The sequence below is a fragment of the Leptidea sinapis genome, chromosome 27, assembly GCF_905404315.1.
Source record: "Leptidea sinapis chromosome 27, ilLepSina1.1, whole genome shotgun sequence".
Classification (NCBI taxonomy): domain Eukaryota; kingdom Metazoa; phylum Arthropoda; class Insecta; order Lepidoptera; family Pieridae; genus Leptidea; species Leptidea sinapis.
Genome location: NC_066291.1, coordinates 4161147 through 4283042, shown reverse-complemented (window position 1 = coordinate 4283042; position 121896 = coordinate 4161147). Strand labels below are relative to the sequence as shown.

Genomic DNA, 121896 nt, shown 5'->3' with positions numbered 1-121896 from the left:
AGAGCCCAAAATAAATTGATAAAGGTACTATTTAATTATAATTATTTAACGCCAACTGAAAAACTTTACAAAAAAATAAAATTACTTAATGTTACTCAAACATATATTTATAATACTTGTTTATTAGTAAGAAAAATTTTAACGAAAAATATACATACACAAATAAGTTTCACTAAAAAAGTACAAGTTCAAAAAATTATTTTAAGAAATGCTAATAATTTAATATGTCGAGCACCAAGAACTAATTACGGTAAGAAAAATATTATGTACGAAGGCGTACAATTATATAATAAGCTCCCCAGTGACATAAAAAATACACAATCTTTACAAACCTATAAAAAACTCCTGAAACATTACATATTAAACAATTATCAAAATAATGAATAATAATCCTATATTCCACTATATTAGATGTAAACCTACATATATTATTAATTAATATGTGTACAATACTATAATACTACTAACAACATTATAATTTAATACTAATAACATACGCAACTATAAAAATAAATTAAAAACTTACCGAAATACTCATATATATTTTCTATACATATCTACTTTAAATGCTTTAATTAACATAAAATACATACACGTAATTAGTGTCATTAAAAAAAATATATATATATATAAAAAAAATTATATCAAACTATCCTTACCCCGACGTGCCATGCCGTATCTAGTAGCTCTTAATGCATGTGTTGATCATAATGTTTACGCGGTTTTTTCATTTCTACCCACTTTGTTTTGTATAGACTCGCAGTACTACGAATAAGATACCTAATGTTTATATTGTTTTCTCATGTAAGTGAATATGTTCTGTTCTTAATGAGAATAAAGTTCTTTAACCATAAATAATAAATTACCACTATATTGATAGGAATGCGCCATGGACACACCACTTCTCCGGCCCACCTTGCAAGGCTTCATAATCTATACTAATATTATAAAGCTGCAGTGTTTGTTTGTTTGTTTGTTTGAACGCGCTAATCTCTGGTACTACTGGTCCGATTTGAATGATTCTTTCAGTGTTGGGTAGTCCATTTATCGAGGAAGGCTATAGGCTATGTTTTTTTTTCAAAATTAGGGATCCGTAATAAAATTGCTATTTTGTAACACAAGGTGTAAAATCGAAAACCTATTTTAGCGTGCGCTGCAAAAACTATTGACAATAGAACAAAATGATGTACAGGCTATAATATAGGCAATATTTTATTACTTATAAAACTATCGCGTGTATTATACTTTATATGGCAAAACAACGTTTGCCGGGTCAGCTAGTATTATATATAAATGCGATTCGTTTAAAAAAAAACTTCCAATGTGAAATAAATAATGAAAGAAAACTTGAAGCCGGCAGATGCATGGAATATACGAGCCATAATCTGCTAATAGCAGCGGAAATAAAAAACTAAAAAAACAATCAAACTGAATTGACATTTCATTCACATTGTGTCATTTCATTGACATTTTCACGATTGTCTAACCTAGAAAGTATAAGTGTAAATAAATATTGGTTTTCGGTTTTGAATTTAAAGTTATTGATTTATTCATATATAATGAAGATTGTTTATGTATTAAATATAATATAACTATTGGATTAAATTTATTAAAATATTTTGGAAAATATCATAATTAAAATATTAAGTACGTATGGTTTAATTTAAGGGTTATGTTATCGGAGATCTCCTCCAGAGAAAATAAATACACTATATTAAATTTGTATATTGTATATCACTTTATTTCAGGGACGCAAAATGGATATAGACTCGACATTATCAACAACTTTGAAGACTATGACATCAGTTGATCCAGATTATATTCAATTTCATCTCTTTAGTGATGAAGACATAAAGCAGCTAAGCGTGGTGAAAATAACCAACTCAGTCGCATTTGATTCATTGGGTAACCCTACAAAAGGCGGGCTATATGACCGATCCATGGGTCCAGTTCGAGATCGAAATGATCACTGTGAAACTTGTAATAACTTGCTCTTGCATTGCCCTGGCCATTTTGGCCACATTGAATTGCCTTTAATAGTTGTAAACCCTCTATTCATTAAGAATATTTACACTTTATTTAGAGTGTCATGCTTAAAATGCTTCAAAATACAAATGGATGATGGAATGAAATTCATTTTAAAGCTACAATTAGATCTTCTTGATGCTGGCCATGTAACGGCAGCTTTGGACCTAGAAAACTTTATAGTAGACTTGAAAAATACTGACAACTTATCATCACCAGATAAACCACACAAAATTATCAGGAAATATCAAAAGCTACTTAGAAAATCTGATGGTGTTACAAAAACATTTCAAAATAAAAACATTGACAAACTCAGGAACAATGTCATAAATTACTATTTTAAATCAATAAATACTGCAAAGTTATGTATTTATTGTAAAAGTAAATTGATAAAAGTAACAACTACAGATAATAAGATCATGTATAATACAGGTGCAGATGGAGGTAAAAAAGGTATAAAGATTATAATGCCTGATGAGTTACAAAGCTATTGTTCAGCAATTGCTGAGAATGATGAAGATATCCTTGTTTATTGCATACCTGTATTGAAGTATGCAAATATCAAGCCATGCACCAATTTATTTTTTATGCAAACATTGCCCGTGTTGCCATCTAATGTGAGACCATGCAATATCCTAGAAGGACAGTTATATGAACATCCACAAACTAATGTTTATTCAAGTATTTTAAAGTGTTCATATGTAGCAAGAGTCATTCTACAAATTTTAAAAGAACCCGACCCTGAAAAAGCTATTGATTCCTTAGATCAACCATTGAGACAATCATACCAAAGTGCTTATGGGAAATCTCCTGCTGAAAAACTGCATTTAATCTGGCAAGAGCTGCAGAAACAAGTTAATTATGTACTTAGCTGTGAAGGAGTGGGAGTATCCAGTCAAGGCTTAAAGCAAATTCTTGAGAAGAAAACAGGTCTTATTAGAATGCACATGATGGGAAAAAGAGTTAACTTTGCTGCCCGTTCTGTTATCACACCTGACCCTAATGTTGATATTGATGAAATAGGAATTCCTGATGCTTTTGCTACAAAACTTACCTATCCTGTTCCAGTAACTGAATTTAATGTTGATGAACTAAGAAAAATGGTGATTAATGGTCCTAATATACATCCAGGAGCAGAAAAATTAGAGATAAAAAATGGTCGAACTATAATTATTCCAGCAGATTCAATAGAAAAGAGAAAAAGCTTAGCAAAAAGGCTTCTCACACCTGAAGAATACAAGAAACCTGGCTTAAAAATTGTACACAGACATTTAATAAATGGTGATATCTTAATACTAAATCGGCAGCCCTCCTTACACAAACCTAGTATGATGGCACATAGAGCAAGAATACTTAAAGGGGAAAAGACATTAAGGTTGCACTATGCCAACTGTAAATCATATAATGCTGACTTTGATGGTGATGAAATGAACGCACACTTCCCACAAAATGAGATTGCTAGAAGTGAAGCATATAATATAATGTCTGTTCGTAAACAGTATCTAGTACCTAAGGATGGTACTCCTCTTAGTGGGTTGATTCAAGATCATGTTATATCTGGAGTGAGGATGTCTATGAGGGGAACTTTCTTTAATAAATCAGATTACCAACAGTTGGTTTTTCAAGGTCTTTCAAGTCACAAGGGTGAGATCACATTATTACCTCCAACTATTTTAAAGCCAGTAATGCTCTGGTCCGGAAAACAGGTTTTATCTACAATTATTATTAACAACATACCTAAAGGAAAAGCATATTTGTCACTTGTAGGTAAAGCTAAAATTGGTGCAAAAGCTTGGCAAAAATTGCCCTATAGAACTTGGAAAGCTGGAGGCACACCATTCAGTAATCCTAATGATATGTCTGAAGCAGAAGTCTATATAAGAAAAGGTGAGCTTCTGTGTGGAGTACTAGATAAAACTCACTATGGAGCTACACCTTATGGATTGGTGCATTGCATGTGTGAATTGTATGGAGGGGATAGTTCAACTGCTTTACTTAGTTCATTTTCGAAATTATTTACTTTTTATTTGCAATGGCTCGGATTTTCACTAGGAGTAAAAGATATCTTAGTTTTTGAAGATGCTGATAAAAATAGGGATGAAATAATAGAACTTGTTAGACAAATTGGTAAAGTTGCTGCTCTGAAAGCTACAGATTTGCCAGTAGATGTAGAAGATAGTGTTCTTAAAGACACAATAGCAAATAGGATGACAAAAGACCCCAAATTTCGCGCAAATTTAGACAGGCAATACAAAAATGTTCTGGATTCATACACAAATAATATTAATACAGTGTGTTTATCTCAAGGGTTGCTGGAAAAGTTTCCTTCAAACAATCTACAGCTTATGGTCCAATCAGGTGCAAAAGGATCAACAGTGAACACTATGCAAATATCCTGTTTACTTGGCCAAATTGAACTTGAGGGTAAAAGGCCTCCATTAATGATATCTGGAAGATCATTGCCTAGTTTTCCTCCATATGATGTGTCCCCTAGAGCTGGTGGATTTATTGACGGTCGTTTTATGACTGGCATTCAGCCTCAAGAATTTTTCTTTCATTGCATGGCTGGCCGTGAAGGATTAATTGATACAGCTGTAAAAACAAGTCGATCAGGTTATTTACAGAGATGTCTTATCAAACATTTAGAAGGCTTAAATGTAGCATATGATCATACAGTAAGGGATGCAGATGGTAGTGTTATTCAATATGCATATGGAGAAGATGGATTAGATGTTTGCAAATGCCAATTTTTCAAGAAAGATCAACTACCATTTCTTGATGCCAATGCTGATGCAGTGATAAGTAAGTCCGTAATAAAGAAGCTAAAAAAAGAAGAAATATCGAAAGAGTTAGTGAAATCACAAAAATCGTTAAAGAAATGGAAAAAAAAGTATGGTAGTCCATTTAATAAAAATAAAACGAGCGCATTTTCAAAGTTTTCGGAAATTGTGCGGAGCGATTTAACCCTCCGAGAGAAACCGACTAATGAAACACGCGACCCATTTTATTGGAAGCTGGAAAAAAAGTGGCGAGCACTTGATGGTGATGAAATGTCTCAATACAAACGCAAACCTTGTCCTGATCCAGTTACTAGCAAAATGTCTCCTGAATACAAATTCGGTGTTATCAATGAACAGCTAGACGACCTAATTCAGAATTACCTTAAGAATCGTAGTGCAAACATGTTTAATGAATATACAGAAAACGAGAAATTTATTGAAATAATGAATGCGAAATTTTTAGCCTCCATGGCAGCACCTGGAGAGCCTGTTGGTTTACTGGCAGCACAATCTGTTGGTGAACCATCAACCCAGATGACACTGAATACCTTTCACTTTGCTGGTAGAGGTGATATGAATGTCACACTAGGTATACCTCGTCTAAGAGAAATTCTAATGACAGCATCTGCTAAGCTAAAAACACCAAATATGGATATACCATTTCTAGACACTTTATCTAATTTAAACCGAAAAGCTGAGAAATTAAGAAAGATTATGAATCGCGTGACTGTAAATGATGTTTTGGAGAAGATAAATGTTGAATGTGAAATTGTAACAAAACCCAGCAGGCAATTAAAGACGACGATGCGATTTTGGTTCCTACCATATAGTCAGTATAAACCGCAATACATCGTGAAACCATCACAGATTATAAAGCACATGCAGAATAAATTTTTCCAAGAAATGTTTACTGTTGTACGAAAACAAGCGAAAACAAACTGTGGTGTCCTGTGGTCAACTGAGAAGCAGAAGAAAAAAAAAGCTGTGAACGATGATGGTGATGATGATGACGGCTTCGAAGATGGGCCAATTGAAGGTGGTGGTGAAGACACAATACCCGCTGATCCAGATGCTGACAGTTCAGATGAAGAGGGTCCAAATGATGATGATGATAACACAGATGTAAGTACTATAAGATTTGTGGTCATTATTTGATAAGGCGTGTTTTAAAAAAGTAAAAAGATTACTGAATCTTAACAATAGATAATTATTGTATCATTCAACATTATATGTTTACCTTCACTTTTTATGTCCTGCAGCAAGCGAATGTATATAACATAAATATATGATACTCGTTCTAATAAGAAATCTATAGGGCTGGGTGCATTTAATAAAGTAATTAAAATAGAGAAGAAAAGATCCGATTTGTTGCTTCAATTTAAAATATATTTTATCTTTCTTGGCAATCACATAGTTTTATCAGGCAATTCTTAATTGCAGGTAAAATTACGGAAGAGACGAACAGAGGAGCAAGAGTACGAAGACCCAGAGTCAGGGGAAGAGGAGAAATCTGATGAAGAAGTGGAAAAAAATGAGAATGAGAAAGATGTAGATGCTGAAGAATCTGCAGCAAACATATCAGTTGCTGACAGCAAAGCAATGGCAGACGTCGTTGATCGTTTAAGTGCTGCTACTAGCTACTCATTTGATACTGTTAATCACCAGTGGTGTGAACTAACAGTACTCTTCCCAATATCATTTTTGCAGGTAGATCTCTCCCAAGCCTTAAAGGAAGCCGCTATGAAATCAGTAATTTACGAAATACCGAACATCAAACGTGCAATAACGAATAAAGAAAAGGATGTTCTTTACTTGAAGACAGAAGGCATAAATATAGTGCAAATGTTCAAGTACAATCACTTGTTGGACTTAAATAAGCTTTACAGTAACGATATTCATGCAATTGCCAATACTTACGGCATAGAAGCTGCCAATAAAGTGATTATTAAGGAGATACAGAATGTATTTAATGTGTACGGAATAACCGTGGATCCACGTCATTTGTCTTTGATAGCGGACTATATGACATATAATGGAGTGTTTGAGCCGATGAGTCGGAAAGGAATGGAGGCATCCTCGTCTCCTCTGCAGCAAATGTCGTTTGAGTCTTCGTTATTGTTCTTAAAAGAATCAGTGTTGAATGCTAAGGTGGATAATCTGCGGTCGGCGTCGGCCTGTCTAATGGTAGGGCTTCCGTGCAGAAGTGGAACTGGAGCGTTCAGTTTGAAGCATTACAGAAAAGAAATTACTTAAAAAATATTGTATTTTAAGTTTTACAATGAAATAGTCTTAATAAAGGTCTTTTTTTACTATAATTACCTACTATTTATAAAATTGTGATATATTTATATTATCTACCTTTATTGTATTATCTTTTTAAACCCAGCAAGCTGCGAGCCATATTTCATGCTATATTTATAAAAAATATGAACCCTCGACTTCGTCTACGTTAAATGTTTATCGCGCTCCATGATACTGAGGCGCTGAACAAACAAATAGACATTTGCATTTTGTTTAGAAATTATTTTCGTGTAGGTATTAGACGTGTGTGCTCGATGAGAACCCGACGCCGTTGATTGGATAGAAAAATCGGTGCGAACGGCGATCATTAGCACCGCGGCTCGTGTTCATTTCATTCCGTATCAAATTAGATTTTAGTTTGTGAAGATGTCGTTGGAAAATACTATAATCCAACCAAAGTAAAGTTTATTACTGTCAGAAAGAAAGTTCGCTCATTAGTGATTGAGCTGGATGTAAAAAATCGAGTAGTAGCACCTGATCAAGTTTTAATACGGTTTCTCTAGATAACGCTAAACAATACAATGTTGAAGAATTGCACTAAATTAACCAATGATTTGACAGTAGTAGCGACATTACGAAGGCGACAAATAGGTAAGTATGCAAACGTGCTACGTGGGTTGGTTCAGTTATCATTTGCAACAAGCGTTGTGTCGTGAAAAGGAATATTTATGTTACGTACGGTTACTTATACGAACATAATCTACCGCAACGTGACGAACTCAGACAGTGTTCTTCTTCTCGATGATAGCTTTCCTTAAAATATGAGGTGGTAGTGGTCCGTAGTAACTTAGTATACTAGCGTAATAGACGAACCCTGTGTGAATATGAGATACTTATCCTTACAAAAAAACCTAGATGTGAGAAATAGACGCAATAAGTGAAGACCATGAAATCGTTTTGAAACAATTTAGTGTCCATTAATCTCCTGTCAAATAGGATCGCGTTTTAATTTAAGTGTTTTTATCGTTATTTTTCTGTATTTTAATGGAATTAATTAAAAATGTAATGGCGAGTTCTGCATTAGATTCTGTTGCTATTATACTTAGTCTGGCCATAAATACTGTTACATTAAAATATAAACAAAATATTACATTTGAATTTGAAATTTCTCTATTTTAAATGATTGTTCATTAATTTTTCTCATTTTGCGCCAATACATTGTATAATATTTTGCGATATTAAAATAGAGTAGGGTGATAAAGAGAATCGAATCGCTGTGATTGCATCACACAAAGTAGGTATGGAGCCAGATGCAATTCTTAAAACTCTCCATTCGCTTGGTATTAGTAAAATGTTTGTGTACAAGATCTGGCCGTTCACGTAGTGTTCGTACGAAAAAGGTGGTCAAAGCAGTAAGGGAAAAAAATCGAAGAAATCCTGTGCGAAAGCAAGAGATTTTATCTCGGGAGATGAAAATAGCACAAAGAACCATGTTGCGTATTTTAAAAGATGACTTGCAGTCTATAAGAGACATACCTACTGGTTATTTCTAAACTGATAATTTAAAAAAGAACAGGGTGGTCAAATTGAAACAACTACTGAAGCGGTACACAAAGGGGGTCACAGATTTTTTTTTACGGATGAGAATATTTTTACAAGTGAGCAACATTTTAACAAACAAAAGGACCGTATTTATGCTCAAACCTGTAAGGAAGCACCCCAATTAGTCGACAGAGTGCAACGTGGACACTATCCGAGTTCAGTGATGATCAGTGGGGTATTAGCTATGAAGGAGTGAGTGAGCCATACTTTTGTGAAAAATGTATCAAAACATCGGTATTAGTGTATCAAGATACCATTCATCACATTACCATGTTCAATAACAAAGAATGGTCCTTCCAGCAAGACTCGGCGTCGGGTCATAAAGCTCGATCTAGGCAGTCTTGGTTGGAAACGAACTTTTCAGACTTCATAAGAGCTGAAGACTGGCCGTCGTCTAGTCCCGATCTTAATCCGCTGGATTATGATTTATAGTCAGTTTTAGAGAGTACCTACGGCTTGCTCTAAGCGCCGTGATAATTTGGAGTCCCTATAACAATCCGTACGATTGGCAGTGAATAATTTTCTCTTGGAAAGAGTGCGTGCTTCTATTGATAACTGGCCTCAACGTTTAAAGGACTGTATTGCAGCCAATGGAGACCTCTTCGAATAAGCTTTTTATATTTATGAATAGAATTTTTTTTCTTTGTTTCATTATATAAGGACAAGACTAGGTATAGCAACAATCCAACTAAAGAAACATTTCACAGGCGTTGCGTAGAGATGTCGCTTAATTGTGTGTCTTCTACCGCATTTATCACGGGGAGTGTTCCGAAGAGCTGTTTAACCTGATTCCTGCCGCCGAATTCCATCTTCGCACGACACGCCAAAAGTTAGGGTATCACCCCCACCATCTGGATGTCTGGCGGTCCTCCACAGTGCGGTTTTCAAGGAGCTTTCTACCACGCACTACAAAGCTGTGGAATGAGCTTCCTTATGCGGTGTATCCGGGACGATACGACATGGGTACCTTCAAAAAAAGCGCGTACTCCTTCCTTCAAGGCCGGCAACGCTCCCGTGATTCCTCTGGTGTTGCAAGAGATTGTGGGCGGCGGTGATCACTTAATACCAGGTGACCCGTACGCTCGTTTGTCCTCCTATAACATAAAAAAAAACAGGTAAATACGGATTTTTCAATACTACTTTCTTGATGTTTATTTTCGTAGATGTTCTACTAATGTACACTAAAATACAAAATATTACATTTTATATACGCAGTAAACACTATTTCCTAAAGATTATATTAATTAAATAAAATATTTGACAGAAAAAAAAATATTGTATACGTGAATATGACGCCGTTTATGCCAAAAGCAAAATACTCCACACTTCACTAACATTTGTAAAATTATCACACATGAACAATGAACACTTTAGTCTCGCTGTAATAAGGAGAGTGTTTGTATATAATGCTAGTTACTAAGTTTCTGGATTTATCTAGCTTATTTAGTAAATGTGTATTCTCTGTACTGGTAGTCTCTGTCTCCATTTCCTGTTCTGTTCATGTTCTTGTAGCAAATGAGCGATACAGTATGATCGGGCCTGCGCCTTATTAATCGTTAGAATGTGGGCTGACTTAAAGTATTGTCTGTTCTATGAATGACCCCAGTTTCTTCTGCCTTTGAGATGCCCAAGGGTCTGACTATTCTTTTGTTGCATTGAGGAGAGTATTTTTGAAAAATGGTGATGGGTCCAATAGGGTAGGTATTAAGAATACCCTATTCGCAAACTTGTGTATTTTCCATAACAAGATTAGTTTCAGCACATTCTAGGACCTTTTAAACTCAAACAACATATAATTATTTTGGCAATGGTCGACGTTTTTCCGAGAGATCTCTGCTGGCTACAGTTTTATCATCGGCATAAAAATGCAAGTTGGACACAAATAATGATCACCTGTTTGTCTGTTACGTCTAGTAGTACCTAAAACAACACTTTTCTACCAAATTATTATTCTATTAAAATCTAAGTAATAATAAAAAACATCATAAACTTGGATTCATTTATTGGAAAATTCAAGAGTAAAATTATTGTACATTGTAAAAAGTTCTATATTTATATATTAATTATTTTGTCCACATATATATGTATACACATAAAATTTTACAGCAAATAGTTTCTCCACAACAGACAGATTATTTTGAAATAATTTAACTTTACTTTTTAAATAAGCAAAAAAATCACAAAAAAGAGACATACACAATTATGAGGTCGATTAGCATTTTTAATATAAGTTTAATTTGCTATAAGAATGTCAAACTTTCTGTCTCTGCTGTGGAATTTAAATAAATACACATAATATTATAAAACCCACAACTTTGTCGCAGTTATTAACATCATAAATACAAGCTCATTGATTTTATCTCAAGCTCATTAATATTATACGATAGGTACTTATCACATAGAAATAATGTCTGCCGTTTTTTGAGGGTACTTTTAAAATAACCACACCAGAAACCACTGTCAAGAATTCTATGATGATTTAAACTTTAAACCAAAGGACAACTTCAGATTGAAATTTCAGACGGTACCTTTAAAATGAAAAGAATTCGAAAATAACATTGCGATTTATGGCTAGGAAAAGGTAGTATATGTAGGTTCGTCTATTTTGCGTAAAAACGACCTGGGTTTAAGCCCTGTTGAGCCTGTAGTTTGTAGTCTACCACGCCCGCATGGTGCGAGTTGGTTAACTGAAAACTTACCTTTGAACTTCTTCGCAGGTGTGAGTACTTTTATATTTTCCATCACCGTAACAACGTCGACTAGACGCACATTTTCGAAAATCGAAAACTTCAAACCGAAGCTCTCTTATTAAATCTTTATAACTTTTTATACCTGTGGATATCTGGAGTTGTCCTTTAGCGATAAGTATGTCAGTAACTAGGAACTATTTCCACGTTTAATAGTCTCACAAAGAATGCATGAATACGTATTATAGCCTGCCATACATTTAATTAACTAAAATAATATATTTTGCTACGAAACCAATAAAAGCAATACAACAAGACTATAGTGGTGTCTAAATTTTATTCAAGGATATTATTGAGTTAATATATAATAATTTCTGTAAATAGATTATCATAACATTTTTACGGAGACTAATAAAACAGATTTGACATATTTATAATTTAAATTTCAATACATAGGGTTATTTTTATAAAAAATAGTAGGAAGTATTCGAGTATCTGCCAACAAGGTATCTATATTCAGCAATGGCACGGCAGATTTAATGAAATTTAACGCCAGAACTTTATAATCACTGGCACGGACGGTAACATACATTTGGACCCATTGTCACTTAACCTCTCATTCATCTCTATTACTATTGTGCTACTCCAAGAATACAGAAACAGACCAATAGGATTGTTTAATTTAAAAGTCATCTGACAGACTGAGATCTTTAACTAATATTTTTTTATTTATGTCCCTTATAATTTAACAAATAATTATTTATGTCACTAAATCATAAGGATTTTAAAATACTTGACAATTGACAAACACAACTTTCAACTCAAATGACACATTGTCAAATCCCGCTAACAGAAACAAACATGGCGGCAAGAATAAAATATTATGTAGGTATATATAATTTTGTCATCGTATCCTTTTCTTTAATATTTATTTGAATTGTTTGGACAATGATTATTAATTAGTCGAAGACAACATTTTATTTTTCTTTAATTTTAGTAGATATTAATTAACATGCCTATTTAAGAGAAACTGTTGAACTCTTGAAAATTTGTGTTGAATTAATTTTCTTACAAATAAATCATCAGTTTCATATCATGTTATTAACATACAAGACGTTTTATTTCAAGCTTTTTAATGTTAAGTCAGCTATACAACACTATTGGTCTATTTCTTAACTTCAATGGAACCACACCCTAACAATACTTGTATGGTACTTAAATTATTGTTGTTTTAATAAATAACATTACAACTGCATGATACGAGCTCAAACCTCTACACAAGATAATATCACAGCCTTGTTGATGTGCGTCTCCCGTGCATTTTGTACTTACAAAATACACTGACCCAGGTTTAGGACTGTATGCAAACAGGACCACAATGCAAATCTAATTCGACTCTCTTTGTATAGACATTGCACATGAATAATTATAATTTCCGAACTTTATTTAAAATATACTAGGGAATTCAATTCTCAGTTTGTATATTACAATTCTGTTGATGAAAACATTACATTCTATTTCAAATGGTTATTGGTCGAGTCCGTAACATTCTACACAGGTACGTGTACTTATGTGTTTTTTTATGCTGCAATAATTATTGAGTAAATTCTTTTGTTTGTATCTAGTACATTTCTACGAAAAATTGTCGAATTTTTGATCCACTATGGAAGAAGAAAAATCAAGAAGATTTATAAATTGAAACTGCTAACAGTCACACCTAAAAGCTCTAATTTTGAAACTCGTATCATTGTAGGTAACTACGCTCAATGCGAACACAACTAAAAATAAAATCTAACTATAGAAGCATTATAATACGGATTAAAAATTAACATGTCAAAGTTGAAGGCACACATTTCCCAGTTTTTATTAATATCAATAATTGCAAATCTTGCTTCCCTTTTACCTGTAACTGTAAGTATAATAAAAAAATAAATACGTCAGACTTTTTTTATTTGTAACCCCAAAACATTTTATTTTCTCTTTGGTTGTCAATTCAAGCTGACTGAGTCATCAGTGTTGTCAGTTGTGTTCGCCGAGCTAACATACCCTACTGCGCGGTCTCCGCTGTGTTCTCACTTTTCGCAACTTTCTTTTCCAACTTCATCGCTTTTTTGTCGGCGATCTTTTTTGCGTTTGCGGCGTCATCTGCGGGGTTGTCCCACTCCTGCCGTCTTCCGGAACCGAATACGTTGTAGAATGTCGCACAGAAGATGTACACACCGCCCGCAATGTAAAATACTTTCTTCCATTGAGCTTGAGTTGGCTGTAAAACAAAAAAATACTTAATTTGGCTTAATCCAAAGACATATTTTAAAATGGTTCCTTTTATTGCTTCAATAATTAAAAATACCAAAATTCAAATTCATAATAAATAACTTGTCATGAAAGAACTTTATTATTGATTTCTGGGTATCATTCAGAACATGGTCCAAGTTGTTATCGTGTACCTATCGAGTATCGGTTACAATTACTGTCAAAGGTTGATTCCGTATTGCGGCAGCTTTTCGAATACAACTAAATGCGGACTTTACCTACTAGAGATGTTATCAGTATAATTATATTCATAAATGTTCTTTAAATCTATATTCAAGTTAAGTATACTTATGATGCGTTTAAAATAAAGAGTGTTATTATTACGATGCGTAGGTACGATATATTTTTTCCGTGAAATTATTGATAAATTTCTCATTTGTCACACTACATAGTACGTTTGAACCAACTCCTCGTAATTTTTGTATTGATATGCCGAAAAAGTCTTACAATATATCTTATTATGTATATTTTAAAATGGTCCTCCGAGCCGGATCAATTTTCGTTATTGTATTTGATGTGAGTTTGATAATATCTGCATTTTATGATCCTTACCCTTCCTTCTATGATGTAGCCGGCGACGATGGGGGCGAGCAGTCCCGTCAAGTTGGCGAGGCAGTTGGTGAACGCCATCAGGATACCGGCAAAACGTGGTGATATATCCAAGTGGTTCACCTGAAATATTTTTTTTTACTAATTAGATCTCATTTTCATTTGATGCTCTTTTATTTTCGTTTTTAGTTGTAACCATAGGACGTAACTCAAAAATTAAGAATTATCTTATAATATAATTGTCAATTTGACTAAGGCCGCGTTTCCACCTGCAAGATAAGTTCCGCGAGAAATGTCCGACAGTCTATTTGACAGCAGCTTGCAAGTGTAAACCCCATTGCAAGTGCTGTCGCGACAGTTTGTCAAGCGCTTTCTGCAAGTAGTTGCGAAAGCATGTCTAAACATGTCTGCATCGACTCGTGACAGATCTCGCTGCTTATCGGTCTAGTTTCGTATATCTCGCAGCAAGTGTCATCCGCATGGCTTATGTTTTTGTTTAAAGTGAAAATAATGAGTCAACGGCAACGTCGTGAATTATAAAGTTAATAGGATATTATGAGTGCAATCCTTGTTTGTGGGATGAACCGGCATGGGGATTATAAAAACTGAATTTAAAAAGTCTGTGCTTAATTCCATCGTAAAAGAATTCTCTACAACTGAAAATGAGATCCGAAAAAGCGCAGCATCGAAACGAGTCGTTTCTTCGATGGTAACAAATCTCTGAAATGTGTGTCTTGTGACTTATTTTTTATTGCCAACTTTTACTAATAACACTTCTAAATCAACTGCGGTTTGACCGCGAATTAAATTAAAATATTGTTGACCATCTTCCAGTTGTATACTCGTAAGCTCTCGTGTGTAGTGACCTCCGCGATAAGTTGCGATAGTATGATCCGCGAGCTTCTCGCAAGATATTTATAGCAGAAATAAATTGCAGGAATTAGTACGACATGTAAACACTATTGCAAGAACTCATGCAAGACTTCTGCGAGTTTGCTTGCAGGTGGAAACGCGGCCTAAGACTTAATTCAAGTATTTCGCTTCGTGTCATTATGTTATTCATGTTACATACATAATCTACGGTACTTTAGGAAAAAGTGATAAGAACCAACGTATTCGCATGCAATTGTCATGATTATCATCATCATTTATAACGTACAAATATTATGCTGGTAAAGTTGTACGAACATCCATTACTATCGTGTGTACAACTAAGTTGACTAACTAATCCCTTACTAGTGTTATTAATAATTTGTCCTTTTTGTTTTGATATTTTGACAAACTTACTAAAATGCTTAGATAGACTATGACAGCGGTGAAAACGTCGAAAAAAAATGACTTTAGAAGTAACTTCTATTTTGAGCAATTCACGCACACTAACACAAAGTGTCATACAAATCGGTTGTCTTACAGCATGAGACTATCTAGACGTATAAATTATTTAACCTAAATTTTTTACAAAATGTCTACAAACTCTGTATCAGCATTCATCTTTTTTTAAGAAGGCTGTCAAATGGACTTTAAATAGCTCTCCGCGTTTATTAAGTTACATAAATATTTTCTAAATTAAAAAAACAGCGCTATGTACCGATCGCGGAAAGTGCGATCCAATATTCGGGTGTACCCTTTCAAGAATTGCTAACTTTCCGACTTGGTCAACAATGTATATCAACTATGAAACGCTTCTCTCTACTCAATGATGCAGGCCCTGTGCCTGTATCCCCACCTTGAAACCGGAGTAGATACCGCCGTTGAGCCCGACACCGACGGCCAGGATGGCGACTGTGGCCGCGGGGTTACAGCCTGTGTTGGCTGCTATGAACAGACCAATCGCTGGACCGTATTCACCTGCGAACAAACGAGATAAAGATCAGTTGGACTTTAGCTTCCTGTACATACACAATAAGTAGTGGAACAGTACTTATTCGAAACGGCATCATCTGCCTGTCTCCTTTATCCCTCAGAGCTTCTTCACTCATGAAGGTTTGAATTCGGCTCTATCACCAGCGAAAGGGCACAGACATAACTCGAAACCAATGCTCGGATTGGCCAACTAGTTGGATGTTTTGGAGATTAATAGTCGGTTAATTAGCATCATAAAACAACCTTATGCGTAACGTACTGCGATGCGACCATTGCTTTGCTTCCGTCAGCTTGAGACTTAGAGCGGAATAGATGCCTTGACTGTAATTACACCTTACGAACCGAAACAACGTTATAGTACAACGCTGTTTTTGGTACAAATGAGGGTAGTGACAGTCCTGGATGAACGGCACATAAAGGTTTTCGATGAATGGCTGCACATAAAGTGACGTCTCCTACTAACATGTGGAACTGTGTTAGCTGTTGCACGAATACCTCAAATGATAATAAAAAAGAAAATATTGACCTTGATGATAAATTGCAATCGGTCTGTGTCCGGTGACATAGCACTCTCCGCCTGTTCCTACAATTGTTAGTTGCTTCTGATTTTGAGGAGTCTGATAATACGAGAAACTCACCGATACTGTTGATGATCTTCCTGACTTGCGTGTGGTTGAAGCGGCCGCTGGACAGCATCCAGTCCGCCACCACCGAGATGAACATGGAGAACAGCCACATGCAGAGGTACGGCAACGCGGACACGAAACCGTTCTGAAAGACGGAAATACATTTAGTGGATATCGTAAATATTAGATGTTTCATACAACAACCACTTGAGTTGTTTCTGAATTTTGTTTGAGAACCCTTTTTTTAATTGTCACTCTTTGGAACTGAGGTATTGATATTATGTAGCTGTTCAAAAATTATGGACGTACCAAATACTTATTAAATGGAACTAGGATGTGTAGCGCAGAGCAGGGAACTTACTATTTATGAATGAAATTGTAAACTGAACGAAATTTGTCAGTGATATGCCATCTTTGTGGGATAATTTTTTGACAGTGTATTTTAATTTTATTTCTCATAAATAATGACTATTACAATTTTTTTTGGTAATTTGATATAACTAAGTAACTACTAAAATAAGTATGCACACACAGAAGTGAAAAAGTTTAGAAAAAGTTTCATAATACGAAATACAACATTGGTCACTGAGTGGGTCAGTTTACCCATAAACCTATCAATTTACGAAGAAGAATTGAAGATTAAAAGACATTGAAAATAATTTTATCAATACCTGAAAATAGAGTATTTTGGAAAAAAAATAACGATAATTCTGCTTGAAAGCAGTCTTGCGGCCCAAACATAGTCGCATAAATAATCCTGAATGCTATGCATCATGATGTAGACAGTCATGACTCAATTCACACTGATATTGCCATTAATCAAATATAGCGAGGTCGGGTTCAACAAATTGAATGAGATTACAAAGCGGTGGCACATATTGAGGTTAATTGATGTACTTCATATATTTGTAACTGTAACGATGTTTGTGCGGATGGAATAAAAAGACATCTTGTTGCCCTAAGCAATTCACGCATGAAGTAACTTCAAGCCAAATACTAGATTTTGGTATTTAGAAATGTTTTGAAATTAAACCTAACTCTACTAAATAAATAGATATTTGTATGGTAGATACAAAAATAGCTTTGTGTATTTACAAGAATTATTTGAATATTATGTGCGAATAAATATTCGAAACCTTTATAAATATAAAGCGAACGTAATGTTTCAACAATGAGATAGATCACCACTAACTTAAGAATACGCTCGAAAGACGAAAGATTTTACATGGAGTACTTAATATAATATGTATTGTAATACAAAAAACACGTTCTTTTATAATTGTAATGCAATTTTGTGTCAACTCATCGCTATAGTAACTACTCAGTTTAAATTTGAGGATTTTCAAACACAAAGAGTATTTGAATGGTGAATGTTGTAATAAATGTTTTTGGTGTTGTTTATGCTGCTCCCCATAAGTGATGCTCTAAGCCAATTTTTGCCAATTTTTTATAGGCCCCACCTTAATATTTCTAAAATAGTTATGCTCCCCATGCATAATTTTTAACCTCTGAATATTGTTATCAAAACATCGTAAGTAAAATTTAAAACACAAAGAAAAACTAAAATTAAAAATAATTTTAATATTGATTTTTCTATACTCATTTAGAACAGTCCTTGCGTTTGATGCTTGCTGCATAGAGATTTTATATTAGGTTCCAATTTACTTAGCTTTAATCTCAAGTCTCCACGTTGTATTATATCAAGTCGATTTTTTTTATCAGTAAATCATTTACAGCACTAAATCGACATTCAGCTAAATGTGAATATGGAAACAGCAGTAAAAGTTTTCTTGCACATTGTTAGAATTTGCCTTTTTTGTTAAATTTGTCACCGAAATCAAGCATTGCATTTAAATAACCCAAAGCGAAAGGGTTAAAGTCGTGTCGAGTCCATTTGTAAATTGCCCCCCCTTAACTATTGCTAATATTAATAATAATCTAATATTATATATATGCCTATATATCTAATATTATATCTATATATCTAATATTATATATTGACCCCCTGCGGGGGGCAATTTGCAAGCAGTGTTGCAGTTGCTTAGTTTGCTTATGGGCTAATCCATAGCTGCTCAAGGTTCAACGTGTCCGACGACGGTTTAATGGTCTCTGTTTATAGATCAACGGGTTGTGTTCGATTCCCGTGGAAAAATACATCTGATTCTTGTCTTGTCATTCTGTCTCTTGAGACACTTTTCCGTTGAGCACCACAATTAGATGTTCTTGTTCTATTATTTTATATACTTAGCTTCCATCATCTTCGTATCACCCCTGTATTTTTATTTTAACCTCAGTAATAAGCTTGTTAAGAACGATTTTTATTATGTTCTCAATAGATCTAGCGCAGAAACACGAATTATTTAAACATCCTCGATCAGATTATCGAGCATATTATTGAGTCTGTTTTGATCGATCATGAGGTCGAATTGAGGACAGATTGGAGGAATGTTGGACTATCGAATATCGATATAATATTATTGAACTCACATCCTTGATAGAGAAGTGCAGCACTTGTCGCATGAATGTTGGCAGCTCCGTCATCAACGTCTCGTAGCCGTAGTTCTGTCCCATGTGAGCCAACATTATTGCCCAGAACGGCATAGACAGTAGAATCTTACTCCACGGTATCGGAGGTGACTGGAAATATATATGAAAAAAATATTATATATTTAGTAAGTAGGAATATAATAATAAATTACTAAAAATAAATTAAATACGATAATTTCTATCTGAAAATGTTCAATGGATATGCCCTTCATGTAGCGAGCATCAAAATAGATACGCTGATATATACTTATTACAGATATTGAAAATTCCAAAAATTTATAAGTTGCTATAAAAACATCCTCAAATATATTGATGTAGGCATAATACTGAAGTCTTTTAGCATGTGAGACCTATAAATGTCAAAGTTTATACATTTTACCATTTCCCACCACTTCAGAAAAGTATGGCTCTCATAAGAAGTGGCAAGAAACTTATAATTATATTATAATTGACCGTTTTTAAAATTAGGTATTTTACCTAGGTAGGTATAATTTGTGCAGAGTGATACAAGGGAAATAGTCAAACGTTTTAGCTGGTTAAGTTAAAAAAAAAGTAAAGAATTTATAGTGCAGTAGGATATACATTCATCCACACACATTGTAAATACGTAATGCAGTAGGATATACATTCATCCACACACATTGTAAATACGTAAATACTAACGGCCTCACAAATAAACTTGGTGTACAGTTATTGATACCTGAGAATATGCAAAATGTTGACTATATTGCTGACAACACTGTCAACACAATGATAATTCTGAAGTTTTCCGAATGTCAAGCAGCCTTGCAAATAAACGCGGGAAACGTTATACGTGCGAATAAACCAATCATAAGCAAAATGTATATTTGAAAACATTTTGCATATTCTTGGTTTATTCTAATTAGGTATAATTAATATTAACTAGGTATAATTATTTTATAGGTACCAAGTTTATCCGTAAGGCCGTTAAGGTATTCTTTATGCGATAATTTTAAAAACACTTTAAACATCACAAAATATCCTGTAGAATGTAAACTACTCACACTTGATCCAGCAGCTCCCCACAGCGAGTTGAGAATGTATTTCTTCTCCGCCTCCTTGATGCTGGGACAGTGTTCGGGGTCTTCCGACACGAAGAGAAGGAAGGCCACGCACCAGACCGTGCCGACGAGGCCGAACACGTAGAAGATGGAAGGCCACCCGCCCGCGAACCCGTACGCCGACAACAGACCCGACAGAGGCATGGATATCACCGTGCCGAATTGTGCGCCTGAAATCAGTTACAGAAATATATTACCTACCTACTTACTTGTAAGTAATCCATATATTTTATCTACACCCATGCTTTAAATCCTCTATTAAAGATCCTTAAACAGTTAGCTTATTGCCAACATTAAAAAACCCAATGTCCTAATAGTTGTAATGAAATTCAGTAGAACATTACAACACTCGTTTGGGTCATGCAATGGTTACTAGGACTGGTGTTTTTAATTTTAGTAAGCTAACTGTTTCAGAATCTTTTATAGAGGATTCATATTATGGGTGTAGATAAAGTCTTGTATGCAACTGTTGATAATTAGGTATTAAAATATAAACCTGAATCATGAGTTATAAGCCAAATATATTTACAGTAGGCGCTAGGTAATCCGCCACCCCATTTTTTCCTCTATGCCGAATTATCGGATTTAAGTGTAAGCGTTATTTAAATCATTGTATTTGTTGGTTGAGATTATTAATTGTGACAGTAATCACGACCACCAAGTTCACGAAGCATCCTTGCACAAACAGTAAATTCAAGCATTCTAAAGGTTGACGCAGCTAGCTAATTGTACGCGAAATGCGACTTCAATGACAGAGCTGATAAGGCTAATAAAGTGGTATTTACCAGCATATACAGCTGCTCCCATCCGACTTCTCTCGTTGGGCGGTATCCACTTGGCAAGCATGGCGTGGGAACAAGGCACTATGGGACCCTGCAAATATAGATTTATCAAATAAAATATATCACATTCGAACGTTAATGCTACTAGAAAAACTGATGAGTTGATTCTTATGTAAGCCATAGTGGGCAAGCTCAAGAGTTTTTAACCAACTTCAAAAAGAAGGAGGTTCTTAATTCTATTGATATTTTTTTATATATGCACATCGATTACGCTGAGATTCTTCTTTAGTTCGATGCAGGATGTTTGCCATTTGGTCCCATAAAAATTGACATAGTTTGGCCCATTCGTCTTCATTTTATGAACAATTTTATGATTATTTTAGTTTACGTGGAGGACTTAAAACTATCAATAGGTAGCACATACAAACAACAGTATTTTATTAATATTGTTGTTTGTTTGTGTATTGTAAGGTTTGTAGAAGTGTATTAAATTAAATCTTTATTATATTATTTTATTTTTTTTAGTTTTTTAGATCGGTTTTTTAAACGTAGTTTTTTTTATCCAAAGATAGATCAGTTAGGGGGAGAGTTAGCATTATAACTGACTTCTAAACGAGCAATGAGGGAGCCGTGTGCCATTGTGCTCCAATACGAGCGAATATACAGATTTCGTCGGGCCGACAATCTGGTCGATCGATTATCACAGCTTAGTACCGATCGTCGTGGAGATGTTTGGGTGAGGCCTTTGTCCAGCAGATTTCATTCTGTATTCAAGTAGTCATCACCGATTTCTCGTACAATATGGCAAACTACCCATTGAATAGAATAAAAAAAAAAATAAAAAAAAAATAAAAAAATACAAAAAAAAAAAAAATATAATAATAATAATCAAAATACCCATAATACCCTGATTATTTTTCTAAAGCTAACATAGCCTAGGAGGACCGAAGTTACCGACACAGTCCAAATGATTGCGAAACTGAAGTGGCAGTGGGCAGGGCACATAGTTACGCGGACAGATGGCCGTTGGGGCAGTAAAGTCCTCGAATGGCGACCACGTACCGGAAGACGCAGTGTTAGTAGGCCCCCCACAAGATAGACCGACGATCTGGTCAAGATCGCCGGAATACGTTGGATGAGGGCAACGCATTTCTCTTTCTTTATAACTGTGCATAAAAAAGACAACAATATACTTCATCACAGATTACGTATTAAGGCCTTTTTGAATACGGGCCTAAAAATTATATTTTTTATAAGTGTGTCAACAGCGAGGCTCACCTCTCCAAGACCTTGGATGAACCTGACGAGGATGAGCCAGGGGTAGCCTGCCTCAGCCGCCACTGGCACCAGCAGACCAAACACCGAATTGATCAGCATTCCCACTCCGAGGAACAGCCGGGCGCCGAACCTGCAAAGAGAACACGCCTTGTAGTCAACCACCATTTACCATTCTTCATTGCATGACATTTCTACTTCAATCGAGGCTTCACTTTGTCACCGTCTTTCAATCTAAAATGCTTGCTAATCCAAGTTGTATCACCCAAAGCGTAGAGAAAACGTCCAGTTCGTACTGAATATACGGGTCGCCGTAGAAGCCTTATAGGCAGGGTATAAAAAGCCCCCGCGGAATGTGAAAGAGCTGTAAACTTAAAAAGCTGTAAATTTCCGAAAGCTAAACGGGAGATTTCCTTGTGAACTGCCGGAATTGGTCAATCATCCGGAATGATCTCTGTGGCGAGTGGCTCGAGAATCGAGACTCGAAACTCCTGTTCGTTTATCAAGGCGTAACTATTACGCTTTATCTATAATATTTTTATTGGAAGTTGCATTCGAAAAGATATGAAGAAGAAGATAGAAGCTCTTAATAGTGATTTTCATTATTATAACACTAGAAATAAGGGATTGCTTGTAACTAATTCTAGTAGGCTTCATAAGATACATAGTAGCTTTAAGGGTAAATGTATACACTTCTACAATAAAGTCCCAGCCACTGTTCAGGCATTATCTATAAATAAATTTAAATGTTTTATAAAAAAAATGGCTCTGTCGTAAATCCTATTACTCCACTGCTGAATATCTAAATGATCGGACAGCCTGGGACTAGATTGTGATTATTTTATAGCGACTGTACAATATTGTATATTTTTATTGAAAAGAGCGCATAAAAAAAGAATGCTGGGAGAGTTTCTTGCGCCGCTTCTTCTCTCTCAGAGCGCCATTTGTTTCCGAAGCGGTAGTAGTATCTAGTAGTATAAGAAATGACATCAAAAAGAATTCTAAAGGAATCAATTTTGAGAAAATAAATGCCTTTTATCCCTCACGCCAAAGAAGATTTGGTGCTTATTTAACATGTGAGTATTATTGTATTTCGGTCTAAAAGGCGCCGTAGCTAGTGAAATTACTAGGCAAATGAGACTTGACATGTCTTAAGGTAACGAGCGCAGTTGTAGTGCCCCTCAGAATTTTTGGGTTATTCGAGAATCCTGAGCGGCACTGCATTGTAATGGGCTACCATCAGCTGAACGTCCGGCTGGTCCCTTATTGTAATAAAAAAAAAATTGCAGTACATAAAATAGTCAATTTTCTAGTTGAGTGCATTCGCCACACGTCTCGCGAACAATACTCGAAAATTTATTATTTCTTGGAACCGTTATCGTGAATATCTAAATATAGCATGTGAACCACGTGACAGGTTTATTGTCTCGCTTCCAACTATTTTGGCCAGCCTTACTGGACACGGCTATATTAAGAAATTAGAGATTACCGAAAATTAAGAATTATGTATCGCGCGTATTTGTTTTAAATAAAATACCTTTAAAATTTGAAACTTAATTAGTTTGCAGTTGGTGTGGTCTCACATGTTAAAATGTCACCTATGCTAGGGATGATCAGATCAAGTCTACTGTGGGCGGCCCCGTTCATGAGTGTACTCGAATGACCTCTAACAGAGAGAGATGGCGAGAAATTGTGAGCCGCATTACATATGCACCTATTCTTCTTGACAATCAAGACCGCTAAGTCAAGAGAGTCAATTCCAACCAACAATTTTGAATGATATAAGTACGTAATATGTAGTGAACTTTACCTTTTGGAAAGAATTCCGAACGGGATCTGAGTGAGGACGTAGCCGTAGAAGAACGAGGACAGGATGTAACCCTGCAGCGTGGAGGACCACACGAAGGTGCCATCTTGGGACTCCACCTGAACAATAAAAACCTCCATTAAAATTATATAGAGTACCTAGTATATAATCAAGAGAATATTAACGACAGTTTCTCCCATTAATGCCTGTTTTAATTCCATTTTACATTTACAAATTTGAAAAACTTGGTTACCAAACTGTGTTTTATTTATAGTCCAGTCATTATAGTAAGTTCACCTCGGGATTCGAGATACCCAGCTGTAAGTCTGTAAATACTTATAGATATAGATAGACAAATATCTATAATCATTGATTTATCAATAGTTCATCAACTATATATGGCGCGTTTTCGACCGGAGGCACTAGAGAATTTTGTATTCTACAATATTGATAATAAATACAAAAAACAAAAAAACCCATAGGAAATGAGATATTTACAAAAAAAGCTCAAAAAACCGATTTTTGTGACCTTGAAATTTAATACTTGCGTACACCCTACTATATGTAGGTTTTGAGACAACTTTTAGGGTGTCAATATACAAGTATTTACAGACTTACAGCTGGGTAACTCAAATTCCGAGATTCTTACCTAATTTAAGCTTAAATGACTGGACTATTACGCATTTTACCCGTTTATTGGTTGGAATTTTTTTCCTTATTTTCTTGAAAACTGTGCATTACCTTGTAATAAGGTTAATAAATAGTAGCACTAGTACTAGTAGCACTACTCGTGGACCAAAGCTCTAAATTACAATCTCTTAAAATTAGTTAGGTTATGCTAGAACATTTAAAACCCTTAAAAATGTCATAATTTGAGGTTAAGTTATAATGCTTTTTTCTCTCGAACGGTGCATTACCTTGTAATAAGAGTGGTAGAATTATTTTACTCTCATTATCATTACATCAAAATTCGTGCTACGGGATACTAAGTTTTAACCTAAATTTTTGTTATTCTTATTCTTAATGCTCTGTATAGGCAAAGGATCGGACATAGTGTGACGTAATTATTATCCACAGACCTTTGTGGCATTTCCGTCCAAGTCTCCGCACTCTGTGTCGACGGCTTCCTTGTGCACGGGCAACGCCGTGTGGTTGACCATAGCCACGATCGCCACCGACATGTTGGTGCGCATCACATACGCGTTGGCCATGCCCAGAAACAGCATAAACGTCACCCAGTGTCTGGTACCGAGGCCGCCTGGAACCAAAAAAAAATTATATTTAGTAGGCACAGTATCATACAACTGAGAGGTAACATAAAAAATAAAGTCGAATTGAGAACCTCATCCTTTTTTAAGTCGGTTTAAAAGTTGGTGCGACTCGAGCAGGAAGACATCAAATTAAACGTTACATGACGTATGACGCACTAAGACTATGTACGTAGCAGAGAGAGTGCCAACTGCCGACTATATACACGAAATAATAAGAAATACCCAAATATTTCGTCAAGGCAATGAGCAGAACTAGTCAGTCAGCTATGTGTATCTTAGGGGCACACATAAAGTATGTAGGTGTGGTGGTTTCTCCCCTTGGTCAAAGAACAGTGAGATTTTCTCCGCCCCAACCGTGATTTCCCGTGAGATTTTAAATTTAAATGGAATTATTTGTGTTTGATTGCTTTGGATTCATCAAAAAAAATGCGTTTTTATTTCTATTTAATACACCCGCTGTGTTTTTCTTTCCCTTGTTTTAAATACTTTTTTTTTCAAACAATTTCTTGCGAAAAAATAAAATTAGGTGAAATTTGCCGCGACCCCCTTCTCCCCTACGTGAATTCGGTGGGCCACATAAAGCCTCTCGTCAGACTCCCTTTTATAGGATGGGCTCCGTATCTACTTATTAAATAACAAGAACAAAGTCTAAATTACACGATAAAGGTATGCTTACGCAAAGAAAGTAAGCTAACAGTACAAAGAATATGTCTTTGCATGTCTTGCGCGGGAAGGTAAGATACGTGGCAGAGGGCGCTGTGTGCAAAAATAAAAAAAAAAAATTGTGTCTAAAATAGGTGTAAGTAAAGAAATTTCTAACGTATACAGACATTTTAATAAAGACGACAAGCCGTGCCAAATATTATGCAAATGTTGGCCAAGTTGTCAATATCTATGGTCTATGATATAATACTGTAGGTACGATCGTGTCATCTATTATTAATTATGTAAATATTATAAACACGCTTTATAATTTGAGCTATTTTAGTACTACGTAATTGTGAATGTTGAGTTTTCAGCTGCTGTTTTTGGATATTAATTATCAATCAAACAACAATTAAGTAGTATTACTATTGTTAATAAGTTTCAAAAATATTTGTATAAAAGTTAAAGTACAGAAACACCTTAATGAGTAAAATACAATATATAGCTACAGTTTTAAATGGTAATAGTAGTAGTTTTATATTTATATTTGTTTATAAAGTAACATGAATATACAATTATATTATCAGCCGGAAAATGTAAAGTACAACATTATTAATATCACGGACGAGTAAAATAAGAAGGACTCCCTGTCACCTTACATAACAGTGAGGCACCAAAAGAAGCCGGTAAACGTGTAAATACATAGCCCCACACATACACTTACACTAATACAAGCCGATCGGCCGCCATTATCATATTTGCTATCGTCTGTGACAGATCAGTTTGCGTTGCAATAAAATATTTTAAAAATGCCGTGGGGAGTTGTGAAAAAGTGTATATACAATACTACAAAAGTATTTGTGGATATATAACTATTTAAGGGAGAAAAACTTGTGTATCTGGTATACCCCGTAACCGCACACACACTAGCATAAAGGTGCTTCACTTGCTAATATCACGGCGCGGAGTCCTTCTTTATTTATTAGTCCGTGAATAATATATGTTTTTAAACTTTTATCATCGCGGAACTTTAACTTAGTAATTATTATGACGGGCACTCACGATATATATTATCATCATATCATTATTGTGTCTAAAAAAATTTTGTTACAGAACAAAGTCGATTACCTATATGTCATTTCTCTCATATAAAGGGCAATTATGGATAAATTGGATAAGTAGAACCGACAAGGAGACTTAAGAGGACTGTGGCAAGGACCTTGAAGCGAACAGAAATGTAATTGACTAATAATAATGTACTCCGTGTATTATCAACTACTACCATGAAAAAAAATTGCTCTATTTAATTTTAAATTTATATAATATTATGTACTAGCTGCCCGGACAGACTTTGTTCTGTAAAAAGTAAAGTTAAGGCAAAAAAAAATATAATGTAATTTCCGAGTGATCCCGTTATTGATATCTCAATAATAAACGACGATAACATAAAAAAATAAGTTTCGTAGACTGAAAAGAAGAAAAAAAAATATGTCCTAGTATTTTAAATCTGTAATAATATCTTAGAAAATATTCATTTATATTACATGATGGGCCATATTGATCTATATTAAATGCACAATGTATTTAATGTATTTACTGAATTCGATGAGGATGAATGCTGTATTCCTTAACCAATTTTTGAGAACTTGCTGTAATTCAAATGTCACGTAAGTGTAGGAGTTAGATTTCGCGCGCTTTTCCTTTAGTGTCGGATGTCGATTAGTGAACTAACGTAAGCTTGACGTCAGTGATACACGTCACGCACGGTCGCGCCAATGATCTATATCTATTATCTATGATCCGCATACTAAACACACACAAAAATCTAAGAGCGTCGCGTCGGTCCGCGGACACTTGAAGTTTATGAGAATTTTTATGGCTCTCTGAAAGGAATGATTGATGACATTACACTAAATGGAAGATTTACTAGTACACATTATGCGATTATATTTTGCCTTTAGAATTGCAATAATTCACGGAAATAATTATCTAAATGTATATATACCTATATGTATTAGGTATAATGATTATTTTAAGATTATAATTATACGAGTTGGAGGCTCCTTTGCACAGGATTCCGGCTAGAGGGTACGACAACGGCGCCTATTTCTGCCGTGAAGCAGTAATATGACAGCATTATTGTGCTTCGTCTGAAGGGCGTCGTAGCTAATTAAATAACTGTTAATGTCTCGAGGTGACGAGCACTATTGTATTGCCGCTCAGTTTTTTGTTTTTCAAGTACCTATCTGCATTGATTACAATGCAGTGCCGCTCAGGATGGCCCATTAGGGCAGGGCGTATCAATGAACGTCATGCTCTTCCCATCGCTTAATTTCATAAAAAAAAATGACGAATGACGTGAAAATGATACAGGATAAAATTAGGTAGGTAGGGTAGAATCTTAGAAACAAAAGCGCATTAGAATACTTATAAAAAAAAATAAAAAGTCCTAGGCACTAAATTTATGATTCGCTGTAATATTTTGATGCGTCAGTACAAAGTCCATGAAATCAGTGCCACTACTTCAAACTTTACGTTTTGAACCTTACCTCTATAGTGATAAAGTATAATATTGCTATATTAACAAGAAGGTCGACTTATGAATGGTATATTTAGCAAACGTGATAAAAGATGTCTAGTCAGTTTTTGTAGGTATGTTTGACTAATTAATTAGAGCATTAGGGTGAGTTACGTGGTTTTTTCTGTGTCAATGATTGTTTTGATGACGAACGGAGCAAAGATTAAGAGATAAGTTAACAGTTGATATTGTATGAGGCTGTGGACTAACTTAAACGTCAAAAAAAAACGTCAAAAAATTGAGGTTGACCTGGCCTGGCCTGTTTTCATCGGTTGTCTAGCAGCAAGAGACTGAGTACATATTATGGACGTATAAGTTATCTTAGAATATTATTATTATAAGGGATTACTTTTAGTATCCTAAGCCAATTTTTTCTAATTAGTAAAAAGTGTGACAAACTTCTCAAACTGTAATAGGCACTGTAATGTAACGATCTGTATTGAAGTTACACCCAAAAAACTTCAACAGTAACTTGCACGGTGTGATATTAACAAGTGAAGCACCTTTATGCTAGTTTGTGTGCGGTTACGGGGGATACCAGTTAACTTACACTTCTTCACAACGCACGACGGCATTTTTAAAATATATATTTTAAATATATATTATTGCAACGCAAACTGATCTGTCACAGACGATGGCAAATCATATAATGGCGGCCGATCGGCTTGTATTAGTGTAAGTGTGTGCGTGGGGCTATGTATTTACTGTTAATCGGCTTGTTTTGGTGCTTCACTGTTATGTAAGATGACACGGAGTCCTTATTTTTTTACTCCTCCGTGCTGTGTGTCTTACGTTTTCGAAAAGTTGGAATCTACAATTTATATTGTGTACTCTAGAAGACATTTTAATAAGTAACCAAGAGACCTTTGTCTCTTTTATGTACAGTTATTAAGACGAAAAGTCTGGAATACATGCCTTACCGTCCATGCTCAGTGTTAAGCACTCTTTGAGGAAGAAACGGCGTGCACTCAAACAGGTCTCCAGTAAAATAGCTGCTAACTGGCAATAAGAACCCCAGAAATTCTGATCTGCTAGTAAAAGAAATTGTCTTACAATAACCGCAATATACCTTTAACTTTTAATAAATCTCATTACAGAACCCAAATTGACAATATCCACAAACTTTCCAATGCTTGTTAGTTGATATATACAAATTAAATTTGAAAACAAAATTTATGAATGATGCGGGACTCAAACCCGCGACCTCTCGCGTTCCATGCGAGCGCTCTTTCACTGAGCCAACCGTTCGAGTGACGTATCGTTGATAAATCTGTATGTCATGTTCAACTCTCAGGTTGTGGCTTCATCTACAGGATCTACTTTACAGTTGATAACCTGCAGCTCAACCCCAATATTTGCATATTCGGAAATAATTGACTTGAGATGTCGCTCTTTCAAATTTATTCATATTGATATAAACTTATGAAATTATCTTATATTATCTATATATTTTGATCATTATTTTTAATTTTTTGGCCCAAGATTGGATTGAGTTATTTCCATCTTCTTTAAAATCTGTTCACAAAATGTAGCGAGGTCGTCAATCGTTAAAGGCATGCATATCTTATTTCAAATTACAGGCAAAGAGGCCTCTTATTTAAATTATATTTGAGATGCAATTAACATATTATATTTAAAAATTACTTGAGATAGTAAATTGCACACGCTTTTGATAAAATTGAATTCAAAAACCTGTTTGTGTGAACGTGGATATTAAATTACTTAAGTACCTGTTTAACGATTGTGATAATGGATATATCTTAAACAAATAATAACTATAAAGATTATTATATTACTTAAAGTAGTATAATTTATGTATTTGTATATAATTGCTTTATTAAGTTTTGCCCCCAAATTCCTCTTAAACGCGGAAAAAAACAAATGGGGGCGCTTCTGTCGCTCTGACTTGACATAAGTACTTCATCATTTATCACCATAATATTTTGTTAGAATTTTGAACCTCCTCCTTGTTTGAAGTCGGTTAAATAGCAACCTTTAAGTGCACATAAGGGGTCATCCATCACTCACACGTTAAGGGGTAGTAATTTAAAAGACAAGTCAAAATATATTAAATATGGTTTTTGTAAAATTAAGCACAAAACTAAGTATCTACCAAAGTTACTCAAGTCACGTAGGTACTACCAAACTAAGTCACTTTATAAATTTCAAATAATGTTTTTGTAGTAAAATTCGACAAGGCTTACTACTTTGGTGTTTTTTTTTGTAATATTCACTTTATTTCATCGCGCTGTTGTTATATGTACAACATGGTACGTATACCAAATTACCAGACTTAAAATCAGACTACAATAATGAGTAATAGAGAAAAATAAACGGTATTTTAGAAGCTGGGCACTTAATAACATTAATTATTCTCATTAATCATAATAAATCATTAGTTCGATTTTGCCATGCTCATGCTTGACAGGCCGTACCTACTACATTTTAAGGTGGCCGCACACATACGCATTCCGATGAAGATTTCCGAAAAAACAATAACGTATAATTCATGTTTGCGGCAGTAGTGCACCATAAATGTATTGAAAATTTCCATTAATTTTTTTGAACGATATTATTCTTATTTTTTCCGTTCGGAAGCAAGGAGGTACTCGAAATTTCGAATCGAACGTATCTAGACCGTTTGGTTCTGCGTTAGCTTCGAAAGCGGTCATTGTATTCAATTCGATTCAACACGCAAGATTTGCGAGCGTTTGTGATGTTAATACAAAATTCCTATTAGTTTTTGCATTTCGTAAAATTGGTAAACGTTGACGTATGCATGATTTCATGGTAAATATAAGTAAACCCACCTATCAGCCAGTCACCAAACGATTTTCGCGAAACAATTCCGAACTGTGTAGCGATCTAGCACCTAGCTCTCGGTCTACGCGACCTTGACTCTGACTAATCCACGTAACGATGGGCGCATTCACTGAAGTCCAATGAAAAAGTTAATAGCTCTTTTATCTCGGTTAAAATTTTATTACATTTTTTTGCACTTTTGGACGGGTTTTCGCTTGAATTGTTTGAATGATATGATTACACTTAGTTGAATTATAGTCTTTGCATTGTGGATTACTAGTGCTTATTGTATGAGGAAAAATTCTGCGGTTTGTTGTTTATATCGCATTATGAGATAACAAATAGATTCCTTAAAACTGGTAACGAACATTTAACGAATAAAACTTATTTTAGAAATGTTTTGTTATTAGCAATAATTTCTAGATCACCGCTGTCCATGCTCAGAGAAATAACATAAGTGTTTCCGGCCATAAAAAAAAAATCCTGTACACATTTATTTGGATTCGTGCATTACACTTTCTAGCGCGACGGCACAGTTTCATTCATCACAGGTATATACCTACCAGTGGCGTGCATCGGTTTTCTAGCAAGGTAAGCACTGTAGATCTAACAAGTCATAGTTGCGCTTCAGTCCAACAGTAGGTATTAAGTTTGAAGTTCTTAATATTGAAGTTGTAAATATAATCTGGAAAATGCAATCTGGAGACTGCCTACGGTAGGTATTTTTCCTATTATCGTGCGCAAAGTTCGATTTTGCACATGCATTTGCGTTCGCAATGTACCACTTTCAGACACGTTGACAAGAGCGTGTGGGAATGTAGCTGAGCGTGCGGGAATGTGGTGAGGGTGTTTGAAAATAATTATAGTGGTCTAACTTTGCGCAACTTACTAGGAAAAATAGTATACTATACTCGTATGTACTATATAGTATCTCGCTTAAGGTAAAATTTAATGAGTGGGTGCTCAATAAAAGTTTAGTTATAGAATTATAGAACGAAATTAAACTAAAACTTTAACACTAGAGCTAAATATTTATATAGGTTCTTAACGAGGTGGGCACAGCCTAATTGCTTGTATGGTATGCACGCCCCTGGTACCTACATAGGTACGTAACCAAGTACCCACAAATTAAAATACTCAGCACGGCTAAAGAAGCTTACACTTCAAAAAGCTGCAAAATATCTAGGTAACAACAATTTACGAAGTCACAATGAAATAGAGATAACTCATCAGAATACTCGAACATAATATTGCAACAAATGCAATAAGAATAAAATAAATCATCGATAGCAGGTGAGTTATGATAATATAATATTATTATACTCTTACCATCAACAAACAAAACAAAACTTGACGAATCATTCCGAGAACGATGAACATATTACGCGTACGAAACACTTCCATGAAACGCTGTATAATATTAATTAAATAATACCAATTCATTGTTAGGTATGGTGCGATATTTTGCGATACATATAGTATAGAATATATATCACACATGGATATTTATGTTTTTTCTCAACATTTGCTGTGCGTCTAGTTCACATGTTCGATTCAAGCATTTAGATATTTATTAGATACAAGATTACTATTCACTACTTCTTCATGTTGCAGTCCCAAGGGACTACTTCAAATATTTCTGGATGATATTCTGTATCCAACCCTTAGCTTGGTACTTTGTGCGTACTAAATTTTATGAGAATTGGTTGGGAGGCTTACTGTAGACAAGAGTAACTAACATTGATGAGGTAAAGAATAACATATTTTTTTTATGGAATAGGAGGACAAACGAGCGTACGGGTTACCTGGTGTTAAGCCGCCCACCACCCACATTCTTTTGCAACACCAGAGGAATGAAAAGAGCGTTGCCGGCCTTTAAGGAATTATTTAATTTAATCTCATTAATTTTAAACATATTCCAAAAATTTATACTATCACGCGTACTGTTGAAATTTTCTTAGAAAATAAAATATTATGTAGTATTATATGTTTAAGTACAAAGTGAGCTTGTATGAGTAATGATTGGTCTGGAACGATACACATAAATAATTTTTAAGTTTAAATACACGAACTTCGATATATTCACTAGAAACTGTATAAAGCGTGAATTAGTTAACAAGTCGAAATAACAAACTTTTCAGGGCAGCTATCGTCTTTATATTCTATAAATTATTAATAACTCTTGTAACTAACTATTCTCAACTTTCACCTACATCTATATTATAGTGACCCATATAGCACTGTGGTTAGTGAACCTGCATATTACGCTAGAGGTCCCAGGTTAGAATACCGGTAGATGCAAACATTTATATGATGAATATGGATTTTCATTCCCGAGTCTTTGAATGTTTTTAAGTATATATGTATGTTAAAGTAGATGTAATAGATGTTATATTGTATTAAACATATTATCGTTGTCTTGTCACTTGAAAAGGCTATGCCTAGTTTGGGACAAGATAATTTTTGTATGAGTGTGTCAATATTACTATTATTAAATGATAGTATCTATACGCCTTCCAGAAGATTCAGCAGAGATATATATATTATAAAGACTTCTGTTATATCTAAACATTTTAAAATGCTCTCTTGTTTGTGTGAGCAAGCTTATCTCTGAGTCTGAAACAGCTTTACCAATGCGGTTTTCACATATGTACTGTGGCAAGTAACATTTAGTATTTTGTTTCATTCCAATCGCAAGGTCGCAGATGTTCGCCAGTGAAGTAATAAATATTAATAAATATATATTTATCATAATACTGATAATTTAGGAACATCTTCCCCGATATCAAAGCAAATTTATATTAATTAATTCCACAGATTAGATCGGATTGTTTCGGTTTTCTAAGCCGGTTCTAATCCAAGTTATACCGTGCATGACACACCGGATAATAACTAACAAACTCGATAACTAGATAAGATATCATCATCGAATGGGTGGGCATGTTACGTAGATAACAGTTTTTTTGTCATCAATAATATATTAATATGAGATGAAAAGACTTTGTAGCGCTTTTCGAGCAGAAATAATAATTGGGGCATTTCTCAGATTTAAAAATTACAAATTAATATTTCTTTCAGTCTTACGCGGACGAGAAAATAATGAGCGCGAATAAGAAAGCTGCAGCAACGACAAAAAATTCTGAATAAAAAGTTCAGAAAATATCAGCGTTCCATTCGCGAATATTTGCAAATCGAAAACTTAATCATTCGTTACTAAATTTTGGAATCTAAATTGTTTTTTTTTTTTGAGTCAGATTGTTTTAATTTCCATTTTGTTTTCAGATTTTTACACTACTAAGGCTTCAGCTTGCTGCCTATATGATTTAGCCGTTTTAAGCTGCTTGAAGTACCCTAGCACTCCCAAGAATAACAAAGCAAAAGAGAGAGATTGGTACAAATAATGACGATATTGATCATTATTATTGAAAAAAATATTGCTGACTAGGGTTTAAAAAAATTCTATGGAAAAACAGCTGCTAAATTTCTCTTAAGATTATGAGATTTGGTGAAGTGAAAGTTACATATTATAATGAAAAAGTGCAGACAGTTAAAACGAATGATGTAGTAGGTGTACAAATAAATGTATTAAATTAATTTAAATAATATAAGTAAGGAGATCAAATAAAGAGTCGGAATGTATAACAAATGGCAGCTGCTAAAGGACAGTCCGAAACGATCAAAGAATAAATTTTTTGGTGCTAAACAAACTTCTTTATATTTTTAATTTTTACGACGTATGCGAGTCTTCTGGTTTGAATATCGTTATTTGGCAGTGGATAGACTTTTCAGCCATAATTAAACAAGTACAAGGCTCACTTGATAACAGTGATAGCCCCGTTCCGTAAGAAATTGCATCAAGTTTAAATTTAACTTCAAACATTGAGAAAATTTAGAAACTGAAGCCGAAACGGACAGTCTACACATCTAGCAATCGTTTGTAACCGATAGTTCGGTACCCCATCGGCATTTATTTATTATTTCCACCGAAAAATTACTAAAACACATTATTTACATTGTCATTTTATAATAGAACTAGCGGACCCGACAGACGTTAGGAGGAGACCACTAACATACGTAGGAGAATTATGTGTCGACTGTATTGAGAATCTAAACAAACCTTAAATTCACTAGAACACTCTAAAAAAATCGGTCCAGCTATTTAGGGGGTAGTTGAATTATGAATCTAAACCATCCTCGAATCCACTTGAACACACACAGTAAATTTCATTCTAATCGGTCCAGCTGTCTTGGAGGAGGTTTAGACACGTACAGAAGAATTATATATGTAACGATTAGAAAATAAACATCAGATTTTGATGAAATTTAGGTTTGAACATATTCTGAGCGATGGGATGAACATACGACTACAAGTATGCCAAAAATGTTGAAATATTAATTGAATTCTAAGGAATCGATTTCTTGTAGGTTGTGTGACGGCCTGACAGAAAATACAAACTAGGACTTGGAGCAAGTCCTATCTGATTTAGTAAGAGGCATATCTATAGTTTAAAAGTAAATTATTCGGAGCAATTGACCTCTCACTGTAAAACGAGAAAAATGGCTGTACACTTCACTTTTCATTGTTGTATACAATATATAATAAACTGTGCTCGCTAATGAAAATATATAATTCTCTTTTCTAATTTTGTCTTACCTAATCAGAAGTTTCTAACGCGACCACAGAATACATAAATATAATAATTGCTAAGTACCTACATATAATGCAAATGGCACACGAACTGACAAAATTAGTTTCTAATAGATAAATTCCCGCGAAAGTATTCATTTTAATTTTTAAATTTCCAGTTAGGTCGCTTTCAGTTGTACGTGTAATTCGTGTAAGAATCAAAATCTTTTACAGCAATATAGAATAAATTAAATAGTAAAATGTTGCCGAATCTTGAAAAAAATACCGCCCGTATAATATTATGTTGAAATTGAACCATCGCTGAGTGAGCGTTGACCCCACTATAACTTTACAAGATTTAGAAAAATAAGTTCAATTTTAAACGTGTTTGGTGTGCAGTGCAATCGATCAAAATAATAAATTTTAAAAATGCTTTCGTGACACGCAGTTCAATGACCGACTTTATATGCCGGCACTTTTTGTACAAGTAGATACATCCTTTCACAGTAATACGACCCACTAGATTCAGAGATTGTCTGACTGACAAAAAATAGGTGTTGCCATATTTGCCCAAGAGAAGTCATAAAATATATTAACAATCTTGTAGTTGTATGTAGATTTATTTTATGAAAATAAGGGACGAGACGAGCAGGACATTCTGCTGATGGTAATTGATACGCCCTGCCTATTACAATCCAGTGCCGCACAGGATTATTGAAAAACCCAATAATTCTGAGCGGTACTACGATTACGCTCGTCACCTTGAGATATATGATGTTACGTCTCATTTGCCCAGAAATTTCACTAGCTATGGCGCCCTTCAGACCGAAACACAATAATGCTTACCAGTAATATTAAGTGTGTGTCTTCACGGCACAAAAGAGGCCGTTGTGGTACCGATAATCCAGCCGGCATCCTATGCAAAGGAGCATCCCACTGGTAGATGGGATTCTCCGTACAGCATAATATTGCATCACAATTTAAATCTATAAGTAACTCGAAGGGGTTTCGTACACAAAGGGTGGGTCCCTTTGCTTGCATTGCTGTCCGAAGAATTATTTTTTTAACTACCATAATAGCTATGAAAAAATACAACTTCATCATGCAAACCAATAAAACTATTATAATTAACGTAAATTCCGTAATATAAAAAACATTTAGTAGTAGTTTTTATTATTTGTTAGAAATGACATAATACGATGAATCTTGCCTCAAAGAAAAAAGAATTAAGATAGGTATGTAAAATGTAGATTAAATTTTGTTTCCAATTGAACAAGCCAATATATTATTACACAATATCAAAGAAATTTTGTATCTTATTAGTCGATCTGGCAACCACGCATGGTCCAAGCAAGGGTGTTACGAATTACGATGTTAGTCCCCACTAAATCCCTTACATTACTCATATATGTATTATAATCATGTATTTAGTGACTATACAGTACTGTATTAGAGAAATAAAAGTTACTTGAAAACTATAATACAAAAAGTCAGTTTGTGTAAAGTTTAGCTTGCGTTCCGAATCGTACATACATCTTCTTTTCGTCAGAACTGCAGGTTTCAGAGTTCAGTCCCTATTCTAGCCTTCCAGGAATCAGATTGAAAGCATTCGCTCGTCTCTATTATACTCCGTTCTAAAAACAGAGACATCAATACGTATGAATGGATTACGTACGATGTCGTATTAAACCGGACTTCTGACCGCACAAAATTCAGGTCTGTACATTGGTTACAAAATACACTAAAAGAAGAATAATATTTAAAATCATTTTTCAATAATATACTCGATTACAAGAAAAACCCCTGTTAGGTTTATAGACAAAACAATATTTTATCATATTAATAAAGAGCATTTCGCTTTTTCCCCTTGTGAAATAGAATATTTGCAAACAGGCCTAGAACTAATGCACTTACCCTACCCTAGACTGTATTTAATATTGTGGATAATTATTAAATTACGACTACAAAGCCCCAACGTATGGGGACAAGTGGGTAGATACCTTTATATCCCCCTGAGCGTTGGTCCTCCAAGCCAGGCTGTTCCCAAACCAACACGTGGCCCCCACGAGATCTCGAAACCATTCTTGAAGTTGGAAAATGAAAAGAAAAATAAAGTACTAACAAAACGGAGATCGCGCGCTAAGTCTACGTAACGCTGGCGCGAGTGCCAGAGACAATTAGTGCGGGGTGAGTTGACATCGCGAGGGTTGTTTACGGATCGAAAATCGGTAAAATACTGCCGCCAACCGGTTGCCGGCTGCCGCGACCCGCCAGACGATACTTCAGACTTCAGTGATTGCGCGCCACAACGACATACTAATAACATTTACTACTAATTTGGTAGACTTAGTCAGCTTTCTGTTTCTTTTTTGTAGCTTTCAATAACTTAATTTAGTTAGCTGGTTCATTTACATTTTTTAAGTTCAACAGCTCCAAACATATTGAAGGTCAATTGAAAAGGCGACGATTTCCTAGGAATTTATGGGCCAATAATTACTGAACTGCAGATTCAACAAATTGAGGCTATTTTATTTAATATGTATACCAGCCTACTACTTTTTGCGTTTAGTAGATTAAATGACATAAAAGTTAGAAAATTTATTGAATTAGGCGTTACTTTGCGGAAATCCATAATTATACAAATGATTTAAGTTTTCTTTAGTGTTAATTCCGCCAATATTTGTTTTTAAAACAATTCGACTTAAAAACAAATATTGGCGGAATTAACACTAAAAAAAACTTAAATCATTTGGACATAAAGGTTATCAAGTCAATTTTTTTATTGATTTGTTACCTTACCTAGAGTTTACTTATAAATGGGTCTTAGATGCTTGATTGTTTGCAGTGACGATCAAGCATGTGCTCATTAGCTGAAAGTATCATTTGGTTTACCAATATCCGTTTACTGATGAAAAAGAATACAAAGGTCTAAATAATTTTTCAATATAAAAAAAAAAAATAATTAATCAATCACATATAAAGAGGTCTAATAAAAACAATACCATTGAAACTGATCTGTTTATGAAGCCGGATGCGGAATTGGAACTATTCAATTAAGCCATAGGGCTTAATTGAAATCAAATCGTATATAGATACGTGATTAGGTTTTTTAGAATTGCAAAGGGATTCACTGCTTATAATTGTAACTAACAAGTGTTAAAACAACTTCAAACATATTTAAATACTTAATAACAAGGTATCCTAATGTTAAATAAATATTCACTACAACTACAGTTAATATGTTTGTGCTAGAACTGCAGTAGAAAATAATACTTTTAATTTTATAATTTAATAAATTACATTAAATAAATTAATATAATTATTCCAGTCTGTAAACTTGCACGAAATTTAGACCTTTTAGATAAAAAAATATTTAGATTAACATAAATACTATTAAATAAACTTCTTATTTAAAACATAATACAAAGAATTGATAACAACGATTCTTATGCCTATTAGCCTATGTAAGAATCATGTATAGTTAGTATATTGGTAGAATTCTGTAGTAATTGAACTTTGAGAGTGGCAACACTAGTTTGACGAGCATCAAGACGATCGCTGTATAGTTGTATAAGGGGAGGAGTGAGGCGAGAGGGGGATGTAGACCACGCGACCGCAACGTGCGATGACGTCATGCAGTTTTTACTGAAAACTGCTATTACTAGAGCCGAGGAAAACGTTCCTATTCATTCATTATCATAGGTACCGACGTATTTGCATAATAATTATCCTTAACCAGTAAAATTGCTGGTAATTATTCTATTCCTAAGTGGCTTGATCGATTAATAAGTTTTTTTTAACTATCTTTGAACTGTTTATTTTATTTAAATAGTTACCTATATTACGTTTCACCCGTATTTGTTTGTATGTGCAACTGAATCTTTTACCACTATTTTTACCAAACAGAACTGTAAAATTGGACACCGAGCGACAATATTAAGAGAAACTACAATATGCAAATCTTACTCTTCGCTCTCTGGAATGATAATGATGGCCTCCAAGGCCCTCGCCTGGCTTCGCTGTATAAGCCTAGGGCTATCAGCAACAAAGAATATATAATATTACTAGTTGAATATATTATGTGTCAGCACAGAGGGTCTGTGTTTAGACCTGAGTCCGACATATGGACCCCGTTTCGGGATCTTCAATACGTAAATGTATTTTCCTGTTCTCCAAAAAACTGCAATGATAATTTGAATTTAGTAAAGAAGCCTACTAGAGTCAACTCACCGTGGCCGATATAATTCATTCTTTATTTATAAATTTTATTTGCTTATGACACTGAGACTGACCGATACAATGGTCTAGAGGTGGACTCAGTCAGTATCACTGAAATTAAATATTATATATTAATATTTTCAATGCAAATAAAAAGCAAGGATTTTGTATAAAATATTCAACAAAATGTGTTTCACCGTGCTTGATTCACGACTGCGAAACTTTGGCATCAACTTTGTCAGAAATGAAAAAAGTTAGCAAAAAAATATTGAAAAATAGAAAACTTTATTGGAGTTGTGCCTTAGGGGTATCCTATCCATTTTCAGGGCATATCTATTAGGTACTTAATATGATTTGACAATGATACGGCCTTCCATAGATGGTTTTAGTAATTAGTGAAAATTATCCAGATATTGAGGTCAAACAAATGCAAATAAGGCATGAGTCAAATTACACAAAACGTAAATTTCTTGCGGCATTCTAATTTCAACAAAGATAACATTATCAGAAACATCATTCACACAACACATGTAGATATATCAACATTTACTTATGACATTTAAGTAAATTACCTACCATAGACAATCTTACCTCACTGATCAGTCATCTTACTCACTTAACTACAACAACTTGGTATACGCAAACATGGCTTACAGGCCTTGCGTCAGATATTATATAATAATAATATGGACACACTTTTACACAAATTATCTTGCCCCAAACTAGGCATAGCCTGTACTATGGGTACAAGACAACGATATATGCTACTTAAACATACATAAATACAAATAAACATCCATGACTCGGAAACAAACATCCATATTCATCATATAAATTATTGCACCTACCGAGATTCGAACCCGGGACCTCTAGCTTAGTAACATTTTAATTTTTTTAGGATACTTTGCATATAACACACATACAAACTGTTCTTTCCGCTGCTGGCAGCGCTCTTCTACAGATACAGCGGATATCCCTTGTAATAACAATAGTGGGCAGTCTCTTTAATAGTATTTCGCTACGAACTTTAATATCCTATTTCAACCCCATGTAGGTCAAAGTTCCAAAAATGCTCGAACAAATCTTTATAATTTACTACTTATCAAGTGCCTAAATTCAAAGTTTATGGTTTTATCTCCGAAAATAACGAATTCCCATACAAACTCCCATCCCCTTTTTCAATCCCTACATTTATTTTTTCGCAATTAATGGCCTATGTCCTTTTCCAAGCACTAGTCTTTCTCTGTATATCATCAAAATCGGTCGTAACAAACAAACATATATTCATATTTATAATATTAGTAGGGATGTCTGCATCTGGCGTGACAATAAGTAGCCTATAATATTATGCTGTCCCGACCTCTAATTATTCTTATTCATGTGCAAATTATAATTTGAATAAAATCTAGTGTTCGCGTTTTGCCCGGACATACATACAGATAAAACGAACAAGTATTCTCTAAAAAATATATTCAATGTTCAGTTTTTAGTTTATTACGATTTTAATTCTATTGTTACATTATATAACAATATTTAAAATTTTAAGCAGAATTCCATTGCAAAACAGTATTTTCTCCCATTCAGATTGAGCAGTCATTGTTGTACATAAATAATCGATCTAGCGATAAGCACAGATGAAACAAGTCTATGTATTATCTAATCTATCTATGAACAATCAATTGTACAATACCATTATGCCGGAAGTTAAAGTATTTAAAATTACAAAATCAGTCCGCAAGATTTCAGCTCTCATAAATTCACGTTAGTGTTTTACCGTCACCTGTTGTGTTAAGCGCGAACTAAATTCTCCATTGTAGTTCTAATTCCACTGTAAGGTTAAGTTTTGAAGAAGGTCCTTCCAGCACCGCTAGATGTCACTTTAAAGTGAACTTTAAAACACGCAAAATCATCTGAATAGCAATGAAGCATAATATTGTGATGTTTTATATTTTTTAAAGAATTATTGTGCGATTCTCTAAAAACCAAAATGATCATACTGTGGTAACACTGTGGTAGTTAGTAAGAGATGTTAGTTATATACAAATGATTTACTCTGCAATCCGATCTCTTCGTTTAATTAATATGACCTGCACATTTAAATAACAAACTTTTTAAGGAACAACGCGTAATATTATAATTAGGTATAATATTTCGTTAATTTAATTAAGTACTTATCTCGTTTCGTTGAGTTTATGGGCGTTCGTTAGTGGTTAGGCTAATTGTTAGGTACTAATTCATTCATTTTTCACGCGTTGCAACCTTCTATAGAGTAGATAAGTTATAAGTTTGAACATCACCAACGTTAGTCAAGAACCGTGTTGCCATTACAGGAATTAAATAACATCGCAATTTTATCTGGACTACGTCAAGATGACGTTATCTATGTCAATTATTATGAGTGGATGCTCGCTATGGAAGGTGTCATTTAATGACACATTTAAATATCCAAGCAACTCGAGAAGCTATTGTAGTCGCTTCAGCTACTGCGCGGTAGTCACCTTACGAATTGGATTAACTACGTCATTATGTCACTCGACGGATGTTGTCCATTTGATACTAACTCTTATGTACACCTACATAGCTATTACCTCACTGGTATATAATATCCGATCGAAGATAAACACAATCAAATTGCAGAAAAAATCAGTACTAAATTTTCGAAAAAAAAAAATCTTTACGTCAACTATTTTATTTACAGAAATTGTAAATAGTGTTACTAACTGTACTCTAAGATAAAGTATTTAGTCTTTTTCATGTTGATGAACTTTACAATTTGTAAAACTATGACTCTATGGTACGCAAACTTTTTGGCACATGCAAGGCATTGACATTAAAAAAAAAGTCTTTCAATTTATTATATTAAGCAAGGCTGGCAAGGCTAAACATGACAATAATTACAATCAGTAAAGCAAAAAACTATTTTAATGTGACAAATTCTTGGAAGAAAAGATTCAGAACATTTAAATAAATGATACCCTTCAAAATTTTTTTACAACTACCTCCATATTACTAATCTGTAGGTACTCTTTGTTTAACGTCTCTGAAATCAGACAGCAAGAATAATTGTAAATGTAAGTACATTTCACCGTTTTAGATTCTTCCTCTATTGACTGTGGTTATACAATAGAGTTCGTAAAAATAACGGCTGTTACAATTGAATAACATTAGTTTTCAAATGTAGTCGCGGCCTTATCCCACACTCCACGCCCACGGCTGCACTAAACGTTACTTCTCATTGTTATTCTGACCGCACCTTCACACTCGCGTTATAAAGCATCATTGGAAATATCCGCCTTATCTATATTATATACACACCTATATACGTACATAAAAAATCATTGTATGTATTTGTGTATGTTCCGGTTAGGACTTCAAATCAGCTGGGCCAATGTTGATGAAATTTTCGGATATTCAGCATAATATGTGATTACTGTATTCAGAAATACAACTATAGTTGGGTTGGTTCAGATATTTTTGTTGTTTAATGGCTATATTGCTAATATTTCTAAAAAAAACGAATGTGATTTAGACCTCACGACTGAAGTAAACAAAATATTTATGTATATTATTGTTCAAGAACGACATGAAATTACAAGATAATCAAGAAATCACCTTTCGCGTAACGCTAGTGTTCGTTTGTAACGCTCAACGTCACGCATTTATCAGCTCTACTCTCCAAATCAAACGTGCGTAATGAAATTTTACTTCAAAAAAAAAGAAAAACAATATTCTGGGTAACCTGATCACCAGGTTCACCTTTAACAGGTTTTACAAGATGCAAAGACACGGTCTTTAAGAATCGTGTACTGACACGATTTTATCAAAGTCTGTTGATTTTATGTCAATAAAGTATCACAAGAAAGAAATAAGTGGCGTGTCCCAAGTATACCGATGCAGCCTGGCGATTTGGTTCTTTTAAAAGAAGTTAATGCTCCACCGATGCAATGGAAGATGGGGCGAATAGTTTATATGTTCCCAGGTATAGATGGAGTAGCTCGTGTAGCAGAGGTGAAAACCACTACTGGCACTAACCGTCGAGGTGTCTCGTATCTCTGCCCATCATTGGAGCCAGCAGCAGCTGCCAATTTGGAAGCAGGAGCTTCCAAGGCCCCGGAGTATGTTGCGGCACATCACTTGTGTTGCGGCACATCACTAGTGCCCGGGTGAGGCGTGAGCCGAGAACGAAGCCTCCAGTCCCCACCATTCAGTTAGTCAAGTACGGCCAAACGTCGTGCACGCATCATAATTAAGAAACCTATCAGCCGCGGCACTCAAGTCATATTAGTAAAAGTCAATTAATATACCATAGATTCAATACAGTTTTGAAGTATTTATTTATACATTCCCGAGAAGGAACATTGACTTTTTTGAGTGTCGACCGAGAAGTATGACTAATATCGTACTGCAGTTACCCTCCACTGTAACCTGGCGTAATTGTGACTGGCCTGAATCTCCAGTCAGTCCTGACTAATGATCAACGCTGTCCACTTACCGACAACTCGGCTTGCCACGTTTCGCCTTCCGTGGTTCAGGGATTCAGGAATCATGTCCAGAAGCAACCACTGAAGCCGATTCTTTTCGCGACAACATGTTCAAATCAAAACACTTCATTAACTCAGGTTAAATTAATAATGCTTATGAATCTGTTGCTTCATTGTTTTACAAATGATTTTAATCACAATTTAATGTCATGCATCAAGTAGTCAAAAATAAATGTAAATTAATTTAATATTATATTCATTTGGGTACTGTTTTAACTATATCACAAAAATATGTATTTTTTTAAATTAAACCACAGTAAGGCGTATTCTATCAATAAACTAATGCTTTCAGCTCACGCAAGGTCAACGTTTTGATAAAATGCTTGGGAGAGGTCCCCTAATTTATTATGTTACACTATATAGGTACACTATATTAATATTCTTGCTATTTTGTTTCGGTGCGGCGTCAAGTCGGTCAGGTTCGAAAATTCGAGTGATTTTTGAATACGAAATAAATAATGAATGTACGTGTTCATTATAAAATTTCAAATAATTTTATAATGAACTAATCTATCTCTGTATGATAGCAGGTTTGCCATTTTCAAACCCTAATTTTTTTATATACGTTAATATTATTGTTGATATACGGAAGTTTCGACGCCTATAACTTTAAACACATAATATTTTATTGTTTCCATATAAGGCTAGACAATTATGAGACAAATAATAATATCAATTTTCGTTTTAAACGTACACCGTCAATCAGGATAGTAAATGCGTCTGTATGGAAGAATGACCGACTAGCACAGGCTTAAACTATTGAAAGACGTCGTTTTTCTCTGTGTAACCCGCTTTATTATTCAGACATCAATGGCGTTATAATAAAGTTCTCATGGCCTTGTGGAGTATAATATATGGTATTGACTTGCAGTGACGGTATGTGGTCGCCCTGCCCAGTGGAACAGAAATATTTATTTTAATGAAAATAAAGTACGAGACGAGCAGGACGTTCAGCTGATGGTTATTGATACGCCCCAAAAATTACTTGCAGCACTACAACTGCGCTCGTCACCTTTAGTCTCATTTGCCCAGTAATTTCACTAGCTACAGTGCCCTTCAGACCGAAACACAGTAATGCTTACACATTACTACTTCACGGCAGAATAAGGCGCCGTTGTGGTATCCATAATCTAGCCGGCATCTTGTGCAAAGGAGGCTCCCACTGGTACCTCATATCAATATCTTTCCATAACATTGAGCATAATTAATACACAAATTGAGGCTAAAACGTTTTTATTTATGAAAAAGGAAGACAAACGAGTATACGGATGATAGGTAAGGAAATGCCGAAGGTATCACAAGAGTGCTGCCAACCTTTTAGGAACGTATGTCGCCCTGGTAACACTGCGCAAGGAAATTCATATCATCGTCTGGTTGTAAGCTGAAGAAAGTTCTCTGAAACCACAATATGGAGGAATACTCTAGATCGAAATGGTGAGGATGATAAGTAGAGGTTTGAAGGTGTGGTGTGAATATAGACTTTGGCGGTAGCGGCAGGCGAAGTGTTACGTGCAGTCCGAAGATCCACTAGCTGTCTCCTAGACATAAGTTTATTTTATCGTTTCACCTCCCGGAAACTCGATCTGCCAAGAACTTAATTTGAATATTACAATTACAAGGAAGTATGTGTAGTAGAAGAGATCAATCTATGTATTTTACAAGAATAATTAAATGTAGGTAAGTACAACCCGTATATTCGTATCGCTCGGCAAATTATATCAACCAAGGCTGAATTAGAAATCATCTACGTTTTAAAAACAAAGTATGCCTATAACTGGTGTAGAATTAACGAAATTTTACTCATATTATGATATGAGTAAAATTTCGAATTACGATATGTCGTCAGAAAGATGTTTGCCGGATTTCAATATGGAAGTCTAAAATGTTTTCAAATAAAGATGTGATTCCACCTCGCACGACACGCAACCAATAATCATATGAAATATTATCTTACTGGATGTGTGGCGTTTCTTTACAGTGCGGTTTTCATTAAACATTCGTCAAGTGCAACCAAACTATTGAATGCATCTTGTGCGGTTCCCTTCGTGTTTTTCTTTTCCAGAAAAAAAAGAAAAGAAAATTTCTCTATGATCATACAAAACGGACCTCTGATTAATCGATCGAGTTTCAAACCAAGACATTATTGAAACATCAATGACAATAAATCCATTATTCAAACAGAACCAAAGCCGTGAAATACTTTAATTAGACACAAAAAGCGTGTAGACTTAACCGTGAACATTTTTATCGCACTTAGCGCGACACACCGATAAAAATATCATACTTTTAATCTTTTTCTGTTTCCTTGTAGTCAGTCAATGGTCGAGATAAATGTGAAATATTTATCTGCCTCTTAGGAAAGGTTTGATTTTAAATGCAGAAATATTATACTGATAAATCACAGACTACTTTTAAACGTTGAAAGATGAATTCCGTCAGCATTATTGATTAGGAAATATTTATGGTATTTTTATAGTTGATTTGTAAATCGTTAAATAATTGAAATGCTTTGGTATTTTCCGTAAAAATAGCCTTGGTGTGTTGTGATAGTGATTTATTTATACATATAAATCCTACGTTGAATATGCTTAATTATTGCGAGTTGAACTAGCACACGACCAGCGGTTCTATTCTCGTAATTTCAAAATTGGTTTGGATCCTATCCCTATTTTACTCTAGATTCGTATTCTCCTATCAGTTTCATATAACCTGCGCATCAACGACAGTGGCGTGGTTCAGAACCACAAAGCTCGCACATAGTTACCAATATTGTTCCACCAAATCTAAAATATTTCTACTACTATTAAAAGGGTTATAGGTATCACGGACTAGTAAAGAAATAAGGACTCCGTGTCACCTTACATAACATTACAGGGTAGCACCAAAACAAGCCGATTAACGTGTAAATACATAGCCCCACGCACACACTTACACTACACTACAGGTCGATAGGCGCCCATTGTGGGAATTGTCATCGTCTGTGACAGATCAGTTTGCGTCTCAATAAAATATTTTTAAAATTCCGTCGTGCGTTGTGAAAAAGTGTAAAAACGATACTATATAAGTATTTGTGGCCATATATGATTATTTGAGGGAGAAAAAATTGTGTAACTAGTACCCCCCGTAACCGCACACACACTAGCATAACGGTGCTTCACTTGCTAATATCACGGCGCGGAGTCCTTCTTTTTTTACTCGTCCGTGATAGGTAATTAATATCTCCTTCTTTTTGACATAAGTTCGCTTCGATTATATTCTCGGTTTGTTACGAGAAAAAGACTGCTTTTAATGAAAAACTATTTGCTAGCCATAATAAAGAAAACTCTTAAAATTTCAAACTTATAGCTAGTGTAAGTGGTAGTCAAAGGTAAATTCATAAAAGTGTATTGTAGGGTCTTTAAGTAGGCTCTACGCTGATTAAATTAAATGTAGCTGTAATTACTGATTGTGTTAGGTTTATAATATTGTGAAGTGAACCCTTAAAAAAATATTTGCATGCCTGTCAAGACGAAACATGTAAAATCCTAAATTTGTAACAACTTTACTTGTGAATGTTTCTGGCAAATAAAGAACTTGACTTTGAAAGCCCAAATATGTGATAAAGTGTTCAGCACAATTTCGGATGAAACATAGTAATACAATATTGATGAACAAGAGTATCATTCAGTGGCCTAGCTAAAATTAATCATTTGGTTGGATCCGGGTGGCATAAATGTGGTTTTATGTATTAATTTTATTTTATTATTTAAAATAATGTAGTTAGCCTACTCTGGTTCTCAAGGTCTTATTTTATCCATAAATTTTGAACAGATAACAGAGTTCTACGCAGACGAATACAGACGTCTTGTAGGTACGTCATAAGGTTATTCTAAATTGCTGTGTCCCCGTTCTATCCTTTGAGATTAAGATACAAAGGATGCAGTACTGTAAGTTTTCCACAGGACATGTCATATGAGAGTTCGAGTCAATTGAGGTCATTCACACGCCGCAACAGGAGGGCGGGGAACTATGAACGTCGCCAAATAATAATATAACAACGGTATATCTGTTGCAGGGCTGCCATCCAATTTTTTTATGAAAATAAGCCCATTATAATGCAGTGCCGCTCAGGATTCTTGAAATACTCAAAAATTTTGAGCGGCACTACAACTGCGTTCGTCACCTTGAGACATAAGATGTCAAGTCTCATTTGCCCAGTAATTTCACTAGCTACAGCGCCCTTCGGACCGAAACACAGTAATTTTACACATTACTGCTTCACGGCAGAAATAGGCGCCGTTGTGGTACCCATAATCTAGAAAGCATCCTGTGCAAAGGAGCCTCCTATGTTATTTATTATATTAATTACATATAGTATATATATTTAATAAATTAACTACTATTTAATCAAATAAAACAAATCTTATAAATATATTTACAATACTATGCATTAAATAAAAACTATTATTACGGGGAAGTGTACCAAGAATACTAGCAACATTTCCGCGTAGGATACAGAGCTAGGCTGATAAGTTGAACGAAATAGCTGTCAGCGCTTAGGTTTCCACTAGCCCTGCTGTATCGCGTCGAGTTTTGTCATAAATTCATAATGTGTTAAACCTTACCAACCCTACCACGCAAAATTGGCGCACAGTAGACCCCGAGTTGCGGAGAATAACTCGTGAATTCCTATACCTAGTTACGAATTCGCGTCTCGTAATAATTCACAAACACGGAATTTTAAAGTACGATCGTATATGTATAATATATTTCAATTAAAAGTGAAACCAATAAACAAGTAATGGTAATATTATAACGCTATTAAACAAAAATGCTGAAAAATTAAGGCTCGCAACAAACGTTGCGTGTATTGTGACAATTAAGTTAGCGCTGCTTATAATTTTAGATTTCTTAATAATTAATTAATTTAATTTCTTTCTTACATTTAACACCTCTTCTCATGGTGACGAGCGTATTTGTAGTGCCGCTCAGAATTTTTGGGTTTTTTAAGAATCCTGAGCGGCACTGCAATGCATTACATTTGCCCATTGGCAAGGCTAATCAGTTACCGTCAAATGAATGTCCTGCTCGTCTCGTCCCTTATTTTCATAAAAATAAAATAAATATATAAATGCTTCCTTAAGATCTTTTAATAAACGTTTTTTCTTTGTGACCTTCAACTGTCTATGATCGGTATATACTGTCAATGCGATATTGCCTTCTCGTGTTAAATAAATCTTTCTTATCACAAGTACTTTCGCTATACTTCTTGCTGCAGTGGCTACTCGCTACCACTACTGCACACAATGTAGGTATACATTATATAGTCTACAGATCTCTCCGACTAGATAGTCGGAATTAGTTTACTAGGCACAAACAAAAAATTGGACCCAGTTAATAAAAATTAGATTCTTCCGGGAAACACCTGAAAAAGGACTTGCGCTAAAGAAGATACGTCTGAAACATAGGCTTAGGTACTTCGAAACCCTAAAGTGTAAAACTGGATACTAAATGGCCTGTGTACCAGGAAACTGTTAAAGTCAATGATGAAGGTGACTCATTGGCTGGGAAAGGTGCAAATACCTCCGATAGGATCGGGACCTTTCTGTAGGGTGCTGAACTGGGTAACCCACAGTGTGGTAAGATAGTAGTACGATACATATTGATTTAGCTATCAGCAGGGGGAGAACAGAGGGTAAAACATATTCATAGACATCTCTTAAGTTATTATAATAAATTTAATTTTTTTTCCTTCCAGAAAGTCGTATTGGGTTTTAAAGTGAAAGTCAAAACTAGATATCATTAGAAAATAAACATTTACTATACAAGTTCGTAATAAAACTTATATGTACATACAAAGTACTAAAAGGTACAGCCGCAAGCTCGAAAAATGAGAACGACTGTCTACATCGAGAATTAATATAAAAAAGTACACACACTCAATATAAACATATCTAAGTACATGCAAAACCAATCAAATCAACTTTAAGGAATTATACAAAATAATACTAGACGGACAGTAATGTAAATACTTTCCCCCTTATTCATAATGGTCCGCTAACTTTAAACAGCCGCTAAGGAGTGTTTTTTCTCATTATGACTTAGGTCAATAGAAGAAGACAGAGTGAGAATTAGCAATGCTTTAAGTAAAACAGCATGCAGGTAAAACGAGATTTAAAAGAAAACTTTTTTTCCACCGATGTATAAACAGCTAGAAGCGAAAATAACGAATTAAATTCCAATTGTAGGCTTAAACGAAAAAAAGTTAAAACTTAAGTCACACAGTCTGAGTGTTTCGGATTTATAACATAGTTTTTATAGTTTTTTATGCAAATGTTTCAATTTCAATTTATTGCAATTCCATAAATACATTCCTTGAATATAACATTTGGAGTAAATACTATAATTATTGTACAAGGTAGTATCAATCAGTTTGGGTGTCGCAATTTGGTCTGAACAGCAGAACGTAGTAGGGAGACAAATATTTTATTTAAGTATATGTTTCATTTTACCTTCTGATTTGCTTTTGCCATATACCACTATAATATTATGTAAAACCTCTGATTATTTCATCCTTAAAAATTCTTAATAGAATGAAATACAGATAAAATATTTGCCTATGAAAAGGGTCGAGTCACATGTTGTCTTGACTTGTTATTGTAATGTCGCGTCTGCGTTCATTAAACGCTTAGAAGAACTTGCGTTGAAACCGCTTCGTGTGAAATGGATCATTTATGTGATAAGAGCTGCATAGCCGTGTCAAATTGAAAGCCTTGTTCTCAGTAATGTTTATAAGAAATAACCTTCACCGATCACTGGATAAAAGCAACTCATGATTCAGTTTATGGTATTCATGAATGAATAGTACTAGGCACATACATCGCTGTTTTCTACTCATATTCAATTAAACCTATTTTTATATAACCTCCTGAAATGTTTTTAATGTCAATAAAATCCAAACATCAATTCGGAAGCAAATAGCGGTTGGGGAGACAGGTAACGGCGCAACAAACTCTATTTTCCTACTACTTTTTTTAGCTGTTAGTTATTATATTAATTAATTAATTAATCAACTAATAAATATAATAACAAAGATCTAAAAATAGAAAGTTAAGAAATAAAAAATTAATACCTTCAATATTACACAAAAGTACCTTATTGCTAAATACAATCTTAAACAAGTTCCGGCAAGATTACGTTGAGACTTCGGTACTCGCTTCATTGTGTGTCTTCAACCGTATTAATCACGGAGAGTGTTCCGAAGAGCTGTTCAAGCATGCACATGGAATGACATGGGTAACTTTAAAAAATGCGCGTACACTTTTCTATACGGTCGGTAACGTTACTGTGGTGTTGCAGGAGAATGAAGGCGGAAGTGATTACGTAACATCAGATGAACATGCCCGTTATCATTAAAAAGATCTGCAGTAGAGATTGACATCGGAGCCATATTTTAATAACACTTTTAAATTTGTTTAAGGATAACTTCGGAAAATAGGATGCGCTAGTTGATAACAGAAGTTAAATGGTACATTTTCCCTAACAACTATTGTATATGTTATGGAGCCACTAGTTCATTACAGAAGTATAGAGATACATTTACCCTTACAACTATTGTATAATATGTTATAGAGCCACTAGTTCATTACAGAAGTATAGAGATACATTTACCCTAACAACTATTGTATAATATGTTATAGAGCCACTAGTTCATTACAGAAGTATAGAGATACATTTACCCTTACAACAATTGTACATGTTATGGTGCCACTAGTTGATTACAGGAGTATAGAGATACATTTACCCTTACAACTATTGTATATGTTATGGAACTTACTAGAGTTACTAACAAGTTAATTCCCGTGTTGTAGTTATGTAAAGTCACAACTGTGAAATTGACATTGAACGAGCTAAATAAGTACTCACTGCATTTACCTGCCCATCAACACAAATAAATAATTAAACTTGAAATCGTAAAGTCTTATCGATGTTTTAATGTCATTAAGGAGGAAATAAACATTGTTATTGTACCTACTGTCTAAGGCTATATTAAGATAACCTCATTATTTTACTTCTCAAGGATATACTTACTATTTAAAAACTAAACAACATAATTCTTGAGGTTTTTGTTCCGTGAAACAAGAATAACAAGAATTATTATATTGTAGGGAATGACATAGATTTTAAAATGTGATGTTAACTTTCATGTTTATTATTAGCCAGCTTCGAAAAGGGTTTTTTTTTTTATAATATGGCTCTGGTGTCCGTCTGTCTGTCAGTTTGCTGTATCAAATAAGCCGCAGCTAGGCAGTTGACACCTTGACAGAGTACTTGATATTGCCTATTGCCGAAAAAGCAACAAAACGATAAAAACTATTGGTTTTTACTACGGCGTCCTACATTTTATACAAAATATTTTATGGATGTTCTGAGATTCTAAGCATCGTCCCTAGAGATTACTCTTGATCTATAAATCTTGGTATATTTAGTATTTTCTTTGATTAAAGCAAGTGTTACACTTTAAATGAATAACTTACTTTTGTTTAACCATTTCTCCAGTTGTGGTGCCACCTACAGATCAATTATTAAGATTTGGACATTGACTTCAGGTGTCGCTTTTTCAAATATAAACAACAATTACAAAATTTATAAGCCTTAAATTATAATATTTTTTATTGTAGATATGTACGTTGTTTTGCCATAATTATAAATTAAATACCATTTTATGAATTGTAAATGTAATTGTAATTGTAATATGTAAATGAAAATGTCATTGAATTATTTGTTTGCGAAAGTCAAAATAATATTGGTTCCGGGTAAGTAACCACCAACATGATATATACTAAAACCCTTTATGAAACACGCTGCATTTTATGGTATAAGTATTATTGCGATCGGTTTAGGAGTTTTTTGCAGTATAACCGAACAAAAAACAGCGCTCCATTTATTAGTATAGATATTTACAATAGTATGGAATTCAATTGCAATTATTCGGCTGCACGGTGTAAAGTCTCCTGCAAATTTCGATGCATTTTGCAGACTTTTACTGTCATCTTTATGACCTAGCATGGTGTTAAAATAGAAAGTGCCAACTATTCCAGCCGCAGTGTGTATTAGTGTTAACTAGACACGCGACTATCTGACAACTTTCATTGAATCTAATTAGTCACCTCACTAGACTTGGCTGCCTCTGTGTCTCGTACCTTTGTAGAAGAAACGAATGAAACGAAAAACATCGGAGCTGTAATTTCTAACGTAGCAGATAGTGTGTTCAGCAAAAGTCTTACATAAAATGTCTGAAGATTTATAAAAAGGAACAGAAAGGAACACCTGAGAAAACACAAGAGCGTAGCCGAATTATAAAGCATCAAAAAAGGTACATATTAATTCGAAAATTGAAGACACTTTCGTACGTGGCGGACGAGGATCGAACCGGTGCGATGGCATTATGGTATTATTCTAACTACTGTGCCATCGACCCTTTGTTTGCTCTTTCTTATTGTTTAATTTTCCAAAAATGTTTGTTTAAGTGAAACTTCTTTTGGATCGTTGTGATTTGAAACTCGATAAAACGAAAAACCGAGACGGAGACACAAACAGTATAAGATTTAGCCGGCGAGAGAATGAGACAGACACATAATGAGAGGAGAGGGAGAAAATGAGATAGGAAAGCATTATACGGTGTTTTGGTACCAGGCGATCATAGTTGAAGAAGAGATTGTCATATGTATGACGGGAGTATACCTTACTATATTCTGACGTCATGCGCACAACGTGATGTTCTACTACAAAGCTACCAGGAGAACTAATAGGTAAATATGGTAGCGGTGATAGTCATGTCTTTAATAGCGGTTGAAATCATGTGTCATCCTACCAATATGTACCAGGACTTCATATGCAGTTTAGGGGTTCATGCACAATGAAGGTTTCACTTCTGACATGTTTAGGTACTTTGTACGCACGCAATTTCTTCGAAATCAATACTTATCCTCAAGTCAAAGAAATCTTTGAGTAAAGGAAGTATTTTCGTATTAGAATTTATAGCTCAAAATATGGTATAAAAGTCTAAACCTCTGCAAATCAACTATTTAGGTCACAACAAGGTCAAAAAATTTAAAGTCTATTTTAATAACACTTATTTTATCTCGTCTCTCCTCTACTTACAACGGTTCGACAGTAACACTTTTTTAGAATATAAAAATCATAGAATTCTTGAAAATTTACCTCAAAAATGTAAAGAGACAATCTTATACATACTTACGTATCTTTCCCTACTCTGTGCTTATACTCAAATAAAAAAAATGTGAAAGATTAACATTGTTTCTCTTACACGACTAAACTACACAATCGGTTTTGATTTAGTATGCATATGGTGAGAGTGCCATATAAAAAAAGTGTGTGTACTTATGCATGCACGCAAGAAGTTATACTTCTTTGGCCTAACAAAGCAAAAATCCTTTGAATTATTTATTCCTCGTGCTATTCTACGTTTGTAGAAAGAACGGTATTGTAAAAACCTTGCAACGATGGCTTTGACAATTAATTATTAAATAACGAATACGGCTGGATGGACTTGAACCCTTTGCCTATACTAATAATGGACGAAGAAACCAAAAAAAAAAAAAATAAGAATGTCGCAAACGTCAGAAAATTTTAGGGACCAACTTCACCCTGTTACTTTTGTGTTGCAGTGATGCGCGCGCATCTTAAAATTTCACTCTCATCATTTTTTTAAAACGCAAAAGAAGTATAACCCCAATAAACAGCTGATTTGTTTGCAGTACATACTAGTACTTTCTTAAGCAAAATATGGCTGATGAAACAGCGTAAGGCGTTAAATTATTTCAAGTATTTGAATTATTTATCTTCACTATAAAAATATTTACAACAGCTCTCTGCTTACCAAAACGCCTTATCATGTCGCGTAATTCTTTGTCAACATTTGATTTGCCAAACCTTCCGCTTACATGCATCAGACCCATGACTCATTAAAAATGTATTTTTCACAATTATTGTAATATTTACAAAAGCATGTTTGCACGTGGCATGCGCGGCGCGAATGATAACAATAAACATTTATTTAACAGCTATGTTGACGCATCGGTACATCCGACATATGACGCGGCTATCTGACAGCTGTCATCTTAAATATATCTGACTTGTGGGAAGAAATAAAAAAAATATTTTGCAATTAATCTAGGAGGCAGCTACTGTGATACATCTGGCCCATAAGACAATTTGGTTAATCTTACTGTAATAGCGGATCTCCATCTCTGAAGGCATTGTAGTGCACATGCATTTAAATTTCCAGAATTTAATCCTACGGATTAATTTAATCAATCTTGGATAAATAATAAGTACATTAGCTAAAAAATTTTTATTGGTTGATTTTTAACAAAAAAATATAAAGATTACTCGACTGGTTTTTTTTTGAAGTGAAGACTTCTTTAGCCCTTCGGCACTTTTTGGTAGGGGAAATTCTTCCCTATCTTAATCGTACCGCGTCACCAAAATGCTTCCATAAGTAAATCTGTAACTGACTAAATCTGTACTATGCAATAGTAGTACTGTGTATCTTATATATAATAGGGGGCAAATGTAGTTCTGAAGCATCGCTCTCGGAAACAAAAAGAAATCTGAACAGGCTGATAACTTTCGAAGCGCCCTGGACTAATGAAAATAAATTGAAACGCACAACGGCGACGGGGCAATCAAGGGGCAAAGTGTGTAAATAGTCCAGACGAACTAAACGAAACAAATGCCGGCTTCCGTAATCTCGAACCGATAAGTTTTGGTGACCAACAATCGAAGTAAATCAAATCTACACGATCGGCAAAAGTTCTTCAGCAACAAAGGTGTCAAATCTCTCCTTTTGAGTTTAACAAATTATTGTTCTGTGGATTATATAGGAAATAGGACACATGAGTGTACGTGGCAGCGTATGATAAGTGACCACAACTTGTCGTCTGTCTGTACCTTAGATAATTTATACGTCTTAGATAGAGCCTCTTGCTGCTTGACTACCGACGAAAACAAGCTTGGTTTATTAACCGACTTCGAAAAGGAGGAGGTTCTCAATTCGTATGTACACCGATTACTCTGAGATTTATGATCCGATTTTCGTGATTCCTCTTTAGTTTGATGCAGAATGTTTGCCATTCTGTCCCATAAAAATATGACATAGTTTGGCCCCGTAGTTTTCATTTTATGATTTTTTTTTATAAATATTTTTGTTTACGTTTATGATGTTATTATAGTTTGTGTTTTAATTACTAGCTTTTACCAGCGGCTTCACCCAGGTTGATGTCCTTAAATAAGTGTCAAATAATATCATTAAGACGAAAATAAAATATTTTCATATTTTTCTACTTCATAAGCAATTTCAGAATTCAAATTTTTTTTTTAATCTAAAAAAAAATGAAAACAAGGCCTTTTTTATATGTTTGACTGCTAAGACCCATGATGGGACTTGGTATGGGACCAAGAGAGTCGCTTAGATCTAAATTTAAAGATTTTAAAATTATGACTAGTTCTAGCCAATATATATATGAAAATTTAGTGTATGTTCATAAAAATGGCAATAAATTTCAAAAGGTAAATGAAAAACATAATATTAATACTAGAAACAAAAATAAACTGTTAATGCCCACTTCTAGGCTTAGTAAACTCGACAAGTCATTCATCGGTAATTGCGTTAGATTTTATAATAAGCTTCCTGAGAACATAATGGAAATGTCCCTCAACAAGTTCAAAGCCTATATTAAACATAAACTTATGGAAAAATCATATTACAATTTAAAGGATTATTTAGATGATAGAAAGCATGGGTATGAATTGCTCTAAAAGATTTGAGCTTTAGTTACCCTTAATTAAATATAATAGTATTTATAATTATGAATAATTTTTGAAAAATTGATAATTTATACTAAAAGCAAAATGGTCAAATTTTAAGTAGAGGTGTTTAGTGAGTGTTGTTGAATATAGTTTAGATGAACATTCTTGTTTTTAGTTATTTGGTTGAGTTCCTGTGACAGTTTTCATCATGCTCGCTTAAATGTCACTGCTTGTGGCGGCGACGTGGGACGGGTCGTTCCCTTCCCTAAAATATGGTCGAGGGAGGCGATGGCTGGCCCATGCGTCATGCTCGTGAACGGGCGCTGCTTGCGGTGACAGGATGATCCTGTAGCCGGAAACTCTACCACATGGTCTTAAAATTAAAATTTTTATATTTTTTATAATTGCTAATAAAATGGTCGCTAAATACCTTTATTTATTTACGGTGTGTGTGAATTGATGCATCCACTGTATCATGGCCTGGTATTATTGTTGATACAGTAGTAGTCAGCCATGAATGTACTCAATAGCTCTTGTTTTTTACGTATTAATTTACATTTTTTTTTTGAGTATTTGTAGTTTGAGTATTATTGCTGCATCACTTTACATAATTACATTTTACTGAAATGATTTGTGAGTGATTGCCACAAAGAGTTTCTTGCCACTTCTTATTAAAGCTCAACCCTCAAAGGAGGTGGATATAAAAAGAAAAGTCATTTCCTTGACCTGCCTGAATAAGGTGATTTTGATTAGATTACCCTAAAGGATTGAGCTTTTGATTACTGTTAGTAAAAATATAATATTAATTACAGGTTTAAGAAGAATTGTCAAATTGTAAGTAGAGGTATTTGGTGAGTATTGCATGATATGTAGGATTATATGGATGTATTAGGATTATTTTATTGTTGTTTGCTGAGTTCTCGTAACAGGTTTCATCACGCTTAAATGTCACTGCTTGTGGCGGCGACATGGGACGGGTCGTCCCCTTCCCTATAATATGGTTGAGGGAGGCGATGGCTGGCTCATGCGTCATGCTCGTGAACGGGCGCTGCTTGTGGTGGCGGGGTGATCCTGTTGCCGGGGACTCGGTTTCAGATTCTTTAAAGTTATTGTGTATATATATATGTATGGATATATACATGTTTATTTATTTATAATCGCTTATAAAATGCTCACAGAATACCTTTATTGATTTATGGTGTATGTGGATGATGCAGCTACTGTACTCAATAACTTTTGTATTAATTTACATTTATTTTTTTTGAGTTACTCATGTAAGACAATGACTATTTGACGTTTGAGTGTGTTTGTTGCATCATTTTACATTTTACATATTATATTGTAATTGAAATGATCTGTAAATCTTGATATAAAAAGAGTGGCAATGAGTTTCTTGGTACTTCTTCTCATTAGCTCAACCCTTTACGAAGTAGCGGCAGATTCAATACGAAAATTTTTTTTTTTGACATTTATAAGTGTCATTTTCGTGACCTACTTGAATAAACTGGTTTTGATTTGATTTGATGAATTATTTCATAGATTAGATTTACTTGTGTGACAAATGTCGATTAATAAAAAAACAAAAAAGAAATAATGACTGATCTAGCAAAAGTCTTGCTAAGACAGACAAATGAAAATACACAGATATTATAATTATATAAGTAAAAACAAATAGCAATAAAATAAAAAATAACTGCTAAAATCACAATACCTACTCATAATTTGTTGTATAATTTTACAGCTTGAAAATAGCTAATACTATTATACTCAATTGATAGCGAAAATAAACAGAAGTATATAATAATATGTGTTTTGTTGATAAAGCCCTCATTTATCAATATTTGTTTGAATAATACAGCTGGAAAACAGCTGATTGCTTACTTAATTGAATTAGATACCTCCTAATAGAAGATTCCTAGTAGAAGAAGTAGATGGAAATCCAGCATTCCAATAAATACATTAAGCTACCGTTAGATGGCGTTGTACAAGAATGTAAAAATAATTAAAAATAAAATTCAGGTAAAATGGCTAACCGTAAAAATCATCTTTGATTTATAATTAAAAAAAACCTGGAAATTATATATATAAGCTAAGCGATTTTTTTTCGTTCGGTAACAATAATCTTTTACATCAATTCTAAAAAATTAGTAAGTAAAAGTAAAGAGTGTGCCTTTTTTGTACCCGCAATGTTTCACAAATTGGTATGATGATCGATTAAGTAGTTTAGTTCTGAAAGCTTAACAAACAAACAGACTCACATATCCTTCACATTTAGAATATTAGTATAATATGTTTACACGCCATTCATGTTTTGAATGTTACAATAACTAAGAAAAGAGCAACAAAAGTATTTGTTACAGGCAAAAGGGTAGCCACGATTCAAGATATTATCGTTAACCTACTGCACTACTGAGCCGGTAAAAAGTTCATTGACATCAATAGAGAATTAGGTCTTAAACATGTAACACGTGCACCTGTCACCTGTGTTTACTTTTGATCACGTAATAATATAATATAAAGCGGATTACACAATGTACACATTACCCACGTGAGTGATCGGGCCACGTTTACTGCCGTGTTACGGTTGTGAAGGTGCAGCTAGGGTTACCATTTAGTAATTTGAGAAGCCCTGACAAAAAGTCTGACACTTCGATAAAAGTCCGGACTTTTTAGTTGATCTTGTTTAGATTTCCTTTCGGTAATATATAATATATATAATAAATAAATAATATATAAGACTAGCTGACCCAGCAAACGTTGTATTGCCGATATTAAAATCTCGATACAAAAGTAACTGTTGACCGTAGATGGGTGAAAATTTGAACTTGTATGTATTTTTAAATGCTGACTCATAATAAAACAAATAAAAAAAAAAGTAAAAAAAATAAAAAAAATAAATCGTGTGGTGCGTAACCTTAACATTTAGGGGGATGAAAAATAGATGTTGTCCGATTTTCAGACCTACCCAATATGCACCCAAAATTTCATGAGAATCGGTCAAGCCGTTTCGGAGGAGTTCAAAGTTTAACACCATGACACGAGAATTTTATATATTAGATATATAATAAATAAATAAATATAATAGTAATAATAAGATAATATTATTAGCTAATATGTAGTTTAATTACTATATTCCAGCGGACTAGAATTTAAAAGTCCGGACATGTCCGAGGTGATCCGGATGGATGGTAACCCTAGGTGCAGCTGAGATGGTTACAGTGGTGTCAGTTGCAAGAATATCATCACCCCAGGGTCAATAATATCTACGAAATACAACTAGGTAGGTATTATGTTCAGTACTTTGCTCAAGACTATTCACACGTAATACTTAGCTGAGTGTAAGCTCAGTATAATCTTTCATTTCGTTATAATAATATAATAATAATAATAATAATCATTTATTTCAGGCATAACCCATAGAAAATACAAATTAAAATCAAAATTACAATTAAATTACAACTAAATCGAATTAACTAACCATGCAAAAAAAAAAACAAATTAAATTAAATAAATTACAAATTACTTACTTATATTAAATATCTTATTTTCTATTTTTATTAAGATGGATGTCCATCCATCTTTTGAAAATATCGTTATTATATACATTGTTAGAGACAGTCATCAGAATTCCGTTGGTGGAGCGTCTCATTCGATCCCAAAAAGAAGCAATTCGTGTGCGAATTATTGCGAAGAAGTCGGGCACTCTCGCTTTCGCAAACATACTTGCTTGTTATGTTATGAATTCGTCATGTCTGTCTGTCTGTCCGTGCGTATGTCACAGTCACTTTTTTGTTGAAACTTGGTAAGTAAATGTATTTTATAAACCGCATTAAGATTTTCACACAAAAATAGAAAGAAACAATAAATACTCAGCACATTAAATTAAAAAAAAAAAATCAACCCATACGTGTCTATGGATAGGTCTTCAAAAATGATATTGAGGTTTCTAATACCATTTTTCTAAAGTGAATAGTTTGCGCGAGAGACTCTTCCAAAGTGGTAAAATGGGTCCCCCCCCCCTGTAACTTCTAAAATAAGAGAATGATAAAACTAAAAAAATATATGAAGTAGGTACATTACAATGCAAACTTCCACCGAAAATTGGTTTGAACGAGATCTAGTAAGTAGTTTTTTTTAAATACACTAATATTAAAACATAGACCAAAGTTACAACGAACTAAAAGAACTTTTATATTGTGTTACTTACTTGTTGCTACAGAATCCTTCATGGGCGAGTTCGTCTCGCACTTAGCGGCTTTACACAGTACACTGTACTGTTTTAACTTTATTACGACTTTATTTTATGTCTAGATCGTCTTGTACAATTAACAAATTTTAGTAAATAGTGCAAGGAAAATTCTACCGATATAGATAGGGTACTAATTAAAAGACATTATGACCTATTGTGTTAATATTTTAAATTTACATTTTCTAAAAGGGGGACAAGGCTAGGGTTGACACTTTTTCTGTTAGCAGTAGAGTAGTGTTAGAGAGAGGATTAAAAAGAGGACAGAATATAAAAAAAAATAATTACATGCATTTTAATTTTTAAAACGTTTTCCCTCTAACAACTTGTCCCTTTGACATTGTATTTTGTCCTGATTGATTGTGGTCGCGATTAGAACCACGCAAGGCTTAAGGTCTGTTAAGGTACCACCCTCCAGCATTTATAGTTATCTATGGAACTGTTGTGTTATAAGGGGTATTAAAACACGAATGTGGATTAATTGTGATAATAGTATCACATGAGTGTTTTAATACCTAATTATCAACAGTTGCATACAAGACTTTATCTACACCCAAAATATGAATCCTCTTAAAGATTCTGAAACAGTTAGCTTACTGCTAACATTAAAACACCAGTCCTAGTAGTAACCTAATATCATCCATTACTGATTATATACAAATAAACTAAGTATTAATGAAACAATTATTTATTTTAGTAGTAATTTACATTTTGTATAGTGCAATTATTAAAATTCACTCGATTATAATATTCTTTTGCAGCGTTTAAACTAAATCGCTCATTTTTTGTAAACAAAACAATAAAAATATCGAAGAAAAATGGCGGGTTCTGGCAGCGTGGAACGCGCGTAAACGTAAATGTTCTTTTTTTTAAATTCATACAGATACCACGCATCGAGCTATAAGAATGTGGGTGTCTGTTGAAACTCTTTGCGCATGAAGGGATCGAAAAAAAACATAGGAGTGTTGTTATGAAATTTAGTACAATATTACAACACTCGTTTGGATGATGTACTGGTTATTAGAACATTGGGTGTTTTAATGTTGCCAATAAGCTAACTGTTTCAGCATCTTTAATAGAGGATTTACAGCATGGGTGTAGATAAATTCAGTTTAATAGACAGTACATTTTATTACGTAATTGTGATTGTATATAAAATAATTTTTCTATCAAAAAGTATTTGTAAAAGGAGTATTTTAGCGTACCTAGTAATTACTCTATTTTTGTTATAGAATAAAGTGTACACATACCCGAAATAGCGTACAATACTATATTTTACAGTACCGTTGACAACCCTTACCTTGGCCATTGCCAGACCCATTGGTCAGTCATAAAGAAATAGTAAACAAGCTCGAAGGAACTGGTTTTGTTTTGCATAACAAAGTACATATTATATTTTTCGAATAATATATAACGTATATTTGAAGGTCGACACGTTTATGGGGATTCTATATGATAATAGCAAGGAAAAAGTGATGGTTACTGTTTGATGGCCGCTTGATTTTTTTTATGACAATATGGGACGAGACGAGCAGGACGTTCAGCTGATGGTCATTGATACGCCCTGTATTATATACTGTAATAAAATATTAAATACTGTAATACAGTACCGCTCAGGATTCTTGAAAAACCCAAAAATTCTGAGCGGCACAACAATTGGGCTCGTCACCTTGAGACATAAGATGTTAAGTCTTAATTGCTCAGTAATTTCACTAGCTACGGCGCCCTTCAGACCGAAGCACAATAATGCTTACACATTACTGCTTCATAGCAGGAAAAGGCGCCGTTGTGGTACCCAAATCTAGCCGGCATCCTGTACAAATGAGCCTCCTACTGGTAAATCTCTCATTTCATTCATTCACCACAGCTTCATCAGATCTGGTCAAGCAAAAACAGTGATATCTTTTTACGTGTACACAGACGTATGTGTACTCAACTTCGAACAACGATGTCGAAACTTGCAGTGAAACATTTCTGACTCGTCAACCGATTTTCACCAAATATGGCTCTAGAAAGCTTTTCAACTCTACAGGCCATTTAGTAACGCTCCGTCATCCTCCATTCTTACCAGACCTGACCTCCATTCTTACCCGATTTCCGTTTTTTACGCGATAATTTTTTTTTTCCCAACCATATAAAATCCCTACACAGAGTTAGAGTCTTGAGTCTAGGCAAAGATTATATAACTGTACAAGGTCTATGTTCTTAGAGTTCGACCGCAGAATTATCAACGACCTTCCCGAGAGATAGCAGAAATGTATAATATTAATAATGAGGGTAAATGCTTCAAATAAATAAATATATATTACCTTACCAGGTTTTTTTAATAATTTAAAGATTAAAATCTTTGCTCATTTATACGTCTAGATATAGACTGTGACAGCTGTGAAAACGTCGAAATAAATTGAGGTTGACAGTTAAGCTCTATTTTAAGCAATGCACGCATACATAAAGTGACATACAAATCGCGAGTTTAGGGCGTAGCTATAACGCACATTAAAGTAATAAACCTGGCCTGTGTTCATCTGTTGTCTAGCAGCAAGAGGCCCTAATCTCGAATCTAATTATCTAAGATTAAAATAATATAGAAAGATTTAATTTGTACATATTATACAAATGATTTAAGTTTTCTTTTGTGGACAGGACGTGTTATCTCGCCAAAATCTGGCACGAGACTTAACACAGTTACGTCCTGAGGATGCCTCGTGTAGAGGCGAAACACGTGTCGAATTGTTTTAAAAACAAATATTGGCGGAATTAACACTAAAGAAAACTTAAATCATTTGTATAATTATGGATTTCCGCAAAGTAACGCCTGATACAATAAATTTTCTGTACATATTATAACAAATTAATCTTATATAATTTATTTGAATTGGTTTTAAAATAGAGGATGATGCTGTGAAACTTTGTGTACAAACCGGTAATTCGGGGATTTCCTTAAGCTTAGGAGGATAACGATGAAACTCGATTGCACTGACTGACCTTTCACGTGTTCATAAACATGAGTTTGCAACGACCATGTGCGCATTTAACGACCATTCGATTTATGCATTTCATTTCATTTTTTAAGTTCGAATTAAATCATAAGCGTATGATGTGTTCTTTTGCCGTATGCTCTTCAAACACAACATTGATTATGTTGGTTCTGCTAAGATAGTTCAACGCTAGACCTAGATTTTCAAATTTCAAATTCAAATATTTTTATTCAAAATTGGATGTGAAATCACTTATTGAAAGTCAAAAAACTACCACCCATTCCGAAATGAATGCCTCCGGCCTGAGAAGAATGGGCGCAACAATCTCAGTGGGCTTTTTTTTATTATCAAAAATATGTTTTACAATAAAAGTAACATTTACAAAGTAACAAAGTAACACTGTAAAATTAAACTTATTATTTAATAGCCTGAGGGCGGTCGCTCCATTCCCGATCTGTGGTATCATTAAGAAAGTCATTTATGTTATAAGTAACCTTTACCACACAAACGTTTTTTAACAATTCTTTTGAATAACGTAATACTTTTGCTTTGAACATTTTCTGGGATCCTGTTGTAAAAGCATATACATCGCCCCACAAAAGACTTTCTAACTCGACTTAGCCGAGTAGTAGGCATCATCAGTTTATGTCTGTTCCTGGTGTTAACATTATGGTTATGACAGTTTCTGGCAAATTCACTTATGAACATACAATTTATTATCAAGAATATATTGAGAAGCAACAGTCAAGATGTTAATTTCTTTGAATTTTGCTCTCAATGATTCCTTAGGGCCTATTTGTATTAATTTACAGAGTATCCTTAATTTATAGCTAAATGAATAAGAATCGAAAGTCCAACAATCCAATGTTGTACATTGCCATTGCTATATCTAGAAATTTCTAGCTGTCATGTGGCTATTATGAAAAAACATTCAACTTTATCGATGCTGCATGGCACTGCCTATGCCTTGCTCATTTAATGTACGTGTACTAACTATTATTATTCTTTTTATGAAAATAAGGGACGAGACGAGCAGGACGTTCAGCTGATGCTAATTGATACGCCCTGCCCATTACAATGCATTGTCGCTCAGGATTCTTGAAAAACCCCAAAAATTCTGAGCGGCACTACAACTGCGCTCGTCACCTTAAGACATAAGATGTGTCTCATTTGCCCAGTAATTTCACTAATATTTATTCTTTGTTTAAGGTATGGAGGGTAGAGGCAAGAAGAATCATCTGATAAGGGAGAATAGTTGAAAAAGTGTCCATATTGTATATTGTACAGTTAAAGAAACTTCCACAATGGCGCTTGTGTAGGCCCAGGGTATGGTATGAAGTATGCTGAATGTATTAATTGTAAACGAATTGAAGTACGACGAGTTAAAAAAAAATAATATTATTGTCGACTATAATAATATTGACACACTTTTTACACAAATTATCTTGCGGTCTTGCCCCAAGTTAAGCATATATAGCCTGTGTAATGGGTTACAAGAAAATGATATATTTAATACAATATACTTACTTAAACATACATATATTCATATAAACATACATAAATACATTTTAACATCCAAACTCGGAAACAAACATCTATATTCATCATATAAATGCTTGCACCTACCGGGATTCCTAACCACTCGGCTATACAGGGTGTCTATAGTAGTTGATTATTGAAATTTTCAACAACTTTCGCTGTACAAAACAATGGAGTACATATCACCTTAAAGAATTATTATAAGGAAAAGTGCACCTAGATTGATTAGTATTACTTTATATTTGGCGCTTCTTTTAAAATTTACCCTGATACTACTGTTACGCCACCCTAATTTAACGCATTTTGACGGATACTTTTTCATACACACAGATGATTCTCCTTGCCTCTAACCTCCATAGTTTAAGGGAAGAATATTAAAAAAAAACATTTACGAGCCAAGGAGCAAGGAGGTATTTATTTTATTTCAATTATGAAAATCTCCTCCTCCTTGCTCCTTGGCTCATTAGCCAGTACCTATGTCAAAGCGGCATGAACGTAGTGTTTAAATTCTCTTTGGCGGCAATGTTATGCTAAACGTTAAAACCAATCTAATATATAAAATTCTCATGTCGCGGTGTTTGCAGTTAAACTCCTTTTCTCATGAAATTTTGAGTGCATATTGGGTAGGTCTGGGAATCGGACAACATCTATTTTTCATTCCCGTAAATGTTAAGGGTGGTCCACGCCATTCTTTTTTTTATTTTTTTTTTTAATTTGTTTGATAATGAGACAGCATTAAAAATACACACAACTTCACATTTTCACTGATCTACAATTAACAGTTACTTTTGTATCGCGATTTTAATATCGGCAGTACAACGTTTGTTGGGTCAGCTAGTTATTAAATATAAAAAAAAAATGGACTGACCCAAAAATTGTGTCCATGTCGAGGGTCTCACATTCATTAAAGCTCAACAGCGAACTGAGTCGATCAGATACCAGTTTCGACTGCTGAACAATTAATCAACTTTTACATTTCAAAGCAGATTACCAAAAACCGGTGCAATTATCCTGCTCCACAGCTGCCGGCAACAGGAAAAACTCCGCAACGTATAAATATGCTATTACGTGTAGCGTCTGTTTAAGGAGCGCTAAAATTGACATCAATTTTTGGTCAAAATGGCGGTTGTTATTTTATATTACTTCTCGGAATCATAGTTGTGTTAATATTTGCTCATCGTTGTTTGATAAAGCATTTTATGTGGTAATGACTACGTAATACCCGTTGCCCACTACAAATTGATTCCGTTTTATTTTTTTTCTAACTTTTAAAAAATAATTATTGTAATATAGGAATTTCTAAGAAATCTAATAAGAATTTCATATCATAATATATCTGATGACCCAGCAAACGTTGTTTTGCCATATAAATTATTTATAGAGTTAAACCGTTTCTTGGACATTGCGACATTACTTTATTTTTCCAAAATAAACCTAGCCTAAGTTACTCCTTATTACATCAGCTACCTGCCAGTAAAAGTCCCGTCAAAATCGGTCCAGCCATTTCAGAGAATTTTGGTTTATATTTTTTTTCTAACTTTTAAAAAATAATTATTGTAATATAGGAATTTCTAAGAAATCTAATAAGAATTCATATCATAATATATCTGATGACCCAGCAAACGTTGTTTTGCCATATAAATTATTTATAGAGTTAAACCGTTTCTTGGACATTGCGACATTACTTTATTTTTCCAAAATAAACCTAGCCTAAGTTACTCCTTATTACATCAGCTACCTGCCAGTAAAAGTCCCGTCAAAATCGGTCCAGCCATTTCAGAGAATTTTGGTTTATGTACCGTATATATGTTCATATACATGTAGTAAAGAACGATTATTTCAATATTACAACAGACACTCCAATTTTATTTATATGTATAGATAAGAAATCGGTCGCATGCGAATATTTCCTAGCCAGATATAACACCTCGTACATTTCAAATATATTTGAAAAATAAACTTTCTTCTATTGCATTTTGAAATTCATTGTGTAGGTTTTTGTTTTGATATTATAGTGTCAATTCTGTGCTACTCCCGTTAGTCATCCTTCGGGTAGCACCCTGAAAACGTACCCCTTAGAAAGATTTCGCTCATTTTCTCTGAAATGCATGGAATATAACGCGGACGACAACGAGGGTTCAGAGGCGGAACAAAATGGCGTTTCGTGCTTTATTGCCAGCAATAAAAATGCCTGGAGGATTCTCCGGACTTAGCCTGTATTGAACCTTACCCTGATGCATCTACATCTAAGATTAGTAACTAATTAATTATCAGGAATGCATATAACGTGTACTGCATTGATAATTATATCAAGAAAGTGAGATAAAACCAGAATTACGAATGACGAAGGTTTTCAACCAGTGTGTGTTGCTAGTGATGACTTACGGTACGCAGACGTGGTTGCGAACTATGGGCCAGATGAGAAAGCTCATGGTCGCTCAAAAGAAAATGGAGAGGGCTATGCTCGGAGTTTCCTTGCGAGATCGAATCAGAAATGAGGAGATCCGTAGGAGAACCAATGTGACTGACATAGACCAAATGATTGCGAAACAGAAGTAGCAGTGGGCGGGGCACATAGTTCTATAGTTCTACGAAAAGATGGCCATAGGAAAGTCCTCGAGTGGCAACAACGTACCGGAAGACGCAGTGGTTAGCGTCCCAAAAGATGGACCGACGATCTGGTCAAGATCGCCGGAATACGTTGGATGAGGCTAGCGGAGAACCGATCATCGTGGAGACCTTAGGGAAAGGTCTTTGTACAGCAGTGGACGTCTGATATGATGATGAAAACCCAGAGTTAATAATGGTTAGTTTTCCATCCAAACCGAAATCTACACGAACCACAGACGAGGGAAAAATCGAATTTGAGTTGAGGCATTTTATAAAAATTAATAAGCCTCTATGAAATAGTTTACTTAATTCATTTATTATTGTTAGGTATCTATGTATTACATTGTATACCGCTAATTTTCTTGCGCAATCACAAGTTTTCTAGCCTCCATCACGTACAAGTTTACTTAACGCCGTGCAAGTGTCAAAGATAACACTTTTCTAATTAAATACGTGTCGGACGTTTTTTAATATTGATTGAGGGCGAATGTCACTATTGATTAGAGTTTTGCAATAATACATGACGGCCCAACGCGGTGTCTACGTTAGACGACAAGAGATATGGATGGATTGCGTTATGTACCTATTGTGTAGAAATAGTTATGTCAGTACCAGTCAATATGAATGAGAAGCTATTCCACCCTGTTTCAATTAACATCATTAAACATAGACTTACTCCACAAATTCACATAAGATAGCCACAACATATACACACATCTACACTATCACTTTCAGTATTTCTGCAGCGTATGCACTGGTTGCATTCCAGGCTACTTCAGAAGTAAGCATTACGCTGATAAGGATATTAGGTGTAATGCTTGGTAGGTTTTGCGTAGGTTAGAGAGGACAAGAAAAGCCACCGCAGTAAATTTATAGTTCTTTTAGTTGGATATAGCAAGAGCTAAATTCTCCCCCCGTGAAGAAATGCGGCGATTCCATGGGAGTAGGGAGATAGAAGAAGAGGCGGTTTTTTAGTCGGTATTGGTCTTCAAACCGAGCCCGACGAGATCAATACGACCACGATCTTATGAACTCTTCTTACGTAAAAATATTTTTCCCCTCAGAAAAATAAAACTAACACTATCACTTTCACAACACGATCTAACACACATCACAGTCTCTTGATACACTGTGGATGAAGTCTCCACTTATTTTCCACAGAAATGAAGCTTTGTGGCTCCTTGATTCGACGACACCTCCTAACAAATCAAGACTGACGACCAGGTTCTTTTCCGTCCACTTTTGCAGCTTCTTTGGAACTGTGAGCCAACTTTTTGTTGTTTTATAATAATAATAATGACACACTTTTACACAAATTATCTTGCCCCAAACTAGGCATAGCCTATACAATGGGTACAAGACAATGATATATTCAATACAATATACTTAAGTACACACATAAATACATATAAACATCCATGACTCGGAAACAAACACCCAAATTCATTGTACTATAAATGTGCACCTTTTGCTTGTTGGTTCTCTTCAAAATTCTCAATTTTTTCATGGGTGAAAAGGATATATGTGCTATTTCCACCCGTGTATCGGGACAGAAAGCATTCTGATCGAGTCACTCTCTATAACTGAAGGAATTGATGCGTGTCCACGGCGAAGAGCACCAAGCTTCAGTTCTGTTTTGATTAATTAATTTATATCGTTAACACCTTAGATAATTTATACGTCTAGATAGAGTCTCTTGCTGTTAGACAATCGATATAAACAGTCCAGGAATATGAGTTTAGTGTGCGTGACAAGCTACGTCTTACGCTCGCAATTTGTATGCCACCTTTTTTTTATGGAATAGCAGGACAAACGAGCGTACGGGTCACCTGGTGTTAAGTGATCACCGCCGCCCACATTGTCTTGCAACACCAGAGGAATCACAAGAGCGTTGCCGGCCTTTAAGGAAGGTGTACGCGCTTTTTTTGAAGGTACCCATATCGTATCGTCCCGGAAACACCGCACAAGAAAGCTCATTCCACAGCTTTGTAGTACGAGGAAGAAAGCTCCTTGAAAACCGCACTGTGTTAGTGCGCGTGAATTGCTCAAAATAGAGGATAGTTCTACATTCAATTGTTTTCGACGTTATCACAGCTGTCATATTCTATCTAGACGTATAAATGATTTAAGACTACCTCATAGGATTTTGGCGAATTCTGGCTTTAACAGCATTAGCAGTCTTTTTAATTCTATCAGCATGCGGCCCCTATCTTTCCATGGCCTTCGACAGAGGATGTGTTTGTATATCTATCGATCGTACGATATACGAACATAGTACTGATATCTGACTTTTGAAATGTCTTGAAAATGACTGACTACTTCTAACCCAGTTATTGCAAAGCAATCACTGCAATTCTGTTTTCTTTAACACCCTATTGCATTATTGAGATTTGATAATAACCTTAAACACTACGTGAAACGGCGAGGAATTATCGAACTTGAAGAACATATTTGATCTAGACGGTACAAAGGTTAGTTATGGTAAAGATTTAACGCTCGGATCGGACTTAATCATCGATGGTTCGCGCCGCTCTTTGTTGTATGTGGTCAAGTGGAAGGACAGATGAGCTCTGCCTTGAGTAGTTACAGAAGACAGAGTAACATGTGCAGCAAAATATGTACCGTATAAAATGGAAGGCAGTGGCTTGAACTGAAGTGCTGTGCTATACAATTTGGCTTCCTCTTCAGGTGAACTGAACGTCGCTCGTTAAATCTACACCAAATATGTCAGTAAAGCTTGTGACAGTCAAGGGACAACCTTCACTGTATTCTAACTTCTAAAACCGAGGGGACACAGAGGTAGACTTTGAAAATGTTTATAAAAACACTTCTAAATAGTAACAAAACTACCGCTGTATCATAAAGCTGCTAATGTTGAGAAAAATCTTAAAGAAACTCAGTTATTGCTCTTCCAAAATTCATGTCAGTATAATGAGTCGAATGAACTAAAATGAGAATAAATTTATTCAAATCGATCTTTTTACATATGCATTGTCATAAAATTACAATAAGTTTTAATATTTTACAAGCTTATACATATGTATGACTACATTGTGATTATCAATGAAGTCGCGAGTGTGTGTGTGTGAGAGAGTATGTGTGCGTAGGGCAAAGTGGGGGAAAGGCGACAACTACATGAGACAAATTAAATAAAATTGATCAAAAAAGGGTTTTGTCATCTAAGTATCTAAATCTATATATTTATTCTAGGTATTTACTAGCTCTGACATACCAACACTAATATATAAAGCAGTTTATGATGTTGCTACGTCCTTATATTGTACCATCTAATCTTATCTCTCTAATATATAAAATTCTCGTGTCATGGTGTTAAGCTTTGAACTCCTCCGAAACGGCTTGACATTTCTCATGAAATTTTGAGTGCATATTGGGTAGGTCTGAGAATCGGACAACATCTATTTTTCATCCCCCTAAATGTTAAGGGTGGTCCACGCCAATTTTTTTTTATTTATTTATTTGATTATGAGTCAGCATTAAAAAATACATACAACTTCAAATTTTCACCCATCTACGATCAACAGTTACTTTTGTATCGCGATTTTAATATCGGCAATACAAAGTTTGCTGGGTCAGCTAGTGATTTTATATTAAATACAATAAATGTTATGTAATTGATAAAGGATTAAACAAAGCACAATCGCTGTATAAACACACTTTATATACCGAAAGTATTGATTGGAATAATATCAACATCGTTGTATATAAAACATGATGTTGACAGAACCGAGAGGCTTTCTCTCACTTTCGTGACAGGTTTAAGTAAACCAAAATAGCGGTTTACTAATTATGAATGCAAATAAAAATTTGCATTTCTCGTAACAGTGTGCAATTTGCTTATTACTTTCCGTCAATATTAGATCTAATACTTGCGTTTTTTGTTGCTTTGATGTAGTGGGTAATGGTGACAGTAATCCCGAAATAAAGAAGCAAACTCATGCACAATTTAAGCTCTATATGTTGTGATGCTGCCGCTATGAGACTATTTATATTAATACATATCATGATTTCATGAAATATTTCATATTTTATAACACTTTTATCGACGACTTTGATAAGTATACTGTATGCAATAACACCTTACGAACTGTTATGTTTGCTACAATAATAGTAAACAATTTTAGGTTAAAGAGTGCTCTAACGGGTTCTGCTTTTTCGTAACGTGAAAAATTCAAATTTTGACACTCATCAAACTATCGGATCTTTTTTTGCATTGAGCCCTGGAGATTCGGTTCAGGATATGTCTCGCAATCTGGCATTTATTGAGTTGTTTTGGTATTTCTTCACGGAAAACTTTACATGGAAGCTGCATGTTAATTCCAGATGATTAGGAAAAGTTATCCAACCTATGCCCAGCTGTGCAATTATATCTCTATTTTGCATGCAGGTCCTGTCAAGGATTGGAAATGGGTATCATATATGCCTTTGCATAATATCACTAATGCGCTAGTTAATGCAAAGTAATATCCGCATAACGTAGGCGTCTGGCATTCCACAACCGCGCGTTTTGTTCGAAATTTCTTGCCTCGCCCAACAACTTCCAGGAATCAACTACCGGCAGCGGTCTTCCCGAACAGAAACGACTTAGGGACCTTCAAGAAAAAAGCATACTCCCACCTTAAAGGCCGGCAACGCATTTCTTGACACACCTGTTGTTGCGGATGTCCATGGGCGGTTGCCTCACCTCTCCCCATCCCGTGAGCCTCTTGCCCGTTTGCCCCCTCTCATATAAAAAAAAAGTTAATTAAATATCTACATTGAGCAGCATATCATTGCTGCAAAGGAGATTCAGCTCACTACGACCCAAAGAAGCTGAAAATGATGTGGTGTCGTGGGACACCAGGTAGGAACGAAGTTCCTTCGGCTAACGTAGAATCGACACAAATTGCAAAAAAAATCGTTCTAATATTGCTATAATCGTTATCATATATTAATATTGATAATATTGATAATATATACACTACTCGCTTGTGTATGCGACTGTCGCGCCTGCGCACGTCTCATTTAACGGTTTTACTATCACATTTTTTTCAGTTCGGTCGCGCAGCAAAATCCCTATCCCCTCCAAGCCTGCCGTAAGGAACATCGTTCCAATAAACAACTATACAAAGTGTAACCTGAATGTTTATACATCGATCTCTGTGGGAATTCTACACTTATAAATGGAGAGCCAGTTTTTTCCTTCGGCTATACTCCAAATATTACTGAGCCAATTGGAATAATACTTATAACTTAAGATGCAGCGTGTTTCGGAGAAGGTTTTAGTAGATGATTTGTTGGTGATTACAAATCTAGAACCTATATTTTTTGACTTAAAAATACCTATATACTCGCAATACAAAAAAAATTAGTGTGTACTTATGTGTGCACGCAAGAAGTTATACTTCTTTGGCCTAACAAAGCAGAAATCCTTAATTTTTTTATTCCTCGTGTTATTCTACGTTTGAAGAAAGAAGGGCTTTGGCAATTAATTATTAAATAACGAATATGGCTGTACGGGCTTGAACCCTTTGCCTATCCTAACAATGAACGAAGAAACCAAAAAAAAAATAACAAATGTCGCGAACGTCAGAAAATTTTAGGATCTAACTTCACCCTGTTACTTTTGTGTTACAGTGATGCCCGCGCGTCTTAAAATTTCACTCTCATCATATTTTCATAACGCGCCTAAAGAAGTATAACTTCAATAATTAAGTAAATTACATTTCATTACGTACAATTAGCGGTCGCGGGCTTCTTAATTTATATGGCAAAACAACGTTTGCCGGGTCAGGACTCGTGAAATGTCCAAAACAAACCAATAAGAAAACATAATAACAAAGAAAAAACCCCGAACGTAAACTCTGACTATACCCAAGAGATAATCGGTGACATGAGTCACGTAATAAGTAACATCCTCACGTCTCGTGTCACACAAGCACTGCCGTGACTTGAAAAGGACGCGGCTGACTATTGCCGCATTGTCCTTACTGTTACGCCAAGGTGAAATTAATGTTTACTGCCTTGATAAAACGTAGCAAGGAAACTGATTCTGTAGTAGTTAACTTGTATTAACTGGAATTTTGGTGCAATCCACCTCTACTATACACAGTATAATTAAAAAGCTTATCAGAATACTCTAGCAAATTTGTTCTATCTGGTCGCGCTCTCTAGTCGCTCGAGCCCTCGTGACTGTTCAGTCTATTTCAATACCCACAAAGTTAATAGCACAGCGCGTCTTCTGAAGTTCACTTCAAAGATTTTATATCTCAGTAATTATAATCCAATAACTTTCCAATGACACTTGACAGCTACCTTCAGTTGTTTGAAAGAGAGAAAATGATTTATTGACAGCATTGCACGGCGCATTGTTTGATATTAGGCTGCCAACAGACGGACTGCACTCAATTCTCTCCCTATATTCTACTACACGTTTAAAATATTATATAACACATGTTCTGTACATTAATAATACTAGTGGTCAATAGTTTCCAAAATTAATTCCTTGACAATTCTTTTTGAAGTCAATAAAATGACTAGCATCGCCTTAAAAAATAATGGAGGTCTAGAAGGACGTAACGGATGGCTGTCTCATCGCTAAGGAAATTTGCAATTGAGTAATAAGATTCACACCGGTGAGAAGTAAAGTGATCACCGCCGACAGAGGAAACACGAAAGCATGTTTATAACAGTAATTTTCAAGTTACAATCAAAATTATTTCATTCAGATGCACTAAACATTTTAATGCATAATAAAATTAGAATATTTTTGTAAATGGTGAGCCTTAAAGAAGTTTATAGTTTTTATAAGAAATGTCTATGTATACTCGTAAAACTGAACCTTTATGTAACATGAATTTAAATAAAAAAGATAAAAATAAATCAATTTACAAATGCAACTAATATTTGACTCATATTTATCATAGAACAAAAAAAAAATTGGTTATAATGCAGAAATACCTCGATTTAGCAAACTCAATGTTACAAGTTTTCAACATTGGTGATTTAGGTTTTTGTTTTTGTGTTTATGCTAAAAACAAAGTTTTGGAGGATTTAATCTTAATGAATAGTTTAGTTTGAATAGGCTGTTCACGCACTTAGCTTTCATTGGGCCATTGTGTCCCTTCGCCTTCTTACTTTAACCAGACCGTCGCAGTCTAGCGGCCTTTTCATATTGCTACAGGCAGCAAGAGGTTATGCTGCAGAACGAAGGAATTGTGCCCGTCGTTCGGCCAGACACGTATAGTCTGTAGGAACGTGTCTGCCTTTTTTCTACCTCAGTGCATCCTCTGCACAAAGGGTTGTCTGTCAAACCTATCGTAAATACATGCTTGTTTAAGGGCGAGTGGCTGGTGACAAACAAAACCTACAATTTTGCTGTCCCTGTGTAGTCTGATCAGGATGTGAGATAACCTATTTGATGACGCCGTATTCTTTGTTTTCCTGCATTGTTCACTATTTCTTCATTCTGTTAAGGCTTCTTGCACTTTTTGGGCAGCCACTATTTAGACTTCTGAATAATGCAGTAATTTTTATTAAGCATTTCTTTCATTTTGTTCACTCTCCGGTTGTATTCATTGCCGTTTCTTAGGTGTCAGCACAACAAGATTCTGAAAACATCAGTATACGAGATGTTCGACGTGACCTACGTAATATTATTCATATACGTAACACACCCTGAGTTATGCGGGTGCGGTAATTCTCAGTTAAAACTATAGCTTGTACCTTTTAAATCGTTCTAATTAGGCAAGTAATCATACAAATACCTTGAAAGTCTCACTTAAAACCTAACAGTACTACAAAATAGTCTACATTTGAATACAAAATAGCATTTAACGATAAGTACAAAGTCGCATTTGCTTGTTTCTCCAATAAATTAAAATGTCAATTTCCGAAGCGACACGGTAAACTAATTTTCACTTAATTATTGAAGCTAGTTGTTTGTAAAAAATGAGCCTTGCGCGGAGTTCCGCCGGTCGACCGCGACAGTGTGATCTCTTCCTTACTACAAATTATAACATAAGCATCTGTACCAATCAGCTGTGCTAAATAGCACCGGCCAAGTGCGTGTCGGACACTCATACAAAGGGCTCGCTAACATACAAAAGGCAATAACACTATATACTTTTTACTTTTGTAAAAGAGTTTTTTTTTAAGTTAAAACCTTATTTCGTTGGAATTAAACAAGTTTGAACTGCTCGGCTATATACCGCACGATCTTGTTAATTTTTCGTTTTTTTATATGCAAGAATATTGCATTATAGATGATGGGCGTTTTGTAATATGCCATCTTTCTATTTTCTTTTGGTTGAGCTGGTGGTATTATTTCTAATACGTATTCCTGACATGCTTGTTATATACAGTTTTATTTTTGGTAAAATATCAGTGATACTGGTACGAACTGGATAAAAGTGGTAGTAAAAACAATCGGTTGCAGCTTCAGATCCGCACCACACAACGAATTGTTCAACAATACGTAAATTGTGGATTCTAAATTATATAAATTTAAATTCAAGCATAATATTTTTGGTCTGTAGGGCTATGTAGCTCAGCTGTATTGAATGTCAACACTTATTCAAATGTTGTGAGCCTTCTTGAGTGTAAATCCCACTAAGAGAGACACGAGTGTCATGCTGAGAATTTGGCGAGTCAACATCTCCTGAGGATGCCTCATGTAGAGGCAAAACACGTGTCGAATTGATTGAAAACGAATCAGTCTCGTGCCAGAATTTGGTGGGTCATCATCTCCTGAGGATACCTCGTGTATAGGCAAAACACGTGTCGAATTGATTGAATACTGAATCAGTCCCTTGCCACAAATTGGCGATTCAACATCTCCTGAGGAGGCCTCGTGTAGACGCAACACACGAGTCGAATTGATTGACGATGAATCTTAGCGGAATTTACATTCAAGAAGAATCACAACATTTGAATATGGATTTCTGCAAAATAACGCATAATTCAATAAATGTCAACACGTAAATAATTTATTTATTTTCTTTCAACTATATTAGTTAAAAACAGAGCCCAAACTCAATGTCGTCGCGCGTTTCTGTGCCAAGTTCAAACGCACTACCTACGTATTATAATCTGTTCAGCGCCTAACACAGCTACAATTATGTTCAAGCTAAAAGGTTTTCCTTACACGCCCGCGACATCCGACTCGTGCCAATATTTGTCATCTGCACACGAAGTTCTCGGACATCATTATTGGATAAACAGAACATTATAACACTAGATAAAAAAATATTATATTAAAATATGATAAATTAAATCATTATACATAACATACTGTTAATAGTGTTATAGACTATTTGGATATAGATGTAGAATTAAAATAATTAATTAGATTGTATACGCAATTTTTGTATTTAGTGCATATTATTTATTATATCTATTGTTTTGGAATAGTTTTTTTAACGGGTTGTTTTTTTTTGTTAATAATTATAATAAAGTAAATTTTCCATAGCATGGAGGATATCATAGAGGATGAACAGCAGTCGATATTTTAGGATTAGGTGCTAAGAAGTGACTTAATAGAAAAAAAACCCATACAATACCTAAGTACCTATATAAGTAGCCCCCGAACCATTGACGTACCATAAACAACTTGTCTTAAGCAAAACTCTGCCTACGTGTCTATTAGGCACAATTTTCGTTCAGTTGTGTTTCGACCGCGCTTAAAATACAACGACACGCAATGACAAAGTGTTCAGCGAAAAACTATCCAAATAACAGCATACCCAAACCTAAAAGCCTAATTTTTTAAATTAACAAAGTAAAGTATGTAACTTGGCGTTTTTAATCATTTTGCTAAATAATTACACCTCAACTGCTAAACCAAAATACATCGCCGACGAAATGTGCGAAAGAGACGGATCGCAACATAATCAATGACCTTTTTAGGAGCGTAGGTATCTATACAATTATAGACTGAACATTAAACATACTGCCCCGAAATAAGGTGTTTATTTGAATGAATGTTTTAATACTATCTAAGTAAGTTAATGTATAGTATGTATACGCATACAACGCCGCTGAAGAGCCGCTCGGACATTTTTGACGACCTTTGGGAGTCTAGCTGTAAGAGAAAAATTTAAAGAAATAAACATCTTGACTGTTGCAACTCAATATATTCTGGATAATGTTCTATATGTTCATAAGCACATTATGGAATTTGCTAGAAACTGTTACAATCATTGTTTACAATATGCTCCCAGAAAATGTATAAAACAAATGAGATACGAAATTTAAAAGAATTGTAAAAAAAACGTTTGTGTGGGATTTTGATTGTTATAGATTTTCTTAATGATACATGAGACTGGGAATGAAGCGGACACCCTCAGGTTCTTAGTTATAAATGTTAACTGTACGATGTTATATTGTAATCCATAATTTTATTTAAAAAAAAGGCCGCGTATTTCTTGCGCCCGATCTTCTCAGGTCTGAGGCAGTCTATTTTGAATGGGTGGTAGTAGTTTTTGACGACGTTTGAATCCTATTTTGAATAAAAAAAATTGAATTTGAATTTATTGTACGTCAATGAAGCCAACAAAACATCTAGGCGTAGTTACAAAGTATGTCATACAATCAGTTTCTATTAAACAGGTGTGTTTCATGTGTTCGATAGTTGAACACGACATCGGCTATTGTTAGTTCTATGTATTATTATCTAATCTCACTGTTCCTTGTTGCAACGTAGTACCACAGTAATCTTTTTGAAATTAAATTTCTTTAGGCGCCTAATAAAAGGCGCGAAAAAATGATGAGAGTGAAGTTTTAAGACTGTCACTCACGTTTACGTCACTCATTTTTTTATTCGTCCATTATTACGACAGGCAAAGGGTTCAAGCCCATACGGCCGTATTCATTATTTAATAATTAATTGTCACAGCAATCTTTGCAAGGTTTTTACAAAATTATTCTAAAAGCGTGGAATAGCACGAGGAATAAATCATTTTAATGATTTTTGCTTCGTTAGTTCGACGAAGTATAAGTTCTTGCGTGCATACATAAGAACACACACTTTATTTATAATTTAAATGATGATCTAGACTTCTAGTGTGTATAGGTTGTTATTTTATTGAGTACAAGTACAGACCCGTCAAACGTTTTACCATATAAATTAACCCGCGCCCGCTCATTATATGAATTGTCAAATGAAATGTCATTCACTGAATTATTTGTATTGCGAATATATAGCTATTTCTAAGTCAAAAAATATCGGAACAATCACCAACATATCACATACAAAAACCATATTATATTATAAATATTATTCCGATCAATTTAAAAATGTTCGCCAGAGGAAAAAAACCGGTTCTCCATTTATTAGTATAGATAACCAGTTGGGCCATATTTTTACAACTTCGTAACTTCAAATTTTCTTTTTAAATTTTAAATAAAAAAAAAAATAAGATCGCGTGATATAATATTAGCAACTTAGATCATTTCATCATTATGAGAATTGTCATCGTCTGTGACAGATCAGTTTGCGTCTTAATAAATTATTTTAAAAATGCCGTCGTGTGTTGTCAAAAAATTGTAAAAACAATAACATAAAAGTATTTGTGGATATATGATTATTTAAGTGAGAAAAAATTGTGTAACTGGTATACTCCGTAACCGCACACACACTAGCATAAAGGTGCTTCACTTGCTAATATCACGGCGCGGAGTCCTTCTTTTTTTACTAGTCCGGGTGTATGTCATGTCTAGAATTTCTTACAGTTCATCCATTAAGTTTTGTTCTCTCTGCAAGGCCTAACAAACCGAACGTGTTTCTCAATAATAAATTATTACAAATAACATTATAAATAAAACGTTGCTGATAAGATCGATTTAACTTTCGCAATACAAAATAATTTATATCAACAATAAGGTTTCGAAATGTATCACAAGATATTTTCAATATATGGAAAATTGTGTCAAGGCAAACGATACTAGATATTGAAAAAATATACAGAATATTAATTAAGCGTAATACGTGACAAGTATCCTTTTCGGGTTCCGTACTCGAATGTTTTTTTTTCATCCCCAGACCCAACCGGAGCTAAAGAATTAAGACTTATAGCGACTTGTAGCATTTGCTACAGCATACGCTGAGTGGTGTCCATTTTCACATCATTCTTGATTGTATTGTTGATTTATAATTATTTTCACAAATATTACTTTACTTTAAGCGATATTGTTGTTTTACTTTAAGGTGTATAATAAAACTTTGTAAATTAATTTGTGTGATGTGAACTAAAAAATATGTCATGTCTAAAATATAAGCTAACTTGATGATACAAATTAAATTTATAAACAGAATTGATGAACGATGCGGGACTCAAACCCGCGCCTTTCGAGTTCCGTCCCAGCGCTATTACCAACTGAGCCAACCGTTTCATGTTCAATTGTCAGAAAAAAATAACAAATTGTTAAATTGATGGTTAAAATGACAATTCTAAAGGATTGAAATAAATAAAAGATACTCGAACAAGATCGAAAATAAGGCTGCAATATCATTACGCGGGGAAAAAACGACGGTTACGGCAACAGTTATATTGGTTAGAAATTAACTAGTTACGGTCGGTCAACAGGCATTGAAGATGGGTATTTCCTATTTAAAGTAGGTACTAAGTATTGTATAGTTATATATTTTATCTACACCCATGCTTTAAATCCTCTATTAAAGATTCTAAAACAGTTAGCTTATTGCCAACATTAAAACACCCGATGTCCTAATAACCATTACATTATCCAAACGAGTGTTGTAATGAAATTCAGTACAACATTATATCACCCGTTTTCATAATAACACTCCTTTGGATGATATTATGATTACTAGGACTGGCTTTTTTAATGTTAGCAGTAAGCTGTTTCAGAATCTTTTATAAAGGATTCATATTATGGGTGTAGATAAAGTCTTGTATAAACTGTTGATAATTAGGTATTAATACACTCATGTGATATTATTATATCGGCTTAGTTAGGGTATAATCTTCACATTCGTGTTTTAATACCCCTTATTACACAACAGTTGCATAAATAACTAATACGATTACACAGGACCTTCATGTTCAAGTCACTTGATCGGAGGCAGCCGAAATTCAAATGGAATGGATCTAGACACATGGTAAGAAGTGACAGAATGGTGTCCAATATATAAAACGAGAAATAAGGAAGACTGCATGGAAGATGGGAAGATGATATTCAAAAGGCGGCAGTTGCGACTTGGATGAGGAAAACAAGAGATAGATCTTTGTGGAGAACACTTAAAGAGGCCTCTGCTGGTAAGCAAGTCAATCTAGAAACCAGAGTCTAGCGCAGTAAATTATTACCTATCTATGGTCTTTTATTTATATAAACAAAATAGAGCTCTCAGTAGATTTAATTAAGATAAGAAATGTAACTGTACTATAGATAGATTGTACAAGATTTATTTTAGGGATTCACTCTTAAAATCATACAATTGAGAAATGAGAGTTAGACTTACAGTCTAAGTGAAGTATACAATTTCTATAATAATTATAGTTGAGAATGTGCTTTAGAATAAGGATTATTATATTATTATTGTATGCAACGTTGGCTTCATATTGAATAAATAAAAGTCTAGAAGAGTCTTGAAGTTTCTTCGATACAAAAAAATTAAGTATGTCAAAAAATAATCGACGACGTTTCGACCAACCTAACAGAGTCGCCACTGTTTTTCCCGTGCCCGATTTCGTCCTGCTTTTGCTAGAAGTTTAGTAACTTTGAAATTAAAAGACAAAAGATTTTGCAATCACCTGATAATAAGTGATATATTTAAGTCTTATCTACTTGACGTGTCTTTGTGTTGACGATCAACGGATGAGCCATCGTCATTGGTTGTTGACTCATTTAATGGTTCTTACCGGCAGCCAAATACCACCAACGGATATCACGACAAAATGAAGAATTCACTCGCATCCCGTTGACGTCTGGCATTCCACATCTTCCTGCCTCGCACGGACACTGTGCGATCATCTGCTTGACTGACTTTAAAGAGTACCTCAAAGGCAAAGTCAAACTTTATTCAATTAGGCTATTTCTTTTAAATTACTGAATCTAATTGTTCATTGAGTTTTCTAACTTTGGCGCCAATACATTGTACAATATTTTGCGATATTAAAATGGAGTGGGGTGACAAAGAGAACCGAATCGCTGTGATTGCATTACACAAAGTAGGTATAGAGCCAAATGCAATTTATAAAACTCTACTACTCAAAATATTTGTATGAGACCTCTTCTGTTTGTGGCAGACAAAGATCTGGCCGTCCACGTAGTGTTCGTAAGAAAAAGGTGCTGAAAGATGTAAGGGAAAGAATTCGAAGAAATTCTGTCCGAAAGCAAAATATTTTATCTCGGGAGATGAAGATAGAACCTAGAAGATGTCGCGTATTTTAGAAGATGACTTAGGACCTATAAGAGACGTAGTGGTAATTTAACTGATAATTTAAAAAAATAATAGGGTGGTAAAATCGATACAACGGGACGTCACAGAAAAACTTTGTTTACGAATGAGATTTTTTTTACAATTGAGCAACATTGTAACAAACAAAATGACCGTATTTATGCTCAAAGCTCTGAGGAAGCTTCCCAATTAATCGACAGGGTGCAATAGTGTCCACCTATTCGACTTCAGTGATTGTTTTTTTATTATTTATTTTACTTAGAATACTGGCAATATTTCCGCTAGATTGATCTGTTGGCCCATCTAGCTGCGAGCGCTTGGCTTTAGTGAATAAGTTTATATATTTATAATAAAGTATAAACAGACAAAAAACTCATGCTTGGCCTGTTTTAATAAGTTACTTCATCTTCATAAAACTAGCGTGGATAATCGACTGTGAGGCACTCAATATGTGTTCTTATTATTCAATAAACAACGTTTATCTAGGATACGCCTACAATGAAACGTTCTAGAACATTAGAGTTAATCGTTTACACAGTTGTACATTATACTCAGGTACTAGTTATGAATTTTATGTATTTACAAACAAAATCTTTGGACGTGTTTGTCTCTCTTGATAGAATTTATAGGTTTACTATTTTTGAATCAATATCCTGATATCTTGAGATAGACAGACCAGTTAGATGGTTAAAAAAATATTTAAAATTTTCGGTGAATTTTTAATTCCGAATTCTTTTGTTTTCTTTTTAGAAACGGGTTTTAGTAATACATTCGGCCTCACCATATTTGCTTTTGCTTTTAACAGTTATTATGGAATTTTCAAAATTGAACGGTAAATTTTTATGTTACTTAACTAGTTCTTTGTGGAAATCATTAAACGAAATATCTAATACTGATTATTACTTTGTTTACTTATATAATTTATTCAGGCTTATTCGGCTATGTAAAAAACTATGAAGCAAACGCTTATCCAAAAGCAATGACAATGACGGGTTTATATTTATTTATATGTTATAAAGTATGAATTCAGAATTCTCTACAAATTGAAACCTTCATACATCTACAAGACTGTGGCTTACACCCTTATGTCGTTACTATCCCCCATACACCTATTAAGTGTTTTGCTTACAGCTTCATGCGAACGGCTTAGTTAGGGTATAATCTTCCCACGTGTATTTTTTTCTAACAATATAATCTGGTTAGCTTCAAGACTGGAGTTATTAGGCATATGTTGCCTGCCATCAAGTGAATCGTCAATGCTCTAGAAATGCACTCGATATTATATGAATATGAAGATAACTGCTCATGTTAGCAATTTGGTGAAAGCATGGTGGTTTAAGAAATTTAATCTGACGCGATCGACTTTATTTTCGTTTTGGTTTTAAGTGTTAATTACAATTTTTTCGTTACGTACATACGTTTTATGATCAAATGATATATGTATGTATATGCTAAGCGGTTCTGTAAGCGTTAAAGACAGCCTATAGAGAGATATATATTTATATTTCTCTCAAAGAAAAAAATTACAGAAATAAGTATTAAGAAAATTTATTATACGTCCACAATTACGTCACCTTTTTCCTCTTAATAGTGATTTTCATTATTATACCACTAGAAATAAGGGATTGCTTGTAACTAATTCTAGTAGTATTCTTATGCTACATAATAGCTTTAAGAGTAAATTTATACACTTTTATAATTAAGTCATAGCCACTGTTCAAGCATTATCTATAAATAAATTTAAATGTATTATTTAAAAAAAAGGTTCTGTCGTAAATCCTTCTACTCCACAGGTATATGTATGTGATCAGACAGCCTGGGACTAGATTATGATAATTTTATAGCTATAGCAATGACAGTACAATATTGTATATTTTATTGAAAAGAGCGCAAAAAATGAATGCTGGTAGAGTTTCTTGTGCCGCTCCTTCTCTCTCAGGGCGCCATTTGTTTCCGAAGCGGGTAGTAGTATCTGGTATATTAGAAATGACATTAAAAATAATTGTAAATTAAAGTGACAGTAAAGTGACATTAAAATATATATATATATTTATTTATAATCGCTTATAAAATGCTCACAGAATATACCTTTATTTATTTATGGTGTACGTGGATGATGCAGCTACTGTACTCAATAACTTTTGTATTAATTTACATTTACTTTTTTGACTTACTCGTGTAAGACATTGACTATTTGACGTTTGAGTATGTTTGTTGCATCATTTTACATATTATATTGTAACTGAAACGATTTGTAAATCGATGGAAATGTAAATCTTGATATAAAATAGTGGCAATGAGTTTCTTGCTACTTCTTCTCATTAGCTCAAACCTTTACGAAGCAGCGGTAGATTCAATAAGATAAATATTTTTTTTTGACATTCATAATTGTCATTTCCGTGACCTATGTGAATAAACTGATTTTGAATTTGAATTGAATTTTGAGAAAATAAATGCCTTTTATGCCTTTTTATATCTATGTACATATTATTCGTAGTTACTTGCAAATTAGATTGTCCTATATGTGCCAGTATGTGCTTCTCATTTATGGTATGTCATATATTATGTATATTAAATGTAATTAAATGCTTTATATACACAGCAACAGACATGCTTACTGGATAAGGTATTTGGAGGTAAACTAGTTTATTTGTATTTTAACTGTGCTGCAGCAATGTGCAAGTTAAAAATTACTGTTACAGTACTTCTCGATTTTAAATAGTATTGAAAAATGCGAGTGGTCAATAGAAAGTTAATTGGTCTGTAATATTATGTATCAATTCTGAATGCCAACAAAATTTCATGACTGTAGGGTATTTTATCTGATGATAAGTATCTATTTATCCGACTTCAAAAAAGGAGGAGGTTCTCAATTCGTCGGTATGTTCTTTTTTTTTATGTTTGTTACCTCAAAACTTTCGACTGGGTGAACCAATTTTGATTAGTCGGTGTCAAACCAAACAGTCAAACCTATCTTGGGTTTGTAACTACATACACAGTTATAGGTGAGATGTGCTTGAGTCGTGAGGAGGTGAGAGCGGGTCGCGGCGGAAGGACACCGATTCCAAAAATCTTAACTAGAATTAGATTGTATTAAAATACGCAATTATCTTTATACTTTTTAGTGCATATTATATCTATTGTTTTGGAATAGTTTTTTTGAAGTCGGTTGTTTTTTGTAAAAATTTTTTTATCGAAAAGAAGCGGGCACCTGTTTCATAGACGTTTATAATATGTATTTATGTTTGTTTAAGTAATAATTGTAATAAATATATCGTTGCCTTGTACCCATAGTACAGGCTATGCCTAGTTTGGGGTAAGATAATTTGTGTAAAAGTGTGTCAATATTATTATTAAGTATTATTATATTATTCCTAAAAACCGAACATTGAGTACATGTAGAATCACCTGGAGAGTGGTTTAAACTGGTTAAAGTTAAATTAAGTGTTATAATGTTATGTGAGACGAAGCCAAGTCACATAATCAGAGGTTTCCAAGTATATCGATAAAAACTTTATTACATAGTTCTGTAACTGTATAAGATGTCATAAAGTCGTTGAATCACCTTTCCCGCAAAGGCATGGTTTGAAGACCGTTAAAATTTTCATTATGATTTCATTCATATCCATTGTTCTGCGTGATTTCTTAAATAATAAAAATTATTGTTTAAATTGAATTATTAAACAGTATAGTTTCAGTATTTTTTCCTACAGCTATGTTCCCGACGATAATTGTTTGTTAGGCTGTATGATGTCTTTGGGGTTTGACAGCCATCTCCTAAGCGGCAGGACAGAATACCAAATAAATACCAAATTGGGGACGTTTTGAGAAAAGGAGAGGTCCGAAGCACCCGCAACCGGCGAGCATGTATGAAAAGTGTAATGAATGTAGAGGAAGCGCGTGAGGTTTGTAAGGATAGAAGCAAATGGCATTCTATTGTCTCTGCCTACCCCGACGGAACAAGTCGTGAGTGTGTGTATGTGTGTGTGAATTATTAATGAATCTGCCATTTGAATGTCAAAAAAAATGAATCAGTCAGGTATGTACTTTACTACGTATCAAGTATTAAGTAATTTATTAAGCATTTTATTAAATTGTTATCATACTAACTTCTGCCCGCGATGTCGTCAGCGTGGACACTATAAAGAAGGAAAATTACTACGCGTGCGTCCAGTGTAACAGTAACATATAGTTATTTATTTAGATTCATCAGTGGTAATTACAATAATACATTTATAATTATTATGCAAATTTACAAGGGTCTTATTACTAAATGCATTACCTTTTAAGGTGAATACCGCATGCTAAATTATGTGTGAAATCTTAATATATATAAATCTCGTGTCACAATGTTTGTCCTCAATGGACTCCTAAACTAATGAACGGATTTCAATGGGGATTACTTCATGGAGTGCAGTTTAGTCCAACTTAAGAGATAGGATAGTTTTTATTTCGATTTGGGACCCATAATTATTTTTATTTCCAATATTTGTTTTGTTTGGACATATTTTCTGTGAGAGTATTTTTGACGCGCGGTTTGACAGTTCTGCTGTGGAACAATTTCATTATAACAACAAGGAGCATATTATTATGTTACAATGAAAAATTATTGACAAATTCATCAAAAACGGTATTTTATTTATTATGTACAGAACAACGTCTGTCTGGTCAGCTAGTAGTTACATAAAATAAGTATAAGTTATAAAACAACCATTCTATAATGTAATGAAATTAAGAAATTAACAAAATCTACTAAGTACTCGTAAACAAGTCAAGATAAACGTATTAAACAAATCAAGAATACATATAAATTATTTATTTACAATACATTTTTTTACATTTTTGCGAAACCTACATATGTTGTATAACATATATTATGTTAAGCCGATGTTTTTATAAAATTTGAATTAAAACTATTAAGTATTTTGTGCGTTTTGCCCGTACCTATATTATATAAACGGACAAACAGACTATAAATTATATAAAGTACTTTTTTGGATTCCGTAAGTATTGTTTATAGAACACACAGCAAGCTTTTCTTTAATAATATTATCAATGTACAGTTTTTAATTTATAGCGATTTCATTACAAGTATAACATTTAGGTGCTATTTATTTTATCATAATATATTAAATGGTAACTTAAAGGTTATTAAAAATACGCTTTAAATGTTAAAAACAATCTTTATACTTATCATCGAGACTTGGTTGTATAGCGTAAGCGAGGTAAAGATCACTGGTTTATTAGGTATATTTAAAAATAAAACTTGCTTGAAAACTGGGTATTTTTATCTATTGAATACGAAGATAAACCAGAGTGCTGCCAGGAACTAACTTTTCCAATTTTCCTCGCTTATTTTTAATGGTACCTACACCTTCATGGTCGCTCAGATGGCAATGGAGAGGGCAGAAATGAGGAGATCCTTAGGAGAACCAAAGTTACCGACATATACCAAATGATTGCGAAACTGAAATGGCAGTGGCTTCGGCAGTGACGGACAGATGGCCGTTGGGGTAGTAAAGTCCTCGAATGGTGGCCACATACCGGAATACGCAGTGTTGGTAGGCCCCCCACAAGATTAACCGACGATCTGGTCGAGATCGCCGGAATACGTTGGATGAGGGCAGCGCAGGAGCGATCGTCGTGGAAATCTTTGAGGGAGGCCTTTGTCCAGCAGTAGACGTCTTCCGGCTGATGATGATGACATCTTCCTCGGTATTGCCAAGTCTTTTATTACATAAATTGGCTGTAGATAAAGAAAACGGAAGTGTAGTGGTTTGCAACACATCTAGATGTAGATTCATTGCAGAAATCAGGTCAGACAGGTCTTCTATCAATATTATTCTCATTTGTGAAACCCCGTGGCTGGTTGAAGCTAGTAAATTATATGCAAAGTGTCGTAAATTTTAATTGCCCCCGAGTGTTAATCACGTTTTAGTCGTAACTATAATAGCCCAAACACATGATCGGATGTGGTACGACCGAGGCATCGGAGGCGGTCGGGGGGCCTACTCCTAAAATCGATATTCGATATATCTATATAGATAGATATTAGTCGTGTCGAATCCTACTCTTAGTTACATCGTATTCAATGTCGAAACGATGATTGAACGAACGAAACATAATTCGGTATTATCGGTCCTAACCCTACTCTTAGTTGAAAGTGTCAGGGACGAATATTCGAATTTGACAAATAATCAAACGTCACTTTTACGATAATCTCAACGATACCTTCTAGGCTGTCGTTGCTATTATCGTTTCAAGATGTATAGATATATTTGCCATACAATATACATACTTAATAAATATTATTAAAATAATTATTTGTGATTTACTATTCAACAGGATTTTTTTTACTACCAAGTAATTTAAGTCATTTTGTTGATCGTTTATGCGTAGAAAGTAATGCAAATGGCCGCCTGAGAAATAGGAAGTCGACGAGAAGGGTTGAGTTACTTTTTTTTACATTTAACTATCGGCAAGTTTAGTATTATTTATTCAATTTTAAGTGGTCATATTATATTCATTACATAATTTTTGAATATTTACATTTTGTGTAAATGATATCAAATTGGTGGTCTATTATATTAGAGTCTAGCGCCTAAACTCTGTTTTGACTTTTGACATTTAACAGTGACATAGCACAGATAATATTTACTTTTTCAAGGTTTGCGCATAAATCATCAACTCTAACTTCGTAAAAAAGTCAAAATATTAGTTTATGGTTACGATAAACGACGACCTGTATTAGCCGAGTGGTTAGAGATCCTACCTACTAAGCTAGAGGTCCCGTTTTTCGTTCTGTTTGTTTCCGAGTCATGGATGTTTAAATGTATTTATGTATGTTTATATGAATTTATGTATGTTTAAGTAAGTATATTGTATTAAATATATCATTGTCTTGTAACACAGGCTATATATGCTCAACTTGGGGCAAGATAATTTGTGTAAAAAGCTATTCAATTTGATGCTAGAAATTGGACAATTATGAATTACTGCAAAAAATAAACGATAAGGAATTCGAACATTTGTCAGAGTTGTTTAGTAGTTAAGTAGAGTAGTTGCGATATATTCTGAGTATTGTCGTATCGTTCCGAATGTAGCGAGTAGACCTCCTGGTAGCGGACCATATTCGATTGTATGTCGCATTGTCCGCCGCACAAAATTATTGTTACTATTTTCCGGACCGTACCGAGTAGGACTGTGGACCAATTGGCACGAAGCGCCCACCCACGCCCACCAGACCGTCTAATGGTGAACCAAGGCTGGAGCCTTACCAAATCCGATCATGTGTTTAGGTTTTAATAATAATCATTTTGTGCGATGGAATATATTTCGCTACCGGACCGCGTCCGATGGTTCGACCGTACCAAATCCCATCATGTGTTTAGGCTATAACATAGAACTGTCATACACGCGTAAAACCGGTTGCATTTCAACGGATTGAACATCATTGTAATAATATACGTACCTACAATTAAGTTGCCGTACAGCGAAACAATAGAAAATAAAACGTAATACACGACTGCTTGGTATTGAAAATGCAATATTCTAATAGATAATATATTATTTACAACGACATCATTTGATAGTAGGTAGGTACGTCATACTGAAATTATTTTAACACGTTTTAATAGTTTAGTATGTATTATACATACAATGGGATATTTGAGCGTGATTTTCAGCCACTATTTACCAACTCTTAACAACGTCGGATTAATTTGTTAGCTTTGCACATGTCTTATCAAAGACCGATGATAATTAAAAAAATATAATAAATAATATATTCTTATTCTTACCAAAATCTTCAGTACTAGCGATTTTTTTATGTCTGGTACCCGTGGGCGAATTCGGGGCTACGAAACTATCACCATTTTAAGACCATAAAAGCAAAACTTTCAAACAGAAGAAAATATTTTTTTTTAAGTTTCAATTATGAATATATTATAAAAACTCGTGAAGAAATCAACGGATTTCCGCATGATTTTATAATTTTTTTTATTCTACATAGTTATTATTTATTTACCTTAATAGGCATTAATTACGTACTTGTTTCTGGGTTTTAGAATGTTATATATTTAAAGGGTTTTAAAATATATTAAATACCAATAATTTTACATCTGAAATAAAAGCAAAATAATTATCATATAAGCCACAATCCTCCAGTATTCTTGAATGTCGTGGTGACCTTAAACTAACTAGACTTATCACTTCTGATGATATTACATAATTAAGTCAAGCTCTATCGTAAGTGACGGCTTAATTTATCAGCTTTTGATTTTCGCACTGATAAAGCATCAAGAGCAAAAAATTAATATTAATTGATAATGATATTGCTAAAAGTGAGTTTTGTTCACATTCAAACAAAACTTCTAATGCTACGGGGTTCGTACCATTGTACAAACTATATCTAACACTACAAACTTTTTATAAGTATTATTTAAATGACCTTTATTTTATTTTCATAGTAGCCGTTTCGATATTCACAAATTTGGTTTTATTATTGGCTGTGATGGCGGTAATTTCTTCAGACTCTCAATTTCAGCCATCGAACTATCACGGTTTATATGATACCATCGTTGATATACGGACGGACAGAGGATTGTCAATAATAGGGTACAGAACCCTTAGTATTCAAGGTACCAGCGGACTGTATGTGTATTGTGAAGGTGTGTTGGGTTCCTCTTCTAGTCATAAAATCATAAGCGAGAGAAAATCAACACAATATCAAAATATTAGATGATGCAAAATATTAAAATAAAAAATCGGTTTAGCAACAATAGCCTTCATATTTGAATAGACTTACTAGAAATAGAACAGGGTGGAAAAAAATTCAAAAGGCTGTAAGCAAAAGAAATGAAATGAAAAACATGAGCTTGCGTTGGGTTTTCCAGGATAATACGACACGTACCTGCAAAAAAAAGTGTTGGTACAGTGTCACGAAATATTAACAGCCCTGCGATTCAACATTCCTCCTCCTCTGGTCACAATCACAAACGCTTGCAAAGCCCCATTTCCATGGTTTTTTTATGGAAAAAGGAGAAGAAACGAGCGTTCGGGTCACCTGGTGTTAAGTGATCACCGCCGCCCACATTCTCTTACAACACCAGTGGAACCACAGGAGCGTTGCCGGCCACTTCCACACTCTCTATATCTTTCTATTCTCAGGAACCGTTACTATGTGGAGTTTCTTCACCGATGATGATAAAAAAAGTTCTCTTTATGTTAAGACTCTTTACTACGATATAATTCTTTCGTAGACCACATTCAGATCTATTATGCAGTTGTCTATCAATAGAAGCCCTGGTGACGCAACATATTCTTGTCTAACACTACGGTGAATGTTAATCTAATCAGTGTTCATACCGTTAATCCCAACACATCCTGTATAGTAACCGCAGAATATAAATCAGTAGGTACGCAATTTTTTTCTTTCAAGTAGGTCATATGCTTATGAATGTCACATTTGAAATACATTATCCCATTGACCAACACTTCGTAAAAGTTGACCTGAAAGGAAGTGTTAAGAAATGGCCACTATTTTGAATCAATATTTACAGATATATCACTTTGCTCACCCCATATCTACATGAAGAAAGTACTCCTAAGTTCTTCCCTAACCACCTTTTCCTTCTAGCTTTGTTTATATTTCATTTTCGAGTCAGAAAAAAAAATCATTGACGAAAATTTAAATTGAATATGTATTAGTTGCAAAAATATATTTTGACAGTAACATTAAAACTACAATATAGTTAAATGTCAATTTGCAATTTAAATTCAGTTCATATTCTCTATATTGCATAACTGTCAAAGAAATCAAACTAATTTCAAAATTAAAACTTATATATTCATCGACTTGTTGTAAAATTTCTATAATAGAAAAGGTTCTCAAGGACCAAATATGAAACAGATTCAATTTATAATATGCGATTACAATAACATGGGTATTCCCACTTGTATGTTGATAGCCACATTTTCGCCCGCGTACACACATAACTGAGCTTTTAAAAATCGTTGTTTCTTAAAACTTTTAATAACTTTATATTAAATGAAGATATCACAATACTTTTAATATTTTATTTTTAAGATACGGGCCAAAATTTTCCATGATGCGCGCACAATTTGAAACCTCTATCATTTTATTTATGTAGGATTAAGACCATATTTTCAAAAGTTTTCGGAAAAATATTACATTAATTGGACGTAGGTAGTTCCTGAAAAACGTACCAAGCCACAAACATCACATTTTAAGGAATTCGTGTTTAAAGTTTAATAAATATTAGTGTATTCCATACATGTGGGTTGGGCTAAGATCATGATATCATTTAAAGAGTGACAGTAGGGCTGCAATTTCTTGTCAGTCCGTTAATATTCGAATCACATGACCAGTTTTGTGTTCTTAACTCAATTTTGACATGATTGTGGTTTGGAAGGTTTTACTGGAATTACGTCCAATTGTAATATCGGAAACTTGCATAATATTATTTACACATTATTTTGTTTAACGGATTTCGAGTAGATTTAACATAAGTATAAGTTTTATTTCAACTAATGATATACATAGGAATATAAAACAAATAATTACTGGTTTCTAGGAAAATGGGAAGTACAGGCTCCAGTATCGATAAACCTGCGTGTTAAAGCAGGCTTAAATGGCCGGATCTATTAATTGGTTTCATTTAGAAGCTTTATTTTTTAATAGCTGTTATAGAAATGGCTGCAAAGTTATAGAGTACCTATTTGGAAGGAATTTTAAATTTGTAACTCCATTAATTTACGAAACTATACAGGTAAATTTAAAAAAATTCGACTTTAGACGAAATTAAGTAAGAAATTTTATGTTTTAATTTAAAAAAATCAAGTGTAACAAAATCCGTTCTATACTTAGCAATAAAAAGACCAAACGTTTATTACATAAAAGAAAATGGAGTCTACTTTATACCACTGTAGAACAGCCACTCAACGTAATAATAAAATTTAATTTTTTAGCGTATAAATATAGATTACATTAGAATAAACGCTGTTTTGGTTTCTAATAAGTTTATTCTTGCTGATTGTGAACGTAGTATTAAAGATATGACAAACATGGTCAACTTGAAAGTTTTTAAATATAAAACCTATTTAAATTAATATTATATTGTGCCTTTATAACCACGGAATATGTTTAAAAGAATATGCTTAAAATATTATTTTTAGTGAAAAAGTTGTTAAAACGACGAGTATTTTGTATTAATATAGACAAGTTATTTCAACTTTAATAGTTAATACTGTAGAACAAAAACCTGAAAACGCGGAAGGTACATATAGGTACTGTCTTTATCATATTAATAAACGGAATAGGAAAAATTACAAATTTTTCCCTAAAAAACATGTATAAAATATGCTTAAAAATGTATTATATTGGTTATTTATTACTAAAAATGTTAAAATCTATTGAGATTAACTCCTTTCTTTCAGCAAAACGTATAAAAACATCTCTTATAATTTTTGTAGGTAGCCCAATTTTGACAAACCAATTACCGTCTACCGTGAGCAAACACTGAAAACCCACTAATACTATAAAGTCTTTTTGGTAATTCTCAATTACTTATGTTTTTCAAAATCATGAATCATGCTTTCGTATAATTACTTTACTTCGGTTAATTACTAAAATATTTTATGAATTCTATCAGACTTCATGGTTTTTATAATTGTTTACCGCAGAATTAACGTTAAGTTTCCACTTAATTACGTTAAAACTTCTCCTAGAAACTATGAAATACATACCTAAATCATTCGTTTGATCAGAATTAATTGCTTCATGAATAATTTTAAACTTACGAGTTACGATACAATTTTTAGGTACCTACTTATACATTTATTTTATAGTTTACGGTAAAATGATTTTATATTCGATAAAAAGTTGGTTATTGAATTAATGTTAAATACTAAAAAACGTGCTAATTATATAAATATATATTAAATGTTGTAGTTTATTTAAACTCGGCTTCGGCGCTAGTTTATAATTTTATCAATAATTATCAGTAAAAAACATTAATGACTCAGGAAATTTGCATATTTATACAATTCAACCCATTTATTTATTTAGGTGGCAAACATGTGGGTACGCAGTTCGCAAATAAAATTAAAAAAAAACTCACGTGGCTTATCTGTATCATCTTCATCATCCATAATTGCCATTTTGCTGGGCCGCTTGTCTTCTTCTGGTCTCAAACCCATTATCACAGTTTAAAAATAATTAAATTTAAAAAAAGAACTAACAATTATTTCTGGCCGATATTTTTAATAGGCGTTTGGTACATTTGGTTCGTAAAATTCGCGTCAGAACGTCATGGTTAGCGAGTGTTCGTATGAAAACGTGTTTGTCGTTCAAAGGCTGTTCGCGACTGCCGCCAGTAGCAATGTAGGCACGATTATAACTTGAGTTTGATAAAGGCGACGAGATCAGCGAAACTAACAAATCGTTTTATCTAATCATTCACGTTTAGTTAATTTTAAAAATATTAAAAGACGTTTAAATGACAAAGGACATTATTTTTTTATAATTTATTGATCAAGTATTGCTATTAGAATAGATAGTACGTCTATAATTTTGTTTCAAAATTTATAAAGTTATTTTTATTATGTTTAACCGATTTACATCATATTTTTTTTAAACCAAAAATTTTTTTTTTCATCTTGTTTTAGGACAATATTCAGCTTTACTGTACTTTCGTCTTTTTAAATTGTTTAAATAATATTTAGATTCTTTTATCTCACGCACGTATACGATTACTGTTTAGTAATTTGAAAAGTCCTGACATTTTGATAAAAGTAGTAAAAGTTGATCTAGTTTAAATTTCGTTTCTCGTAAAGATTAAAGACTCTTTGATGTTAGTTAAAATGTAGTTTTATTACTATATTCTATGAAATCCGGTCAAGTTGGAGAATCAGATAAAATCCGGACTAGAGTCTAAAAGTCCGGACATGTCCGGAGTAATCCGTACGAATGGTGACCCTACACGCACACAACGTGTGACGTAAATACAATCCAATAGGTAAAGGTCCAAAAATTTAAATAAAATAAAAAAAACATAACTTCGAGGGATGACATAGCAGTTATTCTATAGCAATAAATTATAGTATTCTCTCATTCCTGATTCAAATGAGTAAAATTTCATTAAATTTAATTGTGAAATGAAAAACATTAAATGTGAATACTACGTAATAAGATGCGGAACTGCCTAAGTAAAAATTGAAATTTAGTTTCGTATGAAACGTGCAGTGAGATTTGATATAAGTTTGAAATAAAAATTATAATTTGGCGACGTAGTATAATCCGGCTAAGTTTGAAAGCAAACAGTTGCTTAAAACCTGGTGGATTTCGGCTATGTCCGTTTTTTTACAAAATTTTCATACAATCGAGTGAATTGCTTTATTCTTAGCTTTATTCTTTCGCTAGGCTGTATCTAAATATTAAATGTAACTACAACGTCATTCAAAGAGAAGCCTTCAATCTAATAGAGAAAATTCTCGTGACGCGGTGTTTGTAGTTAAACTCCTCCGGAACGGCTTGACTGATTCTCATGAAATTTTGTGTGCTTATTGGGTAGGTCTGAGAATCGAACATCTATATTAAATCCCCCTAAATATTTAGGATAGTCCGCCCCAAAAAAACTTTATTTTTTTTTTAAATTTAATTATGATTTAACATTAAAAAAGAACATACAACTTCAAATTTTCACCCATCTACGAGCAACACTTACTTTTGTATCGCGATTTTAATATTATTCTAATCCATCTACAGACACGCAATAGAGTTATATATGGCAATCGAATATAATGATTATTGTAGAATGATACATTTTATGTACCTACGATATATTTGGTAGGTCCGAGAATTGGTCGACATCTATTTTTATACCCTAAAAATTTTAATTATTCAATTTTTTTTTATTACTTTATAAGGCAATACAACGTTTGCTGGGTCAGCTGGTGTCTTATAAATTCTTCGAACATAATAATGACAACAGAACTAGCGGTTTAGCCGATTGTTAGGCCATTAAAAGACTGTCACATTACCACTGCTGTGAATTCCTTGGACTGCATTTCGGACCTATGTTTCGATATTGGAAGAACTCAAGGTGGAGGAGAGATCGTCGACTATACAAATTCGAATCCTCAAGTACTTTGGGCACGTTACACGAAACCAAAACTCCATGGAATGACTCGTCGTCCAAGGACGAGTGGAAGGCTAGCGGTCACAAGGTCGGTCACCTACGCGTTGGAAAGACCTGATAAAGGCTGCGACACCACCATAGTCCAATGTTCCCGTAACGCTGAAGATCGTGGCAAGTGGAGGCGCATTGCGTGGGCAGCATCATCTCGAGTGTACCTACAGTCTCATCATGCAACCACGACCACTCTGTCAAGAGGGAACGACTAAGGAGGAGGAGGTCATTTGAAGATGGGTGTAGGTCCTACTACCTAGTTATCTAGATATAAATATCAAATGGGAGAAAAAAAAAGGAAACAACACAATATTAGTATGAGGTAGCTGTTTCTGAATCTTACTTCACAGATTCACTTTGTGGAATCACATAATATTGGATACAGTATTCGCGACCCTAGGAAACATACTCTTAGGCTGAGTGAGATCTATAGAGCGTACTTAGACTATTTTTTAATGAAAATACGAGACGAGCAGGACGTTCAGCTGATGGTAATTGATATGCCCTGCCCATTACAATGCAGTGCCGCTCAGGAATCTTGAAAAAACCCAAAAATTCTAAACGCGACTACAACTACGCTCGTCACCTTGAGACATTAAGATGTTAAGTCTCATTTGCCCAGTAATTTCACTAGCTACGGCGCCCTTTATACCGATACACAGTAATGCTTACACATTACTGCTTCACGGCAGAAATAGGCGCCGTTGTGGTACCCATAATCTAGCCGGTATCCTGTGCAAAGGAGCCTCCCACTTGTAACTCCCACTTTGCTCTACTTACGTAAAACTTAGCTTATTGTAAACTCAGTATAATTTGTGATTTCATTTTAATTGTCGTTTGAAAGCCAAAATTATACTGAATTTAAGTTAAGATAGCCTAATGCAAAATTCAAGTTACCCTTTTTATCACACACGGCTAAGGTTTAACGGCCGTTCCCAATATACTATCTACAGATAGAGATAAATTACTACCTTCTACTGTCAGTAATTAGCTGTCAATAATCTGAAGCTGTCCCAATATACCCCATAAGTCATTCTTATCGCCTTATATTGGGACGCGTGAATTGCAATTTCCATACAAACTTCTGTCGCTGATAAGCTATACGTCGTCCCGTTGACAGATAGCGTGTACGGATAAGGTGAGTTACCGTCGATAAGTTTATTTGGACAGATAAGTGAATGATCGTTACGGTTTTTATCTCAAGTAAGAGATAGACTGAATATTGGGAACGGCCGTAAGTCGTACCATATAGCGCAAAGGCTTCATTCGTTTCAAAGGTTTTTATCTCAAGTAAGAGATGGACCGTTAGTAAGTAAAATCTACGCTCTATAGATCTCAGCCTAACTTCAAAGGCCGGCGGTATCTGTTGGCGATCCTTAGCCCGTGACAGAATAAAAAAATATTACTTTTTATCGACAGTATCAGATTTACACGGCTACGGTTACTGTAGAGCAGGGGTGCTCAAGCTTAAACTGCTGGCGATCTACCTCAAAATTGTTAGACTACGATCGACCGGCTCTGAGAGGCTTCAAGTATGTGTGATGAAGAATTGTCGTCTAGGTAGAGTGTCACGATGACATAGATATTTTGCGCAAAATATGCATTTTTTTAGTCAAGGTAAGTGTAGGTCTGCTCTTTTTTTTTATGACATAGGAGGACAAACGAGCGTACGGGTCACCTGGTGTTAAGTGATCACCGCCGCCCACATTCTCTTGCAACACCAGAGGAATCACAAGAGCGATGCCGGCCTTTAAATTGCGTTGCCGGCTCTTATATTTCAATGAAAAAACTCATAATTATTATTCAAAATTGCGAGTTTATTGGTTCTTACCTTCAAAGCTGAACTAAATAGTGACTTTGGATGTTGAAGCGTGACACTGCATGTCCTGAGCATACTTTTCATAAGATGGTACGTAATTACCAATTTTAGTTTATTATACCGGATTTTTCTCTCGAGATCGACTCAAAAAGCACTCGCGATCGACCTGTCGATCACGAACGACCGTTTGAGCACCCCTGCTATAGAGTGTAGACATACTCGCGAAGTGCGCGCGAACAGAGCCCAGTCAAAAACTGGTTTCCATAATTATTTGGTCCAGACGGCTTTTTACTTGCCATTTGTGAATCAGGACCCTAAAACTATGTTCATTGACATTATATTTTATTCCTTTAGTTACAGCTATTTTCGCTTGAAGGCTATTTGTTTTTCAAATCGTGATTAATCTAGGACCTTTTCAACGAGCTAATAAAGTTTAAAATCGTGCTACTAGAAATATTTCACGATGCGCGTATGTAATATTTATATTATACTAGCTGACCCTACAGACGTTGTTCTGTAGATAGTAAAAAAAATACTGTATTATAGGAATTGGCCAATAATATTTCAAAACATCAAGAATCATTTCGTAAAAAATGCTCCCTGTTGTTATAATGAAATTGTTTCACAGCGAAACTGTCAAACCGTGCGTCACTAAATTCTCTCATAGAAAATATGTCCATACAAAGCAAATATTGAAAATAAAAATTATGGGTCCCAAATCGAAATAAAACTATCCTATCTCTCAAGTTGGAGCAAACTGCACTCCATTAAGTAATCCCCATTAAAATCAGTTCATTAGTTTAGGAGTCCATCGCGGACAAACAACGTGTCACGTAATTTATATATATTAAGATTATATATATTAAGATAAATATCAATACCTGAATTATTTTTCTTTTGTGGTTCACTGTGAGTCACTTACGGTTTTTATATTTAAAATGAAACTCAACCGTTAGTACCTAAATTTTTAAGTTCAGTTAATTCAAAAATTAAACTTGTCAGGGAAAGAAAGAAATTGAATGGTTTGTTACAACCTCATTATTCGTACACAAACATTTTTAATATATTCATAGAATTCCAACCAAATTTACATATATATAGCGGTAAAACTTACATTTTTATAAGTCTTTACAATTTAAATGTTTCCTTGTAGGGCATTATAGGTATATCTCCCAAAGCTATACGTTAAGTAACTATTGCTTAGCAGAATTAATTCAAAAATATCTGGACGACCGAGTCTTGCTCAGATTTTTAACCTCACCTTGATCACCCAATGTCTCATCTGAGCTATTATAGTCTTGTATATAGTGGCGAAATTTACCTTTGTATTCTTATGTTATTTTAGCTGTTTCTCATTAAAACACGGATAAAACTACATTTTTTAAAATGGAAACCTAGCTAGATCGATTTCTCACCCCCGAAATCCCCTGTAGACTAAATTTTATTAAAATCGTTGGAGCCGTTTCCGAGATTCAGATTATACATTGTACATATACAAGAATTGCTCGTTTAAAGGTAAGTTAAAGATATATAATATAATATGGTATTTTATGGTACATTTGAGTCGGGTGCCAGGATATAATTTGAAAAAAGTATAGATGCAGCACCTTTCACGTTTTAGGTAACTTTCTGTTCTACTTTTCGAAAAAGGTTGAATTTTGAATTTTGGTTACTATTTAAAATATTGCCAAAGATATTTGGGTCTGAACAATTTGATTTTATTTTCTGTGTGAGTGAACTGTGGTCATCTTATTTTGCATGTAAAGTTGAATATGCGAACATGAACAAATGCGCCCAAATATCTTTTGAATTTTGGTTTACTGTAGATCGAATGACTTTGGAGGGTGCAGTTGCAACAGTAATGCGAGCCCCTTTTGGAATTCGCTTTACTACTGGAACCGAAAACTTTGATTTTCCTAATAATTCCGAAAAATTTCTTGTAATATGATATGATATGGTATTGCATCTTTTGTTATGACAGTATTTATGATAAGCGTCATAAGTGACAATTAATTACGATCGGAGTCGTAACACATTACAAAACGATTTGAGGCGTGGCATAATAAGAATCAGCAGCTGTCATATCATGATGGTACTGCTCGAGCCACGCTGACTATGTTAGGCGGAGGTTTCACGTTCAGTTTGGCAAAAGTGTGTGGCCTTGGTCAGGACTTAACAGATAGTAGTATGATGGACCGTAAATGGTAAGGCAGACTGAAGATCAGTATAACAGAAAATATCTATGCAGTAAGACGCATACGCAAGAAAAAAAAAAGAAATTAAAATCAATCTTTTATAGCTATGTAGATACCTAAATACTATAATTATTGTGTTATTGTAAGTTATGCCCTGCCCATTGCAATGCTGCCCCTCAGTATTCTAGAAAAACCCAAAAACTCTGAGCCGCGGTACAATTGCGCTCGCCACCTTGAGACATGAGATGTTAATTCTCATTTGCCTAGTAATTTCACTTTATAGCTACGGCGCCCTTCAGATCGAAACACTATAATGCTTAGGTACACATTACTGTTTCACGTCAGAAATAGGCGCCGTTGTGGTACCCATAATTTTTTCTCCCTTAGATAATCATATATACTTTTATATTATTGTTTTTACACGTTTTCACAACGCACGACGGCATTTTTAAAATATTTAATTGCGACGCAAACTGACCTGTCACAGACGATGGCAAATCTCATAATGGCGGCTGATCGGCTTGTATTAGTGTAAGTGTATGGGTTGGGCTGTTTATTTACACGTTTACTGGCTTGTTTTGGTGCCTCACTGTTTGGCAGGTGACACGGAGTCCTTATTTTTTTAGTTCGTCCTTGGTCTCATGTGTTATAATTTGTAACAATTATAGCACAAGAGACATTTCTCAGTTAAGTAATCGGCGCAGTATTGATCAGAGTCTTATCACATAATAATATTATGATAACTGTGATCTGGTTGTTGACTTCACTGTCAAAAGACTTGAAATCTAAATGCGTTTTGTAAGGTCTGTAGACAGACCTGATATTTATTTATAAAAACATTCTTGAGACTGGCTACGTACTACTCTACTTGAAATTATAAGTTTAGGAGTTTCGAGTTTAGTAGTGTCAACATGCGTTTATTGTATAACTTATATATTAACGAATGTAAAATATGAAATTAATAAATTTTTTTCGACGTTAAATGAAGAAGGAGGTTCTCAATTTGTTAAATAGTAGTGTGCAAGCATTACTGTATTTCGGTTTATGTATGTCTTCGGCACCAATTCAACTAGCCTGGACGTAAGAGGAATACCATATATCTTAATATATATAAATTGCGTGACACGTTGTTTGTCCGCGATGAACTCCTAAACTAATGAACGGATTTTAATGGGGATTACTTCATGGAGTGCAGTTTAGTCCAACTTGAGAGATAGGATACTTTTTATTTCGATTTGGGACCCATAATTATTTTTATTTCCAATATTTGTTTCGTATGGACATATTTTCTGTGAGAGAATTTATTGACGCACGGTTTGACAATTCTGCTGTGAAACAATTTCTTTATAACAACAAGGAGCATTTGTTACGAAATAATTCTTGATGTTTTGAAATATTATTGGCAATTTCCTATAAAACAGTATTTTTTTATGATCTACAGAACAACGTCAGTCGGGTCAGCTAGTAATATTATATGTTTGCAACGTTCGCTGTCTTTGGCACCAATTGAACTAGCCTGGACATAAAAGCCGAGAGAGTGTCATCGCAAGTTGCGTTTCACACCAGCGCCCTTTCCCTTATTCAAGCCATCAACATCATACCATCTGGACGCTTTTGCCGATATTGGACAAGATTGCCTGTGACGGCTCAGGCCCTAGAGCATCCACCTGCATTCACATTGGCATTAATGGGGTTCATTTATTCATATTCGTAGCCGGATTGGTATGGAAATTGACAATGACATATTTTCAAGTACTAAGGGTACTAATTGGCTTCAAAGGTTAATTAATTCTTGAAGCCAAAAGCCCAACTCATCCTTTGTCACGGCCAAAAGACGACCACGTTCTATTCAGTCAGCAGATGGGATTAAAAGATCTTAGATGAAATGCTGTGAGCCTAATATGTTAATTGATTGTGATGTGTTACAAATCAATGCATCCCTTGCTTTTTGACACTGTATTCTGGAAAAGTTTGATCATTTGCAATATTTAGCGACGCATTTTTATCTTTGTTCAAATATTTTTCAATCTATAAATTATCTGGAACACGACATACTATTCTAGTAACCAAAGAACCCTTTGAACTAAAGATAGAACAGCTGGTCAGGCAACACCTGTTAATTGAAGTGTACCCAAACCATCAATCCGTTACGGTAAAAAAACTAGAGACAATGCATAATTTTTAAAGCAATTTCTAAAATATTTTTAAGTGAGCTATCAATCACCTCAAATGAATATGGAAAATCCATAAGGAGCTAAGAAATAAGTAAATTTTGGAACAAATAAGCAAGGCCGAATAATGATTCAGGCCATAACATGAGAATCAATCTTGAATAATCTTTCCGAAAGTTTTCTTTTGGGGCCAGAACATTAGAAATTTATTGGTTATATCACCAGGCTATATACCCAGGCTGAAATTTGGAAAATCTTGAAAGTTAAAAGTAAAACTTTTGATGCTATCTTTCATATCGCCATATAACGCTATATAACGAATTTTTTTTTGGATTTGGAGGACTGTACGGTTCTATTGGTGATCATCGTCGGTTATACTTTCTTGCAACACCAAAGGAATCACACCGGTGGTTGCCGGTCTTTTATATTGATTTTTTTTCACTACCCATGTCGGATCAATCAGTGAACACTGCGCAGTGAATGAATGAATTCATTGGAAATTGGTGCTACGTGGAAGAAAGTGCTCAGTGTGGAGGAGCGCACCACATCCAAATGGAGATGATGATGGTGAAATTTGGCGGCCGGATTTGGGTCAAACAGCTCTGCGGAACCCCGTGATAAATGTGTAATACACAATGTTTATCATCAGACTCTATGTGCAGTCTTTGTTATTTCTTATGGAGCTATCATTCATTTTGCTAAGAATTTGTTTATCAGCAAGCGTATCGTCTTATTATAATAATATAATTGCATTAAACTAGTTCATCTAAGCGAGTAATCGATTAACTATAGGAAGTAATAATAAGGAGTCGTATTTCATTTCTACTTTTACTTTCATGGGAAATAACATTTCGATTCTGAACTTGTGTGTACCGAATACCTTCGGAAGTATAGCGTTCGATGCGCAAAGACTACGGCCGTTGGATATCATCCTGGTGGAAGAGTTCGATCCCCACCACTTACAACTAAATATTCGATTTTCGAGTTTATATATACGACGTTCTAATGGTGAAGGAAAACATTCTGAGAAAATCTCGGTAATATGTAGTAGTATTAAATAGTAGGTCTCTCATTTAATGCAAAATAGGTTTTTTTTTATTAAAGAGACGGACAACTAGCGTACGAGGAACCTGATTTTAAGTGATCACCGCCGTCCTCACTACCCTGATTACCCCTTCTTTGTCTCCTTTGACAAAGCTTCAAATGGAATCTTCCTTTAAGGATGTTTTAGTTTCATTTATGAATTTGATAACGGATGCAATATCATTCAGCAAGTAGCAAATGACGACGATTCATAATGAGATTTAATAAAAATTTAATTATTACTAGCTGACCCGACAGATGTTGTTCTGTTCATAATAAAAAAAAACTCTTGCGGATGGAATTTTGGAAAATCCGTTCTTAGCTGACCTCTAGTCGGTGAAAAGATTATTCCTACCAAATTTCAAGTCTTTGGCTCTAATCGTTCCAGAGATATCGTGATGAGTGACTATATACGTGGAAATCTCTAATATATATATATATATATATATATATATAGATTTTCCAATTTAGTACATATTATGTGGAGACTTTATAATATATTCTCTGCACAGCCTATTAATTGCTACATGCTAGCCCTTCACCTCTTTGCAAAAGCTATAAATGTAAAATTTTAAAATGACTTGGAAAGCATGTTTATTAAATTATTATAATGTAAGAATATTATAAATAAATTAAGAATAAGGTAAACACGCGTCTCTATTTTGGAATAGGTATGTAGTTGGCTGATATCTCAAAATAATCGTAACTCGTAAGGCTATTTGTATATGTATAGCGTGGGACAGTGCGGGGATCTCCCATGACGTACCAGGTTGGCGGAATTTATTTTATTTTTGCGATAAATATTCAAATTGTTAGTCTTATGATATTTATTTAAATTGTTAATTAATCGATGTATATTAATTTATTCAAACAAAACACATCATATATAACTATATTTAACATTATATTATCTACCAGTGGGAGGCTCCTTTGCACCGGATGCCGGCTAGATTATGGGTACAATAACGGCGCCTATTTCTGCCGTGAAGCAGTAATGTGTAAGCATTACTGTGTTTTAATTACTGGGCAAATGAGACTGGACAACGTCTATGTCTTAAGGTGACCAGCGCAGATGTAGTGCCGTTCAGAATTTTTGGGTTTTTCAATCATCCTGAGCGGCACTGTAGTGTAATTGGGCAAGGCGTATCAATTACCATCAGCTGAATGTCCCTTATTTTCAAAAAAAAAACCTTTTTATCAGAAATAAGAATTGGAATCGCAATTTATCCTTTACAGATATATCCTATAAAGATATTACATATACCTAAGTTCTATCCCGAACTTTTCTTTAGACCGATTAAAGACTACATTGTTTTGATATATCTCAAAGACATTAGGTCGTTTTCGGTGAAATTCTTCTAGCCAGCTTGATTTTTTCCAACATCTTGAACAATCATCGCCATATTTCAATTATTATGCACTTAAATTTTCCACGTAAATTACCTGTATTTTGTGTATACCGTTTTCAACATCATTTCAGAGGTTTTTGAGTTTATCTCGAGCAGACAGAACGGGGCGGCGAACTTTATTTTATTATGTGTTCACTTAATGTAGTTTCTGGGTACAGACAGTCGATTTTGACGTTGCTTATCTTCATTCTTATCGAGTTCTAATATCTCATTGAGAAAGCCGGCAACTGTGTGATGTTCAGACGAGTGTCATGTAAGGCACTACACACACACATTTAGGTTTTTATGCACAACCCGGGCACATACCATAATTCTACTTAGCCTAGTAAGTAGACCAAGCTTTCGCGAACTGGCTGATGTAGTTCGTATTGAGATACGCGGCTATTAAGCGCGTGCAACCGAAGTATCCGTTAATGATTGAATGAATTAAACTATTTATTTAAATAAAATTATAATGATGTTGATACATACACAGATATATATATATATATAGATAAGGGCATCTGTCCCCACAAGTCAAGCAAAAACTAGCGGCACGGTCGTACCATAATTTTCTCGCACCGTTGTGGATAAAATTAAAAGCCTGAAGCCTTCAGTAACCAAGCAGGCATTGTATAAAAACAGTATATTTAAAATTTCATTCAATTTGAACCAATCGCTTAAATATTCTAACTAGTCAGGGTTTGTTAACTTTGTCACTCACTCACTGACTGACTGACTGACCGATCATCAAAGAATCTTCAATATAAGAATATAATTACCTAGTATTAAGTGTATAAATCAAGGAAAAACCAAAATATTTTGCAGTTTAGATTCCAATTAGAGAAGCTCCAGTTAGATACAACAACAGTGTTACAGTGATTACCCTGCACAAGGTAACAATTTAGTGAGATTTTTGGCAGGTTTTAAAAACTGTTAATACAGCTATGCACCTTCTGTACAAAGAGGAGGTCGAAAGCCTCCAATTAAGGAATTTGTTATTACTTTTAAGCGATGTACTGGGATCATAGATAATAGATTTTTATATCAAAATTTATTACGTTAATTTAATACGGTTACACGTGTGTAAATCTGAGTTTGAGTACACAGCGGCCCCTTAAGTTTTTACATATCGGTAAGGTTTTTTGCTGCTACATATATACTGTCAATATAGTGTATTCTCATAAATTATTATGACATTTGAGTAGAGTAGAAATAACAGCAGTACAGCCTAGCGAAACTCTAAGAAAAAAGCGATCCACTCGATTGTATGAAACGTGCAGTCATTGTTAGATTGACAGATGACGGCTATAACCTTTCCTCTCTTCATCTGGTGTTGCAAGAGAATGTGGGCGGCGGTGATCACTTAACACCAGGTGACCCGTACGCTCGTCCTTTTCCATAAAGAAAACCTTGTAAAAAATGGAGATAGCCGAAATCCACTACCTTTTAAGCAACTGTTCGGTTTCAAACTTATCCAGATTCTAAGATCTTCGTCGCCAATTGGCATTAATTACTACTATTCACTTAATTTTTACTATCTCAAACATGTTATGTGAAATGACTGCACGTTTCATACTAAACTAAATTTCAATTTTTACTTACGCAGTCTCGCATCTTTTTACGTAGTATTTACATCCTCTTTGCAACAGTACTTATTTGAGTAGTTTTTTTAAGTAGTAGTTGAGTAGTAGAACAATAGAAAGTTTTGCTTTGAAATTGTGTGACGTTTCAATTAAATAATAAAACAATGAAATGAGATTACGACAACAGGGTGTTAAAGTTAAGTCCATCATCACCATGTGTCCATTACCGAATCTAACCATGTAAATAATGAGAAATTACTAAACAAACTAACTTAATAGTCACCATTTTGTTCACGTTAAAATTTATCCCAGTAGGTATAAAATTTCATTGAAATCCATTCATCTGTTTTAGCGTGTTCAAAGGCATAAAAGCCAAAAAAGCCATTTATTTTCTCAAATTTGATTCCTTTAGTCATTTCTAATATACTAGATACTACTACCGCCCTGGAAACCAATGGCACTCTGAGAGAGAAGAAGCGGCTCTCCGAGCATTATTTTTTTGCGCTCCTTTTAAAAATATTGTACTGTCATTGCTATTGCTAATAAATAATCATAATCCCAGGCTGTCCGATCACTTAGATATTCAGCTGTGAGTAGTAGGATTTACGACAGAGCCAATTTTTAATAGAACATTTAAATTTATTTATAGATAATGCCTGAACGGTGGCTGGGTGGAGCTGTGAGAATAAAAAACATCTAAACATAGAAACTTACACATTTATAATATAAGTATAGATGTTTGTGCATGTAAATCTCGTATCTTATTCGGTTGAAATCGAGTGATATCTTATTCAAATCACATTTCACGCGCATGATGATATTACAGATAGGTATTGATAAATTCGTGTTGCAAATGTACAGTTATCTCAAAGGCGCAAACTGTACCTACATATAATACCATTGTTATCCAATTTGGACAAGATGTGAGACAGATATTTATGCTACAATAATAATCTTTAGGCTGTGTCTGTATATTCAGTAATATTTATAAGTTTTTACAGTATGAATGTAATTGGTCTGCACTAACTATATTTATAGAAAGTAATTAAAATGTAATTGTATGTGTATGACTTTGTTTATTTCGTTTTACACACTTTTATACCAATTATCTTTCCCCAAACTAGGCATCTAGAGGTCACTCGTCGAATCCAACTCGGATGGGCAGCGTTCGGGAAGCTCCGTAAAATCTTCTCGTTCCAAATACCACAGTGTCTGAAGACGAAGGTTTTCAACCAGTGTGTGTTGCCTTACTTATGACTTACGGTACACAGACGTGGTTGCCAACTATGGGCCTTATGAGAAAGCTCATGGTCGCTCAGAGGGCAATGGAGAGGGCTATGCTCGGAATTTCCCTGCGAGATCGTATCAGAAATGAGAAGATCCGTAGCAGAACCAAAGTAACCGACATAGTCCAAACGATTGCGAAACTGAAGTGGCAGTGGGCAGGGCACATAGTCCGACGGACAGATGGCCGTTGGGGCAGTAAAGTCCTCGAATGGCGACCACTTTCCGGAAGTGGGGAAGTGGGGGGCCTGCCAACAATGCGTATTGTTGGCAGGCCCCCCACAAGATGGACCAACGATCTGGTCATGATCACCGGAATACGTTGGATGAGGGCAGCGCAGGACCGATCGTCTAGGAAATTTTTGGGAGAGGCCTTTGTCCAGCAGTGGACGTTTTCCGGCTGATGATGAAACTAGGCATAGCCTGTACTGTGGTTGTAAAACAACGATATATTTATAAACAATATACATAGTAAAACATACATAAATACTTATAAACATCGATGACTCGGAAACAAACATTCATATTCATCACATAAATGTTTGCATCTGTTGGGCTTCGAACCCGGGACCTTTAGCTCGGTAAGCAGTGTCACTAAGCACTGGTCAATAGGGGTCTAAACATCAGATGAGCATGTGGCTAACTTGAGGGTAGGCGACAACCACGCCAAATATTACAAAAAGCACCGCTACTCGATCTTTATATTGAGTCAAGTAAGTTAGAATGATTTACAAACTAATGGTAATGTAAGTAATCTGAATTTCAGTTTTTAATTATCAGAATGAGACAAACGAGAAAAAAGTAGTTACAGATAATTTAATATCTAGCCTTTGCACGCAACTTCTACTCCATAGAGTTGGGTAATACCGAGCACTCTCAAGAACGTTTCAAATTTTGATAATCAGTTGAACTTACGTAGTTACCATTACACGTTTTAGCGCAGTTTCTTTGAAGGGGAAACATATATATATTTTGATTATAAATAAATAATTTATAACTTTACGAAATAATTGAAATAATAGATATATAAGTTTACGTAATTAGAAAAATTATTATATTAATGAATTTCAATAGTTAAAGGAGAAAGCATAACAAACATCCATCAAGGCATTCATTTAATACATAATTAGGTTAAATATGTAAATAAGTTGGTGAAATATTTGGTTTACTATATTCTTAAGGCGAGGTTTTTCCAACACTTTAGGCAAAAAGTGCTCGAAAGTATATATCTATAGCGTTAGATATACGTCCGACGCGGGCCTGGCTGAGACACTAGCCAAGCGATGCGGGTCAACGACCCCACCCCGGAAGGACCGCGTAATCTATACTAATATTATAAAGCTGCAGTGGTTTTTTGTTTGTTTGTTTGTTTGAACGCGCTAATCTCTGGTACTACTGGTCCGATTTCAATGATTCTTTCAGTGTTGGGTAGTCCATTTATCGAGGAAGGCTATAGGCTATGTTTTTTTTTCAATTTTAGGGATCCGTAATAAAATTGCTATTTTGTAACACAAGGTGTAAAATCGAAAACCTGTTTTTGCGTGCGCTGCAAAAACTATTGACAATAGAACAAAATGATGTACAGGCTATAATATAGGCAATATTTTATTACTTATAAAACTATCGCGTGAATTATACTTTATATGGCAAAACAACGTTTTCCGGGTCAGCTAGTATTTTATAAAACTTATAGTTGCGCAAGAGTATGAAATGCTGTGATATTTTTATGCATTTTAAGTGAAACTTCTTTAGAAGCATGAGGGTAAAATTTATACAAATGAAACGGAATAGAGCGTAAAGATACATTAATACGTCTACATAGAGTCTCTTGCTATTACACAACCGATAAAAACAGGCCAGGAATATTAGTTTAGTGTACGTGACAAGCTATGTCTTACACTCGCGATTTGTATGACACTGTGTTAGTTTGCATGCATTGCTCAAAATAGAGGTTAGTTCTAAAGTGAATTGTTTTCGACGTTTTCACAGCTGTTTAGTCTATGTAGACGTATAAATGATCTGAGCTGTACATCATTGCCCAACGGCGTGTTAGGGCATCTCATAATACAATAGTTGAAACTAGAAAGTGATAACTTAAGTACGCTGGCAACCCAACTGATAGCCATTATCTTTATAACAGTTTGTGATATCTCAATCCATCAATATGATTGTAGTAACAGACAGATTATGTTGGCTTATGACTTATATAACGTGCAATAAATCCTGATTGTATTCACACTTACCGCAGCAAATCAAAAGAATATCATTTCAATTGGTTGGAATATACTAAATCTCTGCTTAGGGGCAATGACTATTCAAACAGTGTAAGAACCCTATCTTTAAAAGTTTGTGTGGTATAGCATAAATGAATTTCTATATGATGCCAAATTTTCGGAATGAAGCGATCCCATTCCGGCTATACTACAAACATAATATCTATTATTTTTTATGGAACAGGAGGACAAATGAGCGTACGGGCCACCTGATGTTAAGTGATCACCGCCGCCCACAATGGAGCGAGCTGATACTGGGATGCGCCAGACCAGAGATGACAGCAATACTCCATATGTGGCCGGACCTGCGCTTTGTACAGCGCTAGAATGTGGACCAGCTTGAAGTATTGCCGTGCTCTATTTATGACGCCCAGTTTCTTCGAAGCCAATTTCGCTTGCCCTCCAGATGGCCTCTATCTAATTGTACAAAAGATAGAAGTTTGTTTACACATATAAACATTGAAGTACTTAACTTAAAACTCATTAAAAGCGTCTCGTAATGTAGCTCGCGTACTATAAGCAACAATAATTATTATTATTATTATTTGAAGAGGGTGGCTATTTCCTAGTCCTAAAGATTCCTAGTAACACCGCGTCCAAAATTGAACTATTGTGTTCGCCACTCATACTACAGCTCGTCGTTAAGCCCTGCCGCCTTTACGAACCGCAGTAATTCCTTGACGCGCGTGTTGCAAACACTATCTGGTGGCACGAAGTAGTCGTCAAAGATTGTGTTACGCTTATGCATTAGTGGGCCGCAGTCGCAGAGTAGATGAATAGGCGTTTCATCGTCCTCAAGGCAGAATCTGCAAGTTTTGTCGCTTTTGATGCCGACCACATTGAGGTGCTTGTTGCATAGATTTTTCCTGTTCAAAGATAGGGATTCATTCGCATAGCTGCTGTTGAATGCCCTTATCAGTGCTTCAGAGTGGTTTAAACCTGAAGAGTTGATCCAGCGTTTAAGTGCTTCTTGTTTACATTGGTTACTCAGGGTGTGTCAGATGGCGCTCGCAGTCCACAAATGGGTTCCGGACCATATTGGACTGCTTTAGCCCCAGCTCTTGCGAGCTTATCGGCCATTTCATTGCGTATGATTCCGGCATGCCCTGGGACCCATCTGAGAATCACTCTGTTTTTCATGCCTGTAAGAGTGAATGTAAGAGTTAATGTATATGTTATGATTGAAGTAGCCTTTTTGGATATTGGTTTCCGCGCATTCCAAGATGGCGTACACCTCTGCTTGAAATATGGAGGTAAAGCTCCCCAGGTTAAACCTCAGGCGTTCTCCATAGACCCCACAGCCACCTTCATTTTCCATTTTAGATCCATCGGTAAACCACATGAGGCTCCCGTCCTTCCACGAGACTATGTTGTTCATCCAGTCGTCCCTGGAAGGTAGTTCCACAATATAGTGTTTAACAGAGATTAATTGTGGAATCATCTGATCAGGTAACATGCCTAATATGTGGTCTCGCAGAACTGAGTCTTCTAAAGTCCTAAGCGTTTGCGACATCCAGTTACATGAACCCCCCCTGGGCGATTGCCCTCAGCATGCTTGCCTTCGCCTCTTGCTGTATGAACAGTGGTAGAGGCGGTAGGTTTAGCATTGCTTCAATGGCCGCACCAGGAGTAGACGTCATGGCCCCGTCAGGCAAGCCTCTGCAGTCTATTTAGTCTGTAAGCAGCAATAATAATAGGGGTTAAAGTATAAATTTGCCGTTTTATTGTAATATTCGTCGTGTTGACATAGAACCTTCATGGTTTTAGATTTTTGAGTGAAACTTTTTTCACATAGTACCTTTTTTGTTGTGTGTTTGTTTGTTGTTTTTTTAACAATCTATTATCGAATTTCAGTTGTTTTTTTTATTCAGCTTAGACAAGAAAGATTGATATTTCGAAAAGTCGCGTGATTTTTAAATACGAGTTCCGACGCGGAATTAACGAGGCAGAAAAAGCTAGCAATATCAATGTTGCGTTTGGAGAGGGAACTGCTAATGAACGCACCGTGCGATTTTGGTGTAAATGCTTTCGTGATGGTGACTTTGATTTGAAGAACGAACCACTTGGAAGAACGAACAACACAGGTGAATAATGATGAATTGAAAGAAATGGTGGAAGCTGATCTGAGCCAAACTTTATTGATTTGTATTGAATAATTTGCGTGAAAGCAATAAAATAAAAAATATGAGAAAATGTGTGCCTCATGATTTGAATGATCTGCAGATAAAAACGCGTGTCGATACTTGTGTTGCCTTACTGCATCGATACACAAATGAAGGAATGTTGGATCCAATTGTGACATGCGGTGAAAAGTGAATTCTTTACGATAACCGTAAGCAAAAATGCAACAGCCCTAAAGCAGTGTCCTAAACTAAAGCTTACCAATAAAATGGTAATGGTAACTGTTTGGTGGTCTAAGCATGGTGTTATTCACTATAGCTTTCTCCGATCAGGTCAAGCAATAACAGCAGATGTCTGTGCTGATCTCCGAACAATGATAGCAAAACTAGCAGTGAAACAGCCCCGACTCATGAATCGATCTTCATCATTATTGCTTCATGATAACGCGAAACTTCATACACCACGAGATACCGTTTTAACTCTTCACGAATAGCAATTTGAAATCATTCGCCACCCTCTGTATTCACCAGACCTTGCTACAACGGACTACCATTTTTTTATGATTTGGACAATAACTACGTGATAAAAAGTTTTCTTCTCAGGAGGCAGTACAAAATGCTTTCACACAGTTTGTCGAATCTGAATGTATAAATGATGACTTTCTATTAGAAGGCAGCAATGTATAGATACTGATGGTAATTATTTTGATTAAATAATAATTTTTTGGCTTTGGTGTAGAGCATTGCTGTAGAACAGGCTGCATGTATTCTATAAAAAAAATATTCAATGTAGGTACTTTTTATGTGTGTTAGGACTTAAAAAACGCTGCATCTACAACTCTCTGTTGGGTCAACAGCCCATGAAAAAAAAACATTTGAATTTGTTGAATAAAAGAAAATAATTTTATAAAATACTAATAATACGGGGCGGGCTAAACTTTTCTCATTCAGCCTCATAATTAGTTCGAATATAATCACGGTATATTACAACATTTTGGGAGTAGGTATAACACGTGACAAGGTGCTTTATTAGTACGGCCTTCGCACGAACTTTCAAAACTGTAAAGTATGTCTATGCAAATAAACATAAAAGACAAACAATTAGAATTTCTAAAACAGCGACTAAATCTACGAAGGTTTTATTTGCACATGACACATCGTATGAATTAATTCGGGAAGCAAAGAGAATTTAAACACTACGTTCAGTATTTAGACGTTAAAATTGCATAATAGTTTTGTTTTCCCTATTTTAATTGCAACAAGTGCATGGAAACTAATAATGGCTTCAATGTCTACAATCTAAGTCTACAGTTATTAATAGAAAAATTCTATGTTAGGTATAATTTAGATTTAGTAATATAATTAGTTAGCTTGCCAACATAAGGCGCGGGATGATCATAATATTTTGTCACTTTGTTGGATGTATAGTTCTAGGTTATTTATGGTGCAGGTTGTTCGTGGAAGGATATGCTAATTTATGTAATTACCTACGAGTATTGCCCACTTTTAATATTCATACAATATTTACATTTATTACAGCAGACTTGTGACAACACCACAGCGACGCTTCAATATCTCAAAACAAATGCTCATGTTTGCACATTGTTTTAATTCTCATGAATAGTTTGTGCAGTGAATTAAACATGCTAGCAGGGGTGAACTGTATTAAATTAATTAAAAATAAATGATTAAGTTTTGTCGTTTAAAATCTTAATTATAATAACAACTTTTGATGAACTTTAAATTAGGTAATATGATTTAATTTTAATATAGATACCTATAATATAAAGAATTATAACGAAAATTAACATTTATTAGTTTTCCTGACGCTTGATGTTATTTACAGCCTAGGCCCAGATGGTCATGACACTGAAAATAATAGTGAAATAAATTTTTATTCGCATTCTTAAACATTACGAGTTTTTTCGTTTGCTGTATTCATTCTATTGTATGGTTGTGAGCTAACGTTGTTGTAATTCAAAATCAAATATTTTTTATTCAAAATAGGATACTAAATCACATAATGAAAGTCAAAAGCTACCACCCCTACGAAAAAATATGCCTCAGACCTGAGAAGAACGGGCGAAAGAAACTCAGCGGACTTCTTTTTAGACGACTTCAAAAAGGAGGAGGTTATCAATTCGATCGGTTTTTTTATGTATCTACACCAATTACCCTGAGATTTATGATCCGATTTACGAAATTTTTAATAAAATTAATTTAAAAAAGAATTTTTGTCGATGCAGAATAGATGAGGTGAGACAAAATGGCATCTATTCTATATATTATATACGCATATATTCTAGATCATTTATATCTATTCAAAGATTTTACATGGTTTGGCCCAGTAGTGTTCATTTTATGAAAGTTTTGTTTACGTCGCTGATATAATTGTTTTTTGTGTACGGCTTTTTAGGAGTTTTCAGTCAGGTTGATTATATATTTTAATTAGTAACTGACAGTAAAAAGTAAAAAATAAAAAAATACGTTTAAAAAAACCCACTTCAAAAATTGAAAAGTATCAAAAAAATAAAATTTAATTTAATACACCTTTACCTTTAATAATAATAAAATACTATTATTTGTATGTGCTACATATTGATAGCTTCGTCTAGAACAAAACAACCCAAGCGGATAGATACGCGTGGCCAGACAACCTTAATAACTGTTTATAATATTAAGTTTTATTTTACTTGGCAACGACATAAAATCTATCAATAGGTAGCACAAATAAATAATAGCATTTTATTAACATTAAAGGTAAAGGTGTATTAAATTAAATTAGTTAGTTTCAAAACGTCTCAAATTTTCGTGACGTTCTGTTGCGTTTCATTCGTAAAAAAATTACCCTCACCAATACCTCAAAAATATCGATTGAATTGAGAACCTCCTCCTTTTTGAAGTCGGTTAAAAAGATACCTACGTGGGCTGTTTCAATAATAGTACTAAGCTTGTACTAGGTATTATAATAATATATTCTTTGATAATAGTGAAATGAAAAATAGAATACGACTATATTTTTTTGTTTTTAAAATATAGGGAAATGTTTATATGTGTGTTTTGTAAATTGAAGCGTGTGTTTGCAATAATTTTGCTAATGTTTCCTTTAATTGATGCATTTCTTGACGACTCTGGAACACCGTTAAACTCGAGTTTGATATTATGGTTTGTGCAAAAACTGTTTCAAATACATTATCTAATTTGTTTCAAATAAAAAAATAGATTGCTACGTCGTGTGTTGTTGCAAATCTATAAAAATGACATGACAATAGTAGGTAGGTACATACACAATACAGGCACTGAAAAACAATAAGTAAAATTTACAAATCCATCTTCAAGTACGGATCAGCCCTACTTGAGAACACTTAAAAACAAGATACGTTAATCCCAGGACAAGTTGACGTCACCAGGTTCGTCGACCAATGAGCGCGTCGTATCGCCTCACGCCCACGCTACATGAGTGTCATGCGCGCATCGTGTGTATCTGTCAAACTTATCTCTATCTACCGTCTTAATTCAGCAAATAAAGTTAACTTCAGTGCCGTGCCTACTAGTATCTGTTTGTTGAGATTACGTTTGATTGAAACTACATAGCTTAAAACAATTATTGTTCTACTTGGAAAGAAACTTTATATTACAAATAGAGTTCCGGGTGACAGTTTTTACTAGATATAACACGTGGCGCTCGTTAAAAAGCATGCCACATGGACAAGCGATCACTTTCCTGCATATTATGATAAGCATGAAGAACCCTGCTACGAGAAGTCAATCCAATAACAAGTACCTACTCTACGTAGATTTAGGTCCATATTCAAGATGATGTCTCATTTTATACATATTCACCTCTTTGTACAGTTACGAAGATAGTGACAGAATACCTTAGTATCATTAACGCTAATGACATTAGTGTCATCACACCACACCACGCTCATATTACGATTCAAATAGAACTATAAGAGATATAACTCCATTAACCGAGGACTATTTAATCAGACTCTGTGGCTAATATCGTGATAACAGGATTGAAATCATCTGTTTTCAATAAAGTTTGTAATGTTTTCAAATCAGCAATAGTCAAACAAAACAATATGGATTCAATTGTCTCTACCACAACCTGTTTCGTTCTTTTGTCCATTGTACCTTTCTATATTCCACAATGCAAATGCGTTGTGGGTGTGTCAGTGTCCCCGCATCGATAATAATACACCGCAATCTCTGTACTTCGGTTGCGTGTACGGTGTACATCCCTACAGCTCTGCCGACAAAACGACCGAAAGTGTACGTTGTGTACGTTGAGTCTGTAATATCTGCCAAAGGCATTTTGCGCGCTATGTAGACTTTTTGTGAGCCGCAGACTCGATAGCACAAAAAGTGTGTCATCTGCGATAGGCATAAATTTTGCGACAGGCTACTTTAGTAGCTTATAGTTTAGCCCCCTTATTCATAATGGTCCGCTAACTTTAAACAGCCGCTTAGAAGTATTTTTTCTCATTCTGACTTAGGTCAATAGAAGAAGACAGAGTAAGAATTAGCAATGCTTTAAGTTAGCAGATTATTATGAATAAGGGGGTTAGTCAACAAACTACTTCCTCTGTAGAGTTATTTAATAAACATGCCTCTATTGGGGAATGTATTAGTACTAATGTACAAAAATATAACAATGAAGATTTTTCTTCAATTAATTTAAAAAAGTTATTCGACAAGGGAAGACAACTCTTGCAATATCATACAAAATAGGCAACATTCACCAAATGTAAAGGTTACTGCTAGGGATAATCATAATATAAAGCTCATAAATATTGTTCACCAGCATATACAAGGTATCTCAAATAAGGAATTTAAGAATTGAACTGTTTTTGAGCTGCTGTAATATAGATATATTATGTATTACAGAACATTGGCGTAAGAGTCATCAGCTCCAGTTTAGTTTTAGAGATCATAAATCAGTCAGTTCGTTAAGTAGAAGTAGGGCAATACAAGGAGGTTCCCTAATTATTATTAATAACAGATTAAAATGTCTAAATAGAATAGATACCTATTGTTAACCTCTCTATAGAACAACTAATTGAAATAGCTTGTATAGAACTAGAGCAATTTATCATTGTAAGTGTATACAGACCCGGGGGGGGGGGCACTGCATCATATGAACAATTCCAACATAGAATGGAGGAGGTACTATCAAAATTTTGCAAAACCAGCAAGTCAATTATAGTGTGAGGAAATACTAATATAAACTTGCTTGAACATTCTGTCAATTGTACTACCCTTAAAAATTTATTTCAAAGTTTTAATTGGGTCAATGTGTTTTGGGAACCTACTAGAATCACTTCTACAACAGCAACCTTTTTAGATAATATTTTTACAAATGTTACTATTGCTTGTGAACTTATAATTAATAATCTTCAGTCCGACCATTGTGGGCAACTTATAAAAATAAATACAAGATTGGACAATCTCGGACCAAAAAAGGTGACGATTATACCAGTTACTGGTAGCCGTCTTGAGAGGCTTAGAAATAATTTGGCAAATACCATACCATTTCTACACTGTGGTGAAACTGCGAATTTTCACTATAACCTAGTCTTCAATTCCTTCTGTGAGGAATTTGACGGTAACAGTAAACCACAAACATTGTTTTAATGATTGGGCAACAATAGGTATCCACAAAAGTCGTAAACGCTTATACGACCTTTATTATGAGAAACATTACAATAGTAGCGAAGAATTTAAAATATATGTAAAAATCTCTTTAAAGTAGTTTATCATGAAGTGAAGACACGTTTCATTGTAGATAAAATTAAAAACAGTAATAATAAAGTAAAAGCAACTAAGAATGTTAACAATGAAACTGGGAGATCGAAGTGCCGTACCACCTCTATGTGTTTAAATATTAAGAATCGCGTCATAAATTCGGAAATAGAAATTGTACCTTTGTTTAAATCGGGCAGTTCTTTTGACCCTGCTAATTTCAGGCCTATTTTAGTGCTGCCTGTTTTAAGTTTTAATATTTTTGAAAAACTTTTACTTCAGAAGCTACAAATGCATTATGTAAAATATTGAACAAAAATCAATTTGGTTTCACTAAGGGCTTATCAACAATTAATGCGGGTACTAGACTCATTGAGCACATCTTTGACGCCTGGGAAGAGTCACAGGATGCATTGGGCATTTTTTGTGATTTGTCCAAAGCAATTGACTGCGTCCACCATGAAACTTTACTCCTAAAACTAAAGCATTATGGAGTAAAAAATAGAGCCTTAATCTGTTTAAATCATAGCGAAAGAGTTCATTCAGATAGTCGATGTAAATGGTAAACGGTCTTCGGGTAAACCTGTGGGAATAGGTGTTCCGCAGGGTTCTATTCTCGGTCCTTTCTTGTTTCTTATATATATTTACGATCTACCGTTTGTGGTAGATGATAGCCATGAGATTGTATTGTTTGCTGATGATACTTCTTTTATTTTTAAAGTGAAACGAAGTGCACATATTGCTGACGAGGTAAATATCAAAGATAGTGCGTTGGTTTGAGACGAATAATCTGCACTTAAACAGTAAAAAAATCAAGCGTTTACGGTTCATTACACCAAATACAGCGGAGGTACAAACCAACGTACTTATAAATGACCAGAAATTGGAACTTGTGGACACTACGGTCTTATTGGGTATAACGTTAGATAAAAAGCTTCAGTAGGGTCCACATATTTCCCAACTAGCAGATAGACTCATTTCTGCGGCATATGCTGTTAGAAAGATTAGAGAGTACACTATTGTTGTGACGGCTAGATTGGTGTACTTCAGTTATTTTCACAGAATCATGCTGACATTGACATAGTGTTTGCTCTGCAAAAGAGAGCTGTTCGTGCTATATATCAGCTTGGTTATAGACAGTCTCTCAAAGAAAAATTTAAAGAAATAAATATTATGACTGTTCATTGTCAGTACATTTAGGAAAACTTAATAAACGTTCACAAAAATCGTCACCTTTTTGCTCGTAATATTGATTTTCATTATTATAACACTAGAAATACGGGATTGCTTGTAACTAATTTTTGTAGGCTTCATAAGATACATAATATTACCCTGTACTTTCCCCGGGGCGTAAAAAGAATAGGGGAGTCCCAGGCCCATGGGTGTCGTAAGAGGCGACTAAGGGCTTTTTAGAAGTGGGAGAGTCACGCTGCCATCTTATGACGTCAGCACAATCGAGCCAGTCTCGTCCGGGTTAATTACCACACTCGCACAGAATATCGGCGTGAAGTAGCGGCCTAGTGCCTCTATGTTTCACATAGGTTAGTGTCGAGGACCGGAGGCCGGAGAATTTTGAGGGTAGGGACTTGTCTACTCTCTGGCTCTGCGTAGATTTAGAGGACCGCGTCCGCATCTATGCGAGTGTTTACAGGTCCCATAGTGGTAACGCAGAAACGGATCACCTCATAGGCTGCGTTCAAGGGGCAATTGACGACGTGCTTGCACAGATTCCCTCCGCTGAAATCGTAGTCTTGGGTGATTTCAACGGGCACAATGCCAAATGGCTGTGCATAATTTTGCATTGGCGTATGGTCTGTCCCAATTGGTTGAGTCGCCAACGCGGCTCCCGGATGTGGATAGCCCAATGCCATCCTTATTAGATCTTCTGCTGACTACACATCCCAATAGTTACCAGGTCTCTGTCGACGCCCCTCTCGGAACGTCCGACTATTGCCTGGTCAGGAGTGTAGTGCCCATCCGACGCCAACGTCGCAGACCACCAGCGACCCGCCGCATTTGGCACTACAAGTCAGCAGATTTTGATAGGATGCGTTCGTTTTTTGCATCCTACCCTTGGGGCAAGGGTTGTTTCCCTTCGGATGATCCTAGTGCCTGCGCCGTTGCTGTAGCCGATGTGATACTGCAGGGCATGGATATTCTTATTCCAAACTCGGTAGTACCGATGGGTGGCAGATCACAGCCCTGGTTCGATGCGTCAGTTAAAGCAGCATCTGACTGCAAAAAACAGGCGTACCGAACTTGGGTTGCGGCGCTTGACAAAAAGGATCCGAACTGCAAAGTTCTTAAGAGGAAATATAACCGTGCCTCCAGATTTTTTAAGCGGCAAATCGCCCGTGCGAAGTCAAAGCACGTCGTCAAAATCAGCGAGCAGCTTTCCAGTTACCCGACCGGAACACGGAAGTTCTGATCGTTGTCGAAAGCTGCTCTTGGTAACTTCAACCAGCCGTCCATGCCGCCGTTGCACATTAGGAATGACACCCTGGCCCATACGGCAAAAGAGAAAGCCGATCTCCTGTGCGCTCTTTTCGCCTCCAA

At 34.7% G+C, this 121896-nt stretch overlaps 2 protein-coding genes across 3 annotated transcripts; one reads left to right on the top strand and one right to left on the bottom strand.

The window, feature by feature from the left end:
• The first annotated feature begins 1479 nt into the window (after nt 1-1479).
• Nucleotides 1480-7120, top strand: LOC126972744 (DNA-directed RNA polymerase I subunit RPA1). The gene is made up of 3 exons (XM_050819753.1): nt 1480-1647; nt 1749-5927; nt 6246-7120. Exons 2-3 carry the CDS (start codon nt 1758-1760, stop codon nt 7056-7058), a joined length of 4983 nt encoding a protein of 1660 aa, XP_050675710.1. The 5' UTR covers nt 1480-1647; nt 1749-1757; the 3' UTR covers nt 7059-7120.
• A 3513-nt stretch (nt 7121-10633) lies between these two features.
• Nucleotides 10634-95859, bottom strand: LOC126972799 (putative inorganic phosphate cotransporter). Of its 2 annotated transcripts, none has more exons than XM_050819857.1 (11): nt 95604-95859; nt 25259-25437; nt 24183-24298; nt 22376-22505; nt 21101-21188; nt 20259-20485; nt 19174-19323; nt 16699-16831; nt 15924-16045; nt 14201-14320; nt 10634-13598 (listed from the first exon to the last, which is right to left on the bottom strand). In XM_050819857.1, exons 1-11 carry the CDS (start codon nt 95680-95682, stop codon nt 13383-13385), a joined length of 1560 nt encoding a protein of 519 aa, XP_050675814.1. In that variant the 5' UTR covers nt 95683-95859; the 3' UTR covers nt 10634-13382. The 2 variants fall into 2 exon arrangements, with proteins under 2 accessions (XP_050675814.1, XP_050675813.1); XM_050819856.1 differs by lacking the exon at nt 95604-95859 and adding an exon at nt 38103-38371.
• Nucleotides 95860-121896: the final 26037 nt, after the last annotated feature.

Excerpts from the sequence above, each read along its gene's own strand:
- LOC126972744 (XM_050819753.1), top strand. The coding sequence starts at position 1,758 with ATGGATATAGACTCGACATTATCAACAACTTTGAAGACTATGACATCA. Across the intron at positions 5,928-6,245 it reads ATGATGATGATAACACAGAT|GTAAAATTACGGAAGAGACG; the intron begins GTAAGTACTATA and ends TCTTAATTGCAG.
- LOC126972799 (XM_050819856.1), bottom strand. The coding sequence starts at position 38,184 with ATGGTTTCGAGATCTCGTGGGGGCCACGTGTTGGTTTGGGAACAGCCT. Across the intron at positions 24,299-25,258 it reads TGGACGGAAATGCCACAAAG|GTGGAGTCCCAAGATGGCAC; the intron begins GTCTGTGGATAA and ends TTTATTGTTCAG. Across the intron at positions 20,486-21,100 it reads GGGAGCAGCTGTATATGCTG|GCGCACAATTCGGCACGGTG; the intron begins GTAAATACCACT and ends AACTGATTTCAG.